The sequence below is a fragment of the Lytechinus pictus genome, chromosome 4 (assembly GCF_037042905.1).
Source record: "Lytechinus pictus isolate F3 Inbred chromosome 4, Lp3.0, whole genome shotgun sequence".
Classification (NCBI taxonomy): domain Eukaryota; kingdom Metazoa; phylum Echinodermata; class Echinoidea; order Temnopleuroida; family Toxopneustidae; genus Lytechinus; species Lytechinus pictus.
This window is the reverse complement of record NC_087248.1, coordinates 4,414,644-4,516,837: the sequence shown is the minus strand read 5'-3', so window position 1 is coordinate 4,516,837 and position 102,194 is coordinate 4,414,644. Positions and strand designations below refer to the sequence as shown.

Below are 102,194 nucleotides of genomic sequence, written 5' to 3'. Positions count from 1 at the left end.
ATGGAATATATGCAATAATGGTGATTTTGAATTGGCTAATATTGTGATGGTGGTTATTACTGATGGCAGGGTTAAAGGGTGAAATTCACCCTGACAAAAGTGGTTTACTGACGGATGGTCTATTATCACTTGGTCTAATCATCAGATGGGCTAACAACATTTGAGCTAAACCCACTTAGTCCAATTCTCTTTTGGTCTAATGACCACTTGGTCTAATAGCCAATTAGTCTAATGACCACTTGGTCTAATGGCCACTTGGTCTAATAGCCAATTGGTCTAATCCTCACTTGGTCCATTATTCATTTGGTCTAATGTGCAGTTGGTTTTATTTCCATTTCGGCTAATTTCCACTTGGTCTATAATTTCCATTTCGGCTAATTTCCATTTCGGCTAATTTCCACTTGGTCTAATTTCCAGATAGTCTAACATTCATTTCGTCTACATGCCATTTGGTCTAATTTGTAAAGTCTGCATGGTGACTTGTTTTCAATTTTCCGGTGAAATTTTTAAAGTTACTTTTCGCGCGCCGGCTTCGAATCTTCACACGTGCGCCCCTCGATATTGGAGTACAGTAAGAGTGACGTATATTTCGTCCCCGATTGAAATTTGAAAATATGGGGATTTTCGAAAGCCTGTGGGGACGAAAAAAATTATTTGGGGATTAAACAAACTTTGGGGATTTTTTTTTTCTGTTTCAGGTGATTTTTGAAGGTTTTGGTGAAAAACAATCAAATTTGCTATTTTCTGTAAAATACGCTAATATAGAGGTGAAAAAATATGATTTTTATTTATCCACCTCTATGTATACGATCTTCTGTAGATAGTTAACGCTGGCTTAACCCAATCATGGTTCCCAACTTTTCAAGTAAACGTCTGATGAAGTTAAAAAATTCCTTGATAATTATTTAAACCCATTCCCAGTTTCTCATGTTTTCTAAGTTGTTGCAGTGAATTGCATGTGTTATTATTATTTTAGTTATGCATGTATAATGTACCAGTAGGCCTATACTTGTATTATAGTATAAGAGGCTACATGTCATTCAATGAATTTGTTTTAATATACAACAAAATATAACAGAGTCTGACTGACTATCATCCTTTCGACTATTGGGCCGATCAAAATTCCCTGATTTTGCCCTCATTTGAGGCATTTTCCCCGGATTTGAGGCAATATCCCTGACTGGAAAAAAATTCCTGATTTCCTTGATTTTTGAGTCCCTGATCCTGATGGGGTGCGAACCTTGCCAATCCATTTTAAGGAAGAGGCGAAGAAGTAGAACAAAAAACAGAATGAGAAGATATATAAGATGAATGAATACTGTGATGATAACTGATAAAGGTCTGCAAGCAAAGACTATACTATGTTATTACACGTCAGAATGATGTGGCTGCTACCATGGACCTATTACGAATGGACATTCAACGAATCCCCTCCTTTGACACAGAGACCGTCGCCGCTAATCCTTTTATAAACAGAGCACTGGCAGCTGACACCCATCAAGCCGGTCGTAAAAAACGCTCTCACCATGCTCTCACCATGGACCTATTACGTAATAGGTCCATGCTCTCACTGATGGACAGCGGAAATCAATTGTACGCTGCTCCTACACATTGCATGCGATGTTGTTCGTTCACTTTATCAACAGCAACGCACAGCAGCGAACGTTAGCGCTATGAAAATGATAGCAGAAACAAGAAAACAGGCGTGCATAAACGTATTTTTTACGTACATCGCTAACAACCGGAAATGAAATGCATTGACATCACCTTGCAGATCCGTATATCTATGGCAAAAAAGCACTTGAAATTCGACGAAAAAATCTGCGGAAAAACGTTAAAATTTCATCTTTTTCGGACAGTATTGATGTCGATAGTAGCGCTTACCTTCGGTCAGAAGTTGATTTTCATTTGGGCATAAAATTCCACAGGATTGATGAAATTTAACAGGATTTTTTTTGATGGACAGACGACAATCGCACATTATAGACAGCCTAAAATAATGGGTTCCATGACAATTGCTCCGCCGACATTTGCTCCGCCGACAATTGCTACGCAAAATACGACAACTGCTCCGCCGACAATTGCTCCGGACAGTTGCTCCGCCGACAGTTGCTCCGTCGACACTTGCTCCGCCGATATGTGCTCCGTCGACACTTGCTCCGCCGATATTTGCTCCGCCGATATTTGCTCCGCCGACATCTGCTCCGCCGACATCTGCTCCGCCGAAAATTGCTCCGCCGACAATTGCTCCGCCGATAATTGCTCCGCCGACATCTGCTCCGATTATACGACAATTGCTCCGCCGATAATTGCTCCGCCGACATCTGCTCCGCCGTAAATTGCTCCGATAATGCGACAATTATTTATTTATTTTTTATTCGTACTTTCATACGAATAACAATTGTAGCACAGGCTGAAGGCGTCAATTTACCATGGAGCATAGCTCCATGAATTTACAAAGTAAACTTAAACTATGCTTGCATGATATATTACATGTCATACACAGGGGCCGCGGAACGGTTTTCAAAGTGAGGGCTGAGTCAAAAGTGGGGGGCTGTCCATGCTAAAAATCACAATCATATGGTCATTCTTACGTTTTTTGTACACGGCTTTGGAAAATTGGGGGGCTAAAGCCCCCCGGCTCCGCGGCCCCTGATACATGCATATACAAAGAAATAGAAAAAAAGGGGTAAGCACAAGGATAGATATTATTCATGGTGGGGGGGGGAGCATTTGTGTAAGTTTTATTACGTGCCTGGCGATTAGAATGGAAAAAAAAAACGCGTTTTCATGTAATTATAATAACCATATAGCTCCATGTTATAACAGTAGAAACAAATTAGACATACCCCATTCTTAGCGTCAAAATCGCTCAGACTGGCGAAATATGCTCCGAAGTGGAGCTTGCTCCAGGTGAAATTCAACGGTATACCCCACCTTATTTTGTCGAAAACCTGTACTGTAGTCACGCAAAATGTTTACTGTCGGCAAATTTTGTGCCACACAAACATGACCAAGACATTCAGTAAGTAAAAATTAATATTCAAGAAAATACCAACTTGTGAAAGGCTACATGTCGTGTCACCTTCTCGGCACACCCCTCCACTCTGGTTTCCATATCCTCTCGTACACAAAGTGCTCTCAGTCTGGTCTCCACATCCACATCATGTCATACACACCGTAGGTTTTTAGATTATGATAATACTGTATATAATAGTGAGTTGGTTTTTTGTTTTATGTTGATCATGATTGTTTTCTTCACTGATAGAAAAAGGATAATTAAATTTTAAAAAATAATCCAAAAATAAAATCCATATGTTCTGTTTTATATAGTTATTAGTCAAGGTTACTTTAGTTCGCATTAGTTCTCATTGTTTATACGTTCTAATTCTTATGCATTATTCCGATTGATATTGTACTTTAAATTTGACTATGTATTGTTACTTTGATTTTGCTGTGCTTTGTGAATGGAAAATGAATAAATCATCTAAATCTAAATATGGTCCGCCAATAGTCGAATTATATTCATTATGATGTTATAATGTAAGTAACAATTTGTTGTTGATGGGGGATATAATTTTACACGTAGTTTCAAAAAATAAAAAAAATCAATCAAACAAGATTTTCTTCTATAAATGATATACCTTCATGTGTATATGGCCGCCTATGTATTTTCCAAGAATGAACTATATGAGAAGAAAACGTGTGTTCATGTACTTATTATCATTATCATTGTACCACCATTATCATCATCAGCATCATTATCATTGTCGTCGTCGTTTTGCTTATGCGGAAATCAAACAAACATGATTGTGAAAAGGGTTATGGAGGGAAAGAGAGAGAGAGAGAGAGAGAAAGAGGGGGAGTGAGTGAGAGCTTGAGGAAAAAAGGAGGTGTATGACTTATTATTTCTGAATATCGCGATTTCTGTTTATTCATGGGATTGAAATAGAAGGATAAACTTAACAAGTTCTTGTCATTATCATTTTTTTATTTGATTTACTGATCAGAACATGAGATAAATGAAATCATGAAGACTGTACGTTCTCGACAGTTTTATTAACGTTTTCCAAGCAAAACTACACTTTAATGACTGCAAACACCTTCATTTTCACACACTCGCAACTATGGAAACAGTATACATGTAATTGAGAGTAGTGTCATTTTCAAAACCTTTCTTAGCTGCAAGGAATACTGACACTGGCGTAAATCCGTGTTGATGGGTGGGGGGGATAACTGAAATATTTTGGCATTTTTTTGCAATCATGTTTTTAGATATGCAAGGAATTGTCATTGATATGTCCACAGTGGCGTACCGTGGGTCACGGCAATGGGGAGGGGGGCACCAGTAAAATTTTTGAATCACTAAGTGAGTGCGCGAAGCGCGCTAAGTTGCCAGTTATACTGACCTAATAGAGACATTTTAAGGACAATGTCATTAAACGGATATGTATCTCACTGATCAAATAATGCGAGCGCGAAGCGCGAGCTGAAATTTTTTATATTCACACCTAAAAAGGGACAATATAATCAAATTTGTGTAATCATGATAGGTACCTGTCTCGCTTAACAATGCGCGCGCAAAGCGCGAGCTGAAAACTTAGATAATTCGGACCTGAAGTGGGGCATTCTAAGGTTTCTTTGTAGGAATTAACTAGGACCATACGTATTTCATTAACTAAATGATGCGAGCGCGAAGCGCGAGCTGAAAATTTTTGATATTCAGATCAGAAGGGACATTTTAAGGACTGATTTTAGGAATTCATGAAGAGCAGACATACATGTATCTCACCAATCCACTAGTGCGAACGTAATCACGGACAGGAAATGTTTCATATATAAGAAGACCTTAACATGGGGCAATCACTTTTGAGTCATGAAAAAGAAGCATATGTCACTACATAAAACAATGATAACTCAAGTGCTAGGAAATATATTTGGTTTATATTGACTTGAAAACGGGATGTTTTAGTACAACAGGATTATATATCTCGTTAAACAGACAATGCGAGCACCAGGAACAATAAAAAAAGACGTAGGCCCTGGGCAAATTATGTTTCATAAAGTTGTAATGTAACATAACATAATTATAATATAATATAACATTATAATGAATATTTTCTTCTTTCCCACTACGTTTCTCTTCCTTTCTCCCTTTTTTCTCCTTTCCCCCTTTCCCCGTTTTTTTTTTCAGCCGATGGGGGGGGGGGGGATGTGCCCCCCATGCCCCCCGTAGTTACGCCACTGTATGTCCATATGGCAAATACCACTCCAATATTATTATCTTTTTATACCCCATGATGGTTTAATGGTTTTATTAGAGATTAAATTCAAATTTTTTTGACATTCCATCTTAATCCCTTCCCAAAGACCCCAACATTGATAAATTGGAAGAAACAGGGGTTTCTCTTCAATGTTATAATAAGGACATCTAATAAGTATTTCGTTTGAAAATGGTGAAATGGCTCTTTATTTGCATTTTATGATTCAATAATATTGTTTTATTTGTTAAGCGGTATTTTAGGAAGAATTTTCGCCAATAAAACAATTATCTCTTGTGATTTTTTTTCTTCATTTCTTTCGTAAAAAGTGGGGGGATGTTTGTACAGGCCATCCCCCCCTCCTCGAAAAGTGGGGGGATATCCCCCCATCCCCCCGGGATTTACGCCAGTGAATACTGAATCTCATTTCCACAATGTGCATCTGAATGCACAATGCCTGTGTTTCTAACATGTACCCAAATTACCAAATAACACATGTTAAGATCTAATGAATCAGCAAAATAATCCACATTCTATCATGGTCAGCAGGCATAACAGCCTATATACTCTTCAATACTTCAAGAACAGTTTGTCGAAAGAAATAACACAAAGAAAAAGAAATATACAGAATTGTAACTCTGGTAAATATATCAAAAATATTCAATTAACGCATCGTGCTCTCATTTCTTTTACGAGATATCTCCCCCCCCCAGAGATATGCTTCTTGTTTATAATTAAAAAAAGGCTTATAAATGTTCCCTTTCCATGTCAATAACAGCTCGTGCTTTGTGCTCGCATTATAAATTCAGTGAGATGCGTTTTGGGTTTCATTAATTTGTAACTATATTATTGCTGGTATATATATTATTGTCTTTTAAAAATAACATTATTTGTTTAGACGTAATGAGAGAGATACATACATATATTCATTTATTATAATATATTTATATTGTCGCTATTGCACAGAATAGAACAAAAATACAACCGAAGTCTAGTTTTATAGTAACTCACCAGTAGCGTAATGAGTCAACAACAAAAAATGGAGGGGGCGAGACAAGGATGACATTTATTTTCCTTTCCTTTATTCTTTTGTTTTTCATTGGTAGGGAGAATGGGGGGATCCGTGACCCCTAGCACGCCCCTCCCCCATCTGTACGCCAGTGATGATCATACTTTCGTTTGAAACAAATTGAAGGAAAAAAGTGCAAGGGTAGATAAGGCCGAAGACGTAAATAAAAATTATTGATAAAAATATTAATAATTATAATACTGATAAATATACAATAAATCAAGCGGTCACCAAAAAAAATAAACAACGTGAAAGAACAAAACGAGAAAGAGAGAGAGAGAGAGAGAGCCCGCGCGAATGTATGGTGTATAAGTTGCTGGAAAGCAGAAGAGATATTGTGTCCAGCACCCCCCCCCCCAAATTCTCTCCCCGCTCAAGACCGGAGTGAAACCAATGATAATAATATATGAACAAAAATCCAGATTCACAATTTTAATGGGGAGTGTGTCATTCCCCTTCTCCTTTACAATTTGTCAAGTGGCAGCGGCAGGGAGAACAATTTGTTTTGTTTTTTAAGCAGAAAGCTGTGATGATAGGGGGAGAATGAAATAAATAAAACATTAACGAATAACAAGAACAAAGCAACGACAAAACAATTTGTATCAGGATGAATTTCTTATCATTTAACATAGACCAACTTGGAGAAATAAGATGTTCATGCAATTGTCGTATAATCGGAGCAGATGTCGGCGGAGCAAATATCGGCGGAGCAATTGTCGCGGAGCAATTGCCGTATAATCGGAGCAATTTTCGGCGGAGCAAATATCGGCGGAGCAATTGTCGCGGAGCAATTGTCGTATAATCGGAGCAATTTTCGGCGGAGCAAATATCGGCGGAGCAATTGTCGCGGAGCAATTGTCGTATAGTCGGAGCAGATGTCGGCGGAGCAATTATCGGCGGAGCAATTGTCGGCGGAGCAATTTTCGGCGGAGCAGATGTCGGCGGAGCACATGTCGGCGGAGCAAATATCGGCTGAGCAAATATCGGCGGAGCAAGTGTCGACGGAGCACATATCGGCGGAGCAAGTATCGACGGAGCAACTGTCGGCGGAGCAATTGTCCGGAGCACATATCGGCGGAGCAAGTATCGACGGAGCAACTGTCGGCGGAGCAATTGTCCGGAGCAATTGTCGGCGGAGCAATTGTCTTATTTTGCGTAGCAATTGTCGGCGGAGCAATTGTCGGGTCACCAAATAATGTACTGAAAAACCGGATATGAATTGCGCATTGCATTCTAGGTAATGTAGGGACTTTCCCTTTTGGCAATCGGGGCTAAAACATGACCGCCTTTGGTCGAAAGAGGGCCAGTGATCGATCGGTGACGATCAATGGGCGAAAGGAGCTTGTGTAAACAATCGCCCCGGGCGGTGGTCGTAAAAACCGCGTAAAGAGAAAGTTAAGGGTTAGACAGCGATTATGACAGCTGGAAACAGGTGGTGGTCATAAAATACTCTCGTTGAATGTCCATTCGTAATAGGTCCATGCTGCTACCAAGATGGTCGCAGTAATGTTGTCGCAGCTAAACCAATAGACCTGTATAGTGTTATCAAACTACATCTAACTGGTCTGTTATTTGCCTCCAAACTAACTATTGAAATAACTAAACAAATATTCATAACAAAATTGCATGATCTATATTTTGTTATCATTGTATTCAACGTTAATTTTACCTTACTTGAATTACGGAGTAGTTGCGTGGGGTAACGCACTCGAATTCTCAAATTAATAGACTTTTTATTTTACAAAAAAGAGTGATTCGTATTATTAGAGGATGTGTGCAGGCAAGTCAAGGTTCTCAACATACTGATGTAGGTCCAGACGCTGCGTCAAGAGGACTGGACATGAGATCTTGATATCGAACTCCACAAGTCAAGTATGTCAGCTCCACCTCTATATGCTGGAACAACAAGTAAACCACCTCCATATACTCAACTAAAAGATGAAGGTCCTCCTTCATACGGATCAATTGCTCAACATCCTAGTTACCCAGGACAACCACCTGCTATATACTGGCTACCCCCCACAGCCAGGTTACCCACCCCAAGGTGGTCCCCCACCAAATAGACCTCAGTACTATCCACCCCATCAACCTGTAGTAGCTCGACAGATAACCTATACAACACAAGTAGTGGTGGTTGGGGGTTGTCCTGCATGTCGAGTTGGTACCCTGGAGGATGATTTCACACTTCTTGGTGTCTGCTGTGCCATCGTCTTCTTCCCTCTTGGTATCCTTTGTTGTTTGGCCATGAGACAAAGAAGGTGCCCTAACTGCATGTGGTGCCACTTTTGGATGATGCAGTTTTGCAGAACTTCTAATGAAACCTGTAATTGTTGTTGATTGATAAAATCTTGTAAATCAGCATCACTCTTCAGCTTTATTGAAATGACAGATTCTGTTTATATTGAAAACTGAAAACAAAATTGATGTTTTTATTTTTTTTAAATATGTGTACATTGTGGGTCCTACTGCAAGCAAGTTTTGAACATTTGTACATGTACATGTTTGAGGAGTGAAACTTATTCATTATTAAACAACAAGTTCATATTTTGTGAGGTTTACTTGTCATTTATAAACATATAATCTATTGATAAATAGCCATCTCATGAGAGTTTTGTTGAATTGCATTCAAGAGGAATAAAGGAGAAGTGTACCCACAAAGAAGATTTATTTGCAGTAAAAGAGCAAGATCAAAGAAGCATACCGGTAATGCTGAAAGTTTTATACTTTCATTGAAATCCAATGTAAAATAAGAGAGTTTTGTCAGTTATTTTTCACATAACAGTTATATGCACACCACAGTGAACTGGGGAATGTTCAGTTGAACTATAGCCAGTGTGTTACTTTGAGAGTTTCATCTGTAGCTTTTTAATCCCTTTTTAATCACCTTCTTAGTCCCCATTTTAATCCACTTTTCCTGTCTTGACACAATAGCAATGGACCCTGAAAAAAGTCCATGATGTAATCCTTTGCTCTAATCCATGGAGGCTTTGTAGAAGTCTCATACCTCAATAACTTCACAAAGACAAGATACCAGTGTAATATTCTTCCCTTTTTTCATTTCTTCTCATTTAAAAAGTCAATACAAATTTTCATCTGGATCAGACAAAACAATACAAATCAGTGTCTAGGGGTGTAGCGTTTCTGACTCTCGCCTTGTAATCAGAGGGTCGTGTGTTCGAATCCCACCATGGCCTAGCGTCCTTTGGCAAGGCGTCAATCTACAATTTGCCACTCTCCACCCAGGTGTTCAATGGGTACCCGGTAGGATGCGTAAGCCTATGTAGTATGCCTAGCAATTGAGTCTTGGAACTCTTGTTGGAATGCTCCCCAGGGAGTGGAGAAGGTGCATACATTGTATGCGGGCATGCAAGGATCCGATGACCGGGGTAATAATATATCTGTAAAGCGCTTAGAGACGTCGTTCCGATGTGTTAAGCGCTATATAAATGCGGAATATTATTATTATTAGTAGTCATGCAGAATTCAGGGCACATACAAATATTCTGTTGTTGAGAAATAAAGTCTTGAATGTTAAAGATTTATATTATTTTCAACTCGGACAGTTAATGTACAAGTTTATCAATAAACAATTACCGTTACCTTTTAATAATATGTTTGTGAAAATGATACAATTCATAAGCACTTCACTCGCCAGGCGAGTTCCTTTCATTTACCTCTGAATAGAACATCGTTTGCACAGAAGACATTTGTTTTTACTGGTCCAAAATTATGGAATTCTTTTTCAAAGGATATTATACAATGTAATTCAATACAAAATTTCAAAGGAAAACTTAAAAAAATATCTTCTGAATTCATATTAGATTATCGTTTTTTCCCAAAGTAATGTAATTCAGAACTTAATATGTCAATGTGTTTATTAATTTATTTTTGTATATATTATGTTTAATCGTTTTATGACTTCTGTATACGGTGTCTACTGAATCATTTATTATTATTTATTTATTTTTATTTGTTTATTTGTTTATTCATTATATATATATATATATATATATTGTTTATTTCTTTATTTTATCTTATTTTTTATTCATAAAATTTACTTACAAAAGGGGGCCTTCACCCTACAAGCTCTGCTTTTTAGTTGGTCTCCTTCCCTTTCGATTTCATGGTATTATTGTATTATAAAAAATGATTTAAATGTTATATTTTGTAAATATGTATATTGAACTATCATTGTAAATGTCAAAAGATTGAAAGAGAAAATAAATGAATTGAATTGAATCTAATGGCTTTGTAAGTTTTGGAATCCCCCAAACTGCATAACTACATTGTAGGCCATCAAGTTCAAGTATCGTCCGTAAAGGTGCATAACAATGATTTAAAAGAGGCATAAACATGTTTACCAGATACGTATCTACACAATCAATTACATTATATTTTCGTTTCTTTCTTCATAATAATTTCATTCTGATGAAACCCCGCCATTCGACCATTATAAGCTACAAGTTCCCCAACTTACTGTTCAGTAAATGTGCATGCGGTAATGTAATGATTATGAGTATGATAATTTTCATCATTACCTTATAATCGATATACGTACAGGCCTAATTATGAGAATTATTTTATTAGAATAATTAATTTGAAGAGCGACTATCTTGTCATCGATAGTCCTTCACGGTGAGGTTTTGCGCCCACCAGCTCTACCCCGGCTCTACCCCTCCGGATCCTGGCGATATGTATTAACTGACGCATGGTATTCATCCATTACGTACCATATAGGCCTATATGCTAATTCTAGATAAAAAAAATAATACTGAATGATGCTATATTAGAATAAATGGACATTAGACCAAATGTAAATTAGACCAAGTGAAGATTATCCCAACTGGTCATTAGACCAATTGGCGATTAGACAAAGCGATTAGACAAAGTGAATTCCACGATATTGGGGTTTTTGTTATTAAATTTACAAAAGTGAACATAGTATTTGAAAGCAAGGAAAATGAATGTTAGAAAATTATCACCTTGAATACCAAAAACCTTTACAAAGGGGGAAAGGATAATATTCGAATGTTGTTTTTGGTTTATTATAGATAAAAGATCATCCCATACAATGTTAACCACCGGACAATCACAAAACATATGTACAATTGTTTCAGGGTCTCTTTTACAGAATGAACAGTTCTCGAGTATGCATAACTGCTAACTTTCCTTTTCTCTAATAATTTATCTACAACTTCGGAATGGATATCTAAATCTGGATTATTATGCCAATCTAACCATGGACCAGGAATATTTTGTAATAGAAAAGTATATTTTCTTCTATCTTTTGCTGAAATTTCAAAGTCGAGAACTAACTCTTCAAATAACTTGTAACCTGGATGCGGTGGATTAAAGAGATCACTTATAAAAACTATGCCCTTATTAAACCAATTTTCATAAAAGAACAATTGTTTAGATTTGGATCTGACATTTCTATTAAACCAAATACAATGTGAATAACCCAAATACAAATAATCATAACCAAACTCTTTTCTGGAAGCTTTATCTCTAAACAAGTACCAGGTCCGGATTGAGTCTGCAAGTAGGGAACAATTCAAATTATTCAAAATTTGTTCAGGTGCATGGGCCTTCCACAAAATGTCCCTCATTGCATTAAATTTGTCTAAAAAGGAAACTTCAATTAATTTCCATCCACTATTGTAATTATCATTTAACAAAAATTTTACCCAAATCATTTTCTGAGCCAATGAAAATGTATAGGGATCAACCATCTTGAGCCCACAGGCAGAAAAGTCATTACAAAAATATTTCCTCTTTACTCTGTCCTTGCCTCCATTCCAAATAAATCTGTAAAATAAAGTATTTAGATCTTTAAAAAATTTGCTAGTAAATACAGCAACTGAGGCATTAATAAAGTTTTAATAACACAGATTTTTCCAACAAAAGACAAATTTCTTGAGCGCCAACAATTCAATATATTCTCTATCTGCCTCAGTTTAGGAACATAGTTAAGACTATACAGTGAATTAAAATTCAACGAGAATTGAATACCCAATGTTTTGAAAGAATTATCTATCCATGTTAGACCTCTTTCAGCAAATGGGAAATCTTGACAACCTTTTTTCCTTCCTATCCAGATAGCTTCTGACTTAGATAAGTTAAGCCTACACCCTGAACTACTAGCAAATTTATCAAGCACTTAAAATAAAATAAAATATTAAAAGATTCCAAGGAACCATCCAAAAAATAAGTTGAATCATCCGCCATCAATGAAATTTTCACTTCTTCATTTTGGATTGGAATACCTTTGATAATGTCATTTTGTCTCACAGCTAAAGCCATTGTTTCAATTACAAGTAAAAAAAGATGAGGGGAAATTGGCAGTGGCGTAGACAGGTTCGTACACCTGGGGGGGATGACTGGGCTGCCAACGCTAGTGAGGGCGCGAAGCGCCCGAGCGAGAGAGCGAAGCGAGCGAGCGGGGGGAGGGTGTGGGAGGGGGGTGTCCCCCCTGCCACGGTAGGGAGCTTTTGCAATTTTGAACTTGAAATCGTGCAATCTGATGCATACTTAAATGAGGTAAAATAACACACACAAGCGCGTACGCACACACACACATACTCACACACACACACACACACACACACACACACACACACACGGGTGCGCGCACCAAACACATACTACGCCTTGAATGGACAGACATACATCGACAAGATCTACACACCGTGGCATACGAATACAGAATGGACTGACACATAGTATTGCATATTGAACCACACTACGTATTTATTTATCTCTGTGAATTTTGCTGTTACACCTCTTCAGAAAAAAAAACCAATGTCAACTGTGTACACGCAGATATAGTCTTTGTTGTCTTGATATGGGTATGTGGTTATGAATGAAAACAGCCTTTGTGGCCATTTGTGAATAGAACACATAAACAACAAACAAATAACAATATGTCTGTTCATTATAAAGCATAATGAATACTTACATACTATGCTTTTTTTTACCTCAAAGAAACAGGCATAGTATCCATAGATGGATATTGGCTGGCGGCTCATTAACATACAGATACAAAAAACATAAACAGTATCACTATGATCCATGGAGTAACAATACTGCTTTGTAAGTTTGTGAAGAAATTTGAACCATAACGGCATTGCATCGTTTCAAATTAGGGCATTATTTACTTCTATTTGATCTCAGTCTTATAATAATAATAATAATAATAATAATAATAATAATAACAATAAACACAATTACAATAATGATGAGGATTACTATTATCATCATCATAATTATTATTATTATTAATATTATAATTGTTATCATTATTATTATTACTATTATTATCATCATTATGACTGATTAAGTAACCAAATATCATTCCCCAAAACCTGGGGGGGGGGGATGATTGTACATGCCATCCCCCCCCCACCTTGTGAGGTGGGGGGATGCATCCCCCTCATCCCCCCGTTGTCTACGCCCCTGGAAATTGGGCACCCTTGGAATATGCCTCTTTCCATATTAATTACCTTAGTTAAAAATCCATTATTCATAACATAACTTTTCCTCTCGCAATAAATGGTTTTACCCACTTAATAAATTTTGTTCCTATATTAAAGCGATTCAAAACTTTTATTAAAAAGTCATGGTTTACACTGTCAAATGCTTTCTGTATATCAAGGAGTAAAATAGCGCCAGGGATATTATTTGCCTCAGTATATTCAATCAAATCTAAAATCAATATTAATAATATTAACTAATATTAAAACCAATATTTCTTCCTTTTAGAAAACCAGACTGATCTTGGTGAATTAAGGGGTTTAAACATGTTTTCAAGCGGTTTGCAAGAGTCTTGGTAAAATGTTTGTAGTCAACAGTTAAAAGCGAAATTGGTCTATAGTTTTTCAAATAATTAACATCTTTATCCTTCTTTGGAATCAACGTTATTATACCATTTCTATGAGAATTCGACATCATGCCACTCTCCATTGAATAATTAAATGAATTTAAAAGTAAGTCACAAATATCAGGCCAAAATGTCATATAAAATTCTATTGGCAATCCATCAAAACCAGGAGATTTGTTACGTTTCATGACTTTATGGTTTCATAAACTTCCCCATTAGAAATTGGTTGTTCTAAAAAAGTTTTGTCATTCTCAGCTAATTTGGGGATTTCAATTGTATCTAAAAAATCAATAATATCAGTTTGTTGGGTATTTTGTTTTTTGTACAAGTTTTGATAAAATTTATGAATTTCTTCCAAAACACCATCCTGATTAGAAATTGTTTGATCTTGGTCATTTTTAATTCGATATATTGATTTCTTTTCTGCAGATCTCTTCTCTAGGTTGCAAAAATACTTGCTACTTTTTTCGCCTTCTTCTATCCAACGAGATCGCGAACGAATAATCAAACCTTTTGTTTCATTGTCAAGTAACCTATTGAGCTTATTATTAAGCTGACTCAATTTTTCAATGAGATCATTATTCAGAGGGTGCTGGTTTAATTGCATTTGAGTTGAATCAATCTCTTTCAATAAATCAATTTTCTCCCTTTTCCTTTCTTTCTTCTTTCTTGCACCATATTCCATACATATCCCAGTTATTTTGCATTTTAAGGCATCCCAAATTATATTTGGATTGTACTCTGACTCTTGATGATCGAGTTTAAAGTCACTTATACCTTGTTTCACTACCTGAATAAAATCTGGATCACTAGACAAAAAGCTACAATTGAGTTTCCAAAAACCAGGACCTTGAGGGGGTTGGGCATCTTTAAATTTCAACAGTACTGGTGGATGATCTGATTGTATACCTGGATATATTTTAGAAGAAATACAGTTGTTAACCAAGGTATTAGTTAGAAACAAGTATAAAATCTAATCTGGACAGCACTTTCGGGTTATCTTGATGTCTCGTATATTGACGTAAATTTGGATGGAAATATCTCCAAATATCAATTAAATCATATTCGTCCATCAAGAAATTAACAGTTTCATTTGCTTTAACATTGGAATGTTTCTGTTTTTTGCCTTGATAATCTAATGGACCTAATATTGCATTAAAGTCTCCTGCAACCATATAAGAGGGGCATGGGGATATTGGTTAATTCTACTAAATACATCAAAAAAGAAATCTGGATCATCTTCATTAGGAGCATATATATTACAAAGAATCAGAGACATATCATGTATGGTAATAGACATAATCAAATAACGCCCATTAGGGTCACTATATATGTTATGTATTGTGGGAGCAAGATGTTTGCGAATCAAAATTGCAACCCCCCTACTATTAGAAGAAAAACTAGAAAACCAAGAATGTTCTCCCCATTGCTGTGACCAAAACTTTTCATCATTAGGTGATGAATGTGTTTCTTGGAGAAATATTATATCACTTTCGATAGAGCGTAAATAATGAAATATTTTTCTCCTTTTAATGAGGTCCTGAATTCCACGACAATTGAAAGTAGATAAGGTTACATACATGGTTCAAAAGGAAAAATATCACTTTAGTAAATCTTAAGAAAATTCTATTAACTCTACTGGATTTTCCTCACACCTAATTCACCAATATTTTTCATTATTTTTTCTGCTTTACAGTGTGTATAAAAAACAAGTGGAACGCCTCTGGCAGTCTCGCCTGCATTACGCGATTTAATATAGCAGCAGTGAAAACTACTATAAAATAATAATTCACAAAAACACCATTCATATAATGACATAATAACACGTTCATTGACCATAAATGACATTTGAACGGTGACTTAAGACTTGTCAACTATACCCATGCATGTCCACATTTCATTCACTCTATCAATAAACTTTCAAAGTTATGATGGCAATTCAACAATTAACCCAACATGGCCTAAGTTTATTGCCCTTAACTGACCTTTGACCTTGGTTTTGTGACCTGAAACTCACAGGGGATGTTCAGTGATACTTGATTACTCTTATATCCCAAGTTTTATGAACTAGATCCATAAACTTTCAGAGTTAGGATGGTAATTCAACAAATACCCCCAACACGGCCAAAGTTCATTGACCTTTAATGACCTTTGACCTTGGTCATGTGACCTGAAACTCAGGCAGGATGTTTACTAATACTTGATTAACCTTATGCCCAAGTTTCATGAACTAGGTCCATATACTTTCTAAGTTATGATGTCATTTCAAAAACTCAACCTTTTGTTAAGATTTTGAAAATAATTCTCCCAACATGGTCTAAGTTCATTGACCCTAAATGACCTTTGACCTTCGTCATATGACCTGAAACTCAGGCAGGATGTTCAGTAATACTTGATTAACCTTATGTCTAAGTTTCATATACTTTCTAAGTTATGATGTCATTTCAAAAACTTAACCTTAGGTTAAGATTTGATGTTGACGCCGCCGCCGCCGTCGGAAAAGCGGCGCCTATAGTCTCGCTCTGCTATGCAGGCGAGACAAAAAACGGGACAGATTTGAAAAGTCTTAAATTTTTTTTTTGATACGTACTGTATAAAACATTTTTGTCAGGGTGAACTTCCCCTTAAAGTTTTTAAGCAGGTGATCCTGGGAAAGAAATACCAACATAAACATGATCATAAAAGGAGGAAAAGTCAGCAGTTTAAACAGAATACCAAAAATAAGATACAGTAAATTATGGGCAAAACCTAGATATCAAGGTCAAGGAATTCTTTGAAAATCTGAAAATAATGAAAATCATACACATTTCTACACAGCCAGTTTGTGTTTAAATAAAACTCACCATTAAAAATAATAATGAAAAGGTACATTTATACAGAGTCACAGGACAACAAGAGGGAATAGGGGTTGACACCCCCCCCTCGTCATGGTATTCCAAGTTGTTAAAAAGCACTTTTTTCTTTTATCCAGTATCCATTTCAATGTAATAAAATTTGCACTAAATTTTGGCTAAACTTGCTTCCTGTCTGTTATTGCTGAAAACCCTTTACATTTCCTATAAAAGACAAATGAAAATCAAATTATGTATAGCCGTATTGGTATCTACCAATTGGCAAATAATGGACAGAATATTGCAAGTATGTGGACTATTAGATCAATAACATATTTTCATGATATATGCATTGTAGCTACACTGTATCTGCCCTCCCAAAATACACATATTTTGCTCATTACTCCAATGCACTACTAAAGTACAGTAGCACAATACAAGTTGCTTAGTTGTGCTTGATCGATCACAACGTTTAAAGAAAATCAAGTTTCTTTCTTTTCCATTCACCTGTAACGATACCTGACCTTACAAAATAGTCTGGATTCACACAAAAAAATCATTTAGATTTTCCCTCGGGCTGTAAACAGCAGTCTTTCTGACTTCCTCGTTAATTCAATTGAGACTCTGTCATGATGAATAGACTCCCAGGAATAGACTATAAGGGAAGCAAGTGGCATATTAATAGAAACTTGAGTTTTTATTGTATTTACATTTATCAAATGAAATATCCTTTTCCAGGTCAATTTTCATAGAAAAGCATGACTGATCCTACTATAAGATATGACTGGTTAACCAAAGTTGCTTTATGTATTGAGGATTGGTGTCTATGTAAATTCCACATTTTCTCTTTTACAGGATATAACACTTATAATACTTACTTCCTCTCTCAAAGTAAGCAGATTATATTTGAAATTAATGGAGGGGGGGGGGGGCATTTGTGGAGTTTCTAGGCCTGGGAATGGGTAATTTAATCCACTGTTAGGTGTATTTGAATTAAAAAAACAAAAGAAAAAATAAGGTCCTCACTTTCAAAGGGGGGGGGGGCATTTTTTTACATTACAAATTTTGATTGTGCCTCTCAAGGGGGGGGGGGGGGGGGGGCATGGGCCGGCTGTGCCCCCCCCCCCCCCAGAGCTGCCAAGTTGTATTTTGCATTTTCAGTATTCTTATCCCCCAAAATCAGTATTTTGACAAAAAAATCAGTATTTTTACCGTGTGAGATAGGTATTTTGTATTTTTCCCCAAAAAAGTGTATTTCATAATAAAATGCTTGGCGCACTCGCCCATCACGGCGCTCAAGCTGCATGCAAGCTAAAATGTGCACTGCTCTTGCAGATGAAAAAAAAAAAACATTGAAACTTGTGTATATCTCACCCTGGTCTTTACAAAATGATTGAAAAAAAAACAAGTTACCTGAAATTACATTGATCTAATAACCATATTTGTGTACGTTTTATGAAATAGAGACATATAGAGATGATTTTTCTCAATAAATTTCGATTTTGTAAAAAAATAATAATACAAAAAACTTATTTTTTAAAGAAAAAACGTACTGCCGTATTTTGGTTGCAAAAACATACTAAATACGGAAAATCGTACTACTTGGCAGCTCTGCCCCCCCCCCACTGGATCCACCAGTGACATGTATGATGATTTGAGAGGTTGGGAACTACATTATTTGCCTGACATATGTATTGTATCCATACTTGACTTCCAAACAAAAGTACACTATGGGACCTGTCTCACAAAGCATTGCCATAGAATCAATTCAAACAGTGATTGATCTAAGTTTTCATAAGAGAAAATAATTTTATATTAATCACAATTTGAGTTTGATATGAATCAATCAAAACTCTGTGAAAAAGGGCCCTGCATGGAAAGAGTTTGAATACAATTTGAATATTGTCAGTTTCTACATGTATAGAGAAAATGCTTGTATAACAAGTAAATGTGAATATGTTTTTGGTGTAAATGGCTACCATGTTAAAGGTGGGCAAAATCACTTCAATTCTAGAAATCCCTAAGACATATTACATCCAATGATCAACCCGCTCACCTCTACAATTAATTCACTTATCTATCCATTCTTCAATAAATCAATCAATCAATTCGTTTCTCTATTGTTCTACCATCCACATGTATCCATTAATTTCTTTGGATTTTCAGCCTTCTCTCTATCAATCCAACCTTCCATCCTGTAAATAATTCTTCTGCATCCATCCATTTCTGTTCCAATTCATTAAACCCCGAACAAGGGGGGGAGTTCATGCATGTATTATCAACAATGTAATTTTGAGCCCAGTAGATAGGTCATACCAAAGTCATAGGAAGGTCAATTCCTTTACCAATTCATCAACTTATTTTATACATTGTACACATCACCCTGCTAATAAATGCACCTACAGTAATGATATACATGGAAAACCTGACCAAAGCATTGCATTTACTAACATATCACAAATACAACTGATAAAAAAAACTCCAGTCATTGTGCATTTGTGGTACAACAAAGATGTTTTCTTTTAATTCCAAGATGAAACTTTGATGATTTCTAATTATGATTGATAAAACAATTATGAAGGAATATTATTTCATTGATACAATCTTCTGTGAATTCATGTTGAGCAGTGACATACTTCAAGTCCTTATTGAAAAAAACATTAGTAAATACTTTACACAGGTTCGAAAATAAATCAGTCTATACAAGAGTGCTTCAAAAAATGAGGTACATATTGTACTACATGTAAGACATCGTTCTCATTACGCTTTCTAAAACTAGTTTACTGGAAACCGGTTTAGGACACCAGTTTGGAAGATCGCTTGGCTAGCATTCCCACTTGATCACACGAAAGTGGTTTTCAAAATCACTTCACGTAAAGCGATCTTGTTGCTATGGGAACGTTCTCAGTGGGGTGACATGTTTCACACAAAATTTGAAACCGCAGTATAGGCATTCTACACACAGTGTGTGAAGTAGAGCGCTCAAAATGTGCGAAGATTGCTTCCCGAAGAACGGTTGTGTCCTCACCTACGCAAAAACCAGTTTAATGAGGCAAAGCGATCTTGAAAACTACATCGCGAGGTGGTTTTTGGAACTGGTTTGGAAGATCGCTTCGACCGTTCTCACTACATGTTAAACTAGTTTCCACTAACCTATTTTCCAGTTAACTAGTTTTAGGAAGGTAGTGAGTCAAACAAGTGTACATGTAGGTACCCATTTGTGAACATGTTAAATAAAACACATATAGAAACAGATTTCATTACAGAAATTTTTTCTACTGTACGGAATTTTGATATTTTTTAAATATCCAATTAAGCTGTACATCTTTCATATTGCTGCCAAGATCTGATTCTTCTGTATACTTCAAATTTACAATGCAAATAAACAATTATTGTAATATAAAGTACTTTTTGGTTATACATTACTGTGACATTTGTTTTCTTTGGAGCTTGGCTCATTAACATTATAAAATGCAAATAAGAATGAAGGAAAAACAAAACATACAAAAATAAAGCAAATAACTATATTTTTCAAAAAACAAACAAAAAGTGTTTTAATTTTTGGCAAGTGGGATCAAGAGCCTGTCTTTTAAGTGATCATCACTCATCACACAGCAAAACATATGGAAATAAGGAAGAAATAGAAGATAAAATACAGAGAAAATACTGGAATGTTACACATAGAACAAAAATAACACACTGATATTGTCATATAGGAAAAAGGTTCATCAAATTATCACCTTGTTGCTAAAGATAAAAATAAAACATGCTTTTGAAATAGAAGCTTCTCCATTAGAGTTTCTCCATTTGAACTTGCATACATCAAGTACTTTTTGCTCAATGAGAGATCCAACATATATACATGTATCCTTTTAAAGAATGTATTATGACACTTCAGCATATCCACTTTTAGTGCTAACTGCAGGAAATTACCCCACATTAATCAGGTATTTGAAAACAATAATTTTGTGCCCCTAAGATAGGGGGCAAAATGAAATTGTGTCAAAAGATGTAATTATAAAGAAAAGGAAGAAAAAAAAAACTAAATCAGAGGCCATTGAAAGAATAAGACTATTGGTGCCTGTTAATATAACATGTCTGCCATATTGGTCCTCTCTAAACATCATTGTCGTAATTTGAGAAGAATATACGTAAATCACTAGCTTTTGCTTGTAATTTTGTTTTCCCATCTTCAGTTTGCAAATTAATTCCAACTGGAGTCAAAGTACTGGAATGTTGAGGTCAATGTATACTGACACACAGGGTAATGTATTAAAGCAGTCTACAACACACACATCAAGGCTGTTTTGAAGAATGTTTATACTTGTGTACCAACAATGTTTTTGTTTTCATAGAAAATTAATACAACCCCATGTCCCATCATACAAAATAAACAGAAAATTAATTAGAATTAATCTATGCAGAATATAATAATGACATCATTACATGTATGATTCTATTATTTATTATAGCAAACTTAGTAACCTATATGTATTTAGAGGAATATAACATAATTTTATGATATTTCTGCACTGCAAATTTTGGGATATGTACAGCAACCATACTCCACAATTACTAAAATATTCTTGAAACAGCAATATTTTAAAGACTTGAGCACAAATAAAATATAAGTATTATGTTTGGGCAAGGAGTAGTAAGCAAATATGGGTTTGTGTATAAAAAAGTGTGATATACACAAACATGTTTGTGTGTGTGTGTGCAGATGGGGGGGGGGTGCTTTCTTCATGAAATTTGTGATCAATGACTAAATAGTCAGTTCTGTCACTTCCAGTGAAATCCTTGGTTTTGATTGGCTGAGAAGCACTGGTGGTCTCTGACTGTCAGAGAATGAAAACCTATCACTGACAATTTCTTGAAATAGTGCCATAATGAGAAATTGAAATTGTTATACCTATGAGAAAGGTCAGAAAAAAGGAGCAGAATTATGCAAAAGATCAAACAGTTAGAAAGTATGGGATCAGCTGAATGATGTCTAATGATACACTGAATACTACAAAGTAAAAAAAAAATCTTGCTTTCTTATTAGGGGTTATGTGAAACTATTCAATATTGGAGTTACACGTATGGTCCTGAAATATATCATTTCAATTCTATAAATTTTAAGTTATGTAGGCACAGAGTCGACATGCAAGTATACTGCTTTTACACACTTACTAATATGAAGGCTATATTTACATGTAACTAGCATATAACTTTTTAAGAGCCTGCCACACCTCTTAAGTTTTAGCCACGTATACTGATGTATGAATGTGAAGCTGTTTTCTCATTTAATCCATTTCTTGATATAAAGCCATCCATTTTAATGTCAACAAGTGATTTTTGTTAAAAAAATAAAAACAAATCAAATTCTTTGTCAAGAAAATAGTTAAAGTTGTTCACAAAAAGTAAATCTTGATATCACAAATATGTCTGCATACGCTGGCTAAAATGTCCAGAGCCCTGTAACATAAAACTTAGCAATTGATCAGAGGACTGATTTCTACAACTGATTGCATGCACAATAATCAATTGCATATTAAGTCAGCACTACGATTAATCGCTAAGCTTTATGTAACGGGGGTCCAATGGTTATAGCCTAACATCTTGTTGGTACACTTAAGGAGAGTAGTCTTAACAAAGTAGATAAAAGGAAGGGAACATACTGGCAATAATAATACACTGCAGATATAAACAAGTCAATATCAGAATATACAAACAGCAAAAGGCATATTTGATCATTTTGCAGTAGATCTACTCACTCTGAAAGATATCATGGTAGGGGGTTTCGAATATAAAATGCATTTACTAATAGCTTATTATTGACTTTGTTGCCTTGATAGCTGGAATGAAAGTATCTTAAATGTTCTCAACGTGATCACATTCCTTTAAGATTTTGCTCAGATTGCTTAATGGCCAACCACACCTAGATGATTTTAGCGAGCGAATGTCAACTTACTCTGCTTGTGTTTACCTGTTTTCTCCTTTTTCTCCCATTTTCCAATTTCAGGCATTACATTTTTGACGTCAAGAATTGCATTTGGCCCTCAAAGGGCAAGACCACCCCAACAAAAAGTTGATTAGAATAAAAGGAGACAAATCCAACGAGCATAACACTGAAAATTACATCAAAATCGGATGTAAAGTAAGAAAGTATGTATGACATTTTAAAGTTTCACTTAATTTCAGTTATATGCACATCTTGGTCGGTATGCAGATGAACAGACAGATGACGGCACCCACTTACTATTTTGTTTGTATTTTAGCATACAAAATATGAAAAATTCTATTTTTCTCCTTATTGTCATGTGAGACAAAATTTTTATTCCTCAATGAACATTTGGAATTACCATTATAAAAGGGTGAAGTCAAGTTGGTCTTTATTGTCAAATCTGTAAAAATTGAAATATTGTATAATTCAAACAATAAAACACAAAAGAAATAGTGAGAGAGGGACACCATTGACTCTCTCATTCGCATATCATTGAGTTATGCATATAACTGTTTGTGAAAAATAAGCAAAACTTAAAAATGTTGTAACTATCTTATTTTACATCTGATTTTGATGAAAATTTCAGCTTTATGCTTGTTTGATTTTTCTCTATCGATTCAAATAAAAAAAATTCTGGGGTGGACTTGACCTTTAAAAATACAAATGTCACAAATTAAAATTCTTTACATGAATGCAATTCTTTATATTGAGATATACCGGTAGGTTATTATAATGAAAATACCTACCCATATCCTACGTAGGTTGCCATACGCTGGCTTTTATGAAAACTTTCAGTTGTGATTGCCCTTATATTTTAGATAATTCTATTTTTACTAGATCTTATTAAATATCATCTAGTCTATTATATTCAAATACAGCTCGATGCAATCACTCATTCCTTACAAAGCAAATATGAAATAAGATAGACAAAATCTGAAAAAATAACTTTGCACAAATAATATTTGCTGCTTCTTTCATGATCTAGTAAGCTATAACAAAATGCAACCTGGAAGATGGTTTGGGATTCACTTCAGTTTCAGGAATTCATCAAGCGCTTTCTCTTCAACAGCTGCTTCAAAAGCACTATAGTCCTGTAAAACAATCAGAAAAAAGGGAAAGCAGGGTAGACAGTATAAACTAATTAAATATAAACTGGGTTCCAAAAGAAACTGATCAAATTTCACTGTCAGGTTGAGCAATAGTTTTACACAGACTAGCTTCAAAAGCACATGTCAATACCGAAGAGATTGGTTCAATCACAGAGAGTCTACAGCCCCTCAAATCAATTAGTTTCAGAATCAAAAAGTCACAAAATGGCAGAAGACCAATGAAAATGAGATGGGATCAAACAAACTTCCCAGTTTTTTATCACAAATAAGCCATAAAACAGGAAATTAACATCAATTTTTTTAATGACGGGATTAATCACACAGCCCCCCCTACCCCACAGTTTATAAGTGGTATGTTTACTTGTAGCTTTATTAACAGATTTATTGAACACCACAAAGCTCTGTTTTAAGGACGTTTCATGGTGAAAATAAAATCCATGTCATTTTCACATAATTTTGCACAGAGTTACTTTAGAACCTTATATTCCAAAAGGTTCATGTGCTGATTTTTTGCTATCGAGCTTTGAAGTTCACCCATTGGAAAGGTCTCGAGAATTTTTTAGACCTGACGAAATCACAATGTTGACTTTATACTTATATAAATACTCAGTCAAATCCATCTAAATTTCACAAAATTTTACATTATAGTTCATATAAAGAATCCACTCATATTGCTATTCATTTGCTCTTTAAAGGAAAATGAAACCTTTGAAACAAGATAGCCTGTGTTAAAACAGAAAAATCAAAGAAACAGATCAACAAAAATTTGAGAAAATTTGAAAAAATAATAAGAAAGTTATGAGCATTTGAAGTTTAGATCATTATCATAATGTAGATCCTCCAGTTGGCAATGGGACAAAGGTGTGTGATGTCACTTGTCAACAACTTTTCCATTATTTTTCTATATATTTCACTTAAACTGCCTCTGTTATCACATCTATCAGTAGATCATGTATTTTTTCTATATGAGGGCATGTAATATGGATTGATAAAGAATACATTATGGATAAAGAGTTTGTATCACTATAAGAGCAAAAAGGGACATTTTAGGAGTATTTTATAGTCCCTCACAGGGAAAGTTGATCACATGTGACATCACACATCTTTGTCGCATTGCCAACAGGAGGATCTCCATAGAATTAGTGATCGCAATATTCAAATGCTCATAACTTTCTCATTATCTGTCTTTCCACACAAATCCACTTGTTTCAAAGGTTTCATTCCCCTTTAATAACTTACGGACGTTCCACAATTATGATTGTGCGCATCCTTATCTGTGCATATTTTACGCCACGTGCTATGACATCACAATACATAAACAATTGAGTAATCAGCTAATTTTTCCAGTCATATCGGCACACAATAGCAAATCTTGATGTGTTATTTTACAAAACTATCTATAGCTGAAAATAATGTTTGACCAAATTCTTAAACGCCTCTACCTCTTCTGAATACTTTACTCTTCAGTGCTGCGAAGTATGATGAACATGACCTAGAGTTTGATGATTACATGGGATAGTGGTGTAGAATTTTCCTTTATGTAGATAGAAGCCTTTTGACACGTTTTTGGTGTTTTAAAGCACATTTGCTCGAACAAAATTGCTGATAGTTCACAATTTTTAATGTTTACACTTCTTTACTATACCTTTCTCTACAACCATGCAAAATTTGGTGAAAATGACGTGGGTTTTAGAATAAAGTGCAGTATTTATTGTACTTCATAAATTTGTTCTGTAAATTTCGATCTTTTTTAGATATGTTTTTGTCGTCTTTTGCACCTTATTTCCAAAATTGAAGGTGCTGCTACTCTTTAAAGAGTAAACGAATAGCAATATGAATGAATTATTCATCTTATGTTTATAATTTTGAACTAAAATGTAAAATTTGGTGAAATTTGGATGGATTTTTACTGAGTAATAGAGGTATGAACTCAATGTTGTGGTCTTGTGGGATCTAAAAATGCAAAATTATTTATATTGCGCATTTCTCGAGACCTTTCAAATGGTTGAACTTCAAATCTCAATAGCAAAAAATCAAGCACATGAACCCATGTTAATTTCTGCATATGGGCAATTCCATAGGTTGGTGGACATGAGCTCAATGTGTCTTTGTACATATAGCCCATCTGAACCGTAACGTGAGTAACCACTTTCTCTGCACCCCTAGTAAAAACCATGTGTTCTTTATTTTTTTAATTATACACGTATACAAATTTGTCTCCCTAATATACTTCTTTGAATGGATATAATCAACTTTCATAAAAGCCTTGCATGAGGACACTTTTCACTTATGTCCACTTTTCATTTTATGCATGTCCAAATCATGTAACATGAGTAACCGACACATTTCAAAGATTTGCCAGGAGCATAATGAAATTTCCCAAGTTTAATTTTTATACAAAAGATAGTCAGACTGTGTACTATGTTGTGATAAAGAGATGTTTAGTTCCTATCAATAATAATGAAGTTACAGCTACAAGTATGAGTCAAGGTGTCTCCAAATGTAACTTGAGTAACCGTGGAATAGCCCATATTGGGAATATTTAGGGGCTAAAGTAACTGTGCTAATTGTGAAAATAACATTGATTTCATTTTAACTGTGGAACGTCCTTTAACTTTGAAAATAAGGTGTGAATGAGGACATAAACATCTAAAAAATTTGAAATTTATAAAACAATTCAAACACCCATATCATTTTTTTACAAATTTTGCATGGTTGTAATGAAAGATATATCAAAGAGGTATGAACATCAAAAATTGGGGTTCGTGTGTTTGTTTTCAAACTATTAGCACTTTTGTTAGAGCAAATGTATTAAAAAAAAAAAAAAACGCCTCAAAATGCTTGTACATGTACATAAAAGAAAAATCTACTCATTTTAACAAACGAGGTCATATTTGTCATACTTCGCAACACTGAAGAGTAAAGTATTCTGAAGAAATAGAGGCATTTAAAATTTTGGTCCATAGATTATTTTCAGCTAATAGCTTCGTAAAATATGATATCACATCAAGATTTGCTGTTAGAGTGTTGATGATTGGAAAAAAACAGCTAATACCTGTAGCTGATTACTCACCTGTTCACTAATTGTGATGTCAACACGTATGGTGTAAAATATGTGCAGATCTAGATATTAGGGATGTGCACAAACATAACTGGGGAACGTTCTGAAAAAATTGATAATGTCAATAAATTGATACTGACCCCTAAATAAGTATCTCCATTGCAGAGCTGTGGTGGAAGGGCCGTAGGATTGCCAGCTAATTTCCTCATCTTTTCTTTCGCTTCAGCATCTGCAGAAATGTCTACCTTTTCTAAGTCAATCTTCTTAGATTCTAAGATCATTTCTATCTTCTGTTGTTGCTTTTTAATCTTCAAATACAACAAAAATAAAAAGGTAGTTGTATCAATATACAGGTACACTTGAAGACATTCCACAGTTGTGAAGTAATACATTTTCCTTGGATTATATGCTTTCTTGTGATATTACTGATTATCAAATCAAATACTGAAAAATATATGTTACCAACATTTTGTTTCTTGGTTTATAAAATTAATCACCAGAGATAAAAAGCTGGCAGCCGAGATTGTTGTTCATAAGTTAGGCTTTTATCATGGCTTTGATTAGTATTTTCGATATCCCGGCCAATCAATGCAAGTGACAAGTTCAGAACGCGCATACAAAGAAAATTAGCGATAAAAAGAGAAGTAAACTGCAACTGGTAAAGACGTCTATTCAAGTCATTCAATATGGCAATTTATAGTATATACTGAAAGGACCGAGGATGATTATGTGTTGATCATCATTTGAAAGGAATTTGTACTACCTGCTGTCTAAGATACATTATTTCTTAATTTCATATTTAGGCCTATTTTCTTGTCAAATTGGATGTAATTTTTTTTTTAATGTGACATTTATGGAAAACAAGTGGAGCACCTCTGGCAGTCTCACCCGCATTATGCGATTCAATATAGCAGTAGTGCTGACTTTGAAAACGACTATATGATAATTATTCACAAAAAACACCATTCATGTAATAATACAATACTACGTTCATTGACCCTAAATGACATTTGACCTCAATAAAGTGACCTAAGATTTGTGAAAGAAGAGCAGTGATAATTGACCCTATGTCCACATTACATCTCTTTTAATTTCAAAGTTATGAAAGCAATTAAACAATTACCCCCAACATGGCCAAAGTTCACTGACCGACCCTAAATGACATTTGACCTCAATAAAGTGACCTAAGATTTGTGAAAGAAGAGCAGTGATAATTGACCCTATGTCCACATTACATCTCTTTTAATTTCAAAGTTATGAAAGCAATTAAACAATTACCCCCAACATGGCCAAAGTTCACTGACCCTATTAAATGACATTTGACCTTGATTGTGTGACAAGATTTGTGCAAGACGATTAGTGATACTTGATTGCCCTCATGTCCACATTTTATGAACTAAATCTATAAGCTTTCAAAGATATGATGGCAATTCAACAAATACCCCCAACTTGGCCAAAGTTCATTGACCTTACATGACATTTGACCTTGATCGTGTGACAAGACTTATGCAAGACGATCAGTGATATGTGACCTAGGTTCTAGTTCTTTTTTAGTTATGATGACATTTCAAAAACTTAACCTTCGGTTAAGATTTGGTGTTGACGCCCCCTGCCGCCGCGGGAAAAGCGGCGTCTATAATGATTAGTCTCACTCTGCTATGCAGGTGACTGAGGTGAGACAAAAACTTAACCTTAGTTGAGATTTCGTTTTAATTCCCCCAACATAATCTAAGTTCACTGACCCTAAATGACCTTTTACCTTGGTCATTTGACCTGAAACTTGTTACGATATCAGTATTGACATCTAATCCCTTCATACACCTCCCGCAACATGGATACCATGCCTGTTGATTGACCTGCCTGGCCTGTATAATAAAACTGTATCATACGTTCACCAGAGTCTCCACCAGAGTCCTTTGTATTGGATCATGGTGGCAGCGGAAACTAGTGATCGCCATCGAAATGACAAAGATCAAGGAACCAGCTACTGTTGGGAAGTAAATTTGCATGTCTTTTTTACCGAAATTCGCATGCTTCATAACCTACTAAAACCCAGCTGGCAGCCACGGGTGCCCGCTCGCCCCGGCTATCGCATCGCTACTGTACGTAAATACCGTACTGTGCATACCCTATGCACTGTCACAGCAAACCAAAACGTGTTGTGTGAAGGAGCGAGATGCCATGCCAACGATGACTGTAAACAATCAAATATAGCCTGAACAAGTTATAACTGTGTTCAATCACTTGCACAGAGGTCTGCATCAGAAGATCAACATACACTAAAAGTTGATAAAACCTAAATTACTTAATTTTCTGGACCGGACTGTGAACAATGATTTAAATTTTCCTAATATTAATTGTAAATCTGGAGTGTGAGAAGTGAGTGGGAGTGACCAGCATTTTCACTGCATGAAACACCTAATGACATTCACACAGGGCTGTGACTGCGTTACAGGTATCATCACCAGTTGACCTGTGACTGTAAGGAGCGTTCACATGTGGATATAATCAGACATTAATATCTACACTCATTCGTTTAAATACCTAATACGTACAGGGAACATACACAATGAGTAGTGGAAAATATCCAGAAATGAACTTGGAGGCAACAGACCTACCCGAAGAGTTCCAGCTTTTCAGACAAAGAATGGAGCTGATTCTAGCAGACCAAGACATAACTGATCAGAACTGGCTATAAAAATCAAGATTGCTGTAGGCAATGAAGGCTTTCGTCGAATCAATGCAATCGGGGCTATCAGAGACCGATAAAGAAAAACCGCAAGAGCTACATGTATGGAGACTATTAGAGGCACAGTTAAAGGTCAATATCAATTTTCGCATACACTGCTTAGAGCTAATGCAGTACAGGCAGAAACCAGATGAAACGATCGATGAATTCGTAACCAGGTGTAGGGACAAAGCCAAAAATTGCGATTTCGAGGAAGCTGAGTTAAATGAGCGAATCATGGAGCTAGTGATTGCGTCAACTCCAAGTCTCGAATTCCAAAAGTCATTGCTAGATCAACCGAAAGGTTACAAGGTCGAACACATTTTGGTAGAAGGTCGTAAATACGAGGCAGTCGCTGCGAGCCGACAATGTCTTGAGCCAATAGACCCTAAACGGAATATCGATTCGTTCAAGCGTAACCAGGGACGAAAAGCGTGTGGTAACCGCGGACGTTTCCACAAACCTCGTCAGTGCCCTGCGTATGACAATGAGTGCCGTGCCTGTTGCACCAAGGGCCATTGGGCCAAATTCTGTCGTAAATCGAAAAATGATCGTAGTCGTAAACAGAATTGTAGATCAGATGACACGGTATCTGATGATCGTAAACCAAAACAAAACAAATAACGATCAAAGTGGAAAGAGTAAACCGATAAGCGAAATGGACACAACACATGATACTACCACAGATCATGATCATTGTCCATTCAACGTAGCACGATTCGACACCATACACACTAATGGACCACACACAGTTGTAAATCCAGAAGGTACTGTAGCATTTGCTAACATTGACATAATATGCCCACAGAGAGTAGGTCAACATAAGCTTTACCTAAAAGTGGACTATGGGGCAAGTGTTAACACTATCACCGTACGTACTGCCAAAGCAGTATACGGTCCAAAGTGGGAGTCAGTAGTGAAACAAACAACAGTAAAACTTATAGCTTACGGAGAGACATCAATTCCATGTAAGGGTACACTAGACATAAAGGGTAGATACAAGAGTACAAAATGGTCAACATTCTATGTAGCAGATATCAAAGGTCCAGCGATCCTAGGGTTGTTAGGTTGCACTGACCTTGGAATTTTCACAATTCACGCAATGCACAACAAAATACCTACACCCAATCCTAAACCTAAACAAACACCTATCACAAGTGTAAGGGATCTCAAACAAGCATATCCGAATCAGTTTGACGCTAATGGTAGTTTCCGGGGGAAGGCGATGCTTCATGTCAAGGACGACGCTAAACCTACAATAGACGCACCCCGCAAGTGCAGCGTACACTTGAAAGAAAAAATCAAGGCGGAACTGGACAATATGGAGCAGCAAGGAGTCATCAGAAAAATCGAGTACAACACCGATTGGTGCAGCTCCATGACCACTGTTGTGAAGAAAGATGGATCCATCAGGATTTGTCTTGACCCCAGGAGGTTAAATGATGCCTTGAAGAGATGCCCGCACAAGGTACTAACCTTGGAGGAGGTCCATCCTGTCTTCACAGGAGCCCAGTACTTCTCTAAGTTAGACACGAATGCTGGTTACTGGTCGGTTCACCTATCAGAGGAGTGCCAGGATCCGTACACCATTTGTAAGGTACTGCTTCCAAAGACTACCGTTTGGGTTATGTACTAATCAGGATATCTTCCAGCAGCATATGGATAGGATCGATCGTAGGAAGAACGGAGGAGGAACACGATAGGAATCTCTACTTACTCATGGAGACAACAAAGCAAGAAGGCTTAGTGTTCAACAGCTCCAAGTGTACTATCAAGAAGGAAGCCATCAACTTCTTTGGTTCCAAGTACACTAGATCAGGTATCTACCCAGATCCGAGCAAGGTAGGAGCTATCACATCAATGCCATCACCCAAGGACAAGGAAGATTGTTCAGAGATGCCTAGGATTATTCACATACATAGCAGCATACATTCCTAACTTTCCAGAGAAGTCAGCGCCACTTCGAGAACTTCTACACAAGGAAGTACCGTTCATCTGGGACGATGATCATGAACATTCCCTGAACAGCCTGAAACGTGCAGTATCATCAGGTGCATGTCTACAATTCTATGACCCAAAGAAAGAGACAACTCTTGAGGTAGATGCATCGATGAAAGGGCTAGGAGCATGCCTGCTCCAGGAAGGCAAACCAGTTGCATTTGCATCAAAAAGTCTTTCCACTGCACAGTCCAACTATTCCAACATAGAGAAGGAAACCATAGCCCTAGTGTTTGGTATTAATCGCTTCCATACACTGTACATATCAGTTTGGGAAGGAATTCACCGTCATAACAGATCAGACCATTGGAGATGATATGGAAGAAACCTCTTAGAAGTGCACCACATCTACAGAGATTCCTTATTAAAGTCCAAGGATACCGATGTCAAGTCAAGTATCAACCAGGAAAAGACATGATTCTTTCCGATACCTTGAGCCGACTTCCTAATCCCAAGGAAGCATGCAATGTTCCGCTAGATGTCAGAGTGGAACCATCTGCTCTGAAGCCGAAGATTCGCACCAACACAACACAAGAGAACAGAGCTTCAGAGAGAAACGGCTAATGATCCCGTTCTCAGATCACTGTGGCAAATAGTCACTCAGGGATGGCCTGAGACCATCCAAGAATTGCCGACATCCCTTCATCAATTTTGGTCTTACAGAGATGAAATCGGAGTATCACATGCAGTACTCTTCAAGGGAAGTCAAGTCATCATACCGAAGACACTAAGGAATGACATCCTTAGACAGCTTCACCTAGGACACATGCGAATCGAAAGCACGAGGCGACTTGCTCATGAGACAGTGTTCTGGCCAAACAAGGACATTGATCAGTTGATAAAGCAGTGTGAAACATGCCAGAAACACCAAGCAAGACAGCAGAAAGAGCCACTGCATCCCCATGATGTGCCACCAGCACCATGGACCAGACTGGGAACCGACTTGTTCATGCTCAATAGACAAGAGTATCTACTCGTCACTGATAACTATTCCAAATATCCGATCATTGCTAAGCTAACCGATACATCCAGTGCAGCTACAGCAAGAGAGATGACGGGAATCTTCAGTCTATTCGGTCCACCAGAAGAGATTGTGTCCGACAACGGTCCACAATTTGTCGGGAAACCATTCCAAGACATGTGCAAGAAGTGAAATATCAAGCATATCACTTCTTCACTGCACTATCCAAGATCCAACGGATTAGCTGAGAGAATGGTTCGTACAATTAAGAATCTGTTGACAAAGTGTTCTCAGACTGGCCAAGACAGTCAACTAGCCATGATGCACCTGAGAGCAACACCAGTTGACAATAACTTGAGATCACCAGCAGAGATGTTGTTTGGAAGACCCATCAGAACCACATTGCCAAGTCACTATCTTTCGAGAGATTCTGCTGCAACCGAGTTTCTCTTAAATAGGCAAGACAAAATGAAGGAAGTGCATGATCGACATGCAAGTTTTGATCTGCCACCAATGCACGTAGGACAGCCAGTGAGGGTTCTGCATCCAGGAGATAACACTTGGATACCAGCCAAGGTATCCAAGGTCTGTGAAGAACCTTGATCCTACGAAGTCTCAACGCCGAACGGAGGAATCTCACTTGAGGGAAGTTCCATCCACCAACCCAACTCCGAAGCGTGTGAGGTTTGACGAAGACCACACCACAGACTCTCAACCAGAGGAAGACAACGTCCAACGAACACCAATGTCCAACTCTAACGCTTATCGATCTCAACAGACATACTCACAAACTACGAGATCTGGACGCACTATTCGCAAACCAGAGAGATTCATGTTTGAAGATTAAACATTATAAACACTCAAACTCTCAAACAAAGAAGAGAAAAAGAAAGAACACTGAAAACATTAGTGTAGTTTAAGTTTATTATATGCATGTATAATCATTGTACATTATTTTTGGTATGTCAAGATAGTGTTTACGAAATTATCAAAAAGACACTATAGCCAAAACTTATTGTTTGAATAAATTGATTTCAGGATAACTCCGGTTATCCAAATTATCTTCAGTATTGCACAAGATTGAAGTTATGTAGAATTGAAGATGCATACAGTTTATCACAAATTGATATCATTTTCACAAACCAAACAATTTCTATATTATTATCTGATATATCATAACTATTAAAAAAGCCAAATTACCAAAATTTGCAGACTACCAAAAGTATTGTTTGAAAACAATATCATTGAAATTTGAAATTCTCAATCTTATCAGAAGGGGGATGTTACGATATCAGTATTGATATCTACATGTAAGCACTTCATACACCTCCTGCAACATGGATACCATGCCTGTTGATTGACCTGCCTGGCCTGTATAATAAAACTGTATCATACGTTCACCAGAGTCTCCACCAGAGTCCTTTGTATTGGATCACAAATGATGTTCAGTGATACTTGATTACTCTTATGTTGAAGTTTCATGAACCAGATCCATAAACTTTCAAAGTTACCGGTATGATGAAAATCAACAAATAAGTGGAGTGTTGTGGCCCAGTGGATTAGTCTTCTGACTATGCAGGCGAGACAAAATACAATTTGAATATCAGGTTGCCGCATGTTTAGATTCAACTTTACTACTAATACGTAGTCTCTACGTACAGGCCTCCAACTTTTCAGTCTATGTGGTAGACAATAAAAATCTGAATTGTATTTTCTTGAGGATGAGGTACTGATACACTGAAATATTTTTGTTAGGCCTGGCGAGTATTCTTTTCTGGGTACATGTCATGATGTTGGATAGGTCTTCTACCAAGGTAGAAAATATTGAGGCACTTGTTGAAGAGAAAATTAAGTAGTACATGGAAGAAAGTAAGGATCTCCACAATGTCCCAGAGTTGGAATCTGAGAGGTTAAGGAACGTGTTGGGCATGATTTTGACCAAACCAAAATGAGCGTCAACTAGGTGAACGTCCTGGATGCAGTTGTGGTGCAAAAGCCAATTCGTCTTGGCAAGAAAGTGGCCGGATAAATCTCCTCATCTGAGATTTTCGTTTGCGGATAAGAGTGCTAAGAAAAATGTGTTGTCTCAGGCATCCAAACTGCGTGGAAATCCAAATGGAGTAATCAGCATTAGTCCTGATCTCACATATCAGCAGCGCGCTGAAAATAGAAAGCTCCATGATGAATTCAAATGAAGAAAAGAGGCCGGTGAGTAAATCTCAAGATAAGCCAAGGGAAGATTATGCAGGTCATCCCTGCTTTTCAACAAAGTGGCGTTGGGGAGCCTGGACCAAGCGTCCAGCATTAGTGGCCAAGGTACAATTAGGCCTTCAACTGTAAATAGTGTACATACATGTAGTTGTAATGTAAATAGATCTAATCATATGTTAGCAAGAACTAATGGTTTCTAAATATAGATGTAGTAGTACTCTCAAGTTCAAAATCTTCACCTGAATCTATGTTCAATTCATGCTTAAAGTGTGTTTACACCAATGCAGACTCATTACGCAACAAAATGTCTGAATTGAAAGCGCCAGTCATGAAAGAGATATCACAGAAATCACTGAGGCAAAGCCAAAACACCTTAGAGATTTGAGCGATGAAGACTTTATATGGGAAGGATACACTTATTGTGGCTGCCCCCAGCCTGGTTTTGGCCAGGTCCGCGCCTAGCTTCCTGCGCCCCTTGTGACTGCACTCTTGCATGAGCTATGCACTACCATAGCAACAAAAAAAAATAACTGTTTCAATTTGATTATCACTTTCGCAGAGATTTGATTTTGAGAAGGAGACTCTCCTTCAGTCTCTGTCAACCTGTAATTATTAACTTTTCTTTCTTGACTGCCTAAAGTTTTACATGTAAGTGTCCACCCAAAGAGGTAAGTTGGATTGGAAGAATTGTTTCATGTTGCTAATGTACTGTATATTATTTATGAATATGTATGTTTATGTCTCAATACTCAATCAAAGTTAATTTTACTTGTGTATTTGTGGAACTTTAGAAGTATGACAATCAACCAAACATATGATAAAATGTTTTAGGAGTATTATATGGAATGTTTTCAATATTATCTCTTGCTTGTCAGTCTATTTTGAGATGCTGTAGTGTAGGAAATTCATTGATATAACTTAAGATACATGTAACTTGAATGATGTATGATTTATTGGAAAAGATATTGTATTTCATGTATAATTGATTGTGAATACTGTTCATGTTTTGATTGCAGTGTTCCACGGCACCGATAAATAAACCTTCATTAACCGTATATAACGTTGGATCTCGTGTTCTATCAACATGTAACTTACAGCAGTCATACTTATAATCACACAAACATTGACAAGGCTCTTGAAAGAGGTATCGTATTGTTTGTTCATAATACCTTGAATGTAAATCAAATCATCTTTGATATTATTCCTTTTAGTAGAGCGGATTAGCCGAACAATTGTGCAAATTATGACTAAAGCATGAAACTTTCACAAGTATTAGTATATGCCGTAAGATTTATTTTAAAGATGGGAGGTAAATTTATAAATGCCATTTTCGGCCGTTGCCATGGCAACGGATTAAGTTCTCCAAAATAACATGCATTCCCATGTGAATGGTAAATAAACATGATATAGATGACCAAAATGATAATTTTCAGACTCCCAATTGAATACATATGAAATTTAGAAATATTCAAGATCATCAAGAAAGTTCCAATTGGTCCGTTGCCATGGCAACGGCTTGTTTTTCCCCAGAAAAGTAAAAATTTTGATTAAAAAAACGTTGTAGAATATGATTTATCTTTAATTTCCCCTAACTTTACAGTGCTTATCGAAGATATTTTGGTTGCTAAATGTGTAAATTACATCTCAAGCCATTGCCATCGCAACAAAATAACATCTAATTTACAAAAATAACATGGTTGACAAGACAATGGACAGGTGGAAAATACAAGTGGAATTAACTTAATCTGTTTGCTTAAGATTTGACCCCCTCATTTGAACAAAAAATACAGAAAGTGTTCTGCAGGAGTTCTTTATAAAGATAAAAATTAATGTTGCCTTGGTAAAGCTTGAATTAAATTTAAAAATGAACAATTTTGCAAAGGACCCGTTGCCATGGCAACATCTTATTTCCCTCTAGAAAAGTAAAAATATTGATAAAAATGTAAAATACATGTACAGTAAGATCATCATTCCATTTTCCCTAATTTCAAGGTACTAATCGAGATATGTTTGTGACTAAATTTTATAAATATAACATCTTAAGCCATTGCCATGGCAACCAAATAACATCTAATTTTTTAAAAAAAGTGGATGATAAGGTTAAAAACAGGTGAAAGATACAATGAATAACTTAATGTGCATTCGTAAGGTCTAACCTACTCAATTAATTTAGGGGAAAATAATACAGTCAGTGTTCTGCATGAACTAAATTAGCATGATAAACATTGATATTGCCTTGGTAATACTTGAATTCAACAATAAATATCAATATTCAAAATGGCCTGTTGCCATAGCAACAGATCATTTAGTATCAGTTTTGATTAAAAAAGGGACTGTAGAATCTGATTTTTCTTGCATTTCCCCTAATCTTTGTGTGCCAAACATCGATATGTTTGATGCAAAATGTATAAATAACATCTGAAGCTATTGCCATGGCAACCAGATAATATCTAATACTAAAAAATAATGATTTGGATGACAAGATTTTGGACAGGTGGAAAATACAAATACAAATAACTCAATATGCGAAAGGTTTGGCCGGTCATTTAATTTCGAACAAAAATTTCAGTAAGAGTTCTGTATGAGTTCATCAGAATAACAAAATTATGTTGCCTTGGTAATACTTAAATTTAATGATAAATATTAGTGTTTCAAATGTCCTGTTGCCATGGCAACAGCTCATTCCCCCCAGAAAAGTATCATGTTTGATAAACAAAAAAATTGTAAAATCTGATTTTTATTTCATTTGCCCCAATTTTAGGGAGCTAAGCATATATATGCTTGCTGTTAATAAATAAATAACATCTTCAGCCATTGCCATGGCAACCAATTAAGATATAATATTTAAAACAAACTAACACAGTTGTAATGATAATGGACAGGTGGAATGTAAAGTAAAGATTTACTTAATATACATAAGGTTTGACTTTGACCAGTCATTAAGTTTTGAACAAAAAATACAGTAAGTGTTCCGCATGAGTTCATTAGCATGATAAAAACTGATGTTGCCTTGGTAATGCTTGAATTTATTGATATCAATGTTTACAAATGTGTGTTCTGTTCCCATGGTAACGGGTCATTTTTTTCCCCCTAAAATACCATCTTTGATAAAAAATACCTTGTAGAATCTTATTTTTCATTCAATTCTACTTAGTTTAGGGTGCCAAACATACACGTACATCTCTGTTGGTTAATGTATAAATAACATCTTAAGGCATTACCATGGCAATAAAATAACATATAATTTACCCAAAAAATAACATGGCTGACAAGATAATGGACAGGTGGAAAATACAATAAAATTAACTTAATATGCTTGAATTTATTTACGAGGACAAGCTACACGGACAGTCAGTGGTCTTGTATGTCCAAAATTCCAAGATGGCTTCCAAAAAAGATATAAAACAATGTCTAATGTTGCTTACAAATAAACATAGTTTGTTCAATATCTGTCTGGGACTCTGGGGAATATGATTTTGGTGTCTAAACCATATTTTAAAGGGTCAAGTAATGCATTAGGACAAGTTACAAGGACAGTCGGTGGTTTGGTATGTTAAAAAACGCAAGATGGCTTACAAAATGGGGTCTAAAATTGACTGTTGTTACTTAAAAATTGGCAGAGCTCATTCTATATCCGCCTGTGAGATGTGATTCTGGTGTCTAAACCATATTTTCAAGAGTCAAATAATAAATTAGGACATAGTTTGTTCAATATCTGTCTGAGGAATATGATTTTGATGTCTAAACCATAATCATAAAACCATGGTTTAATGCATTAGAACAAGTTACGAGGACAGTCAGTGGACTGGTATGTTAAAAAATCCAAGATGGCCTCCAAAATGGGGTCTAAATTGACTGTTGGTACTTCAATATGGACTTAATATAGTTCATTAATAATATACTATGGGGATATGATTTTGGTGTCTACACTAGTATTTAAAGGGTCAAGTAATACTGTACATTTGGTCAAGTTGAAAGGACAGTCAGGTGTCATTATTGTGTCAAAAAATTCAAAGATGGCTTGAAAAATGGGGGTTATAATGTTACTAAAAAATGGACATAGTACATCAAAAATACACCTGGTGATATTATTTTGGTGTCTACACTAGGGTTTCAAGGATCAAATTATACTTTGGGACTGGTTACAATTGTCCATTTTGCCTGAAAATCCAAGATGGCTTCCATAAATGGGTTCTAAAATGACAACTGTTACTTTGAAGTGGATGTAATATCCACTTGTGAGAAATAATTTTGGTGCCTACATTCAAAATGCAAGCAGGTAAGAGTTGGCAACAGCACCCATTGATGTAATTTTAGAATCTACCTTGGATTTTGGACAAAATTGATAACTATTAACCATCCTTGTTACTTGTCCTAAATGTAATAGTGGGCCCTTCATACCACAGTGTAGACACCAAAAATGTTTCTCACATGTTGATGTTGTATGAACTCAGATAATTTCTGAGTGATATAAGTCATTTTAGATGCCATTTTGAAAATCCTCTTGGATTTTTAGGAAAAAATGGACAACTGGATATCATTGTAACCAGTCTAAACATATTTTTAAAACCTTGAAACCAAAGTGTGAACACCAAAATAATTTTTTCTTGGTGGATTTTAAATGAACTATGTCAATTTTTAAGTAACAGACTCCAATTGTCGGAAGCCATCTTGGATGTTTAGACACACTGGATTACGGACTGTCCTTGTAACTTGTTCAAATGTACATGATGTATTTACTGACAAAAATTACACGAAATATGTCCATTTGTTAGTAACAGGAGCTATTCCATTTTTGGAAGCCACCTTGGATTTTTGGACAAACTTGACCACTGACTGTCCTTGTTACTTGTCCTAATGTATTATTTGACCCATTTAACCATGACATAAACATATTCCAGGATATCAAACAAACTACTTTTTTAATGCAGCAACAGCAATTTTAGACTCCATTTTTGGAAGCCATCTTGGATTTTTTTATATAATGGACAACTGACTGTCCATTCAACTTGTGATAGTGTATTATTTGACCATTGAAACCATGGTCTAGACACCAAAATCATATATCTCAGATTGATAGGAAATGACCTTTATGTCCATTTATATATCAACAGCCATTTCAAACTCCATTTTTGGAAGCCGTCTTAGGGTTTTGGACACGTCAGACCACTGGCTGTCCTTGTAACTAGTCCCAATGTACTACTTCACCCTTAAAACATAGAAACCAAATTAAGCCACTGAAATTAGATGTTATTTGGTTGTCATGGCAATGGCTGAAGTTATTTGTACATCAACAGCAAACATATCTATGCTTTGCATCCTAAAATTAGGGGAAATTTATGACAAAATGCAGATTTTAAACTGTTTTTCGATCAAATTTGGTGCTTTTCTTGGAAAAAAAGAGTCGTTGCCATGGCAACGGCCCATTTGCAACATTGATATTTATCATTAACTTCAAGCATTACCGAGGCAACCTCAAATTTCATCATTCTAATGAACTAATGCGAAACATTGTAATCTTTGTTCAAAATTAAATGACTGGGTCAAACATTGAGTTAATTGTTATAAATTGCATTTTCCACCTGTCCATTATCATGTCAACCCTGTTATATTTTTTTTCAAATTAGATGTTACTTGGTTGCCATGACAATGGATTTATATGTTATTTGCATGTTAACAGCAAACATATCTATTCTTACCCTAAAGTTAAGGGAAATGAAAGAAAAATCAGATTATACAGTCCTTTTTAAAAATCAAAACTGCTACTGTTCTTGGGTAAATGATCTGTTGCTATGGCAACAGGCCATTTGGAACATTGATATTTATCGTTGAATTCAAGTATTACCAAGGCAACATCAACGTTTATTATTTTAATTAGTTCATGCAGAGCACTGACTGTATTATTTTCCCCTAAATTAGGCCAGTGAAAAAAATCCAATTATGCCAGAGGAGCAGCGAAATTATGCTAAATCGCGAAAAAATATGCCAAACCGTTTTGGACCCTAGGATTTTCCACAGGGGGGGGGGGGGGGGGGGGGCAAAACCGTCCGCCAAAAAAATATTTGACACACAAAAAAAAAAAAAGGTCTTCAATCACAAAAAGGGTTTCGTACCAGAAAAAATTGACAAGCAAAAAAAAAAAAAAAAAAAAAAAAAAGGTCTTCAATCTTCAAATAGGTGGCCTAGATCAAACTTATGCTAAATATGCTATTAAGGACGTTCCAAAGTTAAAGTGAAATCCATGTCATTTTCACCAAACTTTGCACATAGATACTTTAGAACCTTAATATTCGAAATATGCAAAAATTAACATAGGTCCATGTGCTTGATTTTTTGCTGTAGAGCTTCAAAGTTCACCCAAATTGATGTTCTTAAGAATTGCGCTTTCAAAAGAATTTGGCATTTTTAGACCTCGCAAGAATACTACAATGAGTTTAAACCTCTATTACTTAGTCAAAATACATGAAAAAGTCATGAAATTTCAGAAGAGAGTTAATAATTGTATCGTTAGAATGGAGAATCTATTTATGGTGCTATTTGTTTGCAACTTTAAGTCTAACAGCACTGTCAGTTCTTAAAAATGGCGTAAAAGATAACAAAAACCCAATCTCAAAAATGTGAAATTTCAATAACAGACTACAAAAGTACAATAAATGCTGCACTTTATTCAAAATCCATGTAATTTTCACCAAAATTTGCAAGGTTGTAGAGGAAGCTATACCTAAGAGGTACAAACATTAAAAAATAGGGGTTCATGTGCTTGTTTTCAAACTATCAGCATTTTTATTAGAGCAAATGTGCTTTTTAAAACACCAAAAATAGTAGACTTGTTAAGAGGTTGAATGCTGCATTTTGGAGTACAAATGTCCCACTTGGCACAAATGTTCCTTGAGTCAAATGAAAAAGATTCATCCAAAGAGACACGCTGTATCTATGCAAATAAGCAAGTAATTTGCATAAATTTGCATATTATGTCGATATAGTAAAAACAAGTATTTCAGAATATATATTTAACCAGAACTGCCCTAAAATTGGAAATAAAGACTTAGGGTAAGAAAGGGAAGAAAATTGTTACAAAATAATTGGGATATCCTTGTTTTTTATTACCTAATTTACATAAATTATGCAAATAATAATTTAAAACAGAGTATTTTTTCATGAATCCTGAACTGTTTAAAAAAAGACAGCAACTAATACACAATGTGAACATTCTACATGAAAGAGAATATATTAGCGAAAACATCGATATGCTTCATGACAGTATTAGTGTCTTAATTTGTTTAGAAAGAGGGCAAATATGTCCAAATGTATGACGTGATATTGCGCTAAAACGAGACCAAAACAACCTCTATGTCACAGTCACACTCACGAATCGGACAATAAAGCCATCAATGGTTTGTCATTCGAGATAACACAATCCCAACACAGTAGCTTCCATTGGCTTCTCGTATCGCTTTTGTTGGTGTGTCTGCCACACCGTAATCTATGATACATACGGACAAAATGCATTTCGGTATCGGTAAAACACTATTAAATTTGTTTTATTTGTTTCTAATTTGTTTCTCTTGGAAAATTTACAGGAGACATTGCTTTGCAGGTTACTGCTTTAATAAAACTCTGGCACATGAATCATGACGAATACATCCTACCTCAATCCATATTTTAACTTTGTTAAAATATATATCTTTTGGAGACCCCGAAGTGGCAAAACTGCATCCCCCGGCATTCCCGCCACTTTACAAAACCAGTTTGACTTGTATAATCGACTTGGAAAAGACAGATGTATGAGACATCAGTCAACATGTTTCCTGAAGAAAGTTTGTTTGTTTATTTAAGCCTACGTCCACGGGAGCCCTCCGAATTTACCCCATCCCCTCTCCGTATTTCGACTTTAAATAAAAAAATATCGTGTTTTAAAGTCATCGGCAAGGTAAATTGCGTTTTTTTGTATAATAAAGCAACTTGTATATCTATATTTTTATATTTATATTCACCATTATTGATATTATTATAATTATTATTAATATTATTATTATTATTAATACTATTATTATTATTATTATTATTATTATTATTATTGTCCTGCCGTTTGTAATAGTGCTCTAGCACAGTAAAGGCTATAACCCAACAGGAGCATGCCTAGGATACCCTTTCCCTTTTTGGTTTTATGTATTAAAAAATAGTTTATTGTCTTTAGAACTCTTAAAATATTACTTTTGTTTGTATTGATATCTTGGAATAGATTGAGGAGAAAATACTCTACAACTGACATGTAGAGGAGCTGTGGTACATTGAAGAACAGCCACACAGCCCTTTATTGATTCCACTATTATGTTAAATTTAAATATCTTTAGAGCCCAATCGGAAGAAAGATGCATTTCTACTACACACAGTAAAGCCTCTTTGCGTTCTCCTCTTGAAAAAAAACAACATAGAAGGCATTGTTTTATATCTCATGAAATAAGTTCGTTTACGTGACGGTAGCCTGTCGAAGTTGCCCAACCGTTTATTTTGTTTTGACAATATATATTTAGAATATCGTCTAAATTAAGCCCTCATCTGGAAAAGGGCACTTATTAAAGGCAGCATCTAAATTTTATAAAGGAGGCCCTGGCACTGGGAAGAGGGGGCTGAAGCTTGTTAAATTTCTTGGGACCAAAATTTTACATTGAACCTTTTTTTCTTTTCAAACTTACATCAAGAAATTTAACAAGCAAATAAACAAAAGGGATTGCACTACAAAATGATTTTTTTTTTTGGTAACGTTTCTATTTTTTGGGTTTTGTCACATCTGTCGGAATTCCAGGGGGTGCTGTCTATGGAGAATAACACACGCAGCACCCCCCCCCCCCCAGGTTCAATGTAAAATTTTGGTCCCAAGACATTTAAGAAGCTTCAGTCCCCGCTTCCAAGTACCAGGGCCTCCTCTATATAATGTAGATGCTGCCTTTAATAAGTGCCCTTTTCCAGATGAGGGCTTAATTTAGACGATATTCTAAATATATATTGTCAAAACAAAATAAAGGGTTGGACAACTTCGACAGGCCACCGTCATGTACACGAACTTATTTTATGTGATATAAAACAATGCCTTCTATGTGTTTTTTTTCAAGAGGAGAAAGTAAAGAGGCTTTACTGTGTGTAGTAGAAATGTATCTTTCTTCCGGATGGGCTCTAAAAATATTTAAATTTAACTTAGCGTGGAATCAATAAAGAGGTTTGAGTATTTTAGAGCTTACGTGTGGCTTTTCTTCAATGTACCACAGCTCTTCTGCATGTCAATTGTAGAGTATTTTCTCCTCAATCTATTCCAAGATATCAATACAAACAAAAGTAATCTTTTAAGAGTTCTAAAGACAATTAACTATTTTTGAACACATAAAACCAAAAGGGGAAAGGGTATCCTAGGCATGCTCCTGTTGGGTTATAGCCTTTACTGTGCCAGAGCATTATTACAAACTGCAGAACAATAATAACAATAATAATAATAATGATAATAATAATATTAATATAGATAAATATGAAATATAGATATAAAAGTTGCTTCATTATACCAAAAACGCAATTTGCCTTGCCAGTGGCTTTAAAACACGATATTTTTTTTATTTAGTGTCGAAATAAAGAGAGGAGATGGGGTAAATTCGGAGGGCTCCCGTGGACATAGGCTTAAATAAACACAAATAAGTATATATCTTCAGGAAACATGTTAACTGATGTCTCATACTTCTGTCTTTTCCAAGTCGATAATACAAGTCAAACTGGTTTAGTAAAGTAGCGGGAATGCCGCGGGGGAATGCAGTTTCGCCACTTCGGGGTCTCCAAAAGATATATATTTTAACAAAGTTAAATATGGATTGAGGTGGGGTACATTCGTCATGATTCATGTGCCAGAGCTTCATTAAAGCAGTAATCTGCAAAGCAGTGTCTCCTGTAAATTTTCCAAGAGAAACAAATAAAACAAAATTAATAGTGTTTTACCGATACCGAAATGCATTTTGCCCGTATAAACCATAGATTACGGTGTGGCAGACACACCAACAAAAGCGATACGAGAAGCCGATGGAAGCTATTGTGTTGAGATTGTGTTATCTCTAATGACATACCATTGATCGCTTTATTGTCCGATTCGTGAGTGTGACTGTGACATAGAGGTTGTTTTGGTCTCGTTTTAGCGCAATATCACGTCATACATTTTGACATATTTGCTCTCTTTCTAAGCAAATTAAGACACTAATACTGTCATTGAAGCATATCGATGTTTTTGCTAATATATTCTCTTTCATGTAGAATGTAGACATTGTGTATTAGTTGCTGTTTTTTTAAAAACAGTTCAGGATTCATGAAAAAAATACTCTGTTTTAAATTATTATTTGCATAATTCATGTAAATTAGGTAATAATAAACAAGAATATCCAAATCATTTTATAACAATTTTCTTCCCTTTCTTACCCTAAGTCTTTATTTCCAATTTTAGGGCAGTTCTGGTTAAATATATATTCTTAAATACTTGTTTTCACTATATCGACCTAATATGCAAATTTATGCAAATTACTTGCTTATTTGCATAGATACAGCGTGTCTCTTTGGATGAATCTTTTTCTTTTGACTCGAGGAACATTTGTGCCAAGTGGGACATTTGTACTAAAAAATGCAGCGTTCACCCCTTTTTTTGCAGTTAACAAGTCTACTAAAATGCGCCAAATGCTTTTTATCTATGTGAAGAAAAATCCAAACCACTCTACCATTTATTCAAACTCGGGGTCATATTTGTGATTCTTGGCAGTACTGCAGAGTAAAGTATTTTGAAATTGTAGATATATTTTTTTTAATGATCCGTGGAATAATTCAAATTTCCAGTTTTTTAGCTTCTTAAAATAACGCATCGGATCTGCAGTTAGGGTGCAGATGATGAGAAAAATCAGCTCATACCCACAGCTAATTAATCACCTGTTCATCCATTGTGACGTCAGCGTGCAGAGTGTTAAATATGCGCAGATCATAATGCGCACAAACATAACTGTGGAACGTCCTTAACTAGTATTATAATATTAATATTATTATTATGCCAGATTCTTTGCTCAAATTTAAAAAAGTCTAATTATGCCCCAAATTATACTTACTTATGGATACTTACTTATGGATGCTTCTGAACGCAGTCTAAGACTCTATATTCAGTTCCAAATTCTGTCTCCTCTTTAGGTTGGCCGGATCATGTCCTGGTGGGTCAGCGTCAAACTTGTACTTCACAGGTTCACATTTCCAATACTTATCCAGTCCATTCATGATTACCCCACCCGTAATTCCTCTAATTTCCATTTAGTCAATCCAAAACTACGTATTGCCCAGAGATCCGTAAGACATCATGGTCCTGACCTTTGGAATCCTCTCCCAGACTCAATTAAATCCTCTTGCTCCCTACACTCATTCAAAGCTAAAGTTAAGGTCATGTTACTATCGGAATATGTAAAATAAACTTTCTTGTGTCATAATCATGTTCCAATATTCCGTTTTCATCATCATTAACATTATTTCCACCACCACCACCGTCACCACTATCATCATCATCATCATCATCATCATCATCATCATCTTCATCATCTTCATTTGTCATTATCATTATTATTATTATTATTTTTTTTTTTACTTGATTATATATATTATAGCAAGTTTTGGCTTGTTAGATTTTGTTCTTCTCTTTTTTATATTATACTTAATTGATACTTTAATAATTTGTTATTGTCCATTCTACTCATAATATGATTATATGGTTAAAATATGTTTCGGTTTGTCATATTTTTCAAGCATTTTTTTGCTTACTATGGCAATCCATCTTCTGCTATTAATTTTATGCTAAATGATTTATACCTGATTTATTGTCAATATATGTTTGTTACATTTATGTTATATTATATTGTTATGTAGAAGAAAAATAAATTCAAATCAAAATCAAAAAAATTCTCGAAGCTGTGGACACTGGGTGCATTTACTAATTCATTACTTAGGCTATTCCAAGGTTTCCTCATTCTTATGTAAAAAGAATTCTTACGTTTCTCAGTTACTGATCTCGGAATGTACAATTTCTTATCATGACCTCTGGTAGGCCCATGCACCTGGCCCAAATCTGGCACTACCTCTTGGTCATACCTGTGAAATAACTTGTATGTTTCGATCATATCTCCTCGCGCACGGCGATATGCTAATGTAGGAAGTTTTAGTTGAATCAATCTTTGTTCGTATGGAAGGTTCTTTACTTCAGGTACCAACTTAGTGGCCCTTCTTTGTACATTTTCTATTGCTTGAATATGTTTCTTTAAGTATGGACTCCATACTGCATGAGCATACTCCAAGTGAGGTCTAATCAATGCTTTGTATAGGAGTAGAAAGTTCTCCTTGTGAAGATAAACAAATGTTCTCCTAATTAGATTCATTAGCCTATTGGCTTTATTTATCTTTGACTGAAAGTGCTGGTCAAAACTAAGCTTTGTGTCGACAATCACTCCTAAATCTTTACTAGTTTCAACTTGTGATAGATTATGTGAAGCATTATCATGTGTCATAGTATATTCATTGAATTCATCATTCTTTGTACCAATAGTAAGTACACAACATTTATCCGGGTGGAACTTTAATAGCCACTTGTCTGACCATGACACAAGACGATCTAAGTCCGCTTGTAATAACTCAGCATCTCTGTCATTATTAACATGCTTGTATAACTTGGTGTCATCTGCAAATAAATGAACAGTACTTGACGAAATCTGATCCGGTAAGTCATTAATGTACATTACAAAAAGCAGGGGTCCGAGGACACTCCCTTGCGGTATTCCGCTGGTTACATCAGCCCAGTCAGAGAACACACCATTCACACAAACTCGGTGCTGTCGACCAACAAGAAAAGACCTGACCCACTTACATATGAGATTAGATATGCCAAATCCCTCAATTTTGGCTAAAAGTCTCTGGTGTGGGACCTTATCAAAGGCTTTCATGAAATCTAGGTAGATGACATCAACTGCACCACCAACCTCCAACATATTCGTCCAATCATCTAACACATTGAGTAATTGTAACGTTGTTGATCGTCCTGATACAAATCCAAATTGTTTTGAACTGAGAAGGTTGGTGCTCCTCACATGCTCATATATTTCATCCCTCAAGATAGACTCCATGATTTTACATACCGTAAGTAACGGTGTATTAACCGCACCCGTGTATAAACCGCACCCCCAACTTTGGACTAAAAAAAAAAAAAAAAAAAAAAAAAAAAAAAAAAAAAAAATACGAAGAAACAAAAACTAAGTTAAAGATTTCAAAGTATTCAAAGAGATTACCAGTATGCAGAAATCTGCTGTTCTTGATCAATTCATCTACAAATGTTAGCAAGAAAGAAAGGTCCCGCCAATATTGGCAATTTACACACTCACTCACCTCACAGTCACAGTGTACACACACACAGCACTGCCTTTCTTGTACATGTACATTTCAAACTTCGATACGGTACCACTACCAGTACATCTTATCATATTGTGATCTGTGTCTTTCACATTTCTTGCATCACAACCTCACAATCACTTTCAGAATTTGTCTAGCATTCGATGTCTTAGCATGAATTTTGGATACGGGATTACAGGAAGGTTCAAGAAACAAAGAAATTTGTATTTTTTCCAGTTGTTTGACGGCTTCGTGCCGTCTCTATCGTGCGTGGTGCACGGTGTACATGGTATCTTATGAAAAGCAAACGGGAAAGAAAAAAATAAGCTGGCGCGAAACGGGACTTTGAGGGGTTAAATTAAATGAATAGCGCCAGCTTAAGTCGCACTAAAACCAAAATACAACGCAAGCTAGCTCTTGGCTCTCGCTCAGGCTCAGCTGTGACAAATTATTACCGAGAATGCTTGGCGTCTCTATGAACTTAGCCAGGGAACTTCGCTGCTTTGAATCGAGAATAAAGTCGAAATTAGTGTCATGAAGGTGGGTGCATTTGTTACGACAGTATTTGATCATAAGATCATAATAATCGCTACCCATTACCCGCGGCTCATACCCCTCTAAACGACATTGCACTGGGCGGCTACGGCCGGCCACTCGATGTGTTGTGAACTGGCAGACTTCTTACATGTTCGGGAGGGGCTACGCGGGCGGGCTCAGAACCGTCACCGTGTATAAACCGCACCCCCGACTTTTGCTTATATCCCGCCGAGAAAAAGGTGCGGTTAATACACCGTTACTTACGGTACAATACATGTAAGACTTATTGGTCTGTAGTTTGAAGGGAGTTTACGATCACCCTTTTTGAATACGGCACTGACATTGGCCTTTTTCCACACATTTGGTACTACGCCTGATGTAAGAGAGTTTGAGTAAATAATACTCAGAGGTTTTGCAAGAACAGGTGCCAGTTCACGCAAGACACGGGGATGCAACCCATCTGGCCCTGGTGATTTTGATATATTCAAACTATCTAATTTCTTTAATACACACTCTTCAGTAATAACAATTGTGTCTAGAATATGAACATCATGATGTTTAACAGATGGGAGAGGTCCATCAGGATCTTTAGTAAAGACACTAGAAAAATGCTTCAATAGTGCATTTGACTTCCCTACATCTGATTCTGTCAATGTTTTACTACTTCCAGTTCCATCCTGGTAGAGTGGTGGTATTCCACTCTTTACTTTTGTCTTGTATTTTGCATACTGCCAGAATTTTTTAGGATTAGATTTTACTTCTTTGGCAATGTTTGACTCATATCGTTTTTGACAATGTCTTGTCGCAGTTTTCACTTTATTTCTGATTGTGTTATAAGTTTTCTTCTTTTCTACAGTTTTGTCTCTAATATATCTTTCCCAGGCTCTGTGCTTTTTCTTAATCAATTTCAAGGTGTCATAATCAACTGGGAAATCACTTCCTTTGCCCCATGCATGTTTACCACATGTTACTACAGAAGGAATAAATTCATCCTCAGCTTCATCAATTATACTCAAAACATGAGACCACTGCTGATTTACATCATTCAACGCCAATAGTTCTTCTTCCCAATTTATGGAGCTTAGTTTCTCTCTCATACCTCCAAAGTTACCTTTATCATACACAAACCGTTTTTTCTCATTTGAACTACAATCTGCATAACAAAGTAGGTCAAAAACCAAGACAGAATGATCACTGAGTCCTAAAGGACTACAATGTTCAAGATTGGCTAGCATGCCTTCTTCACTAGTAAAGATCAAATCGAGGACATTAGGTCTAGAATTGAATCTAAACCTTGTAGGATCAGAGACATGTTGAAACAGGAAGGCATCCCTTACACATTCAATAAATTTAAATTCTTCACTTGCTTCACTCTTTGAAGTTGTCCAAGAGTCCCAATCAATCTCTGGGTAATTAAAATCACCCAGTACAAGTAAATGGCTATAATTCAAATCTGAAACATGTGAGATCAATTGACGGAGATTCTCATTATTTCTACTAGCAGCACTATCACTCCTGTAAATACAACCGATTAACAGCTTATCAGAATGCTTCAAACACAGTTCGAGCCAAACTGCTTCCTCGAAATGAATACTCTCAAAACTCACTTGATTTACATTCAATGACTTATGAACATACAATACGATACCTCTACCAACAGCCTTGTCAATGTTTGTGTGATAAAATGTAAAACCTTCCAATATAAAGTCTTCATCGCTCAAATCTCTGAAATGTTTTGCTGAAAGGGTCGAAATTATGCCAGAAAAAAAGTCTAATTATGCCAGAATTCTGCCGGCATAATGAATTATGCTGAACTGCTGAAAGGGTAGCAATTATGCCAGAAAGCATAATTATGCCAGTTCTGGCAACGTTGACGTTGTGTGGAGCGGACACGAACATCACTTGACAGGTACCGTATATAATATTAGGCCAAGCCGTACCCGGAAGCTTACCGGACGGACGCGGACTGGAATTCAGTGATCCGGGCCGGGCTAGCTCGGGTGGCCGCAGCGGTGCTAGCAGTGAGTAGCACCCATCACCGCAAGAATTCAAACGCTGAAATCACCGTGGCTGCGACCCTGCGCCGCACGACCGCGCCCATTTCATGAAAGATAAACAGAATCCTCACCATATTCCCCATTTAAATCATCTAAATATGGTAAGTCTTATTTAACCAAATCTTACCTCCGTTTTAGCAGATACTGAGCTCCAGTAGTATGTGATAGTCGACATTTTAATCAATTATTTTATGTCACTTAACAAGAATTCGCGAAGGATGTTGTTGTTTTTCTGATCTGATCTGATCTGACTGGCCCAACGAACGTAGAGGGCAGCAACACACAAGCGTCAGAAAATAATTTCATACGCTCAATTCTTTGCAACATCCTTCCAAAGGGAACTTGAATAGAAAGATGATGAAAAATGGTCAAAAACACATTTTCAAAGTCTTAATATTCTAAAAATAATAAAATATGGTCAAAATAGCTCATCAGTGATTTTGTTGTTTTCTCAACTTTTCCCATAGAAATCACACGTTCGGTAATACGATACCTTTTTCAAGTGACCAAAATATTTCACATGCGGAGAGGGGTCCGATTGGAAGCTAATATTGTCAAAAGGAAAAACGATTTCGGCAATTTTTTTACATATTTATATTTTGTAGGTAATTGTGTATTTATGGTGAAAGTTTAGTGAATTTTATGAGAATAATATTTTTTATATGATTGAATTCATGAAAAGTGTTCGGTAATACGATCCAATACCATACATATCAACCAACGATCTAGGAAGCGAAGGTCAACTCACTGAACTAGAAATAACCACTGTCTCGCATGTTATGGGTCCAATTAAAAATAAAATCGATATAGAATGGTCGAGTTAAGCTATTCTATTTATTATATGAGATCCATTCTTTAAAAAGAAAGTCATATTATTGACCTTCTTTTGGTATATAATGAGAAATTAGCAAACCCATCGATTGTAATCAGTGGCGTACCTAGGATTTTTCACAGGGGGGGCAAAACCGTCCGCCAAAAAATTAGACAAGCCAAAAAAAGAAAAGAAAAAGAGCTTCAAGCTCGTCAGGGGGGCAATAAAAGTCTTCAAGCTCGTCAGGGGGGGGGGGGGGCAAAAAGGCCTTTCAAGCTCGTCAGGGGGGGGGGGCAGGGATACGTCCTTTGCATGGGTTGTGGCTCGTCAGGGGGGGGGGCAGACTGCCCCCTCTGCCCCCCCCCCCCGTAGGTACGCTAGTGGTTGTAATAGTGAAAAACAGCGTGTCGCCGGTCATATATTTTCTAAATTTCTGTATCTTGCCAAAATAAAGTAAATCGCAACTGCCCTAAAACTAAACTAATATACATATAAGTGATCCCTCCACAAAATACAATAAAAAGTTTTTGATAAAAATGTTTTGTTTTCACATGCGGATAAAACCAAATGTAGTGAAACTTACGTTATCGTATTTTAGATCAATAATTAAATACTTTATGTCATCGTAAATATGTTTATTTTTATTTATTTGACACCTCGGGTATATGATAAGAAATGATACTTATGTACTCCCATTCCTAAGTAAGAATTATCTTATCAAAACAAAACTAAATGCAATTTATAGAAACGTAGCGTTAAGAGATGAAACTTACGTTCCGTTTTGGGGAAATGTGTATATAGACTTTAGATGCTGATATGTACATGTATATCAGCAGTTAGCATTGATAAAAGGAAAGTCAGAGAGCCAACGAAATCATACTTGCAAAGCGCAATTTTGGATCAGCAACTATTTATTTACCCCATCATGTAACTTACGTTGTGAAACTTACGTTACCGTATATGCAGACCTCGGCCTTTTTGGCGTTAAAAGGATTTTTCTCGATATATAACGAAGATGAGCCATCTACGATTATTCTCAGAAAGCCTATATAGCTAAGCAACAACTTTTTACAAGTCTATGGTGGATCTCGTCCCATTTTTTCTATTCCCTTGCATCACAAGCTGACTATATATAGTAAGTATTCAATTCCATCAAAAATTTTAAAGGTTCTACTCCTCTAAATATTTGAGTGTATTTTAGGTGCAACCATTAGTCAAGGGCTTCTTAAGAAGTGGTAGAAAATCAAACAAAAGTTTAAGAATGTGAAATTACTCTTAAATCGATCTTTTATACCTTGGAAGCTAGTAATAATAATGTAAACGTATGTTTCAACTCTAGTAACGTCTGTTTCAAAATAGAAGTTGTCCCATACATAAATGATATAAGGGGATTTAATCTTGCTAATCGCAACTTTATGTTTATAATAAGCTAGTACTACATTCAATTTCATTACCAGTGGAATTTCGGGAACAAAAAAAAGAAAAAAGTACAATAATTTACTATTACTTCAAGCATTGTTTATGTTCCGTTCAATTTTTATTTTCATGAAATATTTAAAAATAAAACTGGCCCTTTAAAAGATTCGGTATTTTGTTACACTGTCTTTACCTTTCTTACATTTATACTTGCCAATATTCTTCATAAATAAGATCTCTCTCAATTGGTTGAATTAAGGTATATAACAAAGTTCATATGCTAATATTTTATCCACCTAATTATAGTAACGCAGGTTTCAGGATTTGGTACCGAGTTTTGAATATGGAATATTTTAACTTTTATAAGTGTCCAAGAACTTTTTTTGCCCAGTGTAGTTGAGATTTTTCCCAAGCCCATGATCAAATTTTATTTTTCGCAACATAAAGGAGGGGCGTATATCGGTTTATCAAATGTATTGTTGTTGATTTCCTTCCCTCAAATTTCTTTTATATATATCAATTTATATAATTGCCTTCTTAAAAAAAATGTATATATACCTTAATATTTTTTGTAATGAAAGGGAAAAAAAATATAAATAGCAGTATAAGGCATTTGTGTCAAGAAGTTGTTGATATCAGATAAACGCGACACCTTTTTGATAAGATTTGGAATATGTGGGGGTTAATTTCTTTTTGTTTTTCATCTTGTATCTACTTACTGCAATCTCCCTTTTCCCCATTTCATCTCTCTCTTTCAATTTTCATTACACCTTCTTCGGAACGCAAATCAATGTCTTATAAAATTAGTGGGGGATTTATCAATTCAAGCAAATCACGATACTTATATACCGTAACGTTTTTAATAATGTACATGGCATGTTCATCAGCTTTCATGCTACAAAAGCCTACAATAAGCTTTGTATACAATTTCATTATATCATTTTGTTATTCAGCTCTCATGATATATGTTTTAAAACAATTTCCATTTAATGGAAATCCACAGTAGGTGGTTGTCATGTTGCCAATAGTATCTGGAGAACATTTCAGTATAGTTACTGCTTATAACCTAATGTGCAAAGAACTCACTACTTAAAAATTCACTGCAATTAGCCTTTTTGAGCTTTAGCTCAAAAAGGCTAATTGTTGAATTTTTAAGATGCGAGTTCTTTGCACATTAGGTTTTATGGTTCATCCACAATTTCAGATCTTGAATGTTAGAGGGGGAGAGAGAGAAGTAGTACATGTATATAAAGTCAACAAGCGTTGGAAACATCTGATAGAATGAATAAGTTAAAGTTATATAAGATATAATTACAGTAATTCACACCAATATTTATTTATAAATGCATTGTAAAGGGTAATTTGTATTTTTTTTATTATTGCTTTAATTTACATTCCATAAACCCACTACTTTCACTTTTCATTTCATTGATTATATGGTAAATAGGTATGTATGTAACCTTTATGTAAGCAAATTGTGGTTTAGTATTTTCAAATAATGTAAATGTTAATTAGAGTATATAGTAGTAATCAATAGCAGATAAAGAGGAAGCATGATGAGAGATAGTACATCCCATCGCTTAATTGTCTTAATAATTTCCCCATCATATCCCACCCCCTCTCCTCTCCTCGTCTGATAAACCCATTTGATCATTATTGAGGCCATCTCATGTTTCGACCCACATACACTCCTCAATACGTCTACATCGTACAGAGACAACCCACACACCATCTTCATCCAACACCAAGACTCAGAGTTTTCCTTCTTTCTCAGACGATTAATCCACCAAAATGTCGAACGAAATCACTGTTTACATCACTTCCTATACATCTACGTATCAGGTAAGAAAAGGGCATGCGTTTGTTTTTCTAATTAGTGAATCGAGAAAGATGATAATGAAAGTTGCCATCGAAAGGGAGAGGTTACGAGATAGAGATGCATATCGCATCTTCCACATAACTTGTTGGTTCGCTCGCCATCTCAGAGACTGGAGGCCATTTCTGAGAAAGTTGCAGAAAGTTATGCGATTAGATCTGCCAACGTCACTTTCAGCAAAAATCATGCAAAAAATGGATATCCGTTAATAGCTTCCTCTTCATTTTTGTTATCTAACGTGAATGAGTAAAATGCTTTGGTGACTATTTTCATAATTTTTTTTAAATGAATATTCCAGTTCAAGTAGTAGGCCTATATTCATTCCGAAATCACAGTCAGATAGCCTTCGCATAAAAGTTGGCACAAAGGCTGTGATAATGGCGTTTGATAATAAGATTTCGAGTTAGATTTCAACTTATGTTTAAGAAGATTATCTATGAAATGTAACTTGTCAAGTTGTCATCAATATGCTTTGAACAGCTGCCGTCTTCTGTCAAACTTGGTCTTTGTATACAGACATTTTAATCTGGTATACGGTCTTCAAGTTTAAGAGAGATTTTAGTTTAGCAATAATATAGGCCTAAGTATGAATAAGCCTTTGTGCGGATAAACAGTAGCCTATGCATTACAATATATCAAGTCCCGAAATAGCCTAGATGATCTACAATTTCAATATCCATAGAAGTAAATTATATCGGAGTCTGAAAACTAAAACTATCAGCATATGTGATGATGAGCGTACATCGTTGTGTACGAGGAATGCAATGTAAACCCATCGATACACCATCCGGGATGAGACGATACAGACATGATAGCTATCACGTGATCTCACATTCCACGGATGCCAAAGCCAAAGCATATCTAACTCCTGCTTTTATGCGCGGTGTTTTCAAAATAAGTTTCTGAGACCCAAAGACATATTTTTCATTCATTTACTTACATGAACTTTATGATTTATTGTAATTGTACATGTCTAATATTGTTTTTTAATCATAATTGAACTAAATTTGTTGAACTTCTGGTTTAAACAGCTACGAAGCAAAAACTTGTTCAAACTGTTTATACCGTTTCACGTTTTATGTCTATATTCAATTACTGGTACTCATCATTCATGGGTCATGGATATAAAAAGTTTAATTCGAGGCTCCCGCCATATACACAAGTAAAGTAACTACACAAATCTGCAAAATTTACTATTAGTAGACTTGTTAAGAGGTTGAACGCTGCATTTTTTAGTACAAATGTCCCACTTGGCACAAATGTTCCTTGAGTCAAAAGAAAAAGATTCATCCAAAGAGACACGCTGTATCTATGCAAATAAGCAAGTAATTTGCATAAATTTGCATATTATGTCGATATAGTAAAAACAAGTATTTCAGAATATATATTTAACCAGAACTGCCCTAAAATTAAAAATAAAGACTTAGGGTAAGAAAGGGAAGAAAAATGGCATAAAATAATTGGGATATCCTTGTTTATTATTACCTAATTTACATAAATTATGCAAATTATAATTTAAAACAGAGTATTTTTTCATGAATCCTGAACTGTTTAAAAAAAAAACAGCAACTAAACCACAATGTCAACATTCTACATGAAAGACAATATATTAGCGAAAACATCGTTATGCTTCATGACAGTATTAGTGTCTTAATTTGCTTAGAAAGAGGGCAAAGATGTCAAAATGTATGACGTGATATTGCGCTAAAACGAGACCAAAACAACCTCTATGTCACAGTCACACTCACGAATAGGACAATAAAGCGATCAATGGTATGTCATTCGAGATAACACAATCCCAACACAACAGCTTCCATCGGCTTCTCGTATCGCTTTTGTTGGTGTGTCTGCCACACCGTAATCTATGATACATATGGACAAAATGCATTTCGGTATCGGTAAAACACTATTAATTTTGTTTTATTTGTTTCTAATTTGTTTCTCTTGGAGAATTCACAGGAGACATTGCTTTGCAGGTTACTGCTTAAATGAAACTCTAGCACATGAATCATGATGAATGTATCCTACCTCAATCCATATTTTAACTTTATTAAAATATATATCTTTTGGAGACCCGGAAGTGGCAAAACTACATCCCCCCGGCATTCCCGCCACTTTACAAAACCAGTTTGACTTGTATTATCGACTTGGAAAAGACAGATGTATGAGACACCAGTCAACATGTTTCCTATAGAAAGTTTTTTGTTTATTTAAGCCTACGCCAACGGGAGCCCTCCGAATTTACCTCATCCTCTCTCTGTATTTCGACTTTAAATAAAAAAATATCGTGTTTTAAAGCCATCGGCAAGGCAAATTGCGTTTTTGGTGTGATAAAGCAACTTTTATATTTATATTTTTATATTTACATTCATCATTATTGATATTATTATAATTATTATTGATATTATTATCATTATTACTATTATTATTATTATTATTATTATTATTGTTCTGCCGTTTGTAATAGTGCTCTAGCACAGTAAAGGCTATAACCCAACAGGAGCATGCCTAGGATACCCTTTCCCTTTTTGGTTTTATGTAATAAAAAATAGTTTATTGTCTTTAGAACTCTTAATAGATTACTTATGTTTGTATTGATGTCTTGGAATAGATTGAGGAGAAAATACTCTACAACTGACATGTAGAGGAGCTGTGGTACATTGAAGAAAAGCCACACAGCCCTTTATTGATTCCACCCTATGTTAAATATAAATATTTTAGAGCCCAGTCGGAAGAAAGATGCATTTCTACTACACACAGTAAAGCCTCTTTGCGTTCTCCTCTTGAAAAAACAAACATAGAAGGCATTGTTTTATATCTCATAAAATAAGTTCGTGTATATATACGTGACGGTGGCCTGTCGAAGTTGCCCAACCGTTTATTTTGTTTTGACAATATGTATTTAGAATATCGTCTAAATGAAGCCCTCATCTGGAAAAGGGCACTTATTAAAGGCAGCATCTACATTATATAGAGGGGGCCCTGGCACTGGGAAGAGGGGGCTGAAGTTTGTTAAATTTCTTGGGACCAAAATTTTACATTGAACCTTTTTCGCTTTTCAAATTTACACGAAGAAATTTAACAATTAAGCAAATAAACAAAAAGGATTGCACTACAAAATGAAGGTTTTTTTTGGTAACGTTTCTTTTTTTTCGTTTTGTCACATCTGCCGGAATTCCAGGGGGTGCTGCCTATGGAGAATAACACACGCAGCAGACCCCCCCCCCCCCTTCCGGAAAATCTTGCGGGTGCTTCAACCCCCGCTTCCAAGTACCGGGGCCTCCTCTATATAATGTAGATGCTGCCTTTAATAAGTGCCCTTTTCCAGATGAGGGCTTCATTTAGACGATATTCTAAATATATATTGTCAAAACAAAATAAAGGGTTGGGCAACTTCGACAGGCCACCGTCATGTTCAAACTTATTTTATGCGATATAAAACAATGCCTTCTATGTTTTTTTTTTTCAAGAGGAGAAAGTAAAGAGGCTTTACTGTGTGTAGTAGAAATGTATCTTTCTTCCGAATGGGCTCTAAAAATATTAAAATTTAACATAGAGTGGAATCAATAAAGGGGTTTGAGTATTTTAGAGCTTACGTGTGGCTTTTCTTCAATGTACCACAGCTATTCTACATGTCAATTGTAGAGTATTTTCTCCTCAATCTATTCCAAGATATCAATACAAACAAAAGTAATCTTTTAAGAGTTCTAAAGACAAACTATTTTTGAATACATAAAACCAAAGGGGAAAGAGTATCCTAGGCATGCTCCTGTTGGATTATAGCCTTTACTGTGCTAGAGCATTATTACAAACTGCAGAACAATAATAATAATGATAATAATAATAACAATAATAATAATAATAATATTATTATTAATAATAATAATATTAATATAGATAAATATGAAATACAAATATAAAAGTTGCTTTATTATACAAAAAACGCAATTTGCCTTGCCGGTGGCTTTAAAACACGATATTTTTTTTATTTAGTGTCGAAATACAGAGAGGGGATGGGGTAAATTCGGAGGGCTTCCGTGGACGTAGGTTTAAATAAACAAAAAAAAACTATCTTCAGGAAACATGTTAACTGATGTCTCATACATCTGTCTTTTCCAAGTCGATAATACAAGTCAAACTGGTTTTGTAAAGTAGCGGGAATGCCGCGGGGAATGCAGTTTTGCCACTTCGGGGTCTCCAAAAGATATATAATTTAACAAAGTTAAAATATGGATTGAGTTGGGGTACATTCGTCATGATTCATGTGCCAGAGCTTCATTAAAGCAGTAACCTGCAAAGCAATGTCTCCTGTAAATTTTCCAAGAGAAACAAATTAGAAACAAATAAAACAAAATTAATAGTGTTTTACCGATACCGAAATACATTTTGTCCGTACATGTATATACCATAGATTACGGTGTGGCAGACACACCAACAAAAGCGTACGAGAAGCCGATGGAAGCTATTGTGTTGAGATTGTGTTATCTCGAATGACATACCATTGATCGCTTTATTGTCCTATTCGTGAGTGTGACTGTGACATAGAGGTTGTTTTGGTCTCGTTTTAGCGCAATATCACGTCATACATTTTGACATCTTTGCCCTCTTTCTAAGCAAATTAAGACACTAATACTGTCATGAAGCATAACGATGTTTTCGCTAATATATTCTCTTTCATGTAGAATGTTGACATTGTGTATTAATTGCTGTTATTTATGAAACAGTTCAGGATTCATGAAAAAAATACTTTGTTATAAATTATAATTTGCATAATTCATGTAAATTAGGTAATAATAAACAAGGATATCCCAATCATTATATGTCAATTTTCTTCCCTTTCTTACCCTAAGTCTTTATTTCAAATTTTAGGGCAGTTCTGGTTAAATATATATTCTTAAATACTTGTTTCCACTATATCGACCTAATATGCAAATTTATGCAAATTACTTGCTTATTTGCATAGATACAGCGTGTCTCTTTGGATGAATCCTTTTCTTTTGACTCAAGGAACATTTGTGCCAAGTGGGACATTTGTACTAAAAAATGCAGCGTTCACCCCTTTTTTTGCAGTTAACAAGTCTACTATATGACGATTTGGGTCACAATCATTTTGGCTCGAGTTCCCCATCATTATGATCGAATTTTGAAGTGTTAATTATCTATGCAAAGCAATAATGATTGTTAGCAATGGAAAACATAAATGGAAACAAAATGGCAATTATCACAACAGTCAATTTTGATGGCTAGATAAAAAAAATTGAAAATACTTTTTCAATATAATTAGTTTCTGTCCGAAATATTGTATAATTTCATATTGCAAAACATCGTTTTTTATGTACGAGGGGTAATCTTTTTTCAGGCCCTGGCTTTCATAATTCCGGCACTTGCATATATAGCTTCACTGTGGTGGTTGACATGTTTTTTTAAATTCTGAATGTATAGATAAACAAGTAAATAGAATATATCCTTAGCGATTGTGGTTAGTGACCAGTCGAACTCTAGATCTTGATTTAATTTACGATTTTCTAAACAGTAAATGATTAGATATTCATGAGATGAATTGGAGATTAAAATTCGAATCTCTAAGATTTTCATATAAATCCAGAGGTAGGTGAGCAAAAATCGGAGAGGGGGGGGGGGGCTATGAAGAAGTGTTGGAAAAATGAGGACTAGGCCTATTTATATCTGGGTTAACTACCCCATTTTATATGGAAAATAAAATGATGTCACTTTAACTTATAGGAATTAAGGACATTATTAAATAAATATGTTTCTTTCTACACAGTTGATGAAACAGATACAGAAAGTGATGATGGTTCTGGACAGTCGTCGAAAGATGCTCGACTACGACATCAAGTACGTGGACGTCGCTATGTTTCCTGCCGGAAGAGAGAAGATGAGAGAGATGTGCGGCGACCCTAAGGCCTTACCACCACGTATTGCTAACGGAGATGAATACTGCGGGGTAAGATCTATGTAGTAGGTCCATGATTATAATAATGAAAGGGCGGGAGAAGATAGATTAGGGTACCATGCAGGTGCAGGCATTGGCGGCGGAAGCCAAAAAATTTAGGGGGGACCACCAAAAAATGTTGCCAAGCAAAAAAAAAAAAGAAAAAAAGAAAAAGGTTATCAACAAAAAATGTAGGGGGGATCGTCCCCCCACCTCAAATTTAGGGGGGTCCCCCCGCTTCCGCCGCCTATGGGTGCAGGATCCAGGCCGGGGCACATGAGGTAACGACCCACATGTCTGTGTTGGCATTATATAGGTATATAACGCCCCTTCCCTTCTCGAAAGTGTGTTTTACTTTTTTAAATAGATTTTTAAAAACTGATGACATTCCTTATTTAATTGCCATAAATTTCATTGACGAGCATTTTGTGTATTTTTGTAATTGTTTCACCTTCTTTGTTTCATTTATTTTGCTTGTGTCATAGTGTTATGTATTTTGGGGGTATATTGAGAGAGAACAAGGGATGATTAAAGATGAGTCTTGGGATCTTGTATAGACCTATGCAATATTATACAGGGGCCGCGGAAGCGGGGGGGGGGGGGCTTCAGCCCCTTCCCCACTTTTTTTTTCCAAAACCGTGTACAAAAACGTAACATGACGATATAATTGTGATTTTTTTTGCATAGTCAGCCCCCCACTCTTAACTCAGCCCACCACCTTTGAAAACCGTTCCGCGGCCCCTGATATAAAATAAGTTTATCCTCTAGAGCCCCAGAACTTTTTAGGATAAGGCGGGTCGAATAATTAATATGCCTATATGTATGAAAAGGGTTATTTCGTTGCATATTATACGACACTGTCGAATTCCAGAGTCGTCGAGGGAAACGTGATGGCCTATAGGCCTCAGTGACCAACCATCCCAACTCACTGGCGGAACCGGGGGGGGGGGGGCAGAGCCGGCCCGTGCCCCCCCCCGAAGCAAAATTAAAATTTGTAATGTGAAAATGCCGTTGAAACAGAAATGTGCCCCCTTGAAAGTGAAGACCTTAATTTTTTTTGGTTGTCAAATATTTTCTGAGACAAAATATCATTAATTATGGGTTGAAAACATTTTTTTTTGCCTTGTCAAATTTTTCCTCGGAAAAATGTGCCCCCCCCCCCTTTTGGAAAATCCTGGATCCGCCCCTGTCCCAATTTGACCGCTTAATATAATCAGAGGCGTCGCTAGGCGCTTTTGTGTGTGTGTGTTATAGTGTGGGGTGACCCCCCCCCCCAACTCAACAAATACGGTCGCCAAAATAAACTTCAGAACGAAAAAAGGGGGAGGGTGGATGACGGTGAAATAAGGAAAGAAAAAAAAAGATTTATGAGATGAGAAAAAAGATAGGCGAAAACTGAACATAAAATGAAAAAGTATAGAAGAAAAAGAGTAAAAGTTGTATACCATCTCATTCCTTCTTGTGCACCTAAATGGCGGTTGCAATTGTGCCGACAAGAATTAAGATCATATTGAAAAATATAGCGCTTGCTCCCTCTCATTGTTTCTTAAATATCGATTGTGAAAAACTATGATTATAAGTTTTCTTCTACGAAAATTAGTTTACATTACGTCTTTTAAACTTCTGTTAATTAAGTATAACTTTCTATACTCATACAATGTTCATAACATTAGCACCGACAAGACTTTCTCTAATTTGCTTGTTCATAATACGACTTATGTAAAATTTCAAAGTTATAAAGCCCCATTATAATTTACTCAGCAATTCCTGTAAATATATGATCATAATAAAAATTCTTGTTTTATTTTGACGGTGAAGAAAACAAATATTACCTCTGTTTTTCTTTTACAGGGCTTTGAGGCTTTTGAAGCAGCCGTGGAGTTGGAATATCTCAAAAAATTCTTGAAGCTACCAGGATGGGCTGAGGATGAAAAGAAGAAGGAAGAAAAAGAAAAAGAGGAAGAAAAACAAGATAAAGAAAAGGAAGAAGATGAGGAAGAGGAAGGAGAGAAGACAGAAGATGATGAAGAAAAGAAAGAGAAGAAGGAAGAGGAGGAGGAAGAAGAAGAATCCAAACAGGAAGACGAGAAAAAGGAAGACAAAGAAAAGGATGAAAAGGAGGAAACGGAAGATAAAGAAAAAGAAGAAGATAAAGAAGAAGAGAAAAAAGACAAAGGAAAGCCTAAATTAAAAGCTAAAGTTGACTCAGATAAAAAGGACAAAGCACCGGATAAGGAGAAGGACAAGGATAAGGAGAAAGACAAAGATTCAAAGAAAGAAGAAAAAGAAAAAGAGAAGAAAGATAAAGAGGAAGAAAAGAAAGATGAGAAAAAAGAAGAAGTCAAGCTTATCAAGAAACCAAAACTTAAAACAAAGGTAGATGTTGATAAAGAGGATGACAGAAAAGAAGATAAACCAAAGAAGGAAAAGGACACGAAGGAGAAAAAAGAGGAAAAGAAGGATGGCAAGAAGAAAGAAGGTATGGAAGAAGATAAATCTAAGAAAGAAAAGGACAAGGAGGAGAAAGAAGAGAAAAAGAAGGAAGACAAGAAGAAGGAAGGTAAAGAAGAAGAAAAGGAAGCCAAAGAAGAAAAGGTCATCAAGAAACCTAAATTAAAAGCAAATATTGATACTGACAAAGACAAAAAAGCTGAAAAGGAAACGAAAGACAAAAAGGAAGAGTCAAAGAAAAAGGATGAAAAAGAAGAAAAGGGCGACAAGAAAGACGAAGAAGATGAGGAAAAAGACAAAACGAAAGAAGAAAAGAAGGAAGTGAAAAGACCAAAACTGAAAACAAAAATTGATGTTGATGAGGAAAGAAAGGAAGAAAAGAAAGAGGATGAAAAGAAGGAGAAAGATAAAGAAGAGGAAGAAAAGAAAGAAGAGACAGTCGTCAAGAGACCAAGACCAAAAGCAAAGGTTGACATCGATGAAAACGATGAAAAAGAGGGAAAAGATAAGAAAGAAGAAGAGAAAAAAGAAAAGGCCAATGTGATAAAAAGACCGAAACCGAAGGCAAAAGTAGATGTAGAAGAAGAGACTGAAAAGAAGGATGAAAATACAAAGGAGGAAGAGAAGAAAGAGGAAAAGAAGGATGAGACAACTGTGAGAAGGCCAAGGTTAAAACCAAAGGTCGATGATGAAAAGTCGGAAGATAAAGTGGAAAAGAAAGAAAAAGAGGACGATAAAGAAAAGGATAAAGAAGAAACTGTAGTGAAGAGACCTAGACCTAAAGCCAAAGTCGATGTTGACACCGAAGATAAAAAAGAAGACGAGAAGAAGGAAGAAAAGAAGGAAGAAACAGTTGTGAAAAGACCAAGGCCAAAAGCCAAAGTGGACGTTGAAACAGACGAAAAGAAAGAAGAGAAGAAAGAGGAAAAGAAGAAGGACGACAAAGAGGAAGAAAAGAAAGAGGAAACGGTAGTGAAAAGACCGAGACCGAAAGCGAAGGTCAACGTCGAAACCGACGACGATAAGAAAGAAGAGGAGAAGAAAGAGGAGACCGTTGTCCGTAGACCACGACCAAAAGTGAATGTTGATGTCGACGATGAGGAAAAGAAGGAAGAGAAGAAGGAGGAAGAGAAGAAAGAAGAGAAAGTTATTCGAAGACCCAGGCTGAAAGCTAAAGTTGATGTAGACTAGTTTCTTTAATCATGTTTATGTAGCTTACCGATATTGCGCAAAACATTGAACCAAACTTTGTAAATCAGTCATTTATAGTAAAATATTATACCGATTGTATTTTCCTTCGTTTAACACACCATGCATGAGAACGGAAAGTATCAAGGAGCACAGACGGTGGGGCGCCGATGAGGTGGCGGTGATATATTTTAACGGATGGTGGTGTGCAAGGAGAGGGGGGGGGGGGGGTCGAAATGAATTTCTTGAAAATGCCAATTACGAAGTCCTGGATTCACCATTTATTGTGATCACTCACGTGCCTTATTCCTTTACTTATTGTGTTCAGAACGTAATGACACAAGCACAGTGTAAGGTAACGTAAGTAAAAAGAAGAAAAAGAAAAGTTTTGTACTTCAATAGACCTACCATCCAACATTTATAACTGAACAAACGTCCACTTCCCGCAATTTACAAAGTTTCCATACTGAAAAGAACACACTATTCCTCAATGTGTTCACAGTGTGGAACATGACTGTGTGAATAATATTTTCACATAGTCCATTATGTGAACACATTGGGTGACACTCTGTTCTTTCCAGCAGGAATACAGTTTTTTTTTCGCTTTGGTGAAATAAAATTATATTATCGTAGCTATGGATACTGTAAATAATGATACCGTTGATTGACGAGCCTTATATCTGTAACACATGAAGGGGCTCGTATTGTATAAATTTATGCTACTGCTTTTATTTATTTTCTTTGAACGCACGAATATTATTGTATAATAATCATGAAAATAGAGGCCTCTCCAATAAACTTACATAGTAATAAGAAATATAATGAGTTTTCTTCTTTTATGCCAATTTGAAGCACAATTTAGTTTTAGGCTTAGAATTAGTGAAGAGGAGAAAGAATGAGGAGAGAGAGGGACGAGAGAGGGATAGGGGGGGGGGGGTAAGCACGGAAAATAAGATGCCAAAAGAGAAATAAAGCTATGAAACGCGCGTGAGAGATCTAGGGGAATATTGCGGGGAACTAAATGAGGGGAGAAGGATGAGGTCTTGAACGGAGAGAGAGAGAGAGAGGAGAGGGGAGAAGAAAGAAGGAGAGGGTGGGGATAGAGGAAGGGAGAAAGAGAGAAAAAGAAGAAGAATAAGAGTGAGGGGTAAGTGGAGTAGGTCTTAAAAAAAAAGCAAAGACCAATAATTTCTTTTTTGTCTCGGGACTAAAAATATGCCATATTTTGACAGATAATGATAAATAATCCACATCTATAAGCAAGCAATTCCAGCCTAATTAACGCGTTGAGTTTAATTGAATAGAGAAACATTAAAGGACAAGTCCACCCCAACAAAAAAGTTGATTTAAATAGAAAGATAAAAATCCAACAAGCATTACACTGAAAATTTCATCAAAATCGGATGTAAAATAAGAAATGACATTTTAAAGATCGCTGAATTTCACAAAACATGTACATCCTGGTCAGTATGCAAATGAGGAGACTGATGACATCATCCACTCACTATTTCTTTTTTATTTTATTATATGAAATGTTAAATATTCTCATTTTCTCCTCATTGTCAAGTGAAATAACGAATAATTCCTCTCTGAACATGTAGAATTTGCATGGTTCAGTAAAGTTAGTCCTTATTGCCAAATCTGTAAAAAAAATAAAAATATTGTATAATTAAAAAACAAAAGAAATAGTGAGTGAGGGACATCATCGACTGTCTCATTTGCATGTCACTGAGTTGTGCATATATCACTGTTCTGTGAAAAATCAGTGAAACTTTAAAATGTCATAACTCTCTTACTTTACATCCGAATGAAATTTTCAGCGCTATGCTTGTTTGATTTTTCTCTAAATATTCAAATCAACATTTTTATGGGGTGGACTTGACCTTTAAACGAGCACAACACTGATTTTTTTAATATATCAAAACTCTTTAATAAATATGCAACAGATATGATTAGCTGTGCAACCGCGTAGACAGGATTTAATTTTGGAGGAGCGGTAAGTGCACGCGAAGCGTGCCAACACTTACAGAGCGCGCGAAGCGCGCTCCCTAGGGGGGACGGTGCAGGAAGTTTTTTATTATCATCAAATTCAAATCAAAAGAAGGCGTCACTTGCGTCACTAGTACCCTTATCAATTCAAATTCAATTGAATTACTGTGATAAAAAACCCTGTTTTCAAAAGAAATTATGAGCTTGAAGAATTGAAATAAGATTGAAGAATTTTAAATACTTCCTCTTACCGCGCGAAGCGCGGAAGCTAAAGCGTTTAAAAAAAATTGAGAACAGAATTAGTATAAAATGCCTAGCTTGGTCACATCAGATTTCTTTTAAATTTCGCAAAAAGTCGCAAAACATAGTAGAAGACGGGTATATATTATGCACAGAGGAAATATTTATCCCCGCAAAGCGCGAAGATTTTAATGTCTCATCAAATTCAAATCAAACGAAGACGACGTTTCCTGCGTCTCTAGGACCATTATTAACTCAAAATTCAATTGACTTGCTGTATTCAAAAGAAACTGTTTTCGAAAGAAATTATTAGCGCCCCCGAAATGGGAAAAGATTGAGGAATTCAAAATAATTCCTCTTACCGCGCGAAGCGCGGAAACTAAAACGTTTGATAAAAATTGAGAACAGAAGTGGTAAAAAATGCTTACCTTGGTCACATCAGATCTGATTTAAATTTCGTTAACTCAAGTTAACTCAAGTTGCAAAACAGAGTAGAAGACGAGTATATGCAAGAAGGAAACAGGCCCTATTCCTTCCTCGAATGGCGTTGAAGCTCTGAATTTTCAAGAAATTTCTCTGAAACTTTAACCTGTTATAATTTTGACATTACTTAGACTATAACTCGATCAAGAAGAAACCCGAGCTCAAACTGTGAAAGGGATGATGCAAGCTAGAAGAGGGACTTAATTTTTCTTTCCCATGCTTGCGTAGCACGGACATATATATTAAGCGCTTCCTTTTGTTTGATTAAAGGTCAAGTCCACCCCAGAAATATGTTAATTTTAATCAATAGAAAAAAAAATCAAACAAGCATAACGCTGAAAATTTCATCAAAATCGGATACAAAATAAGAAAATTACGACAATTTAAAGTTTTGCTTATTTTTCACAAAACGGTTATATGCACATCTCAGTGACATGCAAATGAGAGAGTCGATGATGTCACTCACTCACCATTTCTTTTGTTTTTTATTGTTTGAATTGTACAATATTTCAATTTTACAGATTTGACAAAAAAGACCAACTTGACTGAACCATAAAATGTTAAAACAATGGTAATACCACATGTTCAGGAGGAATGAAACTTAGCTTCATAAATTATGACTACAGGTAGAAAATTGGAATATTTCATACTTTCATATCATAAAATACAAAAGAAATAGTGAGTGACTGATGTCATCATTCCCTCATTTGCATACCGACCAGGATGTGAATATAACTGTTCTGTGAAATTAAGCGAAATTTTAAATGTCATAACTCTCTTATTTTACATCCGATTTAGATGAAATTTTCAGTGTTATAATTGTTGGATTTTTCTATTTTCATTCAATTCAACTTTTTGTTGGGGTGGACTTGTCCTTTAAGAAACTTAAGTGATATTAAAATTTTATATCAATGGCACAAAACAAGACAGGAGATGGATGTGCAGCGATATAGAAAAAAAGTTTTCTATCGTACATACTTTTGCATATAGCACGGCACGAATCTAATGCCTCCCCCTTTGAGCAGAATTTATACTTTGCCCAAAAATACTTGCTGAAAAGCGAAAGAAATATCATTTGGGGAGTCGGGAGCATCTACCACGGAAATTCTAAAAGTAGGTATCCATAGGTATGGTAAGCTACATGTTCGAATCACAATTTCGCTACATTTGGCTTTTAATATACATCATGCTGAAAAATCGGAAAAATGGCAGAGAGTTCTTCCGGAGTATTTTCCTTTGACGGCGAAATGTAAGGGTGATTTTTGTCTGTTATGTTATGTTTGAAACACTTTGAGTGAATTTATTATGTCATTTTACTTTTAAGATTTTTATTCTATACGTAAGAGTGAGGTTTCACAGTGTAAATGGGGCTCAACTTGACAATTTTTCATGACGGTCCCGACCATTAAAAGTTGGATCTAATTCATTAATTGAGATGAGAGTGTGTTGAGTGCGGACTTGGCGCAGTACTATGCCAGTACAATGCCGGTAGTATGATGGGGTGTCCAAACTTCGCGCACTTTCCAAAAATATTCATCAGGCTTAATTTTGTTCACAAAATATTCATAATTTATACAAAACCAATTCAAGAAATAGTTACCACATTGACGGCAAGATCGTAAACTATAAAATCATGGACGAAAATGTAAAGTAGGTGAAGCCTTGGTTTCGCCGGTATCGCGATCTCAAAATTCTATTCCGATCGGCGAATGCGGGCTGTGCTGGCAAACCGTTCAGAAAAAGTGTGACCTAACTTCGCGCACCAAAGCTTTTGTGGAGATTTAAACAAAAACTGGAGCTCAAAAAGTGAAATATTTATATGAGATTGATGGCAAAATGCTATGGAATCGGTTAGTACCACATTTAACTCACATTTTTGATGATTTCTGCTTGCAAAATGGTGATATCGTGATGCTTGTTGATTTCTTCAAAATGGGCCCTAGCGGTGGCAAATTTGCCGATCTTTTGCCAATATTTTCATGAATACTGAACTCATCCTAAAGAAATTTTCACTAAAGGGTAATTTTAGGTCGCTTTTCACGTTGACGATGTCAGATTTTAAGGATATTGGCTAGTTTTTGAGATAATGACCGTCCGCGAAGTATGGACATGCGCGAAGTTTGGACTCACTGCCATACTACTAGCCTCTTGTCGAGGCCCTGGCGGCTGCTTCCCGAGCGAAGCGAGCCAGGGCCTCTTGTAGTCTTGACATCTGAGCTGAATTATATATTCATGAGGATATGAGGAACGTCTTCCTAATGAATATACATGACTCGTGAATATTACCGGTCACCTCGTAAACTAATGAAATGTTAGACTAAGACTTTTTACTTATTTTACTTTTTATTTTTAGAGCTGTTTCGTCCGGGGTTCGAAATACAAGTAGACTAGAACTAGGGAGTAGGGTGTCTGAAGCCACACTGAAAAGTGGCAGCATAAAATAGGGGCCTGTTGCATGAAAGGGTCTTTCGTAGAACCGTGAACTACGTAAAAACGAGATATCGCTCAACTGTTTCACAAAGCCGATTTGGGCGATACGAAGAATGGTCAGATGGTCCTTGGAAAGACACCTCCAGACTAACCCTGGGAGCCCAGGAGCTCACCGTGTATTTACCCATACTCAGTCACAGGACAAGGGTAGATTATGGTCAAAATATCTAGCAAGATTGTGAAAACAGAAATTATGCACTTACCACGATTATATGGATGAAGGTCTATCGAGTGGTAGAATCCTGACATCGAGGCACAGACTGGAACCTCAGAAAACGAAAAGTTCTCTCCTTTTAGTTTTACCCCAGTCTCGATCGGCCATTTTTGTTAATTCATAAAAAAAAATGGCCGTTCGAGACTGGGGTAAAAGGAGAGAACTTTTCGTTACATTTCTGTCAGTCTGAAGGTCATTACTCTTCAAATTCACAAAGAAAATGTGATATTTTCTTGAAATAAGAAAAATATTTTTTTTCCCCAGACACCCTACTAGTATACCCAGTTGTTGTGTGTCCGGACAGGTTGTGTGTCCGGACGATCAATTTTAGAAAGTCATTTGGAACAATTTACAAGGGAAGTTTTATCAATTTTTAGTACAAAATGTCAGGAAATATTATTAAGAACCAAATAGAAGATGATTACAACTATTGATTTCGTATTTTTAGCGTAATCCAAAGACAAAAAAGAAGGCTTCAAAAATATAAAGTGTCCGGACACCCGACCCCCCATCCTACTATTAGTAGTCCACTCGAGTCCACTAGCTATTTTGCAGGGGGTTCATTTAATTGCGGGACACTAAAGGGGATATAACCAAATTGCTACAAGTAGTGCTACTAGTACTACTACTCACTTGTTCACTGCAACCATCCTGCCTGTGGGGAATCTACAGGTAGGACTATGGTATGCCAATGCTGTACATAGCACACACTTTAAAAAATCATTAAAATATCACTTTTGTGACCAAAATTACTAATTTCCATACAGTTGCAATGTATTTTTCATTAGTAACTTGGGTATAATTTTTGTATTCACCAGAGCGCTCAAAAACTTGAATTTTGGGCATATTTTTGTGTACGCCCTCTATTGGTGGAAAGTAATATGGCAAGAAAATTTTCATTTTTCAATCTCTATTTTTGATTAAGAAAAAATAATTTAAAGAATCAAATTACATAAGAGCCAAGTTATAGCACATGCTGGGATCTCACTTCTGGAGTCCGCAACACACGACTTCTATGGCTTGATTTTTCTGTACGCGGCGGCATGTAATGAACCCTTAGGTGTACTAGCCGTAACCCCGGGCCGTAACAGACCGCCTGAAACTTCACGGGAGATCGGCCTGGTCAGACTCGAGTCAAGTGGAAGCACCAACTGAACAACTCGACTCCAGCATTCCCTCACTGCACCGCGGAGATCGATAATCGACGCAAGTGGAATCGCATGAAAGATTGGGGAAAGATTAAATTTTTTCCATATCCTGTGGGTAGATTTACATACACATCTCGTCCTTTCAGTGCAGATTTAATTTCATCGTTTTGCAAATCCTTAAATCGGTCAATATTTAGCATTTTAGAGGCATATAACAATGCTCTTTGATATTTCGTCGTCACTCTTCGCCAAGAATCCACAGATCACCATTCAAGATGAGCTCATGAATATTCAATATGACGTCATAGCAGTCGCGCTCTCATTGGATGATTTTCACCGACCAGTTTTTGGTCGGAATATTGGTAAAAACAATAAAAAACAAGGAAATCAGTGAAATTCGGCTCAGATGTCAAGAGGCCCTGGCTCGCGCTCTGCTTGGCTATAACCCTCTCTTTGCTAGCTCGGGAAGCAGCCGCCAGGGCCTTGACAAGAGGCTATGCCGGTACCAGTGCAGTGCAGTGGCAGTGCTTACTGCTGCTTCACAGCCGGCAGCCACTGACAAGTGACAGCTCAGGCTAGCCCCTGCGTGCGCGCGTGGTAACTCAGACTCTCAGAGTCAGAGCTGCTACTGCTAAAGCTAGCTTAGACCAAAAGCTTTGGTCTATGTTGGTTGTTCCCCTGAACTCTGTTACCTGTTGGCTCCACTCACCAATTACAGAGACCAAAGACGAAGTTCTAATTCGATCTGTACAGGGACTCAAATCTCACAATGGCAAAAATAGACAAGTTTTAAAAAACCAGATGAAACCATTTTCTAATTATTACCAATGTACGTAACCTAGACGTCATGATGATATTTGGACTAATTTCTTACCCTAAATTCCCGCCTTGAAATTGGTTATAATCACTATCTTTATGAGATTCCAATTGTTCGTTGGACTATGTAAACTGCCATCTTGGTTCTGAAAGCGACGACAGACTCCACCCACGGAAAAAAAAAAAAAAAAATTATTTTTTCAGTTTTGGTGCATTTTAGGTCAAAACGGAATATTAACCTTTATTTTGGTCCAGTTCTTTTATATATTTTTATGAAATAAAAACAAAAATCGAAGAGCCCGTCATTTTTTTTAAATTAGAGAGTCAAAAGGGGCCTAAGCTTTTGATCCTAGCAGAATCTTCGTCGGAGATTTTTTTATTGTTAACCCCCTAATGGCGGCTGCACGATTGCTAACTCAGGGAGCTCCATTTTTTTAGTTTCTGTTATTTATAATCTGCTTTGTACATACTTTTTTAATATGCCTTAAACTGTTCTTTGATTGGTTGAATTTAATTTTTTTCATTCCAAAGTCAAACTGTATAAAGGGGATTATAAGTAACAGAAATTAAAAAATGGAGAACAAAATGGAACATTTTAACCAATAATTCCATAAACTAAAGACTCTAACAGTATTTGACATGAATCTTCTTCAAAGTTTACAGCTGATGTTCAAATGCGTAAATAACAAGCTTCCACCTTCATTCCACAATTTTTATACAATGAACACATATACTCTACACATAACTCTTCAAATTTTCACTTAAAGAACCCAAAATTGCTTATTGCACAGAGATCCATAAGACACCATGGTCCTGATTTCTACAACTCTCTACCAGAGTCTGTCAAAAAATGCATATCTCTTTACTCATTTAATGCAAATGTTAAATCTGTGATACCAGAATATTTGAATTAAGTTTTCTGTGTCAATATTTCAGTTAACCATTGAATCATTCTTCCTTTGATTTAATCATCACTAAATACTCTCCCATGACCACCACCATCATCTTCATGGCCTTCATTTTCACCATCATCCTCATTCTTATAATCTTCATCATTGTAAAATTATGAACAAAATGATTTGACCATTCTGCTTTATAAATGTAGGCCTATTAATTATTTTAATGAGTTCTATTCAGGGGTTGTCATTTTTTCAAGCAATCTGCTTATAATGAAAATCCTTGTGCAAACTGTTATTATGGTGTTATAATTAATTTGGTAGTACATGTAGACAGGGTGCTACATAACTTTTTAGAAGCACTTGCCCAGTTGGGCAAGTAAATTTTTAAATAGTTGTAATATACTTGCCCAAAAATCTGTTTCACTTGCCCGAAAAAAATCCTGAAATAAAGTTTTACCTCTTCAAAAGAAAGTACATGTAGGTCTATTGCGGTTTTATAAACCATTGACCTTTTTCTCTCTTTTGACATGAACTAATCTACATTGTTATTGCATTTCTTTTTCCAAAGTGATTTTATCTTGCCTGCCATGATCAAAATTAGGGTCAATATCATATCGACCCTAATTTTTGTCATTTTACGTGAGAATTTTGCTTGCCCAATTTGGGCAAGTAGTTTTGGTCTTTACTTCAAAACACTTGCCCAACTCTAACTTTTACTTGCCACGGGTAATCGGGCAAGTGCTTATGTAGCACCCTGCATGTAGATCATGTACTTACTTTTATTTATTTTTTTATGATTCATGCCATAAATCAATGCAGTGATGAAAGAGGTAATAGCAAAAAGGTGTGTAACAGGCAGAACAAGAGTAAGTAGTAATCCACACCTGGCAAATAATTTGTTTATTATTGGGGGAAACTTTTCACAACGTACTGCATAAATATGCAACATTGAAGAAGCTTTAACATTGGAGTGAATGGGAATTTTCCAGGGCTCTTTTTGATTAATTTGCACAATTGCCCCTGAGTCCGGTGTAATTTTTCCCCTGATCCACACCACTCTTAAACATTTCTCTATTCCATTCATAGATTGTGTTCTATATAGCAGTTCCTTCACCACATATAGCATTATGCATGTGCAGTCAGTAATTGTGCTATCACAAGTTCATTGTATTACATTGTCAATGATTTGATTTTCAACACTTGTATCTCTCATGAGAATGACATGATTTCAATTTTTTTATTTTGATGTCACTGTACAGGTCAGAGGAAGGTCAAGCTGATAGCCAGGCGAATTTCATCAACAACTCAAGCTCGGCCAAAGCTGATGGGAATGCTTGGTCACAGGAATTTCTTGATCCAAATGCCGACACAAACTTCCCATCTCAAGATGGTGATGGAAGCTTTGAAGCAGATGACAATCCAGGATCATATGATTATCTGTATGGGAGTACCCCACCTCGTCAGATGCGAAGTGCAAGGAAGCAGACTAGCAAGGGCAACAGTGGCAAAGGTGGCAAGCCGCCTCGACTGGTGCTGCAGGGAACTCCTAAGAAAGAGCCAAAGAAGGAAAAATCCCAGAATCAAGCCAAAAGATCTCTTGCCAAAAAGATGGACTCTGCGGACTATGGACCGTCTGCACAGAATACCAAGCAAAAGCTCCACCAGCGGAAGATGAGAAGCATACACCTTGATAGGACAAGTGAACGTGAGTTTAAACAGAAAGCCATCACGTATGATGGATCCGAGTTACATGTGCCACTCACTCCTACTTATGTCTTTCGTCCCTTTGACTCGCTGCCATCCCCAAACCTTAAGATCGACTCCTCAACATGTTTTCGTAGTGTCAAGTCACAGCAGGTGAGTCCCCCACATTCCCCAAGAAGCAGGCACAAGAAGACATCCACATCATCAAAGCTACAGTATGCACCTGAGAGGGTTGACTTCCACCGTACCTTCTCTGCTCTTATACGCATGGGGAGTGCCAAAAAGGAGAGTAGTCAGGAAATCCCACAAAGGATCCGTAGACAGGATGGAATGGCACAGGACATTTTCCAGATGCAATGGAATGAGATACTATGGCTTGAACTCACTGCCTACCATAATGAACTCAGCATCAATGACCAGGATCTGTACCTCATTGATTCTCGCAAGAAAGGTACTGAAGTCTTTGGTGAAATCATGAAATTCAAGTATCAAAGTGTGATGGACAGCAAGAGTATCCAGTCAACTTGTTCACTTGATAGGAAACGATCGTCTTTCAAAAATGTGCAAAGAACTCTTGCCAAGTTTGCAGGTGGAAGGTCGAGCAGCTCTTCTGGGTCAAGCTCTCATGGCGATTCTGTTGAAACTTCCCAAGTGAACGGGAATGCATGTGATACTTGTTGCAACACCAACCCTGTTCATCGGAGACTTCCAAGTCTCTCGGACAATGGAATGTGTATGCCCCTCAGTGCTGCCCTGAATGCATATATTACTGACACTCGTGAGGCATGGTACAAGATACATGCCCTGCTTGAGAATGTGGAGCAGGTGCAACTGCTCTACCCAAACAGCAAAGCACTGCAGAATGACTGCCAAGAGCTCATTACACCGCAATTCACCAAGAGGCTAGAGACATTGTGTTTATGGATGAACATTACAAATGACATCAGTCATAAATTTGAACTGACTTCTCAGATTCTAGGTGTTGTAGACCTAGAAGGTTTGTGGTGGCCATATCTGGATCTCCCAGGGTATTGTGTTGAAAATCCTGTCCAGGCTGAACCCTGCATTGAAGATGAAATGAAAGATGAAGTGAAACCGATGGTCAGGCCTACTGCTAGGAGACCGATGCTGGGAGCCTTAGGTCACTGGGAATGTGTGCAGTCCAACTCACAAGATATGGTTCAGGGGACATCTTGTGATACCCAGTCAACATCTTTGTCACGTGATATATCTCATGATCTCTTGGATTCAAGAGATATGTCTCATGACCACATGGATTCACGAGAGATGTCTCATGATCGCAAAGACTCAACCTGCCCCCAGTTGCCAAACTCCATTCCAGAAGGCCATGCTGAAGATGACGAAAACAAGGTTCCTCCCAAAGGTAGCCAAGATGATGAATATTACCCCAATCGCCATGATGATGACGATTACTGCTCCGAAGTGTCATTTGGATCAAGATCAACCAGTCTTTCATCTACACAATCCTCAAATCCTTTGTTCCTTAGAAATCGTTCAGTGACCTTTGATATTTCGCATAGTGAATATGATGAATCATCTGCCAACCTAGAAGGATCTGAACAACCAGCATTGACAAGCACGCCCCAATACAAGAGCCCTCGTACGGATGAGTCTCCACGAACAAACAGAATTTTCAGTGAGTGCCACTTTAGCTTTGACTATGATTCTTCAACGTCCATCTACCGGCCGTTTGTTGACCGCAGCCTCAAGCACCAGGGGTTGAGGAAGATGACCAAGAGATTGGACAAGATGCTTGGTCATACAATGAAGAAGATACGTCTTGCCCAGGAAAAGTCAGCAGATAGTTCTCCGGATAGTAGGAGAATATCAACAGGGGTGAGTTTAGCAACTGATATTCATTATATTTTAATCATTTCCCTCCTTGTGTGAGTAGGTTTGATGATAAGGCAACCAAATTTGTCTTTTAGTTGACTCTTTAATTAAAGTTATTAATTGCAGTTATATGTAATTAAGTCTCTCTAGACGAATAACAAGTAACGTGTTTATATTTCCCATAGAGTTTGCTCATGTCGGTTGAAACTCGATTACACCTTTCAAATAGAAAATGTTTTTTTGTTCTTGATGATTAGGTTTGATATTCTCATAGATGATAAACTTTCAAAATGATTTGTTCAAGATATAGAATTGAAAAAAATAAAAGCTACATACATGTGATAAATGAAATGTCTCATGTATTGTTTTGATAATGGGCATGATTTATGAGTACCAAAGTTGTTATGGAGTCTTCATGTTGGCAAAATTCCATGAAGTATTTACTTCTGACCCCCGGCTGGTAAGACCTTACTGAAGTTATTTGCCTCTACTTTCTCTTTTGTGAAAGGGTATGATTCTCACAAATTGTAATGGCTCGAGTACATGTATTTCATGAAATTAAGTAAAGGGTTCATTATTTTATGAATTGCATTTAGGTAAATCAATTTTTTGTCACTCCTCTCATCTTTGCAGAGTGACATTGACCTGGCATTGAAGCCTGCACAGTTCTTTGAATCACCTAGCCCTTCTACTACTGAACAGACCCACATCACACTGCTACAGAGCCACGGTGCTTGGAGTAAAGAGTTTCAAGATATGAATCTCCCATCTTTCATGTGAGTTTATTTTAATTTTATTTTTGCTCCTAGTATAGTCTCCAGCCCAGCTCCCCTCTTTTCTTCTTTATTCATTTCTCCTAGATTCCTCAGTATGAATATACACAAGTGTAATGGTATACAATATGAATCACAATTTGCAATTACTCACAATACCAAGGACATCTTTTACAACTGACAGATCTGCTTTACATTTAATTAATTGTAGAAATGATTTTCTACTCTCATATCCGATCATACATGTGGATCGGTGTGGGTAAGAAGCAACAGATTAGCAAAGTTAGACTGCAGTTCTTGCTTTGACTCAAGTTAGTTGCATTGGCCTACTGATGTGTGAAAGACCAATTGCACAGGTTTAAAAATATTGTAATTATCTGCATTTACACATACATATCACAGACCCTGGTAGTATGAATTTTGTGTAATAATTTGAGAACAATCATGAATATGATGATCACAGTGACTTGGAGGTGAACAGCAAGGGCACTGATGATGACGATGGTGGTGGTGATGATGATGGTGATGATAGTGGCCATGATTTTTGGGATGACAATGATGTCAATCTTGATGGTTGTGATTATTGTGATGGTAGTCATGGTGATCTTGGTGATGGTGATGTACTGATGTTGATAATGTTGATGATGATACCAGTTGTCAAATACGTGAGCTAATGAAAAATATCAGCGAACCAAAAATGAACTACATGTATAATTGACTGTTATTCCATGTGTAATAAGAATGTTTTCTTCTACTTGTATCAACAGGCCAGCATATTTGTTCCTAGTACGTATTCCTCTAGATGTCATGCATGAGTGCCTAAGGTTTAGACTAGAGCACAAACCAGAAGCAGACCCTTCAAGACATAGCATACAGCAGGTATGTAACAAATTCTTGATATTCTTCATCCTTTTTTCAATGTATACTGTGTCAGTTTGTTAGCAGATTTTCAAATGCATCTATGCATAAAGTTGAAGAAGAAATTCTTTACAGCTACATTTAGTAGTTCCCATTGGATTATATGCAAATTTCCCAAAAAAATAAATTAAAAATTAATGTTTGTTGTTTACCCTCAGTGAGCTTTGCATACAATTCACTTTGTTTTCGTAAAAAATACCCTGTAGCGAAAATGCTGAATTGGGCATGGTTACATTTATAAGCATTAATTTCATTACATAACATAACATTGCATTTAATATAATTATCTTTATATGATACTGAACATTACTTATGCAAACTCACTATACTTGACCATGTACAAGTGAATAGAGGAAATACTTCATATATGCTGTTTGTAGTACAGTGTGTGCAGTCTTTGCCCAATTCATTGTAAGATTTATAATTTTGAAGAGAAATTGATAAAATCTTAGATTTTTCTATCATTTGTTGTAAAATGTTTACTTTCACCTTTGAACTCTACAGCTGATCCGAGAATACAAGGAAGTGATTGGAGCTTGCACTCATGTCAAGCAGTATTACCATGACATGGTCAGCGCTGTCACTGTGGGAGATGTCAGAGCACAGGAACATGTCGACAATGACATTGATGACTACGAGAACGATCTCCAAGAAATGCTCCAGGTAGGAAGGAATTTCTTGAATGCTTGAGCACCTATTCAGGGTAGCCATGCTAAAGACGGGCTAATAGTTTTCAGCACTTTGAAATGTTGTATTAAGTGCTATATACTTGTTGCTCATTACTGTTATTATTATTAATACGCATAAAAATAGTATGGGCCTACGATCAATCATGTTATTAGGATAATTTTTATAAAATCTTATTATAAAGCTTGGGCATGCAATCTTAATGCTTCCAAACCCCAACACTAACACTTGAAACAGAGCATGAAATTGCCCAACGACTCCATCAAATTTCAACAGTTGATTACGTGATATGAGTTTCCTCAAAGTTTTGTTAATGTTTGCTTCAATATCCTTTGTATATCTTAGGTCTATTTTGAGTATGTTCACAGTCGTATGCTGATGCTTCAGAAGCTACCTCAGGCATCGGTAAGCCTCAAGAATGTCTTGGAAGAAGAATGGGCCTTTGCCAAGGAGATGTGTCCTTACATAAGGGGAGGTGAAGCCCAAGCAGGCAAGAGATTCTGGTAAGATTGATACTTTAACTGGTTGCCTTAAGAATTTTATTATTCTCGTCGGCTTTGTACAGGGATTAAAAAGGTTCCAAGAGGCAACAGGTTAAAAACTGCTTCAGAGGGATTGCAAGTACTAGTAACTCATTGTTACACAAACAGCAATTAATTGTAAGTTTTGAATGACTTTTCTAAATTTTTCGAAAGTAGATATGATGAACAGCACATTCATACACATGCTTTTAACAAGCCGGCAAAATAACTACAATGTTTGACTCATATCCAAATATTGTCATTGGCAGTTACTTTATTCTCATTTACTAATGAAATTCAAAATTTATTAATTTCAATTGTTAAATATATTTCCTAATCTTGACAGTATCATGGCAAGTAACCTGCTACACTCTACTGCAGAGTACCTTGAGCAGAGAGTCGATGATGAATGTGTTTATCTACAAGATAGCCATTCAGCTGGTGGAGCAATCAAGTGAGTCTAACAAACATGAATATCAATAGCTGGGACCAAAGTGATACTTATGCAGCTTGCCTTCTCGTTAGTTGAAACCATGAGTGTAATTTTTTCAATTACCATATTTGTCTCACATTGAGAGTCAAAACTCCACTTTTACATGGTATAATTGTATTTATGTAACTCTGCAGTAGGCTACATGTTCAATATCTCTTTTGCTGCTAATATAATGTTAAATGATATTGAAATTGGCATACATACATGTAAGTAATCAGAATGTAACAAACTACATGATCATTTTCATAAGGGTGAAAAAAGAATGAATAAATGACTTGCTAGAATCACAATAACAATGATAAACCTGAGTGAATGAAAATAAAACAAATAAAATATGAATTTCAAATGATTTGAAATTGCTTCTGCCCTTATTCCTGCAAATTGGAGGAAATGACGTAATCTTTAACTAAAATTCATTACTTGACCTCTTTTCTGTTTCAGACGTATAATTACTGGGTCTTGTAGAAAGTTCCGAGAGCTGTTTCATGAGGTTCGTGACAGGGCTGCGAAGGCCCTGGGATTCGCTAAGATGTTATCAAAGGTAGGTAGTCATTAACCCTAAAAAGAAAATGGGGATGGGGGCCTAAAAGGACCCCCTTCTTAACAATTTCTGTGATAAATTAACATAAAAAGCTCTCCCCCACAATGCTTTATAACTTTTTTCTTTCAAGTCTCAACCATCTTTTAAAATGAAATGTACGATTTTCGGGAAAAGGTTCTGAAATTAGGCAACATTCTGAAAGTGCATGTCAGATGCAAATTCGTTCAAAAAACATTCTCTAATGAAAATTCTAATGAGAAAGTGTCAACTTTATTTAAAGGTCGAGTCCACCTCAGAAAAATGTTGATTTGAATCAATAGAGAAAAATCAGACAAGCACAATGTTGAAAATTTCATCAAAATCAGATGTAAAATAAGAAAGTTATGACATTTCAAAGTTTCGCTTATTTTTAACAAAATAGTTATATGAACGAGCCAGTTACATCCAAATGAGAGAGTGGATGATGTCACTCACTCACTATTTCTTTTGTTTTTTATTGTTTGAATTTTACAATATTTCAATTTTTACGAATTTGATGATTAGGACCTCCTTGCCTGAAGCACAAAATGTTAAAATAATGGAATTCCACGTGTTCAGGGAGGAATGAAACTTCATTTCACATGACAATGACGAGAAAATTAAAATATTTCATATTTCATATAATAAAATACAAAAGAAATAGTGAGTGAGTGATGTCATCAGTTCCTCATTTGCATACTGACCAGGATGTGCATATAACTGTTTTGTGAAATGAAGCGAAACTTTAAAATGCCATAACTTTCTTATTTTACATCCGATTTTGATGAAATTTTCAGTGTTATGCTTGTTGAATTTTTCTCTTTTTATTCAAATCACTTTTATGTTGGGGTGAACTTGTCCTTTAACTATACCCCATTTTATATGGAAAATAAATGATGTCACTTTAACTTATAGGAATTAAGGACAGGGTGATTTTTGTAAAAATAGTAAATGAAATAAATATGTTTCTTTCTACACAGTTGATGAAACAGATTGATTCAAATCAAGTTTTTGTTGGGGTGGACTTGTCCTTTAAAACACAGTTACTATCAATAGAAAAGAGGAAAGGTTATGCCTATGGACAAGGTATAAAGAATATATGTAGTATCGACTGTTATCCTAAATTCAGTTATGGTGAAAATAATGGGAAATACTATAATTTCCGAGGTGATTTAGATGTAGCTATCTCTCCAAAGCAAAGATGAGGAAAAAAAGTATCTACTGACATTTTTTTCCTGGACAAGACTGTTTAATGCTCTTTTATTCAAATCCAATGTTCCATCTCAGCAAAGCTACTGCATAAGCTGTCTTTGTACTGTCTTTCATACTGTTCTTTATTGTAATTTTGTAGAGGAAGTGATAGTTTACCTCATGATTATTTGCTATATATTCTTCTACCTGTATAGGATTTAGAGATAGCGTCCGAGTTCACTCTAAACACATCAGTGGGAGATTTAATGAACAACCTCAAGCTGTCTGGTCACATAAAGGTAATAATGAAAGCTGCATTTATATTTCATATCAGGATGTCAAATTGGAGTTAATATTCAAGTCCTAGGCCCTGTTGCATAAAAGTTACTGTTATGGTAACTTTGCTACCAATGGTAACTACCATGGTAACATTGATCATCAGCCAATGAAATTTAAGGATTCCATGAAAGATACCATTGGGTGGCAAAGTTACTATAATGGTAACTTTTGTGCAACCAGGACCCAGACTGTGCATTCTAAATCTCTTATAAAAACGAAAGTAAAATTTATGGACAAATCAAATATTAAAGGTGATGTAGAAAAAATTTGACAAATTATGTAAATACAAGTCGTATAACCGAATTGGCACAAAACTATTGTATAAAAATCTTATTGATGTAATCTATATAAAGTATGTTTATTGGATACATGCTGCTTGTTGGTGGTGAAATTAAGATTTTTGAAAATATTTCGATTCGTATTCCAGGTTCTCTTGACAAGTTTCCCAGGTTATCAAGTCTTCGTTCCTCAGCACCTCCACCAGAACACCCCTCAGATTCTTCAACTCCTCAATGACCTCTGCGGACGAGAGGACTTCCTGTCGACCTCTGACCCCAGCTCTCCGGATGCTAGTGATGGCTATCTCCTCTTAGTCAAAGATGAGGAGAGGGAGATGGAATCAAAATGGGTCGGAGAAATGACGTCCGTCAACCCCAATATAGAGACAACTATTGCAACCTCAGATATACAGGTTAGGCTTTCAGTTTAGAATTGTTCATCCACGGTCCTGTAACACAAATGCTAGCAATCGATCTTACAGTTAATCATAAAATTCAGTCTAATGGGGCGTTGCAAGAAACTTGCTATCAATCGCAAATCCATTTTCTGTCTCTAAATCAGTCATATCTCTTGTAATTAATTGTAAATTGTGATTGATTGCTGGTCTGCTCCTTGAAACAAGGAGTGTAATCTGATTTGCTACAGCTAAAATTAATTGTAAATTACAACAGAATATTTGCAATTGATGGCAAATATTTTCTTGCAACACCCTCGAAGATTAAATTTCATGGTTTTCCATGCAGATTCATGGTCCTGTTCACAAACTTGATTGATATTTCAGGTGAATTTAGTTGATTGATCTCAGATAATGATTATAGTAACATGGAACTCGACCCTGCGATCAAAGGTTTTGCTCTGTGTTGAACACAGGACTTAATTCTGGAATTTCTTATTATTCTCTATTGTTACTTAGAGGTGATTTTAAATGAAAAAAACCCACATATATCTTTGTGATAAAAATTAAAGAAAAGTCATCTACTGCATCAGCTGATCTATGTTAAGTCTTGATTAATACCAGTATATGTGGCACCTTGATGGAGAATTCCTATTTCAACATTTTGTGTCTTTATTAATATTAATACTGGATATTCTACTGTGAATATTATCATTATTACACACCTCTTTATTTTCATAAAAGTCAAAATTTTGTTTAATTATAATTCATTTGTCTCTTTTTAAATACAGTGATTTTGTTTTGTATCATTGTTTGAACCACTTGTACAGATAATTTTGCACCAGTCAACCTTACATACGTGGAACATTAGCCCAAGTCGAGGCAATGCTTTAGACGATATTATTAAACATATGTGCTATTTACTGCCTTTTAGTCAAACAGAATTCCCAAACTATTGGACACGGGCACAGTTACCTGTATGATGATTTCTCAATGAATGCAACAACCCTGTTAACCCATGAGCACTGTATGTTGTTTACTGTAGGTTGAGAGTATCCTGCTGGTTGTCAACCACTCATCACAGCTGACTATGCAACGTAAAGCATTCCAGAGAGCTATGGGAAGTACAGTTACTCTGATCAATGAACAGACGTCTAGTCATAACACCATAGCTGAAGCTTTAGAAGAACTCAAGGTAAGTGATCCATTCTCTTACTTAGAATTAAGTGTAGAGCTCTATGTAATGTGATAAAGATATATAGCATTCATAAAGCACTGTTTGATCAGTTACTCTGATCAATGAACAGACGACTAGTCACAACACCATAGCTGAAGCTTTAGAAGAACTCAAGGTAAGTGATCCATTCTCTTACTTAGAATTAAGTGTAGAGCTCTATGTAATGTGATAAAGATATTTAGCATTCATAAAGCACTGTTTGATCAGTTACTCTGATCAATGAACAGACGACTAGTCACAATACGATAGCTGAGGTTTTAGAAGAACTCAAGGTTTTCAAATTCATATTCAAACAGGAAAAACATTGAAAACATTACATATAGTATTACTGAGAATAAGCATATATAAAGACAAGTATTTTACAGACAATTCATGATGCATATCTTAAATAGAAATCTAAATATTTTGGGTAATGAGGGGATTCTATCGATAGCATAGCTTGTATTATTTGACCCCCTCCCAATCAAACAAAATAGTTGCTATTCTTATCCAGCACTTTCATACACACATATAACACCCCATCCTTAATGCACTTGTCAAACTTAATCCAGTGTAGGAAGCTGTGTCCCAAATGGTATAAAGTTATCCAATGGGTGATCCCATAAACTTGTTTTTGTTAGTTTACCATAACATGGAGCATGTTTAGTGTGAACAGTCCAAGTTCTATGGCACAGACCATGTTTGATTTGCAGGGGCCTTAATTCTATCAATTCTATTTCAGCATTAATTAAATTTATCTTATTTGTAACATACGTACTTGTAATATTGCAGTTTAATTACCACCGAGATCATCAGTACTGTTATAAAGAAAGCAAATAACTATTATTTATTTTCCCCATAACATTTTCCCAAAGTAGCCATGTTCACAAACTTTGTATCCAAAATCACACCACAGATATAATTCTTGCAAAAAAGGACAAAGCCAATGCCCCTATTTACCCACATGCATGCATTACCTTGTTTTATTCATGTTATATATTTGTAATGATAATGGTAATGGTGGTAATGATGATGATTGTGATTATAAATAACAACATTAGAATGTAAGAGCTGCATTCACATTATAATTCTTTATCTCTTGCCCATCAGGATAATGCTCTTATATTGTGTCATAAGTTAGTTGAAGCTATCTGTCAGGTCGAAGAGAATCTCATCTTAGATTCTATGGTTGATGTGGAAGAGATGGAGAGAATTAATATCCTCAAGTATTCCAGAGATGCCATGTGCCAATGCTTCTCAGTAGGATTTGAGGTAAGAACCCCCCCCCCCCATATATTTTGTTCTTTTCTCTGTGCCTTGTTGGTTCATTCATTTTGTCATGTATTCTCTTTTTAGAATCCCTCTTTTTAATATAAACTCCTCAGAAAAAGTTTGGAAATCTGACTTTGATCGATAATCCAACTTCGGTTTTAGTGAATATTAATGTGTGATTGATACCAATGAATAGATCATCTAATTCTCTTTAAAATAATACCCTACACGATTTGATTATGGTTCACATGGAGGTGCAGTGCCTTGAAATGTGGGGCAAGGTCAAAATTCATAAGTTGCAAAGTGACACTATATTGAAAGTTACTTCTTTTTTTTTCATGGTGATGAGCTCTCAGCAGTTTCTTTTGTTTTCATGCACCTTAACATCGACATTAACATGGAATCAAACACGCCTCTGCATAAGCAAACACATAACAAACAAACTTGCATGGGTGTTTCAAACCACGACTCAAACCATGTTATCTCACAGAACCATCACTACATAAACCACAACAAAACATCAAAAATGAAGAAGCAGGGGCTTGATTTAAATGGATTTTCTTTTTTATTGACACAGATAAAAGAATCATGTTCTTTATTGACCCTTCATGACCATTTCTGCTCGTTTTGCAGCATTTCAATTAAGACCTTATCCAACACTTTTGAATCCTGCTCTTTTCGTGATAGCATGATTATAACAAGTATGGTATCATTTTAAAGAGAATTAAATGATCTTTTGAATGATATCGAATTTGCATTGTGTAAAATTGGGAGTTGGGAGAAATTAATGGCCGAACTCAGATTTCCAAACTTTTTTTGAGGGGTTAATTTTCCTCGTACCTTGTGTTAGCATAATGATGATAATGATATTAATTCAGGGAACCTTCTCCACCTGCATCTCAGGTGCTCCTCTATTACCTCTGCTAAGCTAGCCTACCAATTTTGTTGCTCACATCTTTCCTCTTTGTCACTCTATTTCTTCCAATGCTTCAAAATTTCCCTCTTGTCTTCTTGGATATCCCACTTCCTATTGTTACTTCTCATTGGCTCTACCCCTATTTTTTTTCTAATTTGGCAATGTAATGAAATGAATGAAATACCTTGAAAGGATGTAATTTTGCAAATTTTTAATGAAATCTTATAGTTTTTGTTCATTTTGCAAATTTGAGTAGTGAAAGCAGATTTATTTGAATCATAGAAAAGCTGTGCTAAGTTTTAGTGAAAGTAATTTTTTTTTTAATTTGTGGATACATTAATTGAAATAAATTTGATCATTCATAACTTACAGTATCACAAGGAGGTTAGCCGTCTCTTATCCAACAAACAAGGAGAGTCTATTCTGAAGTTAGCTCAACAATGGATGAACTTTGCTCTTAACAAGTGGGAACGAGGAAAGGGACGTAGACCAAGGTTAGTTATCAATACACTCAAACTTGCTTTAGTGACTACATGCATGGAAGGACCACCTCACTATAAAGATCATTTAATTGATTTCCCTTGAATAGTAATTACATGTATTACAAGACCCTGTTTGGAAAGGACCATCTGTTTATAAAGACAACAAGTTTGATTTACTTCAATGGGTTACCCGCATTGAAACATTTAAAGTCAAACTTGCTTTTATAGTGACCATCGGTATAGAAGGACCACTTGTCTATTAAGACCACAGATTTGGATTCCCTTGAAGATAATTCCCCATTGAAACATGTATAACAAGAACCTGTCCATGAATACCACCTGCTCATAAAGTTTTCTTGTCTTCGGTAGTCTTTAAAGAAAGGTTTCAAAGAGCAAAACCATTGGGTTACTATTAAAAGCTGGTTGTTAAGTTGAGCATGAACTTTTGAACAACTGAAATATATCATTTGTGATATTTTCAAAAGCAAGTAGATGTTCTTTACTAATCACTGGTGATCCTTTCTTATGAACTGCACTAGCACCAATGAAAATCTGGTGTGTATCATTTATCACAAGAAAGGATCAACATTTGTGCGTAAAGTCGCTTGTAACTTACCATCAGATTTATGAAACACACATCAGATCATTATTCTATTTGTATTTGTATACTTGTATCATGTCTTGTTTATGAAACTGACAACAGATTAATTGCATAAGATAATGTATGGTTCTTTACTCACAGTTTATATATTATTTTTTGTTATGTATGGATTTTCGGTGTGATTAGTGTTTGGGTTATATCTATTTTGTTTATTGTCAAACTAATGTAGATGGGCTAACCAAGGTCTGGAGTTTCTAATCCTGGCCTGCGAACCTCGAAATGTGGCTCATCTTGGAGAGGAAGAATTTCAGGTAAACAAGGATATAATTTTGTTTTTAATCTTGTTTGATACTGTGGTGTAAAGCTGATGTGTCGTAGGTTTAAATTTCCAATATATACATGTAACCACTCCAAAGTTATTTGAGTTATTTTCAAATCTACACAATTATTATTTTTTGAAATAAATTTTATTAATAAATTGTGTGATGATCCTTTCGTAGACATTAATCCTATCCAGTCTTATTGTTTAATTGTGAAAATAATTAAATTGAGTAGTGTTAATAAGGTCATTTATATTCCGGAACATTAATTTCAAGACCATTTTATTAGACAAATATATTTTATTATTCAAAGAAATAATGTTATTTAACAAAAAATCATTTCATGAAATAATATCATTTTGTTATTTTATTAAACATAGAATTAAAGAAATGTGTTATTTCTGTTTACTCTGGGAAATGGAAATAGATGGAAATGACATAAAATGATATCATTGATATTATGTATCTTTTTTTAATTTTTTTTTTAAAGGATCTTCAACGTCTGATGAAGCAATGTATTGAGCATGTGATAGGGAAGACCACACCACAGAGCCCTGGTAAGCTTGATATCTATAATTGAGAGGGAACAACGGAACCCTGAACCTTGTGATCTGTAGTCAGGAGACTGATGGGAATTTGTCATTATGATTATTTTGGCATTTCTAACAGTTTAGAATGATAACATTACAAAGAATGACAGAGTTTTTAAAAAAGGTATACAGCTCAACTGGAATGTCTGTGCATAGAGTTGACAGCAGAGAGACAGTGCTTGAAATACATGGAATTAAGAATAGGTAATGATGATCAGTATTTTTTAATACAGCAATTAGGTGCGCAGGTAAAAGCTAAGAAATGAAGTCATCATTTGACTGGAACCAAGGTTTGATGATAGGGAGAGCAGCCTCTTGTGACCCATTTCTTAAAGACTTGTAACTATTTTAACTATAACCATGGTAACATGGCCTAGCAGCCAATCACAATCACGGTTTCCATGGTAGATACAATAATGGAAAATTACATCGTTTTAAGTCTTTATGAAACAGGCTTTAGGAAGATGGTCAATATGTACCTCACTTAAAATGTTGAATAATGCTTTACTTTAAGCTCAAATTTTGATCTATTACTTCCTCAGCTGTTTAAACATTAATCACTTATGAGCTTTTCCTTTCCTTCCACTAAAATTGAAAACGTTCTCAGATCGTATGGGATCTCCTGACTTCCTTGGTGGCAAGATGATGCGATCCCGGAGTAGCAAGTCCATCCGAAGCAGTTCATCATCAGAGCAATCCATCACCTCACCAACCAGTGTGGGAGACCTTAGACGCATTCCTAGTGTCGAGAGATTCCTATCCATCAATTCAAATACGAGCCCCACCGAAGATAGGCTAGGTGAGTGATCCTTCCCCTTCTCTTTGGGAATGTCCTTTATTCTCAGTCGGTCAGTTATTCAGTAAGTAGTCCAAAGTTTTTAATCCGTTTTTGTCCCATTTAAGTAGGAATAACTGGATTTGCATGATTCAGTGCATCCATCCTCAGCTCAATGCTTCTACTCTTCTCCACTTATTTCACTTGAAACATATGGAATATGTACAGCAGTCATTTTTACCAGGATCATGTATCATGCTTTATTTTGTTTCCCAAATAAAGATAAAAAATAAAAGCAGTGAAATTAATTTTGGGGATATTCATAGATTGAGTTGAAAGAAAAAAAATGATTTACACAATCCTTCGTATTTCTATGATTCTAAATGTAGCTTTAATAATTAGCTACCATTTCATGATTAGGATGGGTAATATTTCGGAAGTATAGGTAATATTGTTTCTTCTTTTGATGTAAAAAAAACACTCTATGAAGATCTGGCTAGTAATTGTTACTCTCATCTACAGATCCTGGTTTCCCTCGCTATGACAAGCGTTGCAGTCCCAACCCCACCTCCTCTCCCTTGCCGTCCAACCACGTATTCCGTGCCCTCTCCCGCGACACTGAATACGCTCCTCGCACCGCCAACAACTGCACACCTTCCGGTGCTGCGTGTCAGAAGAGGGACAGACGTTCCCGCAAGGTTCAGGCGTTGGAGCAGTTGGAGCAGGCTCGTAACGATAAGCTGCAGAGGGTATCAATGATTGGGAGGATCAGTGATCAACATAATAATCATGAGGTGGTTAATATTAACTGCAAGAAGGTGACTTTCAGGTGGCAGAGGGGTTTCAAGATTGGTGAGTTGGACATGATTATATTTCCCTTGTTTGATCACATGCGATCTCAACTGTTGAGCATGATGTCATTTGTGTAAAAATACTTTTTCATGAAAAATTGTTTACAGGTCATAATTATAATAACGAAAGTTGTTAGGGATGTTCAAGGCGCCTGATAATAAAAATAAAAACAAACTAGAAAGCCAAAAATGATGTACGATCATGCTTAAATAAAAAGTGATATAATCATGTAAACATACATGTAAATGAAAAGTTAGATATTCAACTGGCCTGTCAGAAATTGCCATGGGAAAGCCATGCGGTTAAGGTCGTTTAAGGCAAGGGGGGGCAGTGTAGCTCAGTCGGTTAGAGCGCCTGTTCCGGATAAGATCGTAGATCTCAACGTGCGTGGGTTCGAGTCCCGCAGCATGCCCGAAGACGTCTAACAAAAAAACTGATGCTAGCGTTGTGTGTTAACGTGCCTCACCGCTGTGTTCAGTGCGGGTGTGAATGCAGTTGCAAAACACTCCGTCCATCGGAAAGGACGCAAATGTTGGTCCCGTGTACAGGAGAGTCACAACCTATGCACGTTAAAACCAATACACTATTCGTCAAAGAGTAGGGTGTTCACCCGGTGTATTGCACCTGCCGGTCCCCGGTACTACAATACTGCAAGAATCTTCAGGATTGAAGGAGGCAGTGTAGCTTGAAGAAGAAGAAGACTACTCTTCCATATACTCCAATACATATTATTGCTAAAATGTCATTTTTCCCAAAAGTTTTATTTCAAATTACATTTTTCTTTCATGAGGACATAAAACAATATACTACCTGGATTATATTTAGATTACTGCCCCATGGGAATGGGTACTTAGGAGAAAACCCCAAATCCCTGATAATAAAGTACATGGCCTATGGGAAAGTTGTCCTAGCCCCTTGTCATACTTTACTTACCCAGTTGCCAATTTGAAATCTACATACTATTAGTGATCTCAATTTAAAAGCAGCTATAACTTTCTTATTGCTTGTCCGATTTCTTTCAAACTTTCGCCATTCTGTTTAATTTATTTTTCTCCTTCCCAACACAACATTTTATGGCCAAGTCTGGATTCCCCTTTAAACAAAACCTCATATTTGAATTCTGTAGTTTTATGCTCAGTTAGGCATTCAATTTTGTGTAACCAAACGTTCCTATTTGTTATTCTCTTAGTTTGGTACTCCTATAATTTAATGGCCTTACTGAATTGTTCATCTTTGTATTTCTTGTCTGTAGGTGAGGGTCAATTTGGAACAACTGTATACTCCTGCATCAACATGAATACTGGTGAAACACTCGCAGTCAAAGAGGTAAGAACTACTCATCCACACTAAACGTCTCCTAAAGTTTGTTACAAATGAAGATATTAGGACTTGCAAAGAGATGTTTAATTACTGGCGAAACACTCGCAGTCAAAGAGGTAAGAACTACTCATCTACACTAAACGTCTCCTAAAGTTTGTTACAAATGAAGATATTAGGACTTGCAAAGAGATGTTTAATTACTGGCGAAACAATCACAGTCAAAGAGGTAAGAACTACTCATTTACACTAAACGTCTCCTAAAGTTTGTTACAAATGAAGATATTAGGACTTGCAAAGAGATGTTTAATTACTGGTGAAACACTCGCAGTCAAAGAGGTAAGAACTACTCATCCACACTAAACGTCCCCTAAAAGTTTGTTACAAATGAAGATATTAGGACTTGCAAAGAGATGTTTAATTACTGGTGAACACTCGCAGTCAAAGAGGTAAGAACTACTCATCCACACTAAACGTCTCCTAAAAGTTTGTTACAAATGAAGATATTAGGACTTGCAAAGAGATGTTTAATTACTGGTGAAACACTCGCAGTCAAAGAGGTAAGAACTACTCATCTACACTAAACGTCTCCTAAAGTTTGTTACAAATGAAGATATTAGGACTTGCAAAGAGATGTTTAATTACTGTTTCCCCACTACAGGTGACCACCATCACCAGTACAGGCTTGTTTTTTTTCCATTCTGGTTAAAATTCTGCTTGAATAAATAGTGCCTATTCTATTTTATTGACCACAAGCATGCTCAAATTCTAGAATTTCCATTTTTAAATTCACTCAGATTTTGCTTAATTGATTTTGAATTTACATTTGTTTTATTTAATAAATCATCAATTGTGCCTGTGCTTATTGGCGGTGGTTGCTGTCGACATTAGTATCAAATAAAATATAGGAGACTTTTCTCCAATGATACATCTTCAATGTCATCTTGCCCTGATCCAGATATACATGTAACAGGAAGTGATGTCTTTTGTTAATATATGATGAAAGTTGATACTTTACTTACAAAAAAAATCATTGGATTGTCTAGGATTATGAATAGGCATGGGAGAATCGATTCAAGAACCACAAAGTCACAAGTAATCAAATACCTATAGGTCTAACAAACATCTTTTGCATTCTTCCAATTTAAAGCTTTGCTCTAAAAACATTACAGTCAAACCTGCTTTAGCAACATTATAAAATATGACTCCCTGTCTACATCCATTCAATCGTTGAAACATCTATTTTGTATCACTTGGGCAGTCTTAATAGACAGGTTTTACCATTCCCTTTTTTCCATCGCAGATGCGATTCCAGAGGAACGACCATCAGGTGATTCGAGATATTGCTGATGAGATAAAGAACCTTGAAGGGATCCGTCATGCCAACCTTGTCCGTTACTATGGTGTGGAGATACACAGGGTAAGAAAGCAATATTCCCTTCTAAGTTCTATTTAGAATGAAGGATGCAAATGAGTGATTCCATAAAATAATCAACGTTTTTGTACGTCCCACCCCAATTTTTTTCAATTTTCACTTCACTTTACTAACTGCTCATGCCATGATCATTTAATAGCAGTACAACTTTTTGTATGAAATAGAAAACATAAACAGATCGTCACAGGAAGGTCCTACATACATGTATTAGGCGTTGGTATGTTTACCCAGTTGTTGTGTGTCCGGCCGATCAATTTTAGAAAGTCATTTGGAAAAAAAGACAAGTGAAGTTTCATTAATTTTTAGTAAAAAATGTTAAATATTATAGAGAACAAAATAGACGATGATTACAACTATTGAATTCATATGTTTAGTGTAATCCAAAAACAAAAAAGAAGGCTTCAAAAATATAAAGTGTCTGGACACCCGACCCCCCATCCTACTTTATTGAATTACCTAAATATGATAGTATGAGAGAGGAATATGATGTATGATATTCTTTTCTTGTAACTGGGTGACTTTTACATGTGATATCTTTTAATTCCATTTCTTTATAATGAAGACTGTTTTGTATTGCTGTGATAGCTTTTCCCTTGAATATTTTAATCTTTGGTAAGACTGCATGATCATGTAGTCCCACAGACCTAGATCCTTGTTATACTGGGAAAACATTGGACTGATTGGTATGCTCTTGATTGTAAATTGGAGACAACTCCTGTCAAGAAAATCAATGAAACCAAAATATGATTGTGTCTTGCTCTAGAGGCTTGGAGTATTGTTATGAATATGTTGGAAGATATTAATGACAATTTTTGTAGTACATTTTTAAATGAGGACTTGCATTTTTTCTGATTTTAGAAAAAAAATATAAATCAAACTTAGATCTAATATTTCCTTGATGAAATAGCTAGGTATTTTTACTGCTTGTAATTTCACCAGCAGCACTGCATTAACACTTTCATAGTGTCATTTCACTGCATAGCATCACCTCATGGGGGAAAAAATGTAGAGATTAATTGTACCCCATCTATTCATTTGGACTATTATAAAGAGCTTGTCTGAAATATCTGATGCTATTTCATATGTGGATTACAATTTTTTTCTCTTCGATCAGGAGGTTGAACGGGCATTGGTTGTTTAGCAGTTATGATTTGCTGAGAATCAAATTAGACGAAATAAATCCTTGTTCTTTAATATATTATTTTGGATATGATTACTGATAACAATCTTTAGTGAAGTTTGATAATGCCCCCCATCTTTTGCAGTGTCCACCAAATCGCCAGGACTGGAGTCAATATGTAAGACGCTATCAAAGGAAGTCATGTATATAAGACTCTTGTTGCATAACACCAATGAAATAATGATCTTGCATGCTGCTATGGAATGCCATTAAAGCTCTCTTCAGGATATATAAAATGATATGAATTTATACCTTGGTCACATTTGCTCTACGGCGAGTCGAAAACAGCCGTTTTAACATTTTTGTAGCAACTATATATAGGTGGTTTGAATTAAAATTAATAAAACAGCTGTTTTCGACTCGCCATACGGCCGCCATAGATCAAATGTGACCAAGGTATTATTATACCAAGAGTGTAAAGAATTTATTTTGAAAATATTGCTTGTATGTTTCCAAATAACATTTTTAACATGAACTTTAATTTATAGTTATGTATAATTTTCCTTTCCCTTTTCCTTCCATTACTCTGTTTTCAATGGGCATCATTATGCTGCCATGATTAATGCAAGAAGTAATGATTATGATTACAAAATAATTCCTTTTTATGATTACAAAATGATAATTTTATGCCCTGCTTGAATGGAGTAATGCAGAAATCTTTGAATGTTTTGTAATTGCGAGTAAAATGCATTGCTTACTCAACTGACTAACATACTAATAAAGGCTAGAGCTATTTTCTCAAGTACTAAACAGTCACTTTGTTTGAGCTCATCAAGAATATAAATCACTTAACGGGCAAATAATCTACAGTATATTTGCAACGTGTCGCAGGAATTAATACATGAAACAAGCATGAATGCATGGAAATTTGCATAAAAGTACAGCAGGAAATGTAAATGTTATGTAATGTATGCATGTGTTATCTTCAAAATTCTAGCTCTACAATCAAATAGTGATTTGGATGAGATCGAAGTGTATAATGACATGAATTTTTACATCCATTGAAGTATTGTTATTAATTGGAATTACATGTAGTGATAAAAGATGAGATTGTTATTCCGCATTTATATGTTTCGCTTAAAAATCACATCGGAATAATGTTTATAAGTACTTTACAGATATAATTACCTGAGTCTTTGAATTCTTGCTTTGTGTGTTTATTATCCTTCTTGTGTTAATGAAATCATATACAAACATGATTGTCTAATATTGAATGTCAAATCTGCAGTGATGTTACATAAATCTTAAAGGTTTGGAATGATAAATAATATACTAAATGAAAAATAAAATAGAACAAGTCAGAGAAAAATTTCAATCAAGAAATAAACCTTTAACCTATTTTTCAATTCTATCAACTATTTGAATATTATGTGCATTTAGACAGCAGAACTTTATTTTTATGTTTTATTAAATACATGTATTTATTGTATTATTGTAAAGTCATTCGGGCATGTTATAATGGAAAGGCACTATGCTAAAACTAAGAGTATGTAAGAAATTTGAATTTTTCAATTTCTGATCTAGCAAAGGCAGATAACTTCCTTGCTATGAGTCTGATAGGAACCTTGTGAAAACTCCACTGGCATTTCCTTGACTCTTTTTATCTTCAATTATATTTGCTCATAGGTTGAAAAATGTTTTTAACAGATTACAATACACTTAAACATGTACAAATTGTTATATGAAGCTAGTTTGAAATTGATGTTAAAAATGTTGTCTTTCTGTCTATAAACCTACATGTATTGTTGGAATATTCAGCATGCAAATCGGAAAAAGCGACCATTCAAAGCATCTTGAATATTACATGTACTTTTGCGATATATCCTTGAGGTAAAGCAGAAACTTATTCAAAGTATTGCATCCTATGGTTAGATAAATATTTTATTTTATTAATAATTAATTCATCTATTATGATTTTTTTTCAGTTCACAAATTCTTTGTGCCTTATGTTTTTTTTTCTACATGTATCTTGGTTTCTTTTTTTCCTGTTTCCATTTTGTTTTCTTGTTTTCTTTGTTATTATACGGTCTTACTTCTTATCCTGTTACAATGTATTTTGTTTTCCTATTTTCCTCACTCTCCCATTCTAAATATGTTGTGCATCCCTCCCTCCCTTTCTTCCCCTTCCCTTTTCATCTCTCCTTTCATTCCTTTTCTTGCACCCTTCCTCTATCCCTCGCACTATCTCTGCTGTCTCTCACTCCCTCACTTAGTTCCTCTCCTCTCTGTCTATGTTTATCTCTTGGTCTCCATCACATCTCCTTTATTTCTTTGGTCCTTTAACATTTTATCCATCTTTTTTTTTCTTCCACTGATACCCCCTCTGTAGGAGGAGCTGTTGATCTTCATGGAGTACTGCGACGGTGGGACCATAGCTGAGGTAGCCAAGACTGGTCTACCGGAAGAGATGATTAGACAATACACCAGGGAGGTTACCATAGCGATCAGCGTCCTCCATGATCACAATATCATCCACAGAGATATAAAAGGTAGACTAGTAAGACTATTCCTTTTGATAAAAGATTAGACCATAATAGATTATTCAAATTAGACTGTTTAGTTTAAAGATGAGAAGACAAGACAGGTGATATTCTTAAAACAATGATGGGAGAAAAGGTAAAATATGAGATTTCAGAATGAAGACAAGCTCGGTAAGGGGGATGATAAGGTGAACTGAAATAATGGAGAACTATAACTTTTCAACTAGACAAACAAGTAGCAGAACTTAAGGTAAATTATAATTGTATCCATATAAAAAGTTAGAGCCAGTTGAAAAAACAGAACCTAAAAGTAGCAAGCAAATTATCATTTATCCTGATCAAGAGATTGAACAACACAAGAAACAAAATTTAGGATTGAGGATTGTTAAGTTTCTTCACTGTCAGGACAAAATAGAAATTCTTCAAAAAGATTTTTTCCCTCTTCTATCTAACCGTGATATAGGAGCAAATATCTTCCTGCTCTCTGATGGTCATGTGAAGCTAGGAGACTTTGGTGCTGCTATTAAACTCAAGACACATAACACAATGCATGGTGAGGTTAATACCACCATGGGAACAGCTGGTAGGTATCTTATTCTTTATTGGTTTCATACTCATTCTAATTATACTCATTCAATCAGAAATATCAATTTTTTGTGGTTTGTTTACCGCTGTGGATCACCACTCTCACATATTTATTCATGGTGGCATTTTTATATCAACCAGGTCAGGAAAAACGTGTATGAATACTCATTCTTTCCAGTAAAATAACCATAGACTTATTATGCATTTAAAAAAAGGAAACCTCAAAATCTTCACCAAATTTCTTTTTTGTAGAGATGAACATTTATTTCCTGACTGGTGAAATGGTTTCAGGTGTGGAATATAAACTTACATGTTATCACCTCTTGATATCAGGTGTTGAGACAAACTCTATTTCTTTTCTGCTTCACTTCCGAAAGATGACTACATCCAGCTTGCCTCTAAAGTAATAGTCTGCCCATCACCTTCACTAACAGATTTTTTGCTCTTAATACACTGAGCTTTACACAAAATGCATGAACGGACACAGAAGTTAGAGTAGAAATGAAGCACAATATGCTATTAGCTACATTCTTTTTCAAACCTATTGTATGAATTACATTATACCCCATGTTGTTCATTTCAGTCCCTCAACTGTGGAAGAAACTTCTCAATAATGTTAAAGAATGTTCTTCTTCTGATCTATTCAAATGCATGTTAAAGTCTCACCTTTTCCAAAGATCAATTTAATCTTCCAAATTAGTGATGTATTGTAGGAGTTCCTAGTCGCATATTTGTATAATAGATTTCAATATGTGATTGTTTCCTTTTTTTCTTTCTTTCTCATTCTACCATTCAGTGCGCTAAGATACTTAAATGTAATTTAGTAAGGTATGGTATTAATTAAATCATGCATCGCAGTCACATATTCTGCATTGTACATGGATGATTTGCACCAAACAGAAATGGAGCATTACCAATTTTGTTCTTCCTATCACAGCTTATATGGCCCCAGAGGTGATCAACCAGACTGGGAAAGGAAAGCGAGGCTATGGCAGGCAAGCTGATATCTGGAGCTTAGGATGTGTAGTCATTGAGATGGTGACAGGCAAGGTAAGTAGATGATTGTAATTTGGTTTGTTGCTGCTGCTGCTCCTACTGCTACTACTAATAATTATAAACTGATGCTCATATAGCACATAATCAATCGAAACTGCTCTGTGCGCTTTACATACAGCTTTCCAGTATTACACTTCAACAGAAATATTTAGAAATACACCTTCATAATGATCAAAGTGTATGGGACTACACATTTGGTATATTTTCCATCTGTGGTATTATAAGAAAACGAAAATAATTCTTTGGTATGCAAAGTCAACATTCATTTCAAGTTGCCAGGGAATATGTTTTTGGGGTTTCACATTGCAATTGCTTTACATGTTGTAAAGACTGCTACAGAAAAAGTATTTTGTAGCAGATTTTTACATACATGTAGGTCTGTACAGAAGTTTAACAGTTGAGAGTTAGTTATGACCAAAAAATGTTAATAAAATTTGGTTAGCCAAATGCTTGAAATGCTTGCATTGATTAATAATCATGCAAATGTATTTTGTAGCAATGCTCTTCAAAAATATGTTAAATGCATGCACAACGCAAATATGAGATTTACTCAATATGATGAAAGTTATTAATAAAATCTAGGTCTTGTAATGGGTTTCTACTTCATATAAATGTAGCGTATACATTAATGATTTTTTATTGAAAATTAAAATCATTTACCTTTTCAAGCCACCTGTGAAATTATTAATTCTTTGAGGTCAAAAGTAGTACTATATTGTAGAGGCTATGGTATGCAGAAAAATTGTAGAGTAATTTTACCATTCAGGTCCCATATTGGGTTCCTGTTCACATACTGAATATCATTATTTAATTGATTTGTGTGAAAAAATTAAAATCATATGAAAATAATTTGCAATGTCATGAATTTTTTTCCCCCCACTTCTCCCCCATCTTTTCCTTTTCACTTCTACCATTACAGAGACCATGGCATGACTATGACCATGAGTTCACTATCATGTACAAGGTAGGCGAGGGCGCTGTTCCTCATATACCAGAAGCAATGAACCCTGAAGGGAAGGACTTCCTATCCAGGTGTCTGAAGCATGATTCATCCAAACGTTGGACGGCAAACAAATTGCTGGATCACCCATTTCTTAAGGTAAGATATATGAGTTTATATTGTATTAGCAAATATTTTATCCACTTCATTGAAATTTATATAAAGGCCACTGCACACCTTACGACCCGACTGGTCTGCGACTGAGTGAGGGGAGATGAATCGCAAGGTAGCCATAAGCCTCGACACCGCACACCTTGCGATCCGATCTGCGACTCACGCATGCGCTTTTTGCCATAGTAACTGAGAAAGTGCGCTTACTACTGCGTATGCGCGTTGTTTATCATATACGCGTCGAGCAACACTGCTGTCTGATTGGCTGGAAGTTGGATTGAGCTTGCGAATCAGTCATAAGGATTCGACATGTCAAATCCTTACGATTTTCCTTGCGACTTGTCTCTGACCGGTCTGCGACGCTCAAGTTGACAAGCAAATCTAAATATGTGACATTTTGTCTGGAAAAGCCAATTTCCATCAGACCTTTTAGCTTCTGTTTGTTTATTTCATGTGACAGTTGTGACTAATAATAATCTTTAATTTGTGTTTGCCAGGTTGATCAATGTTTCCTGCTCAAATTGAAATATTCATCTGTAATATTTTTTTGGATGTAATTTTACATGAAATTTGTCCTTACTTTCATTGTAAATGAATGCTTATTTTGATAGTAAATGACTTTCATTATGTTGACCATGGTAGTATATCAGTTGTGAATACATTTTTTTTTGGTAGAATATTCAGTGTTGGTCTTTATTCCAGTTTATTACTACTTTTTATGAATGTGTATGTCCTAAAACTCTTATTGTATGGATGCTATGATATTAAAAAACAAGCAATTTTTACTGGAAATTTTATTTTGACTAGGATCTGACCAAATCGAAAAGAGCTGCCTATTTTTTTTTTAACGGGAAAGAAAAACAATTCTTAAGCTTGGAATTGGATAAATAATGTCAGGATGTAATCTTAGATTATAATTATTGGATATTTAATCATATTTATAAGATAAGTGTTCAAAAGGCCCTTTTATAGAAGAAAACCATTATCTTGAGAGGGTTGTGAATACCTCATAAATTTCAAGATTTTCAAAAGAAAGCTCAAGGAATTAAAGAAAAATTTGTCATTCCCATTATTGAATCTATATGAAAGCTGTAGACAGGCTTTATTTTTAGTTTCATGTCCTCCTTTTTCAGGTTGCTGCTGGCCATATTGAAGAGGAAAATGAACATTAGTCACATATTACCTACTCTTACTGGGACACCCCCATGGAGTGGAGAAAGTGCATACATTTTCTGTGGGCGAGTTAGAATCTTGTTCTTCTTAGGTCACTACACAAGTCCAGTTCAGTGAAGGGTAAAGGTCTGGCTTTGGTGTTGAAAGACTCCACAATATGATAACCTGGGTAATAATATATCTGTATATCACTTAGAGATATTGTTCTGTTGCCTGTAATACACAAGCAGAATGTTATTATCATCAACATGTCCTCATTCAATGTGTAAATCATTAAAAATGCAAAGACTGAGGATGCAAGCTGTAGTTTCAATTCTCACTTGATTTTGATGGTTTGTGAGAATTTGAATGAAGATATAAAAGATGAGTCTGTTGACACAATATCTGGAATTTTTGCTCAATTTGTGGGTCTGAATGGATCTTTGAAAAATGGTCAACAAACTATCACAGTTTCTCATGATTTGAAAAAAAAAATGGAATAATGAGAGAAGGATATGCTGGTATGAAATCATTTTGAAATGAAATGGAATGTGAGTTGTGCCACAATAAGAGAAATGTTGCCAATCAGTATGTTGATAATAAAGAGAAAGTGCAATATGAAATATGGTAAATATGTTTTAGTCACTGGTAATTCAAATATTCAGTCATTTGAATGGTAAGACAATTGAATTACCAACTATATAAACACAATATCATTAGATTAATGCACCTCTATTGATATATTTTTTAAAAACATTTGTTGTTATGAAACAGAGCATGCTTTCATGTGACAAATATGGCTTAGTAGTGCCAAATTTATGTTCATATTATAAAATATGAAATTTGGTTATAAACGTAATGGAACAACGACATTGATTTTACAAGCTCTTTTGTTATATATGAAAAATTAGACCAAACATCTTTTTATTGTACATTGGAAAATTGTTCAACATCATCTTGATCAAACTATTGATTTTAAATTTGCAATTAGCATGCTTTGTACATTGCCATTCTATTTTTGAACATGTGAGAAATCTGTTTTTCTCTGAGACCTTAACTATGAAAGAGTATACCTACCAATATTTTCTTTCTTTCTTTAAAGAAGACTTTTAAATGGTTTCTGTTAGTCTTTAAAAGAAATGAATATTTCAATTACCCTTCCCCTAAAAATGTAATTCATTGGTTCTGCATTTCCCTACTGTATGAATTCAATGACAAGGCATGATAGTTTTATATCAAAATCATTTGTTTTTTTGTATTCACAAGTTCTACTAATTGCAGATCAACAGAAATAAATAAATCAATTTTTCACTTGTTGAATGAATGTAGGTTGTTAAAATTTTTTATCTTGTAACAAACATGTATTTTTATATTTTAATTGACGTATAAGCCCATGAATTATAATCATTAAAGGAGAATGAAACCCTTGAAACCAGCTGAATCCATATCAAAGAGAAAAATCAAAGAAACATATTGTTGAAAGTTTGAGGAAGATTGAATGAATAATAAGAAAGTTATGAGCATTTGAATATTGAGATCACTAATGTCATGTAGATCCTCCCATTGGCAAAGCGACCAAGATCTGTGATGTCACACACGTACAACTCCCTCATTACTTTAGTACTTATTTCACTTATATTCTCACTTTTATAGAGTCTATCACAAGGTGAGGTGTTCTCTTTATGAGAGGACAAGTACAGAGGTTTCACAACATTATATAATTGATGAATCGTTTGTCATATGGTTAGAATGAGCAAAACAAGATATTTTGGGGTATATTTTCAGTGTCCAAAAGGGGAGAGTTGTTCATCTGTGACATCATAGATCTTGGTCGCATTGTCAATGGGAGGATCTCCATAGCATTAGTGATCTCGACATTCAAATGCTCATAACTCTTCTATTGCTAGTCCTATTTTACTCAAACTTTTGTTGATCTTATTCTTTGATTTTTCTGCTTTCACAAAAGCTAACTTGCTCCAAGAGTTTCATTCTCCTTTAAGAAAATAAATTGTGAAACTCAATTTTTTTTTAGGAAAACCCATAAAA

At 35.7% G+C, this 102,194-nt stretch overlaps 2 protein-coding genes across 4 annotated transcripts; both read left to right on the top strand.

Annotated features, from left to right (window-relative positions):
• The first annotated feature begins 51,102 nt into the window (after nt 1–51,102).
• LOC129259155 (glutamic acid-rich protein-like) lies at nt 51,103–65,621 on the top strand. Of its 3 annotated transcripts, XM_064098117.1 has the most exons (4): nt 51,152–51,223; nt 55,064–55,191; nt 61,011–61,190; nt 63,030–65,621. In XM_064098117.1, the coding sequence occupies exons 2-4, from the start codon at nt 55,141–55,143 to the stop codon at nt 64,818–64,820; spliced, it is 2,022 nt and encodes a 673-aa protein (XP_063954187.1). In that variant the 5' UTR covers nt 51,152–51,223; nt 55,064–55,140; the 3' UTR covers nt 64,821–65,621. The 3 variants fall into 3 exon arrangements, with proteins under 3 accessions (XP_054753420.2, XP_063954187.1, XP_054753421.2); XM_054897445.2 differs by lacking the exon at nt 55,064–55,191 and having other exon boundaries at nt 51,103–51,223; XM_054897446.2 differs by lacking the exon at nt 51,152–51,223 and having other exon boundaries at nt 55,025–55,191.
• Nucleotides 65,622–68,693: 3,072 nt separating this feature from the next.
• LOC129259678 (mitogen-activated protein kinase kinase kinase 4-like) lies at nt 68,694–101,597 on the top strand. Its single transcript, XM_064098116.1, has 24 exons — nt 68,694–68,778; nt 74,356–76,657; nt 77,288–77,430; nt 78,195–78,306; nt 78,850–79,008; nt 79,378–79,535; nt 79,900–80,007; nt 80,488–80,587; nt 82,012–82,095; nt 82,563–82,826; nt 83,854–84,003; nt 85,135–85,296; nt 86,585–86,706; nt 87,525–87,606; nt 88,106–88,172; nt 88,813–89,004; nt 89,503–89,832; nt 91,085–91,158; nt 92,453–92,569; nt 96,094–96,253; nt 96,708–96,827; nt 97,767–97,879; nt 98,805–98,984; nt 100,130–101,597. The coding sequence occupies exons 1-24, from the start codon at nt 68,735–68,737 to the stop codon at nt 100,166–100,168; spliced, it is 5,382 nt and encodes a 1,793-aa protein (XP_063954186.1). The 5' UTR covers nt 68,694–68,734; the 3' UTR covers nt 100,169–101,597.
• Nucleotides 101,598–102,194: the final 597 nt, after the last annotated feature.

Coding starts and splice junctions, on each gene's coding strand:
- LOC129259678 (XM_064098116.1), top strand. CDS start 68,735: ATGGCAGAGAGTTCTTCCGGAGTATTTTCCTTTGACGGCGAAAT. Junction 79,009..79,377: donor ATCTCCAAGAAATGCTCCAG/GTAGGAAGGAAT, acceptor TGTATATCTTAG/GTCTATTTTGAGTATGTTCA. Junction 80,588..82,011: donor TCGCTAAGATGTTATCAAAG/GTAGGTAGTCAT, acceptor CTACCTGTATAG/GATTTAGAGATAGCGTCCGA.
- LOC129259155 (XM_054897445.2), top strand. CDS start 51,170: ATGAAAGATAAACAGAATCCTCACCATATTCCCCATTTAAATCATCTA. Junction 51,224..61,010: donor ATTTAAATCATCTAAATATG/GTAAGTCTTATT, acceptor CTTTCTACACAG/TTGATGAAACAGATACAGAA. Junction 61,191..63,029: donor ACGGAGATGAATACTGCGGG/GTAAGATCTATG, acceptor TTTCTTTTACAG/GGCTTTGAGGCTTTTGAAGC.